At 39.2% G+C, this 125,580-nt stretch overlaps 11 protein-coding genes across 11 annotated transcripts; 3 read left to right on the forward strand and 8 right to left on the reverse strand.

Annotated features, from left to right (window-relative positions):
- Window positions 1–1,652: 1,652 nt before the first annotated feature.
- LOC140371652 (C1q-related factor-like) lies at window positions 1,653–5,082 on the reverse strand. Its single transcript, XM_072458839.1, has 4 exons — window positions 5,020–5,082; window positions 4,440–4,544; window positions 3,618–3,758; window positions 1,653–2,128 (listed from the first exon to the last, which is right to left on the reverse strand). Exons 1-4 carry the CDS (start codon window positions 5,024–5,026, stop codon window positions 1,695–1,697), a joined length of 687 nt encoding a protein of 228 aa, XP_072314940.1. The 5' UTR covers window positions 5,027–5,082; the 3' UTR covers window positions 1,653–1,694.
- Window positions 5,083–6,610: 1,528 nt separating this feature from the next.
- Window positions 6,611–7,999, reverse strand: LOC140371663 (cerebellin-1-like). Its single transcript, XM_072458849.1, has 4 exons — window positions 7,928–7,999; window positions 7,630–7,686; window positions 7,415–7,549; window positions 6,611–7,286 (listed from the first exon to the last, which is right to left on the reverse strand). Exons 1-4 carry the CDS (start codon window positions 7,932–7,934, stop codon window positions 6,865–6,867), a joined length of 621 nt encoding a protein of 206 aa, XP_072314950.1. The 5' UTR covers window positions 7,935–7,999; the 3' UTR covers window positions 6,611–6,864.
- Window positions 8,000–10,649: 2,650 nt separating this feature from the next.
- On the reverse strand, window positions 10,650–13,958 carry LOC140371673 (uncharacterized). Its single transcript, XM_072458857.1, has 4 exons — window positions 13,838–13,958; window positions 13,279–13,449; window positions 11,539–11,679; window positions 10,650–11,123 (listed from the first exon to the last, which is right to left on the reverse strand). Exons 1-4 carry the CDS (start codon window positions 13,917–13,919, stop codon window positions 10,690–10,692), a joined length of 828 nt encoding a protein of 275 aa, XP_072314958.1. The 5' UTR covers window positions 13,920–13,958; the 3' UTR covers window positions 10,650–10,689.
- A 970-nt stretch (window positions 13,959–14,928) lies between these two features.
- On the reverse strand, window positions 14,929–18,097 carry LOC140370084 (uncharacterized). Its single transcript, XM_072457034.1, has 4 exons — window positions 18,076–18,097; window positions 17,502–17,641; window positions 17,284–17,416; window positions 14,929–15,531 (listed from the first exon to the last, which is right to left on the reverse strand). The coding sequence occupies exons 1-4, from the start codon at window positions 18,095–18,097 to the stop codon at window positions 14,972–14,974; spliced, it is 855 nt and encodes a 284-aa protein (XP_072313135.1). The 3' UTR covers window positions 14,929–14,971.
- ftr86 (finTRIM family, member 86) lies at window positions 18,074–35,270 on the reverse strand. The gene is made up of 11 exons (XM_072457046.1): window positions 34,738–35,270; window positions 33,022–33,117; window positions 31,778–32,011; window positions 30,943–31,099; window positions 21,966–22,064; window positions 21,875–21,895; window positions 21,156–21,284; window positions 21,021–21,068; window positions 20,206–20,271; window positions 19,650–19,852; window positions 18,074–18,554 (listed from the first exon to the last, which is right to left on the reverse strand). Exons 1-11 carry the CDS (start codon window positions 35,230–35,232, stop codon window positions 18,219–18,221), a joined length of 1,884 nt encoding a protein of 627 aa, XP_072313147.1. The 5' UTR covers window positions 35,233–35,270; the 3' UTR covers window positions 18,074–18,218.
- Window positions 35,271–36,416: 1,146 nt separating this feature from the next.
- Window positions 36,417–42,092, forward strand: nudt8 (nudix hydrolase 8). Its single transcript, XM_072455496.1, has 5 exons — window positions 36,417–36,486; window positions 37,663–38,418; window positions 39,483–39,615; window positions 39,991–40,068; window positions 41,086–42,092. The coding sequence occupies exons 2-5, from the start codon at window positions 37,664–37,666 to the stop codon at window positions 41,302–41,304; spliced, it is 1,185 nt and encodes a 394-aa protein (XP_072311597.1). The 5' UTR covers window positions 36,417–36,486; window position 37,663; the 3' UTR covers window positions 41,305–42,092.
- Window positions 42,093–43,749: 1,657 nt separating this feature from the next.
- On the reverse strand, window positions 43,750–60,012 carry mfrp (membrane frizzled-related protein). Its single transcript, XM_072455498.1, has 13 exons — window positions 59,798–60,012; window positions 58,625–58,733; window positions 56,890–57,027; window positions 55,792–55,962; window positions 55,213–55,432; window positions 54,149–54,279; window positions 53,013–53,138; window positions 52,494–52,570; window positions 51,686–51,831; window positions 51,039–51,169; window positions 49,383–49,517; window positions 44,950–45,077; window positions 43,750–44,001 (listed from the first exon to the last, which is right to left on the reverse strand). The coding sequence occupies exons 1-13, from the start codon at window positions 59,849–59,851 to the stop codon at window positions 43,777–43,779; spliced, it is 1,791 nt and encodes a 596-aa protein (XP_072311599.1). The 5' UTR covers window positions 59,852–60,012; the 3' UTR covers window positions 43,750–43,776.
- A 546-nt stretch (window positions 60,013–60,558) lies between these two features.
- On the forward strand, window positions 60,559–73,006 carry LOC140368549 (complement factor B). The gene is given in 19 exon segments (XM_072455499.1): window positions 60,559–60,649; window positions 60,736–60,803; window positions 61,596–61,740; window positions 62,944–63,129; window positions 63,482–63,661; window positions 63,738–63,842; window positions 63,981–64,114; window positions 64,590–64,731; window positions 64,832–64,963; window positions 65,034–65,138; window positions 65,284–65,421; window positions 66,491–66,585; window positions 67,262–67,360; window positions 67,973–68,178; window positions 69,068–69,141; window positions 69,318–69,418; window positions 71,217–71,349; window positions 71,423–71,472; window positions 72,799–73,006. Coding segments are annotated over 19 exon segments (2,289 nt in total). The 5' UTR covers window positions 60,559–60,597; the 3' UTR covers window positions 72,943–73,006.
- Window positions 73,007–73,055: 49 nt separating this feature from the next.
- On the reverse strand, window positions 73,056–87,305 carry LOC140368517 (TRPM8 channel-associated factor homolog). Its single transcript, XM_072455497.1, has 13 exons — window positions 87,199–87,305; window positions 82,067–82,200; window positions 80,568–81,236; window positions 79,928–80,141; window positions 79,015–79,306; window positions 78,110–78,411; window positions 77,863–78,037; window positions 77,697–77,791; window positions 77,406–77,616; window positions 76,669–76,905; window positions 75,607–75,824; window positions 75,428–75,541; window positions 73,056–73,432 (listed from the first exon to the last, which is right to left on the reverse strand). The coding sequence occupies exons 3-13, from the start codon at window positions 81,203–81,205 to the stop codon at window positions 73,190–73,192; spliced, it is 2,739 nt and encodes a 912-aa protein (XP_072311598.1). The 5' UTR covers window positions 81,206–81,236; window positions 82,067–82,200; window positions 87,199–87,305; the 3' UTR covers window positions 73,056–73,189.
- A 1,656-nt stretch (window positions 87,306–88,961) lies between these two features.
- Window positions 88,962–96,055, reverse strand: pnkp (polynucleotide kinase 3'-phosphatase). Its single transcript, XM_072455502.1, has 17 exons — window positions 95,830–96,055; window positions 95,203–95,249; window positions 94,739–94,996; window positions 93,914–94,183; window positions 93,309–93,388; window positions 92,848–92,905; window positions 92,621–92,728; window positions 91,693–91,764; window positions 91,561–91,609; window positions 91,071–91,141; window positions 90,907–90,999; window positions 90,640–90,736; window positions 90,335–90,396; window positions 90,154–90,263; window positions 89,773–89,860; window positions 89,623–89,690; window positions 88,962–89,130 (listed from the first exon to the last, which is right to left on the reverse strand). The coding sequence occupies exons 1-17, from the start codon at window positions 95,948–95,950 to the stop codon at window positions 89,010–89,012; spliced, it is 1,773 nt and encodes a 590-aa protein (XP_072311603.1). The 5' UTR covers window positions 95,951–96,055; the 3' UTR covers window positions 88,962–89,009.
- Window positions 96,056–97,976: 1,921 nt separating this feature from the next.
- LOC140368654 (TRPM8 channel-associated factor homolog) lies at window positions 97,977–112,587 on the forward strand. Its single transcript, XM_072455654.1, has 11 exons — window positions 97,977–98,633; window positions 102,810–103,023; window positions 104,005–104,296; window positions 105,812–106,113; window positions 107,035–107,209; window positions 108,142–108,236; window positions 109,012–109,222; window positions 109,410–109,646; window positions 111,066–111,289; window positions 111,367–111,480; window positions 112,322–112,587. The coding sequence occupies exons 1-11, from the start codon at window positions 97,987–97,989 to the stop codon at window positions 112,562–112,564; spliced, it is 2,754 nt and encodes a 917-aa protein (XP_072311755.1). The 5' UTR covers window positions 97,977–97,986; the 3' UTR covers window positions 112,565–112,587.
- The last annotated feature ends 12,993 nt before the right edge of the window (window positions 112,588–125,580 follow it).

Consider the following 125,580-nt stretch of genomic DNA (forward strand, 5'->3'; position numbering starts at 1 on the left):
ATACAAGGGGGGAGTTTCTGTTGAAACAAACAACTCTTTCTACTTCAGGAAGGCTCCGCCCAATGGGCTGGACTTACCACAGAATAGGATAAATATCGGAGTTCTCGACCTAAATTCTTTTATTGACAATGACTCTTGGATGAGAGTCGAAACGTCTATTTTTTCCAGATGACTACAACTGAAGCTTTTTCTACTATGAATGAGTTGCTGTTGGTTTAATATGTTTGTCTTTCAAGTCATTCTCAATTGAATTTTACAATACAATACCTTTTGGATATATGCTTGTGTTTTTTGTTGCCTTATTAGAACTGGACTGGACTCATAACACAGACGCACTGTACAGGAAGAGCCAGTGTCGGCTCTACCTCCTGAGGAGACGCAGGTCTTTTGGAGTGACAGGGCCACTCCTGAAGACCTTCTATGACTCTGTGGTGGCATCAGCTCCTGTAGGTGTGGCCTGCTGGAGCAGCAGCATCACAGAGAGGGAGAGGAAGAAGCTGGACAAAGTCATCAAGAAGTCCAGCTCCGTCCTGGGCTGCGCTCTGGACTCGGTGCAGGAGGTGGGGGACAGAAGGGTCCTGGCTAAATTCACATCTATGCTGGACCATGAGTCTCACCCCCTGCAGGACACTCTATCCACTCTGGAGAGCAGCTTCAGTGAGAGACTGATCCACCCTCGCTGTGTGAGGGAGACGTTTCACAGGTCTTTCCTTCTGATGCTGTCAGACTTTATAACAAACACTGTTAGTCCTGAACTCGTGTAACTGTCATACCCATGTGCAATACTGACATAATCATGTGCAATACTGTCATAGTCATGTGCAATACTTTGACATAATGTCAATCATCTTGGTGCAATATTCTCTGTCCATATAACATCTGTAAATAAGAATGTCACTATTGTTATTAATATATAGTATAAAAGTTTTATAAGATCTTTTCTATAAGTGTGTTTTTTATTATTTACTTCTGTACCTACTTTGTGTTGCAACACTAGAATTTCCCCATTGTGGGACAAATGAAGGCTTATCTTATCTTATTACATAACTGACTGGTACATTGTAACACATACTCTTTATTTAATAGATAATACAGATATTTGAGCTCATGTCAAGTGTCACTCATTAACACATACAAAATTATGTATATCCTTATTGTTATCATTATATAAAATAAAATGGTCTTTGCTTTATTCTGCATTATTTATTCACTGCAACCTTCAGATTCATCAACATCTTAGTTTAATAAAAATAAGTACAAGATTGTAAAGTTTGGTGTGTGTAGGCGCTTTAAGAGCTGCTCTTTATGTCCCATATAAATCTGTGTGAATATTTTTGAATTAGTGAAACATCTTTAGGTGCAGATTGGACAAGTGAAAACTTATATGTTGATATGCTGACCAAGTAGTGTCACACCTTAATTCAAGTACAGGTACAATTCACGTTCTGCAGTGGCAGTCACTCTGAAGTATAATCATCAATCAAAATGTGCAAATCCCCCCCAAAAAAACACAATTGAATTCTTTACTTTTTTCATCTTTATTATTTGTATAAACTTCTACAAGAGTTGATTTCCAAAAATAGATATGGTTAAGTACTGGTGATTTGTTATAGCAGGTGCATCTGGTTTGGAGCTATTCTTCTATCAGCTCAGCGTTAAGAATAAGAAAGAATGAATACAAATTTCACTCCTCACTAATCCGCATAAAGCAGGAAGCCACTGAATACATTGTAGTGGTCTTTAATCATGCAGAGTAGGCTGCCGGCTTTGAGTTGCACCTCCACTCGGTCGCCTGAATTCAGATGGGCGGTGACGGACACCGTGGAGCTGTCTTCATGGTCAAACGTGTGGATGTCTTGAGAACCAGAGATCATGACCCCATTCACCAAAACGACCACGGAGGATCTTTCATTTGACCCTTGCCCGGCGTCGTGGAAGACCGAAACGGAGATGCTGTAGACGCCGCTGAAGGGGGCCGTGTAGATGCCGGTGGCTGAGTTGTAATTGTTGCCCAGGTTGGTGAAGACCCGTTTGTATTTGATGGTTCTGGTGTCGGAAAAGGGGCCCAGGCACAGGAGGTTGTTGTTGTTGGTGTCAAACAACGCAGCGGTGAAGGCGGATCGCTGGGCTACAAAAGGTAAAACGAAGAAATACAATGGGATTAATTAGGATTAGCATCATTTGGTTCAATATCTGTTTAAAAAAAACAAGAAAAAAATAATAATGATAAATTGTCAAGCAAAAAAATATCTTAAAGGTGATTGTAACTGCCATTGTTGTCAACCAATTCATTTTGTTAATGTAATTATCTTGTCTGTCAGCGTTCTCCGATCCTCACAGTAACTTCTCAACATGTATTCTCTTTTGTTGTTGCAGCTGTCAGAGATTCTTCGTCATGATTTCATCAATTAAGTAAAGTTGTTCCGATGATCATAATGCAATTTCAACCATCCACTTTTACTGTGCTGAATTTATGCCACTAATATTAATTATTAGTGACAGGAAACGTTTCAAAGGTTACCATGAACCATACCAGGACGAAAGAGGGAATACATTGACTATAAACTATTTGGTTCAACATTTGTAGATTTCAGTTTTGCTATGAATATGTTAGTCCACAGTGTAACATCACCACATTGAAAGTCCAAGACCCTCAATTCTCTTTCATGCAGTTCTGTTTTGCCCCATTGTATTCTAAAAGCAGCTCTCAGGGTCAAAATTATATCGCTGTGTGCTGTCTGTATCTGATTAAACAGCACATTTATCCATCCTGAACCCAGATGTAGAGCTGGTGCAGTGTTTTCAGGCTAAGTGTTGTTAGCATTACCATAGCGTGGCGCCTCAGCCTTGCCTTTTAAAAGATGTGTGACATTTTAACCTTTTAAAACCTGTTTCAGAGACACATTGGGACGCCAGGAATGCTTTGGGGACGTGATAAATATGTTTGAATCGATGCTTAAAATGATCTATGTTTGTATCAGAGCTTCTTCCTTAAAGCTGAGCGTCCCTTTATGTTCTTTTTAGTGACTTCTCATGGCACTTTCTATTAACTAGCACCGGTGGATCTTTATGTCATATTTTGGACATCTGAAATTGCAAACTGGATCCAAAACGACTCAATAAAAATGCAAGTCACTGCAGTTTACGCACCGCAGACTCCTACGTGTGTCACCAAAAATAAAATTGCTGAACGATGTATGTAAAGACTGGACTGTCGGAGCGATGGCATCTTGTCTGCAGCATTACCGTATTTTCTGGACTATAAATTGCACCTTTTTTCAGAGTTTTAGCCGGGGTGCAATCTATACTTATATTCATACTTATACTTATTCTCCGGAACGACTTATATGTGATATTATTTGTTATTTTCACACTTGCAACCACATTTCATACTCAAGCGCAACTTATATATGTTCTTTTCTTCTCTTTTATGCATTTTTTTGGCTAGTGCGACTTATTGTCCGGAAACTACGGTACTCAAACGTGCATGAATCACTCTGAACACAACTTGGAGTGGTTTAGGGACTGTTTGGGGGCCACTAATACCTTAAGACGGCCCTGTCCAAAACAAACTGGGCATAGGCCAGGGTCACGTGTGTCCAGAACAGTTCCCTTACTTGTCAGGTCTGTGTACGTTTTTAGTGTTTTGTTGAATTCCGTCTCCAGATCGTCCAGTTTGCTGACCAGGTTCTTCCGTATGCCGTCCACTTTCTTCATCATCAAGCAGCATTGGCACGAACCTGAGTCCGTCTCACAATCTGGCAACAAGACACAGAGGCTTCAATGTCGATAAAGGCAAAAAAGCATGTACAAAACAATGTGTAATCCAAACAGATGCATTTTCGGTGCATTTTTTATTCATTCATTCATTTTTTGTGTTTTTTTTATTTATACAGGTAAAACCCAATGAGAGTGGGCACCTTGTTAAAACACAACACAAAGACACAAAGATTCTACTGTCTAGATTGCACATAGCATAGATAGCCTTGGTGTTTACAACTACTTTAAAAGCCCTTCATTCTGGTGTTATCGGCTCGTTCTCAATGTTCTATAATTAATAGCATAAGATGAAACATTTACTTTGACAGCCCTGATAAAGAGACAACAAAGTGTAGAGAAAGACTTGTGTGACAGAATTAACATGTAGCTTTGTTTTTATGAAGATACATTAGTTATATTTTGCACAATATTTCTTTGGCAATAATTATTTGATAAGAATAGCATACAATGTGGCCACGTTAATTGTTGTGTGATTTAAAAGGTTGTTTGCATTTTATTTTGGAATTTGTAAAGCAAAAATTTTTCACATCCAACACAACAACAACACAGCATATTATCTCTAGAACTGTGAAGTGTACAGAGGATTTCACTTTAGTATGCGGAGTCAGGACACAATAAATGGTGCACAAAATGTTGCCATTTATCACAATAAAACTTACCATTCTCTGCTTGTGTCGATGAACCCCAGGAATTTAGATTTAGATCTTTCGACCAACTAAACGTAGACGCTACTACAACTTTGAGCGCAATCAGCAACAACACCCCTGAAGAAAAACACACAAAACAAAATAGATTTCTTGTTTACTGCTGGAGTTCATGATATACTTCACTTTTTAGGCTTTACTCTATTGTCTAGAAAAAGGAAAACAATTGTGTTTGTTCTGAGCCTGTCTAGTGACGTTCAGTAAAAGGCATATTTTTGTATCAAATCATTTAAAAACAATTCTCAGACAACAGAAGTAGCTTTAAATGGTACAACAAGCCCCACTTACAAGAGGAAAACAAGGGTAAAAGTAGTTTAGTATAATATAAATAATCATAAATAGACTTACACAAGGCTTGATTCATGAGTCATATCCAAGTAATGCTCCCTCGTGGATCAATAAAATACATTTAGTCTCAACACAAATATTAGGCTGCTGTGTCTAACAAATTATGACCCGAGTTGGTCACATGACGTTCAATCTTAGGTGCTCAATAATATTCATTTCTACTTATCCACAATGAGGATAATCTTACCTTTCATTTTGCCGGAGAGAAGTGGACACCTTCAGAGCGACAGACAAGTCTCAAACTGATGCAGACTTGGAGGCTATTACCTTATATATATGACTTAAAGCCCCACCCTGATCTCTGTTACCTGACGGGATGAAAACTTCCGTAAGAAAACTTAATTTTTGCTTTGTTCCCTGGAAAGTGAATAAACGTTTTACTGTCAATTCACACGCCCTGCTCTCTTCTTTCGGGAGCGATCAGATGTCATTGGCTTATCTGATTGAGCCCAGAGAATAAAGATAATAGACCGACACCAAAGTTTCAGGGTCAGTGATAATAATGACAAAACCTCAACAAACCCGTCTGTGTCACTGGGAGTTTGTTCCAGCAGCTGCACGACATCAGTGTGTTCAAAAAGAACATTTTACCGGAATTTACCTTTTGAATACAGTTTTGCCTCTGCGTGTCAAATTTGTTAGACACAGCAGCCTTATATTTGTGTTAAGATTAAATGTATTTTATTGATCCACATGTTTTGGTGTGCATTATTTCCTTGAGGTGTGGGCATAATGGAAAAAAGGAACACTAATATTTCGTTATAGATTCTGATTTTACGTGTTATATTTTGTCTAATCGGTTGCTAAAGCTGTTTTGTTCTTTTGAAACTTACCCTTACACTAAGATTGGATGATTCTGTCGGTCACTCGGAGCTGGCCACGTCTGTATTAAATTGATTTTGTTTGTAAAGCCAAAAATCCCAACAGCAGTCGCTTCACTGAGCGTCACAAAATAAATGATTTCACAGAAACATTTAGAAAGTCCAACAATGAAAGAGTCATCAATAAAAACTGGCAGATTGACCAACAGTGCCACCTTTCCCAAACATTTTCATCATATTGTGCCCTGGAAACACAACATGATAATTGACCTGCACATAGTAATATACTGGTGTTCCTCAAGGATAGATTTTATGTCCGCTCTTATTCAGCCTTTATAATAATGATTAAACTGCTCTATAAAGTCGACACAGCACAAACAGGCAACACGTTTGTATCTGTGCCAAAGACGTTCCTCCCCATTTGAATAAACTGTGTCACATCTTGGCTTAGCAGTTTTGACAAAAGTATACAGTATTTCAAAGTGCTGAGATAGTATACATTTGCAGGCTTGTTGTGCAAAGTGATGCATGATCTGTCTTCTGCTCCTTTCATTAGCCAAGGAACATGAGCCAGAGATAAAACTTTCACAAAACAATGGTTGGTCACCACCTAGCAACACTAAAGACTTTAACCTGTTGTGCTGAACTGTGTGTCTTGTATGTTTTGTGAACTGCGTATCATGCACCTGTTGTTTTGACCTTTCTTTAACTCGTGTTTTGTCCTTTACCCTTTGTTGAGTCACGGTTGTGGTCCATTCTGTGTTCTTACTCATCTGGACAGTGTTTGTCTAGACATTTTTATTACTACTCTCCTTTAATATCATAAGCTGGAGCAGATAGTTTGACTATAGTTTAGCTTATTCTTGCTTTTTGCTTATCATGTTTAATTAAGTGTTTTTTGAAATGGCAGAGTCCCCTTAAATACAAAAAGAAACTGATACAACCATTTGAGTTACTATAGCATTTTATTTTTATTCGTACCAAGGCATCAACAACAGACACTTTTCAAATCTGCTTTACTGAAGTTGACAGGCTGTGTTGCACATTTATTGATGATTGACTACAACTTATTGTGGGAGAAAACGTTATATAGGAGTACAATCAGGACAGGTTGCATCATTCAGTACAGTACAGAGCTGTTACAATCACCGAACGTAGGATCAAAACTACAAGTATTTAAGTTACGAAGACATGGGACCAGCTTGCTCTGCTCAATCCTTCGCATACAAGAGATAACCGGTGAACGTATTGTAGAGATTGTCTTGAGCGCACATGACGCATCCGGCCGGCTGTTCCACGTGCACCACGTCCCCAGCTTCGAGGGACAGGGTCAGCGAGACACTGGCACTGTCCTGCGTGTCGGCCGTGACCTTCTCCATCAGCGTGTACTTTGCGTTCCCGTTCAGCATGAGGGAGGCGCAGGACTTGTATGGGCCCAGGTTGTAGAGGGTGATGGCGAAGCTGTAGACCCCTTTGCGAGGCGCGATGAACTTTCCTTGGGCGGCGTCGTAGTTGTTGCCCAGGTTGACGTTGACGACGTGGTATCGGACGAGAGCGGGAGTGGCGCTCGGGACCTGGCTGTTGCAGTTCTGCGAGACGTCACTGAGGACGGCGGAGAAGGAGGTGCGAGAGGCTGGGAAGAAAGAAAGAAGTCAAGCCTGGAAAGTACCCAGACTGCCATATATACATACAACGTACAGAATACAATTTAGCACAGTGCTGGCCCAGACTGATTGAACTTGTTGTATGAAGTGAAAGTACCTCTGAGGTTATTGAGAGCCTGTTTGGCCACGGTGAGCTCCTCAGACATGTGCTCATGGGACATGTTGAAGAAGTGGTTCATGCGTTGGAGCTGTGTATTGATGAGACAGCAGCCGCACACTCCTGATGTGCATGCTACACAGAGAAAACACATCACGTTTAAGTTAGAAAACCAGCTCCACGCACAGAAGTGGGATTACTCAACATGATCTCACTTGAGCTCTGCGCTTTGACCAAGCTGCTCCCCAGAAGCACACACAAGACCACAAAAGCTGCCAAAGACAAAAACACTGTCGTTATTTGTGCGCTGCAGAAATACATAGCAACATTATACATTTCAATTATTTCAATATATTTTTGGTTATTTTTAAAAGCAGCTATCTGCCGGAAAGTAAGAAAAAATTATAAATAAATGAATCTGAATAGTCAAAGGTAGATTTATGATTTTGGCAGTTCAGAAACAGAAGCAACATGCTATATAAAGCTATTTTTATTCAAAATGACATCTCTCACCTTTCATGACGGAGCTTGTTACAGCGGCTATACTTTTCAAATGTAGCAGAGGTTCAAACTGACTGACTGCAAAACAGCAGTGATATATACCCTCTCATAGCTCCTCCCTAGGTACTTTATTTGATTCATTTTCTTTGTTTATTTTAAGTTTTCCTTGAAACTGATGCCTCCCTCTTTGTGCTCCCACACCCTGCAGGGATGAATCTGTGGCACAGGGGAGTCTTGTTTCCGAAAATGGGCTGCGCAAAAGACTGAGAAAGAGGTAAAGTAATGGGATGGGCATGTTGCAGTAAAGAGCGGTAACAGGGCTGAAAGGTATGAGCAAAAACCTGTCTTTCTCAACAGTTTCACAGATACTGTACAGTAAGGGAAGTAAAAAGTCATCTTTTTCCAAAATGAGAATGTGGGGGCAGATTTTAACCTTAATCTAATAATAATAATAATAATAATAACTTTTATTTATATAGCGCTTTTCAGTTATCTGAGTTTTGTCACCTGTTTTAGGCTGTTAGCCAGTCACAACCTGCTACACTTGTCTTTCAAACACAACATAAATGCACTCTGTCTGCCCTCCTTCTGACTAGTATGAATCACTTGGAGCCACAAAGGCGCAGGTTAGTTTAGGTGCCACCACCAGTCCTCCTCCTGCTCTGGGCCTGGCTCGGGTCCAGAGCATGGAAGTATGAGACGGGGAAGATATACATAAGATGGCGTTGAATTGGTTTTAAAGTTCTTGGCCCAGAGGCGCCTGATGCATGATTCTGCAATACTTCCTTAATAACGGGTAGCCACGCCCACTGTGTGACAAGAGAAATGTGGACCGATTGTGTGATCAGTTCTGACCAATCACTGTGATTTTGTGTCGACCTTTATTTTTATTATTACCAAGTAAAAAAGATTGGTGGAACTAGCGGTCTGAGAGCGTGGCTGGACTCAATCTGTTATCTTAATTTTGTGAATCCAGATGCCTTCAAGTTACAACCTCTGTTAAAGCTGTGCTCTGTGAGTCGAGCATGATTAGTTTGATGATGCAGTAGCGTGCAGTGACTTTTATGGATGGCAAAGCCGACTTGGGGTGTTCAGCAATATGTAGTGGATAGCATTTGAAGGCAAAAGTGAAAAAAAACGTACATGCACGGGTGAGTTTCAAACCCTGGTCTCCCACTCGACAAGTGCATGTCCATACTACAGATCTACACTCCCACATCTGTAAAATCTGTAAATCTGTCACTAGTCTCAATTCAGTGATCAATTCAATGCACAAATTAGAGCTCTATTTTATTATAATACTGTCTGTGTTTACATCTAATCAATATAAACGTGAACAGAGCCTTAGCAACAAAACTTAGCTCTCAAAAGATAGTTCTTAAGTTGGTTTGTTGAAACCTGGCGTTGTGAGATTGCCACACAGGTTTATTCAGAGCACATGTGCAGAGCTCTAAAAGAAGATGCTGTCCGCTCTGGTTCTAAAAGCTCATGTTAGAGAGCGGAGCAGGAACGGGCCTCTGAACACGGCCACAGAGTCGCTGCAGGAGAAGAAGAACCAAGCTTCCCGTGCAGTAAAGCCAAGCGGCCTGTAGCGGCCTGTAGCAGCATGTAGCAGCATGTAGCAGCATGTAGCGGCACCGTGACTTCAGCCAAGCTTCAGCAGCAGAAGTGAGGGGAAAACTGGCTTGTTTGGATATGGTTTTGACCAATTTAAATATTGTTGTGACACACAGTAATTTTAGATTTTTTGGTCAATCACTACTTGTCTTGATTGCCCTGACCGCACGCCACTGGTCTGATGTAAAAATATATATACTTTGTCTTATCCAGTTCATATATATCGATACATAGTCCATGCAAATTATTTCCTTATTTAATGTTCATGTATATTTTTTTTATTTATGAAAATTTCCTTGTGCAAAGAATATTCTAAAGCCGCCAAACAAAAGCCTATTGACGAGACCTACACAAAGAAAATTATGTTTGTTTGTTTGTTTGTTTGTTTGTTTATGCCAAAGCAGTGGTGGCCCAAGTAGTTTGCAGAGTTCAGAAGTGCAAGAAGTGACAGCATCCTGAGTAAACTGGCCTGATCCAAGGTTGCTCAAGGTTGGAAAGAGTAATGTACAGCAGTACGTACATTTAGTGTTTAGGATTTTGCCTCTTACACAGCATGAGAGCAGTCAATCTAGCCAAGAATGGTGGTGGTGGCATCTTAGAAAGCCCGACATGGCTGGGACTGTAGCAAAACGCAACAACAGCTGAGCGACAATGACTTTGCTGGCAAGAGGAGCAGCCACTTCGAACATTATGACTGAATTGTCTGTCCTGATTAATTAACTTACTCACCTATGTTTCCTGATCTGGTGAAGTAAACATATCCACCAGGTTACACAAGGTTGTGGCTCTGTGAGATGAGGCTAAATCTAAGCACAAAACTACCTCTGGTTTATCATCAGCTTTTTCACTATTTTTCACTTCTGTTTGTCTCTGAGCTGCTTTATGTCTTTATGTAATACACTGGGTCAGGCTAATGTGCATTGTGCATTAGACCGAGAGGTGCTGGAATAGGAATAATTTACCACTCAAAGATATTTTCATACACAGGCGCTGCATTTCTTACAGACCATCTCGGTCTTTCCAACTGTTCACAAAGAAAAGAATAACCCATGAGTATTCAACTTTTTTATTAGACAAGGTTAATGATGACGGTCAACCAATCACATCTTCCTTGATGTTGTACTTAATGACTGTGGTCGAGCCACTGTATTATATTTCTAGTCAGTGATGTAGAGCAGGAACCCGCTGAAGGTGTTGTAGTGGTTGCTGTTATCGCAGAGGAAGCACCCGATGGGAAGATTGACCGACACTTTGTCCCCCGTCTTCAGCTTCACCACTAAGGAGTTGGAGGCGCTGTCCTCTTGGTCTTGCATGTTAAACTCTCTGGGGCCCGTGAGCAGACGCCCATTGACCCGCAGAGACCCACATGCGGCCAGAGTGTTCCCAGGGCCCCCGGCATCGCTGTAGATGGTGAGGGCCAAGCTGTAGACGCCAGTGCGAGGAACGGTGAAGACCCCGGTGTTGGCGTCGTAATGGTCGCCCATGTTGAGGAAGATGTGTTCGTAGATAATGGGGGTGTCGTCTCTGAAAGGGCCGTAGCATTTCTGTGTGTCGCTGGTGAAAAGGGAGACGGAGAAGGCGCTGCGAGTGGCTGTGGAGAGAGTATATTAGAGAGAATATGAGCCTGTTGTCCATTATGCAAACTCCACACAGAACCCAGTCGTCCCGGTGATCAAGCGCGTTGCTATTTCCATGTCTCAGGATTGTCATGTCTCTTAATCCTTCAGCTCTCACGGGATTCCTGTAAATGCACCCTCTACCCACTGCCATACACAGTGTTTACCGGTATCTATTTATTATTTATAGAGTTCTGTTGGTTGTCATTTCTGTTTCTCTGTGTCACTGAGTCCCTGCTGTCCTCTATCTGTCCCACAGCTCTCCACACCGCTGCAGCAGAACCATCAACCCTCTAAGTTTTTCCATCCCCGAATCGCAGCATAAAACGAAACGGCACATTCTTAAACTCATCTTCTTTAAACCTTTCAAAAGCAGACGTTCGGACTCACATCTGAACAGGCTGAGCGTGTCCACGGCTTTGTTGAGTTCGCTCTGGAGCGCGACGAGGCTCTGGTTAAAGTTCCTCTTCATCCTGTCGATCTGCTGGTGCATGAGGCAGCATCCGCACGCCGCCTGGTCCGTCTGACACACTGAAGAAGCACAACGCAAACAATGGAACAACAATGGAAATAATAATATATGATTCCTCCGGTTGTTCTTTGTTAACCTTGAGCTCCAGAATATATAAATGTGGAGCATGTTTGCATACTTTAGATGGGGGGACCACAGTCTCTGCACAGTAGGGGCTGCACCACCTCTGAATGATCGTATTAGACTAGTCAAGGACACTAGTTGAGTCAATGACAGTTAAAATAATCAGTTCAGTTATTCGGCATAGTAAGTGTGATTCCTAGATCCTTTTGGGAGCTACTTGGAATGAGGTGCAGGTTGGAGAGATCTGCAGTGAGGCAACAGTGATTTAATGATGATAAAAAGGTCAAATGTTAGACTCTAAATTGTATGCACAGGTTAACTTCATGGAGCGCATGAGTTTGGAGCAGGGGTGGCCACACTGTAAAGGCTGGTTTATATTCCAGTGTTAAAAATCTGATTCAGTAGAAGTTTAAACTGTTCAAGTCTGCGTCAGGATGTTAGCTCTCAGCTAAACGAAGCTTGGTGCTCAACCATAAACCAGCCACTGAACAACGGCCTGATCGAAAGTGCTGGAAAAGCTGGTCCCGTGAGCTCTGCGCCTGTGTGATTTTCTGAGTGAAAAAATACTGAAGTGAATTAAGTCAACCTATTAAGCACAATTAACTACTGTATGTTGTACGGAGATTTTCTCTGACCGTAGTTGACGAGTCGAATGTCCATGTGCGTTCTGGCTGGAACTAATGGGGGCATTATTTGACCTCTGACCCATAAACATCACGTGTGAGCTTCTGAATATAGGTTTGAATCATTTTAACAATGTCCTCTTGTCAATAAAAAGTGAGGTTGAATATCTAATGAAATCTATTGATCAAATGCTGCAACTGTATTATGAATTTACCTGTGTTCTTTTAGTTTTATTGTTATTGTTCCGCATTTTAATTTGTTGTCTTATATACAGGAAATGTGTAAGAGTCTCTAGGAACATGTGTTTGTTAAATAAATAAACAAATATAAATGAACATAAATAAATACATAAATAAATACATAAATACATAAATAAATACATACATACATACATACATACATAAATACATACATACATACATACATACATACATAAATACATACATACATAAATACATACATACATACATACATACATAAATACATACATACATACATACATACATACATACATAAATACATACATACATACATACATACATAAATACATACATAAATACATACATACATACACAGATAAATATATAAATACATACATACATACATACATACATACATACATAGATAAATACATAAATACATACATACATAGATAAATACATAAATACATAAATACATACATACATACATAGATAAATACATAAATACATAAATACATACATACATACATACATACATAAATACATACATACATACATACATACATACATACATACATAAATACATAAATACATAAATACATACATACATACATACATACATACATAAATACATACATACATACATACATACATACATACATACATACATACATACAACATACATACATACATACATAAATACATAAATACCATCACTAATTGTGCTGCCAGTGCCGGTGGATGCTGGTATATCCTTTGCAGTCGCAGGATCTGTTTCACTTCCACCTCCAGATCCAGGACCGTTCCAACCAAAACTACCTGGAAAAGTGAAGCGATTGGCCTCAGCCAGAGTCAGTCCCACGACACAGAGGATTACAGCAGCTGGAAAATAGAGAACTACATGAACACAAACTGTGTGCGGCTGTAAATATATGCGTGCGAAAACAACACAACAGCAGCACATTTGCAATATCACAATTAAAAATATGTTGCAGTCAGAAAAAATAAGATGAGTCCGGTGATGTACTGTTTTTACTGCCAAAGATATTTTACTGTAAGCGCCACAAAAATCTAATTTCATCCACTCAACTTTTGTCCAATAGCAAAAAAACTATAAACTATTTCAATTGATTTCTCAAACCACTTCTGAAGAAGAATGTATCTCTGTGTGGAACCCGAATGTCAAATAAACCTCAGATCTATGACTTGACTCCCTAAGATTTTTACAGTACATTGAGTTAACACAACAAAACAATGATTTGCTTCTTACCGTTCATTTTGGTGACGACAGCAGAGGATTCGTCAGTTGTTCTTGTGCAAATCTGGGGTCGATTAAACCCAGACGTTGGCATTTAGTAACTTTAGCCACGCCTCCATCCATTTGACCTTGTTTCTTCCTGCTACTGTGTGGTCGACTGCGTTATTGGAGATACACGAGGGGCCACTGAAGTTGTGCTCGCTCCCACATTCGGGGCTTTGTCACTGGGCATTTAGGCCACCCGTCCATGGGGGAAACCGTCACACTTACAGTAGCACACAACTAATACACGACACCTCTCACTTGAATCGGTGCAGGTTATTGTGCATTTTTTGGAGCGATGGATGCAGTGATAGTTAATCCCCAAAGTCAAATTACCCCAGATTTACCATCCTTTTAGCACCACTGACATCTGCTTTCAGTGGTAGAAAATAAAGTCAAAGTTCGAAGGTGAACTATGTGACTTTACTGTGTTATTCCACACAAAACCATAACGTCGCCATAGAATTTGAGTTATACTGTAAAAGAAGCTGTGTAGTTCACAATTCAAACAGTTTTTTGCACATTTTATTCTCAATTCACAAGGTATGCAATGGACAGATTATTTCACAAAAGCTGGAAATTATAGGTACATTTTGAAGTCTTTACTTTTAAAATAAAGCCAACAACTCCCGACTTAATAACCGTTCACTTTATGTAAACTTGCTTTTAACGTCCTTTAGCTGTTAGCGGTGTAATGTAATACACACATTTCATTTTATTGTCTTATTTTATAGTTTTAATGGGGATTTATTGTTTCTAATATTCATATTTTCCAGTTTTTATTTCGTTTAACCGTTTTCTACTTTATAAACTTGAGTGTGTTTATAAAAATGTGCCAAATATGTATCGATTTGGAATTAACGTAGAACAATGAAACTCTCAAAAGTCAGTGTTTTGTCTATCGAATCTAATATTCACACACAAAAATGGACCAGACATCAAGACATCCATTGATCAATTTAATATTTCGATTGAAACGCAATTCATTCAGGTTGCGATCGTAGAGTCAGAAAATATACTTATCTATAAATATCTTTGCCTTTTACACATACAGTGAGTCTATGGCATATTCTGACAGACCTACAGCTAATGCTTATGCTAATATTAGTCAGTGATGTAGAGCAGGAACCCGCTGAAGGTGTTGTAGTGGTTGCTGTTATCGCAGAGGAAGCACCCGATGGGAAGATTGACCGACACTTTGTCCCCCGTCTTCAGCTTCACCACTAAGGAGTTGGAGGCGCTGTCCTCTTGGTCTTGCATGTTAAACTCTCTGGGGCCCGTGAGCAGACGCCCATTGACCCGCAGAGACCCACATGCGGCCAGAGTGTTCCCAGGGCCCCCGGCATCGCTGTAGATGGTGAGGGCCAAGCTGTAGACGCCAGTGCGAGGAACGGTGAAGACCCCGGTGTTGGCGTCGTAATGGTCGCCCATGTTGAGGAAGATGTGTTCGTAGATAATGGGGGTGTCGTCTCTGAAAGGGCCGTAGCATTTCTGTGTGTCGCTGGTGAAAAGGGAGACGGAGAAGGCGCTGCGAGTGGCTGTGGAGAGAGGAAAAGCATGTTCAAATGTGTTTTTTATCCACCCAGCGTGACTGATGGTACACGGTGTTGTCTCAGCGGGGAAACGTGTACTTTTTGACACGTTATTGAGCAACAAATAGCGACCTTTCTCCAGATGATGAGCAGTTCAAACAGGAACTAAACTAGATCAGCTGAACTAGGGATGGGCGGATATGGATCGGTTTGTTTTTTTTGAGCCATTTGTCTGTTGAAGATATTTCGATTTTAAATTCAGAATCAGAATTAGAAAAGGTTTATTGCCATGGTCAATGAACAGAATTTGCAAACATGAGAACTTGCTTTGGTGATTCGGTTTATATATGTAGCAAGGCACACAAATCGAATTTAAGTTGAAGTTAAGTTAAGTTTCACTTATCATTTACAATAACAAATAATTGCAGAATATAGTTTTCTGGAATATAAAACCGTTTGTTGTATTGTTGTGTAAACATACGGCCATATTTTTTGCTCTTCCATTTCCATTTTTCTGTCAAAAAGAAGAATAAAAAAGAATATCAAATCAATATTGGCCAATACAGATTTATCATCCGCCCCTAAACTGAATGTATTTAATTCAACAGCTGATGTTTCACTACACAACCAGGTAGTTTTCTCAGGGCTTCGGTTGGTGACAGTTATTTACACGTGATGTAACCGTGGGCGACGTCGCCAACTAAGACCCGGAGCATCCTCTGCACGGCTCTGTCCCGGGCGTGAGAGAGCTGGACAGGAAGCGAAACGTCGGCTGTTGAATAAAGAGAGTCCAGCTGTTCTAATTTCATTCCTTTTCTGGACATATGTTCTACCTGAATGTCTCAAAATGTAATAATCAGGTTAAGTTAATTGGAGGCGTTTGTCTATTGTGCAAGTTTTCAATAAATGGAGCTTGATCCCGCTGAGAAGACCAACACAGACACGTGGAGAACAAGCAAACGTCGCAATGGGAGGTCCCATGTCGTCTGAGGAATTGAACAGGGGACTTTGTTGCTACGAGGCAGGAACGTTAAACCCTATCATCTGTTTTTCACTATAGAATCATCGCCAGTCTTCTTGGACCCTCCGAAGCAATCATTTTCCCTTTTCGCCTTTGTGTTTTTGGTTATGAAAGTTAAAGACTATTTTTAGCAGCTTTAGCTTGAAGCGCAAGACCAGAAAACATGAATTGTCTTTATATTGTGCTCTTCTACTGTTATTTTCCTAGTTGCTTTCCATGTATTATATTGTTAGACCTTATACATTTATGCTTATGCTTAAGATGAGAGTCCTTTTTAATGTTTTATCTTGTTTCTGATGCTATGATTGCTGCATTATTGGTGAATTACTGGAAAATGTCAAGAAAGAATTAAGCAAAATATCAAACCAAATCAAGCACCTGTTCACCTGGCACAGTATTTTTCCAGTTGTTGTCACGATACTCAACAAATCTCGCTTAAGTGAAATATATGTACTCTGTCCTCTCTGTTAACAGATTTCAGCTTCATTTTCTAAGCTTTTCCTCTTCAACAACATCAACTTTTCCATTGCTCAACTGTTGAAAAATGTCCTCCCTCTTCTTCTGGGACAAAAAAAATCACATCGGACTATTTCACAGCATATGCTAATTTCTAATGATAATAAAGGCTTTCTGCTCTATTCTTTCAATCATTTTAAAGGGGACGTATGATGTAAAACGTGTCCTGCATTTGAGGCTCAGAAAATCTCAGCTTCACCTACCGCGCATCTCTTCCCACTGATCTGTACTTTCTTCAGACAGAGAGTTCAAAATGTCTACAGTAAAAACAGTTCTGAACAGGATATCAATGGACCGGCGTTTAGTATTAAGCCGTTTAAGTCTTAAAAGCAGACGTTCGGACTCACATCTGAACAGGCTGAGCGTGTCCACGGCTTTGTTGAGTTGGCTCTGGAGTTCGGCGAGGCTCTGGTTAAAGTTCCTCTTCATCCTGTCGATCTGCTGGTGCATGAGGCAGCATCCGCACGCCGCCTGGTCCGTCTGACACAATGAACAAGCACAACGCAGACCTCAATAAGGCGTGTTCGCTAACGCACGGCAACGCATTCAGATGGGAAATGTTCACCGTCCGTTGTGTCGACCTCCTTCGAGTTTCCGGACCCTGTGTCGGGTAAAGGTCTTTGTTCCACCAAAATCTGTTCTTAAATTTTTGAAGAAGATCCTCTTGGGCCAGCGTCAGTCCCAGGACACACAAGATCACCGCGGCTGAAAGAAGAGAGAAATACTACGGATATGTACGGAAAACATAATATTATAGAATATAGAAAATCACTGAGGGTAGAATCGAGGCATCAGCGCCAACGTGCTAACGCTACTAATACTGTTGAAATGTGCAAGAATTCAAAAAGTGAGCTGGTATTTTGTCTATTTTGAGATATTTATTGGCTATTTGGTGTTTAATACTTAAAAACTGGCCTATCGAAGAGTCATGTTTGTGTTAAATAAATACAGAGCAACATACAGCGGAAACGTGGGGACGAGCCTGACGCGGCTGCAGGTAGGAAATATGGAAATATGATAAAAATTTGCTGAAAAAAATCGTCCATACCACCTTTAAGTGTAAGTGTGAAAAGTATATGTGTGTGTGCGTGTGTGTGTGTGTGTGTGTGTGTATGTGTGTATTTGCATATATGTAGAACACTCTCTTCGTCGTAAGGTCATCTCTAATCTTTATTTAAGCACAAAAAGCCGCCAAACAGCAACACATTCATTTATCCATTCAGTAATTGCATTTGATTAACACATTATAATGACATAAACACATGACTCGTTCAGTTGCTCCTCAGTCCAGGTCACAGATGGTGATCACAGACCCGCCCCCCGCCCAGAACCTAAACCCCGGGTGCAGCGGCCCACTGAAGACCGCCTCATGACGGTGGATCAGCTCCGCCTGGTTCTTGCTGACGCGGTAAAAGGCCAGGACCCCGGCGTGCTGGTCCAGGTAAATCCCGATCCGTTTGGCTTTGGGAGAACCCAGCAGCTTCTCTTCGTTGTTGTGCCAAAATGAGAAGCCCTTCCCGGACCAGTACAGGCTCCAGGACTGAGGGTTGTGGCCCAGTCGGCTGCTGTCGTCGGCGCTCTCACGATCCATCTCCTTATACGCCACGGCGACCGTCACCTGAGGACAAGTAATCAGCCGTTTACACCGAGATGATCCGGCATGGCAATATATACCAACACATCACTAAGCTCAAGTCATACACTGCTCGGACCACTTTTGACAGACCCCGACCTGGAGATTAAATGATAAAATCCAGAAAGAGCTGCAGTTTCGCGAACACTCTCAGCCATGACAAGCGTCCATTTCCCCACGTTCTTCCACATGAACATAAGAATAGAAAATCGTGTCGCCGTCTGATCCAACGACTGGCACGATCCTCGTGCAGACTGGAACTGCAGCCTTTGAGCAAGACTTGGAGGAACAGTTTTTGCATTTGAAATAAGGCCGCAGTTATTTTATTACTTGGTTTACGGATTTTTAAATGAAATGTATATTGAACAGGCGGGCGAAATATAAATATAAATGTAATTTCAATTTCAATCGATTTTTTTCTTCCGGGTTTACACAAAACGGACCACGGCAGTAGATATAGCGTGTTTTGCATTGGTAGAATTGACACTTCTAAGTGTGCACTCTTAGTCACGGCAAAACGCGCTGGAGAAAATGTGGTAAACAGGTTTAAAATGTGTATCTGCGATATAAAAGCGTTGGCACGGTGCCTAGCAGACAGCGAAATGGGCGCGCGTGTCTTCTCATGCTCTCCCGGGGCCGCGCGCAGGGTCCGTCACTGACTCCAGCAGGAAAATTTGCTTTCACAATTTATTTGATTTATATTGTAGAAATCAATAATCTAAGTGCGGCGGAGCCGTAAACCAAGTAATAAAATAACTGTGGCCGAACCGCGTATCTAAATGCAAGGTAAATATGTTCAAAATCATACGCAGCTTTTACTCATAACGATTGTAATGTCGATGTATTCTTAGTTACAATAATATTGGACGCGTTTAGGTTTTCGTTTGCCGTTTATCCAATAAGAAGTACCTCAAAACACTACATTAATCCGAGTATGTGCTATTAAAGAGACGTTTTTCATTGTTCACATCAGGTTGGGTCATGCCGGTAATTAAACGGTTATTCTACATAATGAGTCTGTAAGTGATCAGGGAGGAGGACCAGCACCGTTTAAATACTAATAGTGATTCTTGAGCTTACTTTGGTTCCTGTCCACTCCACCTCCCAGTAGTACGGGCTGCCTCCCAGGGCCTCTTGGCACAGAACCTGCCTCCAGAACTGGAAGCGCTCGGGACGTTCGGGGTAATTCAAGTTTTCCGTTTTGAGCGTGGCTTTCCGACCGCCGTCCGAGAGCTGGACGTGGCGATACGCGGTGTCGGGGTCCATCGTGGGAACTAAGCGGTCTGAGAAAGAGCAAAGGAGAGCGGAAAGGAGAGGTAATTAGCTTTATTGAACTAAAACAAGATAACGTTTTCCAAGGACTCAACGTGAAGGAAAAAACAGAACAAATGACAAGAGAAAATGCGAAATAAACACATAAATAACTGGTAAAAAGAAGGACAAAAGCAGGTATGAAATAGAACTCAACCAGGTATTTTTCAGGTATTTTTAAGTTCAAACCAAGACAAAATGAAAGGCTACTTAAGTCTAAGGGTCAATGTAAAGCAGAATAACTGAACCATGACTTATTCAAGACTAATCTGCGCTAAAAAATAAAACTGATATTTACTGGCAATAAAAACAGATATGAACTCACATTTGAGCATTTCATCTCTGGTCTTTGGTTCATAGTTCACTGGTCCCAGGGCAACTACAGCCGCAACTGCACCAACAAGGAGAGGGTTAGACGTGCCGCGAGTAACGGTGAGAATAGGAAACGCAGCCGTATGTTCACGCAATCGTACAGCAAAAAAAAGACACAAAAAAAAACCAAAAACGTTCATTTGTGACCGATATAATACAAAATGGACCTAAAGTACAATAAATTAATGATATTGCTGTATCGCTGACGTAAGTATTCCCACAGTAAAGTACTTGAAAACATTCAAGGATTATGTTTTTCGACTACAATCTTTAACTACAGACATTTTCCAAAAGCCACGACTCACAACCACAGAAATGGAATGACTTTTTTCTGTGAAAGGAGTGAATTTATGGAGTAATCTCGACTACGAAATCAAAGAATCAAGAACAATAACTGACATGAAACATAAAATAATAAGTAAGAATGAACAATAAAATGAGGTTGTTGAGAGAAAGAACTGGAGATCTATTTGCAAAGTGCTTTTGTCTGGTTACTTTATAGCAAATGTTTATTGTCATGTGTTTTAAATATCAGCATCAAGGGGCAGAGGTCATAAGATTTCTCTTCTTTCTGCTCCATTTCATTCATTCTTTCTGTATGTATTTTGTATGTTATGGAAAAAAAGACATACCAGTGTACTGTATATATATCGGATATCGGTATTGGCTCAAAATAATCCATATGGGTCCAGTTACATATGGTAAAGGATGTGGAGACCGTAAAGAGGCTATAGAACATGTGTCGGACGTGAGGAGGTGATGTTTTACCTGGCGGTCGCGGAGGAGGCAGAGGAGGAGGAGGCGCCGAAGCTTCAACTGCAAAAAACATCAAACGCAAAACAAATATAGAGACTTTTTCTTGTTTCCATGGATAAAGAACAAGAAGATTTGTTTTAACTTTACCTTGAGGAAGCACAGGCGCCACGAGAGCTGTAGAACACGGCGGGACATGACAGAGTTTAGCTTTAAGATAAGATAAGATAAGATATTCCTTTATTGTCCCACATGGGGAAATTTCATTGTTGCAACGCGGAAAGATACACAGGTAGATACAGAAGAAAAGAACAGATCAATTATAGGAAGTCTGAAAAAACACTCCTATAAATCTCCTATAAACAAAAACTCCCATAGACAAAACCCAACAAGGGATGGAGGGGAAAAAAATAAAGATAAAAATAACTAACTAACTAACTAAATAAATAAATACATAAATAATTAAATAAATAAATAAATACCATTGCATGTGATCACGACAGTAATTGCACATGAATATGTTTTCATGTGGTCTCCTATTTTTGTTAAAAAATTTGAATCTTAAATAGATAGAAATTTATATAGAATAAAACATTTTTTAACCCTCCTCCACTAGTATACTGAATAATATATCAATATGAAGAAGAAGAAGAATATTGTAATTGTTGAGATTGTTGTTGTTGCTATTATAGTTGTAGTTTATTTTAAGTTTCCTTTTATATTTGTGGTGTTTTTTTTTCTGGTTGGTTAATTGATTGTTGATTTATGTTTAATATTGTTTTGTGCATAAGTTTTCCCTCTTAAAACTTGAAAATAAAGTTTAGCTGCCCCGATGTGCAGTAAGATTTGTACGCTTAACAGTAACTTGCCTGGAAGGACTGCTTCATAAACTGGAAGACAAGAAGATTTAGTTAGAAATGGAATTCAACAATAATAAAACACATGTTAGAGATGTTTGACCTGGGATCTTTATCGTGGTTCGAGAAGTCGTGTCATTGTGACTTGTTGCCTGTTCCTCATCGGGTTCTGACGTTTCTGAAGTTGGAGCTTCATGGTTGACTGCATCAAAATGTCAACGGCCAATTTAATATAACAACATCATATATAACATCATCATATATAACATCATATATAACATCATCATATATAACAACATCATATATAACAGCATCATATATAACAACATCATATATAACATCATATATAACAACATCATATATAACAACATCATATATAACAACATCATATATAACAACATCATATATATAACATCATCATATATATAACAATTTCATATATATAACATCATATATAACAACATCATATATAACAACATCATATATAACATCATCATATATAACAACATCATATATAACATCATAATATATAACAACATCATATATAACATCATCATATATAACAACATCATGTGTAACAACATCATATATATAACAACATCATATATATAACAACATCATATATATAACAACATCATATATATAACAACATCATATATAACAACATCATATATAACAACATCATATATAACATCATCATATATAACAACATCATATATAACAAAATCATATATAACAACATCATATATAACAACATCATATATAACATCATCATATATAACAACATCATATATAACAATATCATATATAACAACATCATATATAACATCATCATATATAACAACATCATATATAACAACATCATATATATAACAACATCACGTATAACAACATCATATACAACAACATCATATACAACATCATCATATATAACAACATCACATATAACATCATCATATATAACAACATCATATATAACATCATCATGTATAACATCATATATAACAACATCATATATAACATCATCATATATAACAACATCATATATAACATCATATATAACAACATCATATATAACATCATATATAACAACATCATATATAACAACATCATATATAACATCATCATATATAACAACATCATATATAACAACATCATATATAACATCATCATATATAACATCATCATATATAACAACATCATATATAACAACATCATATATATAACAACATCACGTATAACAACATCATATACAACAACATCATATACAACATCATCATATATAACAACATCATATATAACATCATCATATATAACAACATCATATATAACATCATCATGTATAACAACATCATATATAACAACATCATATATAACATCATATATAACAATATCATATATAACAACATCATATATATAGCATCATCATATATAACAACATCATATATAACATCATCATATATAACAACATCATATATAACATCATCATATATAACATCATATATAACAACATCATATAAAACATCATCATATATAACATCATCATATATAACATCATATATAACAACATCATATATAACATCATATATAGCATCATCATATATAACATCATCATATATAACATCATCATATATAACATCATCATATATAACATCATCATATATAACATCATCATATATAACAAAATCATATATAACAACATCATATATAACAACATCATATATAACATCATCATATATATAACAACATCATATATAACATCATCATATATAACAACATCATATATAACAACATCATATATAACAACATCATATATAACATCATATATAACAACATCATATATAACAACATCATATATAACATCATCATATATAACAACATCATATATAACAACATCATATATAACATCATCATATATAACATCATCATATATAACAACATCATATATAACAACATCATATATATAACAACATCACGTATAACAACATCATATACAACAACATCATATACAACATCATCATATATAACAACATCATATATAACATCATCATATATAACAACATCATATATAACATCATCATGTATAACAACATCATATATAACAACATCATATATAACATCATATATAACAATATCATATATAACAACATCATATATATAGCATCATCATATATAACAACATCATATATAACATCATCATATATAACAACATCATATATAACATCATCATATATAACATCATATATAACAACATCATATAAAACATCATCATATATAACATCATCATATATAACATCATATATAACAACATCATATATAACATCATATATAGCATCATCATATATAACATCATCATATATAACATCATCATATATAACATCATCATATATAACATCATCATATATAACATCATCATATATAACAAAATCATATATAACAACATCATATATAACAACATCATATATAACATCATCATATATATAACAACATCATATATAACATCATCATATATAACAACATCATATATAACAACATCATATATAACAACATCATATATAACAACATCATATATATAACATCATCATATATATAACAACATCATATATATAACAACATCATATATAACATCATCATATATAACAACATCATATATAACATCATAATATATAACAACATCATGTATAACATCATCATATATAACAACATCATGTGTAACAACATCATATATATAACAACATCATATATATAACAACATCATATATATAACAACATCATATATAACAACATCATATATAACAACATCATATATAACATCATCATATATAACAACATCATATATAACATCATCATATATAACAACATCATATATAACAATATCATATATAACATCATATATAACAACATCATATATAACATCATATATAACAACATCATATATAACATCATCATATATAACAACATCATATATAACATCATATATAACATCATCATATATAACATCATCATATATAACAACATCATATATATAACAACATCACGTATAACAACATCATATACAACAACATCATATACAACATCATCATATATAACAACATCATATATAACATCATCATATATAACAACATCATATATAACATCATCATATATAACAACATCATATATAACATCATCATATATAACAACATCATATATAACAATATCATATATAACATCATATATAACAACATCATATATAACATCATATATAACAACATCATATATAACATCATCATATATAACAACATCATATATAACAACATCATATATAACATCATATATAACATCATCATATATAACATCATCATATATAACAACATCATATATAACAACATCATATATATAACAACATCACATATAACAACATCATATACAACAACATCATATGCAACATCATCATATATAACAACATCATATATAACATCATCATATATAACAACATCATATATAACATCATCATGTATAACAACATCATGTATAACAACATCATATATAACAACATCATATATAACATCATATATAACAACATCATATATATAGCATCATCATATATAACAACATCATATATAACATCATCATATATAACATCATATATAACAACATCATATAAAACATCATCATATATAACATCATCATATATAACAACATCATATATAACAACATCATATATAACATCATATATAGCATCATCATATATAACATCATATATAACATCATCATATATAACATCATCATATATAACAAAATCATATATAACAAAATCATATATAACAACATCATATATAACATCATATATAACATCATCATATATATAACAACATCATATATAACAACATCATATATAACATCATATATAACAACATCATATATAACATCATCATATATAACAACATCATATATAACATCATCATATATAACAACATCATATATAACAACATCATATATAACAACATCATATATATAACATCATCATATATATAACAACATCATATATATAACAACATCATATATAACAACATCATATATAACATCATCATATATAACAACATCATATATAAAATCATAATATATAACAACATCATATATAACATCATATATAACATCATCATATATAACAACATCATATATAACAACATCATATATAACATCATCATATATAACAACATCATATATAACATCATCATATATAACAACATCATATATAACAAAATCATATATAACAACATCATATATAACAACATCATATATAACAACATCATATATAACATCATCATATATAACAACATCATATATAACAATATCATATATAACAACATCATATATAACATCATCATATATAACAACATCATATATAACATCATATATAACAACATCACGTATAACAACATCATCTACAACAAAATCATATACAACATCATCATATATATAACAACATCATATATAACATCATCATATATAACAACACCATATATAACATCATCATGTATAACAACATCATATATAACAACATCATATATAACATCATATATAACAATATCATATATAACAACATCATATATATAGCATCATCATATATAACAACATCATATATAACAACATCATATATAACATCATCATATATAACAACATCATATATAACATCGTCATATATAACATCATATATAACAACATCATATAAAACATCATCATATATAACATCATCATATATAACAACATCATATATAACAACATCATATATTACATCATATATAGCATCATCATATATAACAACATCATATTTAACATCATCATATATAACATCATCATATATAACATCATCATATATAACAAAATCATATATAACAACGTCATATATAACAACATCATATATAACATCATATATAACATCATATATATAACATCATATATAACAACATCATATATAACATCATATATAACATCATCATATATAACATCATATATAACATCATCATGTATAACATCATATATAACATCATCATATATAACAACATCATATATAACAACATCATATATAAAAACATCATATATAACATCATATATAACAACATCATATATAACATCATCATGTATAACAACATCATATATAACAACATCATATATAACATCATCATATATAACAACATCATATATAACAACATCGTATATAACAACATCATATATAACATCATATATAACATCATCATATATAACATCATCATATATAACAACATCATATATAACAACATCATATATAACATCATATATAACATCATATATAACAACATCATATATAACATCATCATATATAACATCATATATAACATCATCATGTATAACAACATCATCATATATAACATCATCATATATAACAACATCATATATAACAACATCATATATTACATCATATATAGCATCATCATATATAACAACATCATATTTAACATCATCATATATAACATCATCATATATAACATCATCATATATAACAAAATCATATATAACAACGTCATATATAACAACATCATATATAACATCATATATAACATCATATATATAACATCATATATAACAACATCATATATAACATCATATATAACATCATCATATATAACATCATATATAACATCATCATGTATAACATCATATATAACATCATCATATATAACAACATCATATATAACAACATCATATATAAAAACATCATATATAACATCATATATAACAACATCATATATAACATCATCATGTATAACAACATCATATATAACAACATCATATATAACATCATCATATATAACAACATCATATATAACAACATCGTATATAACAACATCATATATAACATCATATATAACATCATCATATATAACATCATCATATATAACAACATCATATATAACAACATCATATATAACATCATATATAACATCATATATAACAACATCATATATAACATCATCATATATAACATCATATATAACATCATCATGTATAACAACATCATATATAACAACATCATATATAACAACATCATATATAACATCATCATATATAACAACATCATATATAACATCATCATATATAACAACATCATATATAACAACATCATATATAACATCATCATATATAACAACATCATATATAACATCATAATATATAACAACATCATATATAACATCATAATATATAACAACATCATATATAACATCATCATATATAACATCATGTGTAACAACATCATATATATAACAACATCATATATATAACAACATCATATATAACAACATCATATATAACAACATCATATATAACAACATCATATATAACAACATCATATATAACATCATCATATATAACAACATCATATATAACAAAATCATATATAACAACATCACGTATAACAACATCATATACAACAACATCATATACAACATCATCATATATAACAACATCATATATAACATCATCATATATAACAACATCATATATAACATCATCATGTATAACAACATCATATATAACAACATCATATATAACATCATATATAACAATATCATATATAACAACATCATATATAACAACATCATATATAACAACATCATATATAACATCATCATATATAACAACATCATATATAACATCATCATATATAACCATATATAACAACATCATATAAAACATCATCATATATAACATCATCATATATAACAACATCATATATAACAACATCATATATAACAACATCATATATAACATCATATATAACATCATCATATATAACATCATCATATATAACAACATCATATATAACAACATCATATATAACATCATATATAACAACATCATATATAACATCATCATATATAACATATATAACATCATCATGTATAACAACATCATATATAACAACATCATATATAACATCATCATATATAACAACATCATATATAACAACATCATATATAACAACATCATATATAACATCATATATAAAAACATCATATATAACAACATCATATATAACATCATCATATATAACATCATATATAACAACATCATATAAAACATCATCATATATAACATCATCATATATAACAACATCATATATAACAACATCATATATAACATCATATATAGCATCATCATATATAACAACATCATATATAACATCATCATATACAACAAAATCATATATAACAACATCATATATAACAACATCATATATAACATCATATATAACATCATCATATATATAACAACATCATATATAACAACATCATATATAACATCATATATAACAACATCATATATAACATCATCATATATAACATCATATATAACATCATCATGTATAACAACATCATATATATAACAACATCACATATAACAACATAATATATAACAACATCATATATAACATCATCATATATAACAACATCATATATAACAACATAATATATAACAACATCATATATAACATCATATATAACAACATCATATATAACATCATCATATATAACAACATCATATATAACATCATCATATATATGTCGGTGTAATCCCTCATTCGTCCAGGCGTGTTCCATAGTAGAAAAAGCTTCAGTTGTAGTCATCTGGACTCAGTTTGAAAAAGTAGACGTTTCGACTCTCATCCAAGAGTCATTGTCAATAACAGAATTTAGGTCGAGAACTCCGATATTAATACTGTTCTGTGGTAAGACCCGCCCATTGGGAGGAGCCGTCCTGAAGTAGAAAGAGTTGTTGGTTTCAACAGAAACTCCCCCCTTGTATCTACCGAGCTAGCCTATTCAGAATCTTAATGGGCTGTTAAAACCTCTTTCAAATGCTAATCAGGTACTCAGGGTGGTTGAGCCAGGGTCTCACTAAGACAAAGAGGTTTTAACAGCCCATTAAGATTCTGAATAGGCTAGCTCGGTAGATACAAGGGGGGAGTTTCTGTTGAAACCAACAACTCTTTCTACTTCAGGAAGGCTCCTCCCAATGGGCGGGTCTTACCACAGAACAGTATTAATATCGGAGTTCTCGACCTAAATTCTGTTATTGACAATGACTCTTGGATGAGAGTCGAAACGTCTACTTTTTCAAACTGAGTCCAGATGACTACAACTGAAGCTTTTTCTACTATCATCATATATAACAACATCATATATAACAACGTCATATATAACAACATCATATATAACAGCATCATATATAACAACATCATATATAACAACATCATATATAACATCATATATAACATCATCATATATAACATCATCATATATAACATCATCATATATAACAGCATCATATATAACAACATCATATATAACAACATCATATATAACATCATATATAACATCATCATATATAACATCATCATATATAACATCATCATATATAACATCATCATATATAACATCATCATATATAACAACATCATATATAACAACATCATATATAACAACATCATATATAACATCATCATATATAACATCATCATATATAACATCATCATATATAACAACATCATATATAACATCATATATAACAACATACAATTGTCACAGAAGCTTTTTAGAAAAACAAGACGATTCAACTCTCATCCAAGAGTCATTCTCAATCTGTGGATCTAGTATCCTACACTGAGTAAGGCCTGCCCACTGGGCGGAGCCTCCTGATAATAGCCTGTCCTGTTTGTTTATTTACTTCACAGTGATGAGCGAACATGTCCAGAATATAGATATGTATTCAAAGTTTTTTTCTGCACATACAGCATATATCAGCACAAATATTTAAGTACGTTTTTGAACCAGTTCAAGCAGCCGTGGAACAAAGTTAATGAGCCCACAAACGCCATGGTAACATTATTTAGTTTCGATGCATTTTAACACAAAACGTATTGATATCGCGATACTTGCACGGAGCTATTATTTGGAATCGGATTGGAACAAAAATCACAGTTCTGGCCCATTGCTCGTTCCTAGTTCAAAGATTGTATGGTAGATTGTATGGTAGATTGTGAAAGTTCAAATATGTACCTAAAGCCTGGATCTTTGCGACGGCGGCTTTACACTGGTGTTCGACGGACACTTGTAGTTCTCTCAGAGCTGAACGAACTGCGCTCACCACCGCCTCCTGCTGTTCCAGACCAGACTCAGCCTCCGCCCGACCCAGCGGCTCCATCAGGAAGAAGTTCTACACAGCAGAAAGTACAAAAGTAGTCTTCAACTCAAAACATGAACAATAAAGAGTACATCATAACTTATTGCAGCTGCTTTTTAGGAATCACGAAATCAGGATAATTGAGGTTGTACAAACAAACTAGACAATCATCCACTGACCAAAGAATAATGGGATTTTAATGCAGTATTTGTATTGTTTTCTCAAATGCTCTTGAACATGTTTAAATAAAGATGTCTAATACTTTCAGTGGCACATCGCTATAACTTCCATTATTTCACGTTGTGTCATTTGTGTTCATTGTAAACTTCGACAGCAGCTTAATAGTAGCAACAGGTCCATTAACTCCCATTTGAAAACTGCCAAACTGATTTCCCAGGAGTAAGCAACATACTCCTTTATAAGTTCTATTGTTGATAAAATGAGACGTCGTGACATTTGTGAAGGAAAAACATTGTGGTATGTTTAAAATAAAGTCAATAGTACATAGTATGTGCACAGACAACTGAATCTGTGTTTTGTTTTGTGCAAAAATAGTGCAAATCTAACTCTAACAAATCTAAAAATAAGAATTATAAAAACATATTCATCCAAAATCATCCAGCCCTCGCTCTTAGCACAAGTTACAGAGTCAGGAAAAAGGGTGAGCATATTGCATTATTACTATTATGATATGATTGTGTATTGTTAAACCTTGAGAAAGCAGATGTGGTCCTGCATGTCGGCCAGTCTGCTCAGCTCCTCACTCCTCCAGTGCAGCCGGGCCACTTCCTGCTCCAGACTCTGGATCCGGCCCTCGACTCGGCTGCACAGAGACTCCTCGTGAGCGCCGAGGTCCTTCCCGAGCTGGTCCCCCGCCACAGTCACCGCCATGATCAGGCCTGAGAAGAGATCCGTGTTCTCGCTCTGCAAGGCTTGGACCAAGGCCTGGGGACGGAAATATAGCATTGGAAAAAGTAGAAAAGGTGAGAGAACAAATTATATATGTAAAAAAAATGTATAATAAGTTTTCACTATGTAATGTTTTGATATGTAATTAAGATATTTTATGAGTAAAACAATCGGAAATGTATTTAAAATGTCTTGTGTGTGCTTAATTTTGTTAGATAGCAAAATAATTTGTGGAGGAGATTTTGAGTAAACTAGATTAAACAAAAGATGTGCTTAGAATTTTTACTTTGCCTCATTTTTTTGTGTTAAAACTTAATTATAAAAATAAATCAGTGCTTACAACTGGAGCTATCATTAAATCTTTCTGCGCCATTCAGCAACATCCTTTGAAATTACAATGTTGCAAATACTGTAAATCTATAAAAGCAAGTTGAGTAAAATAAATAATAAACTGTCTTTAGGTGCAGTTTGGGCAATATTGTCGTTTTCAGATTACAGCTTTGTATGTTGAGAGAGCAAAAAGACAAAATAAATTGAGGGGAAAAAAAGAACTCAAACAAAAAAGTAAAAGCCTTGAATAAAGTTGTGGATCAGTAGTTAATGTTTGACGACATGATCAACACTATCAGCACTACACAATGTCTTTATGTATAGTTCAGTCTGTGATAGGGATGTACATTTAATCAAACTGATTAAAATTGTATTGTTTTGTTCAGGAAATTAATATAAAGCATGTTTAATTTGTTTTAATAAGACAAAATAAATCTCAAATTGAGAAAAAAAAAATCATATAATTAAATGTTCTGTCATATCAACCAGCCCTAGTTCTGGATAGGTCCTTGATTAGACCTGGTTTAGTCCTACTCTAAGCGTGTGAAGCGTTTAATAACCAGTGGTCTAAACTACAACATACATTTATTTTATTTGTTTTATTTTATTTTATTTATTTTTTATTTATTTGTTGTATTTAGTGTATTTATTGTATTTATTGTATTTATTGTATTTATTTTATTTTTATTTTTATTTATCTTATTATTATTCAGTACCTTGTGTTGTTTGGTGTTATGAGGCATCTCCTTCAGGGTTCGTTCCGTCCGTTGAACACGACGTTGCACTTCCAGCTGCATCTGGACGAGTTCTTCCTGGAAAACCAAACGTCAAATTAGTTAAATCAAAAAGACACTTTTCTTTAATCATCATTCAAGTCGATGAGCCCGCATCGAGACAATGACACATATTTTTTAAAGTCTACAATATTAAAGATGCACTATGTGATGTCTGCGTTTCCATGGTGATGCTATTGCTTTGCCTATTTAGATTGTCTTCTTTTTTGATTTTGTCTTTCTCGATGAAAACAAATGTAATGGAATAAATGTGAAGTAGTTACGTTTATTGCCGCATTGTGGAACATTCCAGTCAAAGCAACAACATCACCATGACGATAGTGGAACCCCATCAGAAAAGTTACATAGTGCACCTTTAACTGCACTCCATACACTGTATTTGGGAACATTTCAGTGGAAAAGGGCAAAGGAGCAAAAAATATTAACAACTCAAAAGAATAAATATGATATGGCGATGATCCAATTCCTGTGGTATTTTAGTCAAATCAACATATTGTCATATCTAAACGTTCTCCTGAATGCAGCGCTGTCCTCAAGTAAAGACATTTCCCCAGCCAAACCTACTGGTCAGCCTCGGAACTGCACTCACGGCGTGAACGTTCAGATTATGCACGTGACGTCAGTTGCCTCACTTTTACACGAGTCGTGATCAAATCTAAATTGTGATCCGGCTCCAAGAACATAGAGATGTTATTTTGTTAGCGTTTCACTAAGCCCTACATAAAAGGTTCAGGAATTCAAAGTGAATGTGATAGAGATCAGCCCAAGAGGAGGGGGGGGGGGGGAAATCACAGTATTTCAAAATAAAGTGTAGTATTTATCATTTATAGCCCACTGCTAATTTCCTTTTTTTTTTTCTTAATTTAATTTAATTTAAAAATATAGAGTCAAACAATCAGCGCAGCAAATACATATTACCGTATTTTCCGCACTATAAGGCGCACTGGATTATAAGTCACACTGTCAATAAATGGTGTATTTTTCATATTAAAGGCTCACCGGACTATAAGGCGCATTAAGAGAAACAAAACGTGTACCACACAAAATCAGCTTGAGGTCAGTAAGCACAACCAGAATGAATCCACATATAAGGCGCACTGGATTATACACAATGTAGTTTTTTGAGAAAATTAAAGTCTTTTAAGTGCGCCTTATAGTGCGAAAAATACGGTATATGAAAACACTTTTTTAATTTAACTAATATTAGAGGTTGTATATGGCTTCTGAAAGAAATCTGACGTTTAGTTCTGGTCCTTTACGATAAAACGAGGTTGAGGATGACGGACATGAATCACCAACGGCGCTGAAGCCACGTCTGTCATGCCGTTTACTCGCACATGTTCAGCTACAATAGAACGCCTGTGTCGCGCCGTCATCGCTGGCTGTCGAGTACGACCGCATTTTTCTCACATGACATAAACTGCTCGTGTCGTCATCACAGGCCAGTTCACCTCTGCGCTTCGTTTCGTTCGGTTAACCGTTAAATATGTCTGTAATCTGCCGTCCTGTCGAGTCAGAACTAGTCAGAATAGTTAGTCCTCCCTCATCACACATCTAAACTTATGTTGTAAAATATAAAACAGTTTTGACCAATACAAAACACACGTCTAATCTAGAATTCCATCGACTTTCACACACCTGTCTGAGCGTCCTCTCCTGCTCGGGCCGGACTACGCGATGCCCCCTGTGCCCGTACTGGCGACACAACGCGCACACGCACTCTCGATCCTCGTGGCAGAACAGGTCTAAAGGCTGTTGGTGCTGCGGGCACATTCGGGGGGTCGCGGCGAGGGGCAGCCGGGGGTAGATTGTCCCGGGCTGCGGCCCCAGGACGTCCGCGTGAACGGGCAAAGACGGAGGGGCAGAAGACGGCTCCTTTTGCCTGAGACTGTTGGTTCTCAGTTTGTCCATCGCCTCCGCCAGAAGAGTGCTTTTAGCCAGCGACGGTCGTGGGCTGAAGACTTGCCTGCATTGTGGACAGCTGTATTGTCCCTGGCCGCTCTTCTTGTCCCAGTGGTTTTGGATACAGCTCAAGCAGTAAGAGTGACCACAGGGGAGAGTGGCGGGGTCCCTCAGGGTTTCCAAACACACAGAGCAAGTAAAATACTCCTCTTCTGCCCAAGCTGAGGCCATTGGAGTTTGAAAAGGGGTTGTTCTGTAAAAAAGCCAAAAGAAGGCCAAGACAAAGCCTGTGGCAAATGAATGAAAACGTGACTGAAGATGTAAAGGTTTCAACGCAGTAAGACACAAGTCACTACCAGAGCCAGTCAAACAGGTTGAGCCGAGTTTCAGGGCGCCTCCCATTCACTTAAACCAATTTTATCAATACAAAATGTGGTGACAACAATGTGCAACCAGTATGTAATGTAATGTAGTTTAAAATAAAAGGGTTTAAAATGAGTTACTTAGTCAAGAGGCTGATTTGTTCCACAACGCCGGACTTACTAAAACTTCAGCATTTGTCCAGGGCACTAGCATTTCATGTCCCAAAGCCCTAATCTTATCAAAAGGAATAGTTCCTAATCCTAACCTTAATTTTATATTTAATGTGAAATAATATATTGTCTAAAAGAAACATATACCAACATGAAAAATAAAAAATGACAAAAATAACACCAACATTCCATGTTACCAAGCCCTATGTTAACGCCAATTAACCGATTCCTAAACATATATCTAATCCTGACTTAAATCTGATAAATGTATTGTCAAAAATAATATTTGTAATGAGAAAGGAAATGGAAAGAAAAGAAAATGTAAAGTGTACTATCAAGACATGTAAAGGCCCACAGTTTTAGAATGAATTGGACAGAAACAAATTTTACATTTGAATATATTGACAATAATATTTGAAAATAAACCTTTTTAGCTTATGGCTTCTAAATTAAGTAAACGACCTATATCTTCATGTGTACATTTATAGTAGTGTAAGAGAAAATACATTTTGTTTTTCTTGGTCTCTCGTTGTAACAGGATTAAATGGATTTGATGGGTAGGTAAGTATGTATTGGCAAGAATATTATCAAATGTAAAAACATGACATTGTTAAATGTTACAAGATAAGACAGCTTCAAGGGTGTTCCATAGCAAAATACATTTACTTTACTAACGCAAACTAAAATAACTAAACTAAACTGTGCACCCCAAGCGGACAAACCAGTCAAACGTGTTTTACCCTTAGAAGTGGGGATTGCCAGAGTTAAGACGACAGAGCAGAAATCTCAAAATAGAAACCACATGTCTTGCTGAAACGCTAAATACTTTAAGTTGCACAGTACGGGCAGAACGCAGCGTCGCACGTACGTGACGCCTCTGGACGCCATCTTTACTCCGGGCAACCGGAAACCGGTCACAGCCTGACCAGCTGCTGTTTACGCAACTTTCAAGGTGAGAGGTATTTGCTTTCCAATGTCATTTTCGTTGAGCTGATGGGTTGTTTGAAAGCCTATTTCCACTAAAGGTTCATTGTACATGACACACGTGGTTTTAATAGTGATAAAAGTGGTTTTAAATGAGTTTGGTGGCTTTGTGCTAGCTGTTTTGCTAACCCGGTACAGCAGTATCCGGCGGGGAAGAGTGTCACCCGGATCTATGATGAGGACATTCTGTTTTTAAGATCCAAGGAGGAATTCTGCGTATAACTGTTATGGTTTTATATGCTTTTACTGTCCCATAAACCCACAGCTGTTGTTCTAGCTTGTTGTAATGTTACACAAACTTCTTTAAACACTTGCTTGTTGATTCTCTTAAAAGCTAGATTGTTCATGACATTTCTTGACTAATGGACGCGACTGTTTTATAGAAAAGTTGTTTTCCTGCAGCATTCAGCTCACGTGTCACCGTTTTATTGCTCTGCGTTATTAAAGCACTTGCATTTTGACCCAAATCTAAAGTTTTAGTTTTAGTTCTTCAGAGATATGTTGCCCCCATTTTTATTCTAATCTGACTCTGCTAATTTACTGTTTTTATGTCACAAACATCTTCCTCCTTTAGACATGTGTGTGTAGGTCAATGCAACTTAATCATACTTAGGGTTGGGAAATATTAAAATATATATATATATATATATATATATATATATATATATATATATATATATATATATATATATATATATATATATATATATATATATTAAAAAATTAAAACATATTGAGACTATCTTAATAACAATATTCAGACAATAATTTCATAAATCTTCAGGAATATGTTAAAATGTGTCTATAAATGTCTCGGTTGATGTTCAAGTATCGCACAAAACACAAATAAACCATGAAATTAACCACACAAGGGCAGTGCTGTCATGTTATTATCTCTTGTTTGGAGATTACACTTGATGTTTGTTTTTTAAGTCATTTTTAACGTTTCTTTTTCAGGTAATTCTTACGTTTTTTTTTTAATTGTCTGGACAATAGCCTTGATATTCTCCTTTTGCATATCTCTGAAACATTAATATTATCACACATTTTCAATCATATCCCCCATCTCTAATCACACCAGTGCGTTTGTTTTTCCTGTCCTTGTCGTCAACGCAAAACCGTTTCTCTTTATCTCTTTCCGCAGGATGTTCCGCGGCCCTCAGTTCTTGAATTGGGCTTGTCCTGCGCGGTGCCTGTTACAACAGAGAGACTCCCATTTCCCTGCTCTGTCCCAGTACGCTGCTGCTGCTTTACACGGCCCTAAAAACATCAAGAAAAGACGACCCACAAGATGCCATCAAACGAGATCTCAAATGTGCTCATCCAGTTTCAGAAGACTTTCACTGTTCGATTTAGATTCACGAAATATCAAGCCATTTTGTGACTTCCCTCCCTTTTTAAACACGGGACATAAACAATGGAAAAGCACTCTAGTGAGAGCGAACAATGACTGTGCAGACTGTGTTCAATCCCAGACAAAACCCTGGATTCAACAACATTGTCACCGCTATGTCAACCCCTTTAAACAAAATGATTTATGTTTTAGACCTAATATCACGAGACGTTTCAGCTCATCTGCGTGTGAAGCCGACAGCCATCATCCTATACCATCCACGTACAAACAAACAAGACAAGTTCACAAGACGGTCCCCAAGGAAGACTCGGCTTGGAGAGAATGCCTGTCCTCTGTGAATGAGCAAAGATGTCGACAGGTTCTTGAACCAAACTTGAAACTTTACGATGTGGAGACGGTGCGCCGGGCCCCCGGTCTGACTTTGGGGAAGAAACAGGCAAGATGGGCGTCTGTTTTGGTCAGCCTCTGCAGTGTGGAGGATGAGCCGGCGTTGCTGTTCACGCTGCGCTCCTGCACGCTCCAGGGCCGGCACAAGGGGGACGTCAGGTGAGCAGAGACACAAAGACAGGCCTGTGTTTAACCGCAGACTCAAGGTTATTATTAATATCATCAAAATGTGTTTTCTTCTCATGTTCTGAGGTGCTGCACGGTGCAATTATAGTACTTATGTTACTTAGTACTTACTTAGTATTTGTATCTACCTGCGTTGCATCAATGAAATTTCCCCATGTGGTACAAATTGACAATAAAGGATTATCTTATCTTATTATCTTACTTTGCAGCTATGTATAACTATAATATTGGTATAATGATAAGACTTTCTTATATATTTTTTTCCTCCTTCAGCCATATATTTCCATTACAGAGCAGAACACCTACATGTGCCGTAGAAATATTGGACCCATTCCTAAAAACAACGTTTAAACTAGTTTGTAAGTAGGAATGTAGGAACAGTATCAAATCAAATGTCTTGATAGTTGTTATGTAATGAAAAATCCCAATTTGATGATTGTTCATGATGTCAATGATTAAGACTAAATAACTGTAAAATATGGTAGTTATTTCACTATTTTACTGTCTAACAGATTTTCATTAGTATGTGACCAGCTTTATGGAATCAAAGCAAAAGTGAAGTTTATGTGACATAAATGGCAAGATAAGTAGTTTACATTTAGTTTTTCTAAATTACAAAAAAAAAGTTTTGTTTAAGATTATATTAGGACGTGAACAAGCACAATCATTGTTTAACGGAAAACTAATTTTGACATAATAACTGTACTATTGGATATACTTGTGGCGTGGACAAGGTATTCTCCAGTCTTCATCCATTGGACTAAGGGTATAAAATACTGTACATTGATTCAGCCTTTACCCATTTGAATGTACAAATGTATGCATCTAAATTAGGCTATTTATCTACAGTGTAATAGCCACGATACTATCAGCTGCTAGAAAAGGGGGTGGAGAGTTACTCGTTTGGAGACCCCTGTGTTATTCTGACAATTACATTATTCAGTGTGCAATGAAAACAGATCCAGACTAGTTGAGTTAGACGATTTTGATCCGGTTACATCCAGGTCTCCTCTCACACGACTTGTTGTCGGTTGCAGCTTTGCCGGAGGGAAGAGCGATCCGACGGACAAGGACGTCGTGGCCACGGCCCTGAGAGAGGCGCGAGAGGAGCTGGGCGTAAACGTGGGCGCGGCGCAAGTGTGGGGCGTCCTCAAGCCACTCAGGGAGATGGTACGTGACGCAGAAGGACGACAATTTCACCTCACGAGAAAATGCAGCGCAAAATAAACGCAGGCTCCCAGAAATGTGTAGGCTCACGTTTTGCAATCGAAAACCTTCTACACTTCCCATAAAATGACAGTACAGTGTTGCCATCAGTGAGGGCAAGCGGACAAAACATGTAGCGCCATCGCAGCTCAGTATTTTGGATACTGGCAACCGACATTTGGAGGTAAAAAAATATGAGTACATATTTCCCGCTCCGTATGCGACGGTAGAGTCGTTAGTAGTGCGATATTTCACCTTTTACCGCAGGCACTCGTCACTAGATGATCTTTTTTTTTGTAAATCTAATCTTAATGTTCCGTCTTTTCTTTGTAATCACAGAGCGGAATGATGGTAGCGCCAGTGCTGGCAAACCTGGGCCCTTTAGAGGAGCTGTCCTTCCAACCGAACCCGGGAGAGGTGCGGCCACGAAACCACGTACTCTGTAGTAAATGTATATGTAAAGAAGATAAGATAAGATAATCCTTTATTGTCCCACATGGGGAAATTTCATTGATGCAACGCCGGTAGATACAGAAGAAACGAGCATATACATAGAACCGCCCTGCCCATGACGCTAGAAATGTGACAATATTCAGTCCATTGTATCATTTATATTGCAGTTTTGTTTTTTGCTAAAATGCCTTGATAATGCCCTTTAGTGCTGCAACAACACAATGCGTTAAGGCAAAGGAGCTGCCAAGACTTTTGAAATTGTTACCTTCCTATACTCTAAGATGGATAGAGGAACCAAACGTTGTACTTGACTAAGCGCACTAAGTTAATGCAAAATAATAACCACTCAATTAGAAATACACAGAAGTTACTTGAAGAACACATTGTGCAAAATTGTTGCTTGTTGGCAGACTCGTTGCTGTCATCAAATTTCAAATTGGCTAGTTTTTGTTTTATCTCGCTTTTTGTAATCCCCCTGATGCCAGTAGATGGAGTTTGAACACAAATCCTATTGAGGGAACGCCTCACGGATACAAAGCAATGTGTGGTTTTCAATTCGTGCATCATTTTAAGTTCTAAAACGTGATTATGGCAAAGTTCAGATGTTTTGAAAGCAAAGAACAATATTAATAATGAATAATATGTATCCTTTTGAAATAAGAGTAAAATATTATTAGGGGGAACAAGTACTCCTTTTGAGGGTTTTAGGTACTTGGAAGGACAAAATATTTAATAATGCACAAATCAAAGGTTTTCAAAAATGTGTAAAATTGAAGGAGCAATGCAAGAAACCAATGTTCAGTTTATTTAAAAGTCAATATAAAGCGTTGTAGACTTTCTCACAGTGGAAAGAGTACAATAAAACACTACTAGTACACTTTTACCATGAATATAATGTAATTGAGTAAATGTAACCATGTGCTAAAGTGTATTCTCCGCCACATTATTGCGAGTTTCTGATGAGTGTTTCTGTCCTCGCAGGTGGAGGAGATCTTCACTCTGTCCCTGGCCCACTTGCTTAACCCGGTGAATCGCGGTTACACACATTTTCGCACCGGGAACAAGTACAGCTACACTCTGCCCGTGTTCAGGAACGGGAAGCACCGAGTCTGGGGCCTGACCGCCGTGGCCCTGGAACATGCTTTGAAAATCCTCTGTCAGCAATACGACACAGTAGCCGTAGATGGAAGGGCTGCATGATATTGTACAAACGTGATTATTTGAACTGCAGAAGTACTTTTGAGAGGTATTTTACTGTTCAAAACAAGACTTGAGTAGGGATAGAGTCATGACTTGACTAGGACTAAATATGGACTGAAACCAAGCCAGAACCTGGGTCAAATCTGAACTAATATGGCACAAAATGTTGATAAGATATTTTTTTAGAAAGCAAATTATTATTATTATTATTATTATTATTATTCATATTCAGAATCATAAAAGTTTTTTTTTTCCATTGTCAAAAAACAGAATTCAGAAACATAGGTGATTCGGTGCAACATAAAACAATGAACAATGATAAAACAAACTATGTAAGTTTAAAAAGTGGTAACAATTTGTATCCGCTATATTATAAGAAATAAAAATAGGCTATAAGATTTTTTTAAAAAGTAAAAAACAGGCTTACTATGTACACAAATAGTATTATTTTTATCATCATCACCACCATATTACTATCACATTATTGTTATTTTAATCATGTAAACAGATGGATGTTTACCTGCAGTTATTCATATTTATCATTGTGTACAGCCCTAGTACCGGTTACACACAAGTTACATCATCAAGCCAGTTTCTGCTGAAGCACTTTCTGGGCCGTTTGTCTTTTATTACAGGATTATTTATAAATGATCTTTGTTCAGTGGAAATATTTGATTTCCACCAAATTTATGAATTCCAAGCACAAACTTTCATTTGACTTTTATTTATTACATATTCTTAATAGTCACTCTGCATCACCGTTCTTTAATAAACTGATTTCTATCCTTCTTTTGCTTCTGACTCTTCATTAAATCTAAAGGGATTTAAAATGAACGTATCTACAGACGGCAACATGTTTTTATTTAAATTTAATGGTGCTTCAAATATAAAATGTGTGTAAAGGTAGTTTACTTGCTTCACTGTCCTCTTAAAGACATTGTTCTCTGTGTTTGACTTGGTTTTGGAAGTAAATTTCCTTTTCATATTTATATTTCGCAGACTTTTTGGATAAATAAAGACTATAAAAAAGTTTGAACGCTCGCTGGGGCCTAATCAGATACTGTAATGACCAGAGGAGGGTCGGGTAGTCAAAATGTGTGCTCAAGCAGGACTAACATTACTTCTAAATTATGTTTCTCAAGTAAAAGAACGGCAATTTAAGTGATAGCTAAAAAGTACAAGGCAAAACTAATACTTGAGTGAGAGGGGATTTAATTTGATTTAATTAGAAGGACAAAAAATGATATTAATTTTGGAGGGTAGATCAAGTTTTTAATGGACATTGATGTAAAATACAACCTTACAGGGATGTCTAGTCACAATTTACTGTGAAAGTCATAATTCATGACATTTCTTGCACTGGCATCGGAGTCCTTTTACTTTGATTTACAAATTTGATGGAAAACAGAGAAAAAAAAAGCAGTAATTCAAATAATACACTGAATTTACGCTTTGAACATAATGAAATTGAATGAAAAAAGCAATGAGCTGTGTATTGAACTGAACTTTACTTAACAAGCCTCTGAGGTATGATTAGTTGGTTTGATTACACATGAAAAAGCTATGACATTATTTTGAACTTCCAAAGACATTAAAATAACAAGTGCACAAATATTGTATGGTGTAAACATCCTCCTGCTGTTGTCGAGAATATTTGTGGCCCCTAAAGACACAAGAACGGGAATCTTACACGGTGTAACTTTAAATAATGCTCTGAATTTGTGTTTTCACTGGTAAATCATATCTGAAGAAGTAACTAAAACTTGTATTCAAGACTGCTGTTACACTGACAAATATATATTATGGTACTCAAGTATGAAAAGCACAATTTATTAGTTACTCAAGTAGAAGTAACTGAGAACTGCACACCTCTGCTTATGAGCACAAGACCTATCGTTTTATCTGAAATCTGTCTCAGAAACGTTAACTTATTGAAACATTTAACTGAATTTTTAACAGAAAACAAGCACGTTATTTATGGCTTGCCTTCGTATGTCTATGAAAAAAATCTATGGCAAAATAACTTCTGGAACCACTGTGGACTTTGAAGATCCATTTATTGCCATTATTGCAGGACCCGTCTCCAGATCTGAACCAGGATCAGGAGCGTCTCGCTGCAGATTTAGCCCTTTGTGCTTTGTGTTTTTGGGTCTCTTAAGATGATATACAGTTATGTTGCCATAAGAGGTGGTGGATATATCATAAAAAGTATCATATCACTATTGTTTTGGAGATATCTTGGCAAAATTAGAATATTGGTGCAACATTCGTAATTTAAAATATTAAAAAATGACTAAAATGTCAAGAGTTATCTCCCAAATAAGTGTATACAGTTCAATTTCAGCCCAGTCGTGGCTAATTTGATGATCCATTCCTATTTACTGTTACATTTGATCACATTTCACATTGCACTGTGAAATACATTTATCCACACGCTCCCAAAAACCTATTCATTTTTTGCCATGTTTCGCATCAAGGCATCGCGCACTCCATGGCCTCGGTCGAATCCCGCAGCAGGTCACAGTTGAAGGGCCAGCTGAAGGAGAGCGTGTCCAGGGCCTGGCCGCACTGCTGCTCCGCCGCCGTGCACACGGAGCGACACGGCTGCGTGACGCCCCCTGCTGGACTGCACTGGGGGAGGAACATCCCGCAGAGCAGCCTCCTGAGGGGCTCGAAGCAGGCCAGCTCCATCAGCACCTGGTCGAACAAAAGCAGGGAAAGAGGTCGGAGGATGAAAACGTGGAACCCGATCGCATCTCGTTACAGTAGATAAGTATTGGGTCAGATGAATGAAAGGCGACTGTATGTGTGTGATGATGGCATGAGGGAGAAAAGGACAATAACTGGAAGTATGTTAGGTTGTTCTTCAGAGATTTAGGGTGCGTCCTCACTTGTGCATCACACGGTCCTAAAATGAGCCCATTATTAGTACTGCTGTGGAGTTGGTTCTGTCCGGGTTGAGTTCTTGTTTAGTCCTGGGTTAGGTTTGGATTTAGTTCCAAGTTTGATGCAAATCAAATCGATGTTGTTCTGGACTCAAACTGGCCCCAAACCAAGACTCAAAAAAACAATTGTATAACGTAAAAAAAGAGATGTTTGAATGTGATTGTGTTTACACTTATTTGTGACTTACATGGAACAAAGAAGCTTAACGTGCCCCCTGCAGTTAAGATAAATGTGTTTTGAATGTTGCGAAAAATTATTTAAAAAAAATTCAGTTTTCACAGAATAGCAAATTTTTTAGGTGTATAATTATTTTCCTGTTTCTAAATGATGACATCACACTGGGAAAATACCCAGAAAACACTTTAAAATTAAATGAGAGTGACTTTATTTTGTTGAATTAATGTTTATAGAGTCAAAAGAAGTTGTTTCTTTGTTCAAATTCTGCATAAACTTTGACTGGAATGAGTGTCCCTAGTGTGATGTCACTTCCTGTAATTTTCTACAGATTTTCCAAAGTTTTCTCCACAAATACCTCATCGATTGGTGTAAAACTATAATTTATATGTACAACACGTATAAAAACACCAAAGAAAGCAAAAAATCGAAAATCGTAAAAAACCTGTCATAAGTACTTTAAGTTTTAGTAGCTTTTCTGTAACAGTCGCTGGAGTCTTTGTTTTCACGGGCGCTGCTGTTTACCTGGTAGCGGTGCAGCAGTGAGGCCGCCTCTGTTTGGTCGGAGATGGACAACCAGATGTTTGGGAACGAGGTGAGGTTGTAACTCAGACCCAGACACATCTCCACCTCTATCACTTCACACGACGAGGCTGAGAGAGAAGAAAAAAGACATTTTAAAAGCGATAAATTCTTTCTGTACATTTTTGTTGCCGCTTGCACAATTTACATTCTATTACATGTTATTATTGTGTCATAAAGTAGCTCAGTTCTGGTCTTGATTAAGTCTTGATTTAATCCCGATTTAGCCTTGGTTTAACCCTGGTTTAGTCCTGGTTTAGCCCTGGTTCAGCCCTGGTTTAGTCCTGGTTTAGTCCTGGTTTAGTCCTGGTTCAGCCCTGGTTTAGCCCAGGTTTAGTCCTGGTTCAACCCTGGTCTAGTCCTGGTTTAGTCCGGGTTCAGTCCTGGTTTAGGCCTGGTTCAGCCCTGGTTTAATCTAGATTTAGTCCTGGTTTAGTCCTGGTTTAGTCCTGGTTTAGTCCTGGTTTAGCCCATGTTTAGTCCTGGTTTAGTCCTGGTTTAGCCCTGGTTTAGTCCTGGTTTAGACCTGGTTTAGACCTGGTTTAGCCCTGGTTTAGTTCTGGTTTAGTCCTGGTTTAGCCCTGGTTTAGCCCTGGTTTAGTCCTGGTTTAGTCCTGGTTTAGCCCAGGTTTAGTCCTGGTTTAGTCCTGGTTTAGCCCAGGTTTAGTCCTGGTTTAGTCCTGGTTTAGTTCTGGTTTAGTCCTGGTTTAGTCCTGGTTTAGTCCTGGTTTAGTCCTGGGTTAGTTCTGGTTTAGCCCTGGTTTAGTCCTGGTTGAGTCCTGGTTTAGCCCTGGTTTAGTCCTGGTTTAGTCCTGGTTTAGTCCTGGTTTAGTCCTGGGTTAGTCCTGGTTTAGCCCTGGTTTAGTCCTGGTTGAGTCCTGGTTTAGCCCTGGTTTAGTCCTGGTTTAGTCCTGGTTTAGTCCTGGGTTAGTTCTGGTTTAGCCCTGGTTTAGTCCTGGTTTGGTCCTGGTTTAGCCCTGGTTTAGTCCTGGTTTAGGCCTGGTTCAGCCCTGGTTTAATCCAGATTTAGTCCTGCTTTAGCCCTGGTTTAGTTCTGGTTTAGTCCCGGGTTAGTTAGTCCTTTTTCTTTGTGTCTCTTTAGTTGATTTAATTCATATGATTTGATTGTTTTTGCTTCAAACTGTTTCTTAAATATATAGACATTAGTTGATGTTTTTAAATTATAATCCAAAGAGTTCCAGAATATCAAAAATATGATCTCTTATCTCATGTATATTACAAATCTATATTGTGACTAAGCTACAATTTACACTTCTTACCATGAAACTTTTCCTATTACAATAAATAACTAGAATAGAGTGTCCGCCACCTGTTTATCTCCGTGGAGATGTTACTGCATATATATATATCCTTGTATACAACACCAAAGAGGCTTATTCCTCTTCCCCCCTCCCTCCCCTGGGCAGCTCGGACCACAACCTTGTACATCTGAGGCCTGTGTATGAACCCATCGTGCGCAGGCAGCCTGTGGTGTCCCGTGAGGTGAGGATGTGGTCTGCTGAGAGCGAGGAGGCTCTGAGGGACTGCTTCAGCACCACTGTCTGGACTGAGCTTTATGACCCACATGGGGAGGACATCAACACCATCACAGAGTGCATCACGGACTACATCAACTTCTGTTTTGAGAACATTGTTCCCTCCCGGATGGTGCAGTGTTTTCCAAACAACAAGCCATGGATTAACCGTGAACTGAAGGCTCTGCTGAAGGAGAAGAAGAGAACAGGGAACAAGGAGGGGCTGAGGACTGTGCAGAAGGAGCTGAGGAGGAAGATCAGGCAGGCTGAGGCTGGCTACAAGAGGAGGATGGAGGAGCAGCTGCAGAAAAAGAACATTCAGGGAGTGTGGAGGAGCCTGAAAACCATCTCGGGCATCAAAATCCCCCCTGCCCAGACAGAGGGGGATCTACAGTGGGTGAGTGATTTAAATGCCCACTTCTTGAGGTTTGATCGGTCACCCGCCCCTCCCCCTGCACAGCTGCATGCTCCCTCTTCCACAGCTGGACAATGCCCTCCATCTGTTCCTCTTCGCTTATCTGCCCCGGACCATCAGCTCCCCACTTCGCCTGGACTCACCCATCCCCCCAGCACACGGTCGCCCTGCCAACCACTGACTGTCACAGCAGCACAGGTGAGGAGTGAGCTGAAGGGGATTAAAGTGAGGAAGGCAGCAGGACCTGATGGCATCAGCCCCAGGCTCCTTAAGTCCTGCGCAGATGAACTGTGTGGAGTTATGGAGCATGTCTTCAACATGAGCCTGAAGCTGAGGGTGGTACCACAGGTCTGGAAGACCTCCTGTCTGGTACCTGTGCCTAAGACACCGCGCCCCAAAGACCTCAACAGCTTCAGGCCAGTGGCTCTCACGTCCCACCTGATGAAGACACTGGAGCGGCTAGTCCTGGACCACCTCCGCTCCACCGTGAGCTCAGCCATGGACACGCTGCAGTTTGCATATCGGTCTGGCATCGGAGTGGTGGAGCGCCTTCAACACCATCAGCCGCTGCTCCTGAGGGACAAGCTGGAGACGGCTGGTGTGGAGTATGACCTGGCAGAGTGGATCCTGGACTACCTCACAGACCGACCCCAGTTTGTGAGAACCCGGAACTGTGTGTCTGACACTCGGACCTGCAGTGTGGGGGCGCCCCAGGGCACTATCCTCGCGCCCTTTCTCTTCACCCTTTACACTGCAGACTTCAGACATGACACAGGCAGCTGTGTCCTGCAGAACTTCTCTGACGACTCTGCCATCATCGGACTCATCACGGACGACGATGACGCGGAGTACAGGGGACTGGCGCAGGACTTTGTGGACTGGTGTCAGCGGAACCACCTCCTCCTCAACGCGGGGAAGACCAAGGAGATGGTGGTGGATTTCCGCCCCCTCACCAGTGAACATCCAGGGACGGGACATTGAGAGAGTGGACTCATACAAGTACCTGGGTGTTCATCTGGTGTTCACCACAAACTGGACTGGACTCATAACACAGACACACTGTACAGGAAGAGCCAGAGTCGGCTCTACCTCCTGAGGAGACTCAGGTCTTTTGGAGTGACAGGGCCACTCCTGAAGACCTTCTACAACTCTGTGGTGGCATCAGCTCCTGTATGGTGTGGCCTGCAGGAGCAGCAGCATCACAGAGAGGGAGAGGAGGAAGCTGGACAGAGTCATCAAGAAGTCCAGCTCCGTCCTGGGCTGTGCTCTGGACTCGGTGCACGAGGTGGGGGACAGGAGGGTCCTGGCTAGATTCACATCTATGCTGGACCATGAGTGTCACCCCCTGCAGGACACTCTGTCCGCTCTGGAGAGCAGCTTCAGTGAGAGACTGATCCACCCTCGATGTGTGAAGGAAAGGTTCCGTAGGTCTTTCCTTCCTGCTGCTGTCAGACTTTATAACAAAAACTGTTAGTACTGAACACTCGCAATACTGACCTAACCTAATACTGATGTGCAACTCTGTCATATGTGCAATTACTGTGAAACTCATGTGCAATCTATGTGCTGTCGTGACACATATTCATGTGCAATTACTGTCGTGATCACATGCAATGGTATTTATGTATTTATGTATTTATGTATTTATGTATTTATTTATTTATTTATTTATTTGTCTATGGGAGTTTTTATTTATTTATAGGAGATCTTCTACTGAAGGTGTTTTTCAGACTTCCTATAAGTGATCTGTTCTTCTGTATCTACCTCTGTATCTACCTGCGTTGCACCAATGACATTTCCCCATGTGGGACAATTAAGGAATATCTTATCTTATATCACCGTGTATGTGCAGTATCGTATTAAACATCTCCATAAAGACAAGCAGGTGACGCTACATTACAGTTCAGATCTGTGGAGAGGCGACTCCGCTTACAGTAAGAATGCATGTTCACCAAGGCCTCTGTTTATTCATAAAATCCTCCAAATATAAGATGGTAAAATAGCTTCATTTTGGATCTTCGTTGTCTTATTTAAAAAAAATCTTCAATTTTTTGTCTAATTATGGCACATTCACAGTAATGTTTATGAATGTGCACTGTCCCTGTCGAATAAACAACTAAATAAAATAACTTGGGATCATTGCGGGCAAAACAATATCTCCAGGAAGACAAACAAGATGGCACCTTCCTCCATAAAAGTCACATATTGCACCTTTAATGAGTGTTTTAACTATGCGTATACTTTTTATATTCGTGCCGATCCGCCTCACTAGTGAATCCTTCTTCTGATATGTAAACAAACCCGCTGGAGCTTTTCTGGTGTCATATCTGGATCACAGGTTGAAAGGCGGGTCCCTCGGGTGGTGTTAGTTTGGGACGAGGAGACTAAAGCGTGTGCGATGTGGTTCATAGATAAGCCGGCCTCACTGAAAGTCGGAAAGGTGGAGTTGCCGCAGTGTTGTTCGTCTTCTCCGTCAGCGCAGTCGTTCCATCCGTCACAAAGCCACTGCCTCTGGAGACACTCGCCAGAGCCGCACGCCAACTGCTCCGGTCCACACGTCCCTGAGGCACACCACAGGTGAAAACTGTTATCTAACCAAGTACCGCTGTTATACGACCATATACTGCTGTTATACAACCAAATACCACTGTTATACAACTGTAATATGAGCAAATACAGCTGATATATGACCAAATACAGCTGATGTACGTGCAAATACAGCTGATATACGACCAAATACAGCTGTTATACGACCAAATACAGCTGTTATACGACCATATACTGCTGTTATACGACCATATACTGCTGTTATACAACCAAATACCACTGTTATACAACTGTAATATGAGCAAATACAGCTGATATATGACCAAATACAGCTGATATACAAGCAAATACCACTGTTATACAACTGTAATATGAGCAAATACAGCTGATATGTGACCAAATACAGCTGATATACAAGCAAATACCGCTGATATGACCAAATACAGCTGTTATACAACCAAATACCACTGTTATACAACTGTAATATGAGCAAATACAGCTGATATATGACCAAATACAGCTGTTATACAACTGTTATACGACCAAATACCACTGTTATTCGACAAAATACAGCTGTTATATAACCAAATACAACTGTTACGACTAAGTACAGCTGTTATACGACCAAATACAACTGTTATAAGACCAAATCCAACTGTTATACAACTGTAATACGAGCAAATACAGCTGATATACGAGCAAACACAGCTGTTATACGACCAAATACAGCTGTTATAAGACCAGATACAACTGTTATACAACCAAATACAACTGTTATACAAGTGTTATAGAGCAAATACAGCTGTTATAGAGCAAATACAGCTGATATACAAGTGATATACGAGCAAATACAACTGTTGTACGACCAAATACAACTGTTATACAAGTGTTATAGAGCAAATACAGCTGTTATAGAGCAAATACAGCTGTTGTATGAGCAAATACAGCTGATATACAAGTGATATACGAGCAAATACAACTGTTGTACGACCAAATACAGCTATATAACTGTTATACAACCAAATACAGCTGTTATACAAGTGTTATACAACCAAATACAGCTGTTATACAAGTGTTATAGAGCAATTACAGCTGTTATACAAGTGTTATAGAGCAATTACAGCTGTTATACAAGTGTTATAGAGCAAATACAGCTGGTATACAAGTGTTATAGAGCAAATACAGCTGTTATACAAGTGTTATAGAGCAAATGCAGCTGTTATACAAGTGTTATAGAGCAAATACAGCTGTTATAGCGCAAATACAGCTGTTATACAAGTGTTATAGAGCAAATACAGCTGTTATACGACAAAATACAGCAGTTAAAATTAGATGGCGCAATAATCAATATTGAACTAATTAAATATATTGCAATACAGTAACGCTAAAAAGCTTTCGTTTCGACAGAGCCTGACTAGTAAATTAAGCAGTGATTGAGAAGGTTTTTAGTTGACACATGCTGTGGCGACCCCAGAAAAGAACAGTATTTAACAAAATGGCGTACAGTTTGTGACAAAATCGGTGACTTTACATACGGTCCAACAGCGACACAGCCTGGTACGTTGCATTGAAGCCGCTGTCGGTCAGTCCCTCGTCGGCCACAAACACCAGAGTCATGTGAGGTCCAGAGGAAGAGATGTTTGGAGGGAAAGAGCTGCCACAAAACCTGAGCGGAGAAAGACAAACCACAACTGAAGAGGTCTGTCTTGTCTAGGATAAAAACATTTGAATTAAAAAGCCATATTAATGTATATTTGATAAGAAAAAAATAAGAGTGGAGACGCAACAAAAATCTGCAACAACTGGCATTTTCGGATGATGAAACATGAATAAATATAGAAATACAGTATAATTTATAACAGAAGAGGGACATAAGAATATTAAAAACAACAAATAACGATCTATACCAAACTGGGTAAATATAAACCTATCTAGAAATTCAAAGTCTCTTTCTTTGGCACTCTATTATTGTTATTATTTCTTAGTCACGCTCAGCTTGTAACCACAGCAATGCGTTTATACCGAATAATAAAAGCTTATTTAGTTTCGCCTTGTTTGTATTTGATAACCTCCCTTGCTTTGTTCGACATGGTTTAGATGCTCTGATAAAATTATCCGCAGAAAAGAATTGAGGTTTAATTGTACATTTGCTCTACTTTTGGAGAAAAGATGAAACGTGCACCTTCCCAAAGCCCGTGCTCTCATGTCCGCCCCGTCGTGCACTTCCACGTAGTCAAACTCGCACATGTCGTGAGGCTCCAGGCTGAAGTTTCTGAAGCTCAGAGTCACCACATGGCCCTGGTCCACAGAAATCTGCCAAATGCACAACTATAATACAGTTATTATTAAGTTCATTATACACTTATACAGAGCATTTGCACTTCTGTTCGACCGTGCATGCATTCAAATGAGCTGAGATGTGGCCTGGGGCGATTTGACCGCCCCTCTCCAGTGGTCAGGCCATGTCTGATAGACTGGTAACTGAAAATTAGCTTTAGAATGCATTTTGTACACACAATTGTGACATCTAGTGGCCAAAATGATAAACATGATACGTTTATTATACTTTATTATGAATGACTATAATATACATATTTTGTTGCCTTTGTATTGTAGCTGTCCTAGTTTCATTTGTTTACACTGGACATAAACGACCAAAAATGGAGCCCTTTTTGCAGAATAATGAGCTGAAGGACCTGATCGTTCTCCACACATTTACTTTTACTTTGTGCAGATTGTGAATGTCACAAAAACAAAACAATGCACTCTTTAAGAAGTGCAATTTATTATAATCGAATCTATAAGATATTAATTTAAGTATTTGAATAATACTTGACTATAATGACCAAACTTGCTGGCGACAAAAGTGCACCAAATGTCTGGAAATATGGTTTGTTACACATATTCAACGTGTTCTTTTGACCGCTCCTGTTTCACATCCTGGAGGTGCCACTGCTCGGAAAAGGCCGCACAGGTAAATGGGGCTTTACCTGCTGGTGAGGATAAAGCAGTGGGTGGTTGGGACTTGCTATGAAACCATTTGGTCCAGTTTCCTGTCCACCACAATCTGTCAAAGGCAAAACATATCATAGCAATTTCATCTAAACCAGTCATTCTTTTTCACCACTTGACAATATAATGCGTATGGCTTTCTTTACCTTAAATTAACTTCAAATTATCAGATTATTATCGATTACTGTTACAATTATTCGCCTTACTTGAGCTGTAGTTTCCCCAAATACTACTTAGAGTAATTTCTTGGACCACTACTTTGTACTTCTACTTGAGTAATATAATTTTGAAGTAATATTTAAGTAAAGATAAAAAAGAAAAAAAACTCTGGTTAAGTGTCATGCCCTAGGACACAGCAAGGAGGATTAATAGTGAACTCTCTGGGCAAATTCTCTACCTTTCAGCCTCTGTTTTTGCCAACACTTGATTTGAACTAAAAGAGCAGGCGAGCATGTTAAAGCGGCGGTCTTTACAGCTGCTTGAATAGACGCGTTTACCGTTGTGTTTGTGGCTGCAGCTGTCTTCGTCGGCGTGGTCGTCGCAGTGAGCGTGCCCGTCACACACAGACACAGGCAGCAGGCAGCGCCCGCCGTCACACGTGAACTCGCCCCTGGAGCAGCTCTCTGACCCAAACGCAAGGCACAACACTAAGTCAAACTGCGACAGGCTTGACACCGGTCGAAGATGAGGGTCATAACATGGACCCTGACAATGGAAATTCTCAGAGACGTTGAATTAGGGGCGATATCTGGGCTTGACGACGCTGACATCACGTTAGTCGACGGATGAATGTGCCGTTGGAGCAAGAGGAACACAAAATAACCCCAATACTGTTTCAATACATTCAGTTAATACAATAAAATAACTATTGGTAGATTCGAGAAATAACATACAAAATGCTGTACCAACAATGCTTTGTGAAATTGCCCATCCAGAACTGAACCAGAATTAAACCAGGACAAGACAAGAACCAACCAGGTCTGAACCAGGACTAACCCAGAGTCAAAACAGGTCTAAACTAGTGCTAACCCAGAATTTAACCTGTAAACAAGATTTATTTCGTTTTTTAAAAGTTTTTATATTTAGAAGATGTGTTGTGGGCCGTATTAAATTGCTTGGAATATGTTGAATAGCCCTGTTATGCACTGTTATAGACGCGTGTATATAGTACAACCAACCATACTTGTTTACAATAAGATAAATATCAAATAAAACAATGCAAAAGAGTTGATTAAAAAAAAGAAAAGAAAAAACAAGTCCACGGCTAATGATTATTTTTGTAGTTTAATTTTTCAATTAGTCAAACGTTTATTTCGATTACACTTTGCATTTTAAAGAAGATTATAGTCCAACTTTGCCAACCAAAGACTTCTAGGTAGAGAATATTTGCAAATGTAATGTATTCTTGTTCTTCATATTTTGATGTACCATTTTGATGTAAAAATTTTTGTAAAGTTTTCACTATAACATTTCATAGTCTGTATGTATCAGATAACGATTGACTAATATTAAAATAGCTAACAATTATTTTAATAGTTGATTAGTCACATTTAATCGATGCAGCCCTGTAGCGTTTGCCTCACAGGTTATATGATCTATTATCTATTATTTTGAGCGCTGATGTGGTTCTCACTGTGCCCGGGGGAAATGGCCCTGTGCTGAGCGGTGAAGCCGTTGCCCGAGATGCTGCCGTCCGAGCGGAAAGTCACCCACACGGTGCTGCTGTTGGTGTTCAGAGTCGGAGGAGCCACATTCCCACAAAACCTGCAACAAAAACAAAGCAGAACGCGTTTCAAGTCGACCTTCTGGTGTAAAACAGTCGATTTGGTCTTTATTTTTGCCCCTGACATTGTTGTAAAAAACTGAAGGAACATTGAGGGCATTTGTGTTTCAGTCTCTCAAGTGTTTACCAGTAAATACATTTTAATGAGTCATTAACAAGAATACAGATTTACCATTCTAATAAACTACTGTTGAGCTCAGGGTAAATGTTGTCACTTTTTCACACGTTGAATTATTGTCACATTAGACAAGATAAAGAAGAATGAAGTTATAAAACCTTCCTTTGGGAATATCTGATAAACATCTTATTACAATGCCAGGCGTTTTATTCCTGGAGAATGCCCCAGTTTGAACATGGACTTTGCCTCTTTAATCCTTAAAGGAATTTGAGGTCACAGCGGAATGAATCCTGCTGTGACCTTTTAGACAAAAGAGACTAATAATAACAACAAAGAAAAAACACAGATATTTAAGTAAACATGAGTATGTAGTTTTTGTTGTGCAATTATCTGCAGCCAACAAAAATATATTAATTTGAAACTTGTGCATAAAGATGACAATAAGCGTAGAAATGGTGCCATCTAGAGGCATTGTAGAGGTACAATCTGACTATTTAGTGTGCCAGGAGGATGAAGGTAGACAGACGCCTATCAAACAAACAAACAAACATTATTAATAAAAGGTGTTTCATACAAAAAGATGTAACACAAAGTCCTTTACAGTCCATGACTGTTTTTAAATCCCACATGCCCTCCCACACACACCAACACACACCAACAGACTAATGCTGCACATGATGTTTAAATGTTCATAAGTGACTGTATCAGATGATAAATGGTCTCATACAGGGAGAGATAAACTAGAGAACACTCTGAAGCACTGCCTTGTATAAAGACATAATTGTATCTGAAATACCTGGTGACAAAGGAAGTGTGCTCCAGCTGCTCCTGCACCTCGAGCCAGTCAAACAGACAAGGAGACGGGCCCTCCACAGACAGTGACGTGATGTGGATCTGCACCAGCGCCGGAGCAGGGGCCCGGATCACCCACACGCACAGAGAGTTCGGCGGATACGAGCCCGGGTGGTTTGGAGAACTAAAACTTCCCTCAGCGTCGGTCAGAACTCCCCCACAAGCTAAACAAATCAAGTTACAAGCTTTATTTTTAAGGTTCATGAGCCACTTTTGCTTTAAGACATTATGATTTAAAAAAAAAATACAGATTAATAAAAAAAATCACACAAAAAAGACAATATTATATCATTTGAATTTCACATACATTGGCTAACAGAAGCTGAAACGCTTTAATATTTATCCATTCTTTAAAAACAGCTGAAAATTAGCAATTTTATTACTTTAATAATCATTTTGGACACTTTTGTTTATCTTAACGGCAAATTTAGGCTGGAAATATTTCATGTACCGACTTTAATACGTATTACAGTCTCTTATCCTCAGCTGAATATTTCTGTCAAAACACAAACAGATCCATTACTGGTCTCAGCTGTGGAGGGCCGGGTGGATGGTGGGGCGGTGGTGCTGGTCTCTGATTGGCTGCTGCGAGTGGGAGAGGGCGGCGAAGTGTGAGACGTGTCCACTCTGGAGGCGAGGACCTCTGAGGACGCTGTGGTCAACGACTGCTGCTCCAGGACCTCGTCTTTTATCTCTGAAAGGACAATGACAAGTTTAGTCCTACAGAGTCCCGTTATTTATTACTGGAGCATTGTAGGATTTCAGCTCAAACTAAATAAATTAATCCGTATTTCTTGTTAAAAAAAAATCTTAATTAGTTAGGTATATTAAAGGTGGTATGGACGATTTTTTTCAGCAAATGTTTTATCATATTTCCTCGTGGCGTGGATAAATCATTTGTCCTGCCACGTATCAATCATAAAACGCACCTACCGCTCACCTGCAGCCGCGTGCGGTTCGTGCCCACGTTTCCGCGTGCCTAAGCGCATGGATCTATCATAATATAGTTCCCTCAGTGTAAAATGAAGACGGAGAAAGACAGTTCGAGTTGACGCAGAAGTGGACAGAAATCTACGGGAGACGAGAGATGCGATGTGCTCCGTTGCGCTAATAAACAAACGCACGTGTGTGTTGTATCAGTCCACACGGGGGAGTGGCATGCGCACTTCCGCCTGCGTTCTCAAATCGCCCAAAAATCGTCCATACCGCCTTTAACATACATGTATAAAACAACATTATTTAACATTTAAAACACTTAAAGTTTGGATTATATTTATGTGGAAAGCCCCAACAATCAGAACGGTATTTGCAGAATTTAGCAGAGATTCTATTTCAGAAACTGCAGAAAATTTGAAAAAACAAAACAAAAATTAAAATTCAGGCTGCAAAGATTAACATATGTATTTGTTTTTTCATACTCTTAATCTTAACTCTACAAACTCTACAACACACATATATAACAAAGGCAGTGACATTATTCAATCCAAATGTCAAAAAATATTAAACTATTCCAGATTTTCATGGATAATAGAGTTTATTTGTAGATTTTCGCCTTCAGTCACCACCATATTTTGACCTTTAACCCTCTCGTGTCCAAAGTGCAGTCGTGTCGTTGACTCACGTGTCAGAATCAGAGCCAGCGTGAGTCCCAGGACGGCCAGGAGCAGCAGAGCGGCCGCAGCGAACAGCAGCGCCCCCCAGCCACAGCCCGGACCCCGCGCTCTCTTCACACAGGCCCCGAACACGCCCCAAAAACCACCTCAGCCGCAGAAAAGGATCGGAAAACAGGACATTTTTAAATGCTGCTATTTCCTAATCTATTCTTCTTCTTCGGCACGCCAGATCTCTGCTTAGGCCGGAAGAAGAAGTACTCAATGGTGTTAAGTAACAGTACAAATACATAAATGTAGCGTGTGCAAAGATCTACTCGAGAAAAACATTTGTGTATGTTTCAAAATGTACTTTAGTAAAAAGCAAAAGTATTTCAAGTAGATTTTTAGGACTGTTAAGCGATGAATGTAGTGATTTTGATAAATAATTGTGCGGGCTCGAGCTGAAAACCTTTACTCAGAATATCCCCAAGAACGTGCTAAAAATAACCCCTAAAACCACGTGAAAAGTACTATTTACAGTTAAACAATGTAGTGTAGTGTCGAAAGTACAAATACCTGCACTCAGATGTAGTGAAGTACCTAAAGTAGAGATAACTACCGGTACACATTTTACTTTATTTACTTTTGTACTTTGTTCCTTTTCACTACGGCAAACCTTCTGGCTCAATTCGTGTCCGTTTTTAATGGTCAGTATTCAACATTTAGAGTCAAGTAATTGTTAATATTAGTTATAATAGAGGCAATATTTAATCTCATATAAGTTCATATTTACTAGTGTTCCCTCGAATGGTCTCATAACATTTGTGATAGTAAAGATACAAGAGGGAAATACATCAGAATAATCGTGACCAGTCGATTGTTTGAATAATTATGATTATTTTAATTATCATTTGTTGTTATTGGGATTGTGCAAAAAGTTAGATTTAAATGGCATGAAAATAACTAACCCTTTATAATTTTAATCAATAATACACAATATTCTCCATGTTATGTATCAAAAATAAATATTTGTTTGGTTAAAAATGTATAGAATTAGAAATAATTGTTTGACTTTATTTGAATAATCGAAAGAAAATATTGCTGACTGGTCGGGGGAAGGAAAAAAACAGTTTAGTTGCATTCCTAGAAAAACATTTACGTACAAAGAGGAACAGTTTTCATTGTTCAGTGAAAAAAACAATTAAAAAAACAATATAACTTAATTATCTACCGTAAAATGTTTCCTTAAAGTGAGGTATATTCCTGGTATATTAGAAAAGGGAACTGAAAAATACTGAGAAATTAAATCCAAGTTCATTTCAACAGCCAATCTGTTTTTTTTAACTCCTCTTGAATTTACTTTGTGTGCACATTTTCAGCAAGGTTTTAGTAGCCAAATACAAAAAAAGAAAATTTCTATATTCCCTCTTTTTGTGTCCATTATGTCAACAAAAGGAAGCAAAAAAATTCAACTTGGCTCTATAAATTTGCCCCTAACACGGCCATTTTTACACATAAAATAATCAAATAGATGTTTTTTGAAGTTGTAAATGTTAAAATAGATCAAAGCGTTACTGCATGTCATTTTCAAGTGGAGAGTCTGCCGCTGCTGTCTCCATGGAGATAGCGCCGCTTTGCCTGGAATGTGCCACAGTGTGTCATTAAAGTGCCTGTAACGTATCCGTGAACCCTCCGCCAGTGACAAAAGTGTCGCAGTGATACCAGTGATACCAGTGTGCGTGTTCCTGTGCGGCGCCGACTCACTGGGCGTCGACGGTTTGAGGGGCTCGGGGGTCGAGGAGGTCGTTCTGAATCCCTCCACTCTCTCCTCTCGCTCCCCCTCCAGCTCAAACGCCGGGTTACAAAACACATTCTGAGGAGCGCAATTAAAAAGTTAAACAACTATTTGGGAAAAAACAGCATTTAAATTCAGGAAAAAGAAATGTAAGTTTGTCAAAGAGACCAACACCAGCAGTGAACTTTCTCTCTATTATTTCAATGTGCAGAAAGACACTGGCAGCATTAACGGTATAAGTATTGATTCATTTCTATATCTGCTACACGCGCAAATGAGATGATATTTTAACACTTTATAAGGTCATTTAATGTATCATATTTTTATTTCAGTAAAAAGGTTACAATAGGTACTTTTATTTATTTAACCATAACCCTTCGCTACATTTCACTACATCTGTACTTTTAATTATTGGTTTATTGGTCGTTATGTTTACATACACGCCAAGATTCTGATCATTATCTGATTTCTGGGGTTATCAGATTATGGAGATGTACACAGTTGTATCTGATGTGAGTAATCTGATTTCTTTCTGATTGTTCAGACTTGAGCAGGTTTTGATGAGGAAAATTAAGACAAAAAAGGGCAAACTAATGAAGGAGAACATGATAAAGATTGAAAGAGTTGTTTAAAACTTCCTTGAACTAATCTACAAATTACAGACACATGGTTTGGATGGTCAGATTTATTTTGTCCTTGGAAACAAAGACAATTATTATTATTATTATTATATCTTTAATTGTTGTTGTTGTTATTATTAAAATAATTATTATCTGTATTATTATAAATGCATATGAGATAATGAATATGTGTATACATTTTTTCTCTTTCTTTTCATAGGTTAGTTTGTTTTATGTGAGTTTGTGTTGCTGTGTGTTTAAAAAGAATAAATAGAAAAAAATATGGGAAAAAAGCAATTTAAGGGGGAAAAAAAAGGGAAAAATCAGATCTAATGAGTTATCTGATTATTCAAATTATCCAATATTTTATTTTAGCACAGTACACAGTTGCACCAGCATTTCCTCCACATTTTAGAAGCTTTTCAATATCAGCCTGAATCCTAAATCCTGATGTCATTCCAACACTGAACTTAAAAGTGTTTTTCACAGTGAAGAGTAATGGGAATTGAACTATTACCTTACCTTATATATATCTGAAGAATCTGAATACACTGCTACTTCACTTAAGTCAGACATCTCCAGTCCTTGGTCATAAAATCGAGTTGAATCCAAAAAAAGTCAATAAATATTCACCATGCAGCCACATCAGCCGAGTAATCCACGGCCGTGCACGCATCCTTAGTGTTTTTACCACAAACTTGCATAGGTTTTTGTGGATTTATAAAGTGTAGTCCCTAAAAGCACAAGTTTATTGTAGTTTTTTGTTATTTTCATAAAAAAAAAAACGGTAAAACTTTAGGCTTGGTTTAGTTTAGCAAAAGTGAGTCGTTACAAAAGAGCAGTTTGTCCAAAGCCGAGTCAGCTGAGTGGACTGAACCGGCGCCAGGAGAAATGGTGGTCCCGGTTTGAAATCTTAATCTTAATCCCCTCGATGATCTGCTGAGCTCCGAAAAGTTTACGTCACTTTACACGCTTTACAAACTTAGTTACAAAGCGGTAATATGAGTTTCTCGCATTATGTTTGAACGTTGCAATTTTCTGATATTTCTGTGTTTTTTTGGGTCAATTGATCACATTTAAATCTCTTTTTGTGCAATACTCGAGCTTCACACATAAACAACCATCTCAACATTGCCTTTACGTGTTATTTAAATGAGTTCGGAGCATTTTTCTTCCTCTTTTCTTCCTGGAAATGGGTTTTCCTCTCTCTCCAGAATTGCCCAACGCTGCTTCTACTTTCTATTTCGGCCGCTTCATTAATTTGTAACCACTCATCAAATAAACTAGATGCGGTTGGACACTTTGGAACCACACTCGGAACGATGTTGGTCAAGAAGTTAACTCTGTGGATTGCACTTGCGTCAGTTCAACGAGGTACGATTTTGACTTTGCTCAAACTAAAAATTCAAATGTTTAGATTTTACACCTTGATTTTTCTTGTTTTGCTGTTTTGTCTTTAGTTTACAGTGAGTATCGAAACTGCTCCACTTCTGAAAGCATTGATGGTGGAAATGTCACGTATTCAGAGGTGAGACACAATCCGATGAATTAATTTACCGAATAAATGCTCAGAGGTGATAATTGTACTTAAAGGGGAAATATTACGCAAATTCAAATTTAACAAGCTTTTCATTTTGTTTAAACAGTGTTTCCTCATCATTAGTTTGCACAAAGTTGTATTGTGTGTGATTCTTGCACGTTTGAGTTAATCCTTCTGCAACCGAGGCTTTAGTGCTCAGAAAATTCCGGTTTTCACCTTCCCCTTATCCCCGCCCACATCCCCGTGCTACGTCGTGTTTATTTGGAAACTCAAGAGTGATACACGTCGGGGTCTAAACTGTCACGTAGCCACTGTTCGAAAATAAAAACATGTAAATGACAATCTGCTGCTCGTCACAGTGAAGAGGCGGGGCTTATCAGAGCGGCAGTTTTAGACAGAAAGTCTGTAAACATGTCATTACGGAGCTATTTTAGATCAACATTGTGTTTTACGATAAGCAAAATGTCAAAATTATGATCTGCTTATGTTAGAGTTAGATACAAAGTGCCTGAAAAAAGCCTTAAACGCCACTTTTGATATCACAATTATTACAATTTAAGGCCCTTTTATAATTCAGAATTGCCCTGCTGTTAAAAGCAAGTAACAAAAGATATCGAATCAAACTAACAAAAATTGACACTTTATGTTACTTTTGGTTTTATGTTGTGTGAAATTATATCCTTGATTTTGTTTTGAGATTTTGGGAGATTGTTCTTGTTTTTCCTTTTATGGAATAATCTCAATGTCTATATGCAAGTAAAAAGTGATCCTCCCCCACAGGGCGGGCAGGAGGGCAGTGTGCTGACCTATCACTGCAGAGAGGGGCAGTACCCGTTCCCCGTGAGCTTCAGGACCTGCAGAGACGGACAATGGACCAGGATGAGACGCTCAAACGGCCGGCCAGTCTCACGGGCCGTGTGCAAAGGTACAACACGTCTGTCACCAGGATTTACAGGGGAATGATCTGAAATTTAGACATATCAATGAGACAAAAAACAAGGTAGTTTAAGCGAACGTAGAAGGAATTGTAGAATTAGCCCAAATTTTACATATTTGGGACATCCAAATCTGAAAAAATACTATTTATACAAATAAAGAATTACTTTTTGTTGTATTTTAGTCAACTCAATGTTGATTTTTATTATAAATGCATATAAAATGTTCTAAATTTCTTAAATCAGGTTTATAATTAGTTTCAACAAATCCTGAAAATGATGCATAAAAACCTTGTTACCAGTAAGTATTAGATTGTAAAGTTTGGTATGTGTCCCTTTGGGAGACAAATGTACTGTTATATATTGTCCCATAACTCAATAGTGAACAGCAGACACAAGCATGACGTGTCTGCTTTATATTAAAAGAGCACCGTATACACTTTCAGGTGGGGTCTGTACCTGCTTTTCTCCCTGGACATGTTACTTTTTGTTATCACTTTGCAGATGTTCCTTAATATTGTTGTGCGATACTATGTGCGTCCGGTATGCAACTGATTACTGATCAATCTTCAACCGAGTCTGAAGGAACAGACTCCAGTTCACACTTTGAACATATTGAAGGGAGCAAACATTGGGAGGAGGAGGTCTATTTACAGATGGATTTGAGAGGAAAGGTGTGTGTGTGTGTGTGTGTGTGTGTGTGGGTGTGTGTGTGTGAGTGGGTGTGTGTGTGTGTGTGTGTGAGAGAGTGTGTGTGTGTGGGTGTGTGATAAGGCAGGATAAAAGGGCAGGATAAAAGACAGCGAAACTAGGCTCTGCTCCTGACACAGTTATGGCAAAAACAGTAATGGAAACAAACCACAGCATACGGGCCTTAAGGAACTACAATGAACCCTGTTGCATTGTGGGACGTGTAGTACTTTCCCAGGGGACTTTTAACAATTGTATTAAACTTGCATTAATGTTGTTGCTCAAAGCTCAAAGATACTTTGAAAATCATATTCTGAAACTTTGCCTTGTAGCACCAGCTGCTTGTCTCCAAAGAGAAGTTTAATGCCATACTGTGGAACATTCCAGGCAGCGCTATATAACATCTCCATGGAAACAAGCAGCTGGTGGCTCCTCCAGAAAAGCTAGTGCAGAATAGTGAAGAATACAATGTAATAAAACATTATTTTCTTATTTAATTTTAGATATGATGTGTCCAGCTCAGCTGCAGCTGGACAGTGGTCACTTCTGGCCCAGAGGACAGTGGTTCAGGGTGGGAGAGGTGCAGAGTTTCTCGTGTGTGGAGGGCTTCACGCTGCACGGCTCAGAGCACAGAAACTGCACCATCACCGGAGAGTGGACAGGGACCACCCCTGTCTGCCAGAACCATGGTAACATCAGCTAACACCATTTTGTATCAGATCTGAGACTATTAGACAACAACAGACAGTACAGACTGAATTATTATTTTATTGTTCTTCAGAATAGATTTACATTTCTGAGAGATGGTTTATATGTGTTTAGTGAAGGTATGCATAATGCCAGCGAAGGTATGCCTTTAATTAGACATTGTCTGGTAATAGGATAAACATGATTAAATAAAATATAGATTAACAAAAAATACTGGTTTTGTGCATTTTTTAAAAATAGATTAATACAAATCATATTAAAATTGTTATTGTTATTGGAATAACGTGGTCATTTATTTGGATGTTTGTCTGAACATTTTTGTGTGCTGATTAGCTGATGACTGCGATGACCCCGGGACGCCTCCAGGGGCCCACAGTCAACGGTTTTCAGGGCAGTACTTGATTGGCGACAGAGTGAGCTTCACGTGTCAGAGAGGACTGGAGCTGCTGGGATCGGCCCACAGAGAGTGTCTGGAGCACAGAGAGTGGAGCGGCTCTACTCCGAGATGCCAAAGTAGAACTCGACCCACCTCAAAGTGTTTTGGATCTCCACATTATTATCACTTTCATTATGGTGTCGTCTCTCTCAGGCGCATACATGTTTGACTCGCCCAGCGCAGTAGCAGCAGCGATGGCCGGATCTCTGGCAGGAGTCATGGACGTACCGTCTCCAGAATTCATCAAAAAGAAAACAGGTCAAAACTAGGGCTGAATTCATCTACGTTTGAATGGATTGATTAACAATGACTATCACACGAGTGTCAATGAAAGTGAATAGTGGTAAGACGAGAACAATAAATAAGAAGATTACTATTTTCTCTTCTCTCTTGCAGACAATTATCAGCGCGTGATTGGGACAGCTGCAGGGAGTCGACTAAATGTGTTCATCCTGCTGGACACGTCTGGGAGCATCAGGCCCACAGACTTTGATTTATCCAGAGCGGCCACCATTGCACTCATCAGAAAGGTTTTTGTGGCTTTGCAGTTAACACAGTTGCACAGGACGTTTGTGTTTAAAGAGAACAGATAGGGGGATAAAACACACCCTTGTGGGTTCTGGGTTCCGGGTTATTTTTTAGGGTTATGTGTTAGGGTATGTGTTAGGGTTATGTGTTGGGGATATGTGTTGAGGGCAGGCATTGTCCAAACTGTGGCCCGGGGGCCAAATGCGGCCCTCAGACCAATTTGTGTTGGCCCTCCAGCTTCCTGCTAAGTTGGTCTAAACAACAATAAACAACTGTAAAATAGGAAAAATGTAAGCATTTTGATGTTATAAAAACATATTAATGTTCCAAGTCTTATTAAAGGTGTGGAGACTCATCGAAATAATGTCAAATGCAAAGTTTTGAATGATTCTGAAACTGATTTTGGGATTTGTAATGAAACTGAATGTTAACTGAATGAAAATTGTGTCATTGAGCAATACACAACGCGTTTTTCAGCTGGAAACGTATGAAGTCCAGATTAATTACCACGTGTTGTCGTTTGCCACTGAAGTCATAGACATCGTGGACATCCTCAATGAACACGCCAAAAGCAACGTAGATCGCATCATTATCAGTCTGGAGAGTTTTGACCCAAAAAGTAAGGCCCATTCATAAACACACGCACCATTTACAAACCTTTATGACTTAAGGAGCCATTTCATATTACAAATATTGACCCTTTATATCTGTTTCTACAGGTCACGGAACAAAAACCGGCACAAACCTTTACGCCGCACTGTCCCGTGTCAATGAGAAAATAGGCTTTTTAAAGAAAAGTGAAGAAGACCATTTCAACGAGACGCAAAATATAATCGTAATACAAACCGACGGTAAAGCCTATTGTTCACTGATGCTGTTCTGAGCAAAATGTTGTCCGCTGTACTTAATTATTGATTTCAGGTTATTCTAATCTTGGAAATAAGTCAACTCTTGCGTTGAAGATGATAAGGAGCACTCTCGGTTATGACTACACGGCCATTGAGCACACGCACGAGAGGCTGTTGGGTACAAGCACAACACAACCACAATGTCTATTACAATTACAATCTAGTCTGTGATTTGGATATGTATCGAAGATGGATCGCAAATATACGGCTATTTATGTGAGATTAGTTGGTTGTGTTTCTTTATGCTTTGTCTGTTTCTTCAGATGTTTATGTGTTTGGAATCGGCTCCAATGTAAAGAAAGAAGAAGTGAACTCTTTGGCCTCACATAAAGGCGGCGAGAAGCACGTTTTCATTTTAAAAAGCTACAGCGAGCTCGGAAGGGTGTTCAACATGATTATCAGTGAGTATCGACGACTTTATCACTGTATTTTAGAATTTACTACAAAAGTTACTTTTTTGAGCTTCATGCAAAAAAAAATGTCATCAAAACATACTGGGGTTATATTTATCTTCATTCACACTTGTTTCATTTACGAGGGTTTTACTGGGTTTTACTGAAAGATTCCAGGCAAATATCAGTTACTTGTATGAAAGTACAGATGCATGGTAAAAGCAAAAGTATCACACAAAAACCTATATACGTGAACGTTTGAAGTACTTCTTTAAAAATGTACTTAAAGAGTAAAAAGTAATATTATTTCACTCTGATTTTGAGATCCATTAAAGCCTTAAATGTAGTGATTTTGATAAAGATTGTGCTGATCGTGTCAACAGGTGTCATTTCAATCCATTTAATAACTTTCTAGTACATTTTATGTATATACTAAAAAAATAAATTTAACGACTAAAATGACAAGCATTTTTGTTAAATAAAACTATAACTAAAAGTAGATATTTTTGTCAACTAAAGCACTATTATTATATTATATATTTTGTTAAATAACAAAAAATAAAGCTAAATGTATAAAAGGGTCAAGCTACATCGATATAAGTTGTACTTTCTAATCCCAGAGCGTCAAATCAGAGTAGAAACAAACTCAACGTCCATGAAACAAATCTGTACAATACAAATATGGTTTGAACAAAATATATGTTTTCTGGTTGACTAAAACTATTATGAATTTCATCAACTAAATGAACGTGACAAGTAATTATTGACTAAATCTAGACTATATAACTTTTTTTTTCGTCAAAATGAACACTGGTTAAAATGCTAAGCCCTCAAACCAAATGGACAGTACGTTCTTCTTTTACAGTTAAACATATAGTACAGACACATGCTCTCAAATGTAATCAAGTCAAAGTAGAAATCATCCACTGTAAAAAAAAAAGTGCTTTTATTTTGGTACTTCCTTGATTTGAACCACCTTGACTATCTTCTGGAGCTACAACTACCAATGACCATCAGCAGCACATCTATAACTGCCACTCGAACTATTACAACACGTGTTTTCTTTGAACTGTTCCAGGTGACAAAACGGTGACCCTTTGTGGCGTGGCCCAAGAGTATGTAGCAGAGGACTACGACATTCACCCTTATCCCTGGCACGTCACCTTGACAGGGGTGAGAACCGGTTTAGGCCTTCTCAATATGCCTTTATTTGATGTATAATCCTTTTAATATGCATTATTTGGGAAAAAACTGTTATTTGACAAACACTGAGGGTGAGGGAATCTCATGAAGTGTGTTACAACATATCTGCATATCCGTTTTTCTTTTTTAAGTCAGTCCGTACAACCTAGAGTGCGAATAGACCCCTCCCCTCCTTTCCCTTCCCATCAGTCCATCTCCATTTAACCATGTGTTCAAATATCCCCCTCCCCATAACAAATAATGATAAATAAGCATACTGTATTTTCCCCACTATAAACCGCACTGGATTATAAGGCGCACTTCATTTTTTTGAGAAACTAAAAGGCTTTTAAGTGCACCTTATTGTGCAGAAAATACGGTAATCATGTAGAAGAGGTAGCAACAAAGCAGTAATATAGAAAAGTAATGTAAATAAATTGATGAATAAATAATAATAATAATAATGATAATACTAGTAAGATATAAAAATGTTGGTTTAATAAATTGACAAATTACAACAAAAACAACAACAACAAAGGAAACAGATAACTGAAAATCAACACGCGACTGAAGTAGGGTTTACAGGTGTTGTTATGTCTTTCGTCTCATCCACCTTTACAGAGCAATTATTATAAGTTGTTATTGATCTGTTTTTCTCCTTGTGTAGAAACGGAAAGACAATAAGTGCTCTGGGTCCATCGTGAGCCCACACTGGGTGCTGACAGCGGCACATTGTTTTCACAAACAAGGACCAGACACAGAAAAGGTCCAGGCCACGATAGTACTCGGTGAGTGCGACCATAAACACTGTATGGAAAATAAACTATAGCTTTTCCCTGCTCTTAGGAGTAGTAGGGGATATACTCTATTTCATCTAGAGATGGCCAGTATTGACGGAAATAAATATATCAATATTTATTTAGATGATATCATGTCAGAAATGTCAAATGTATTAATTGAGGTTTTAGTTACCACAAACCCTTATTTGAAAGTTCACAACATCACTTTTATCACTTTTATGTTTAATCTGCTCTTTTTGTTGAACTATAAAATACATACTTGATATTCAAATGTTGTATTGTCTAAATTTCAATCAGGAAAAGTGTTTGTTGCCATTGTCAGTGAATAAAAACAAGATTTACAAACCAGGAACTTCCTTCGGGGATGATGTGCAACATGAACTATAATAGCAAAACTATTAAAAAATGAATAAAAATAAGGCATGACTAAAAAATGAACTACCGGCAAAGAAGATGAAAATAAACATATACTAAATATAATATATTGCCCACCTCTAATTTCATCTAATCCATGTAACAATCAGCTACTAAACCGAAGATTGGACTTTTATTATCGTATTGATTATGTGTAAAAGGAGCACAAAAGTAGGTAAAAATAAATACACTGAACGTTTCTGTATTTTTTTTCTTTTGCAGGTAAGAGCACGGTGATGTCCAAACGAGTCATAATGCATCCCAAATACAACCTGGAAGCTCTGAAGCCCAGAAATGTAGACGAGTTCTATGACTACGATGTTGCTTTAGTGGAGGTGGATACGCCCATACCTCTGTCACAGAAAGCCAGGTGAATGCTATGAATGTTATCGTTGCAACACGGAAAACTGAAAGAAATTAGTGCCAAATAGTTGATTGTACGGATACACTTTGACGCTTGGACCCGGAGTCGTGCAGACAATGCGGTATGTTACGTTTTGATGAGACCGTAATTTCAGATGGAGGTCCAGGGGCTAATTTGACGTGGCTACGATAGATTCACTGTTAAAAGAACTGAACTCAATTTTGAGCCGTATCATTTAGGGGTTGGCTGCACAAACTTGACAAATTTAACTTACGGTATAGCTTAAAGAGCATTTAACGGGTTCTCATATTTTTTTTTAATTATTACTTAGCTTAGTTGGCTAAGTCCCTGTGGTAAATATTTAGCATAGTTTTACACCAGGCGAGTTGTGAAGAAACATTTGAAAAGTACAAGTTGAAAATTACAGGAAGTAGTGCTAAACAGAATCCCTCTGTGATGTCATCAATAGGCGACATTCATTCAAAAAAAGCAACAATTTACACTCAATGGACACATTTTTCAGAAAGTTTAAAAAATCACTTAACAAAATAAAGGTGTTATCCTGTATTATCTGTCATCAACTCATAATCGTGTGATTTTGGCCCTCGTTTACAGTATGGTTGCTAGGTAACAGCTGTGGAATTACTTCTACATATGTCTACATATCTGCTGCTGCTTATAAACCTCACCAAAATTACCAAATCGTTAGCAAAACTTAAATATAATCATGTTCACTACGTTTTTCTCCATCCTGTCATGTGCCAATTACAATCTGGTCAAATTTATGTACCATCAATTACGAGTATTGAGGCTGACTTGGCCAAAATCTGTGAAATGATATATTCATTTAAAATCTTATGAATATTTGTTACTGTGTGCCGTATCCTCATTATAGGCCTATTTGCTTGCCCTGCACTGTTCCTGCCAATCGAGCAATGAAGAAAGTGAACTCCACCTGTGAGCAGCACAGTATGTACTTTTTACTGCTTTACAAAATATTGAATGTTGATCATTTGCAAACAACACAAAAGGCAAATATAAGGCAAAGAAGATGTGTCATGCTTGTAAAATACATAATAGTAACATACGTTGCAGTAGTAGTTGCATAACTGAATACTTTGTTCTGTTCTAATCTTTCTGTACAGAGAATGAGCTGATGCCTCTCACTCGGACATCTGTTTCTTTTATCAATAAAGCTTCTGAAGGTTTCAAACGAAAAGAAACTCATATTTACACTGGCGACCAGGTGAGCGGACACTAGACACTGAGTGGACAATGGCATTTAAAACGTTTTTTAAGGACTGAAGCCATTTAAATCACTAATAATGACAATAGCTACTGGTGTTAGTGTGGTGAGGTGATAAAGTGATCAGAACAGGCAGTTTCAGCTTTAAATATAGTTATTACATTGTTTCCTCATCAAAGAAATTCTGTCCCTGGAATTGTATTTTGCCTCATGCAGCAAGTTTTATTTTGTCCTGTAATGCAAATAATTCTAGAACTGCAGAGAACCGAGTTTCACCTGAAACAGCCCTTGTACCACAGTTTGAAAAACACTGAACTCCATCCATCCATTTTCTTCTGCTTATGCGGGGCCAGGTTAGGGGGAGCACACTGTGCAGGAACTCCCAGACTTCCCTCACCCCAGATACTTCCCCCAATTCTCCCCGGGGGGATCCCGAGGCGTTTCCAGGCCACATTTGCCTGGGCCTCTTTCCGGTGGGACATGCCCAGGAAGGCGTCCAAGAGGCATCCAGAACAGCTCCTCTCGACGTGGAGGAGCAGCGGCTTTACTCTGAGCTCCTCCCATGTGACAGAGCTCCTCACCTTCTTTCTAAGGATGCGCCTTACAGAGTGTGGTGACTTGAGTGCCGTTCCCGTGAGGCGACGCGTGTAAACAAAAGACACACGCTGAAGCCGTTCTCTGTACTTTCAAAAGATGCTTTTAATACAGAATTAACAGCGTCAGATTACAGGACAAGGGATATTGCCTGGGTGCTCCATCTGATCGGTAGGAAAGACCCCGTCTCTGGGCGTGCATGGCCTTATATATGCCCAGTGCACAAAGACCTCTAGATCATACCTTTGACAGCCATGATCTCATACATGGAAAGATGGTTAGCCAATGAGCAAACAGAGTGTAAAGAATATCCATATTTGGGTAGGACCATAAGAGAAAAACTCTCCCCTGTAGCCATCTCCCATTTCGGTAGTTAATCAGATGTGGGCCCCTTACATTCCGTGGAATAGACATTTTGGTATAAACAAGCACATTTCTAAAAGCCAGGCTCAGAATGAGGCCTGACTTTACATGGGCCTAGTTTAATACACTTCAAGAGGAAACTCAATTCGCTCATTACCCAAAGCTCATAATAATAGGTGAGGGTGGGAACATAGAAGCTTTAGCTAGAGAACAGTCTCTATCCTTCTCCTCGGATGAGCAGACAGAAGGGGCCTACCCACAGGATGCTGTAACACGCACCCCTCCCCTTGCGCTCGAGAGGAACCGCGGTTATTTAGGCACAGTTAGCTTCAAACGCTACTTCTTTTGTTCCACGGCTGCTGCCACTGACATGTGCTGCTATGTCATGCTCTGTAGCACCGCACGCCTCGGCCTCTGTTTACATTCCCACCGTCTCTACGCTGAGACTACGTCACGGGGTGGGCAGGGAATGTGCGCTCTCTTGTTGAGACTTCGTCACAGGTTGAGCGGGGGAGGCGGATCGCTCTTTGCGAGGGTGGGGGCAAATCTCAAACTAAGCCGTCTGCATTTCCGGGATTGTGAGCTGGGTCCAAGATATGGGTGATATTTCATAACTATTAAGTTATGGGTGTTGCACAACACTCATTATTATAGAATATGCCCTTAGGATAGACTACAATACGGGAAAAATAGCATGATGTGGGAGCTTTAAGCCTTTCGACTCGGTCCTTCTTCACCACAACAGTCCGATACAGCGACTGCATCACTGCAGAAGCTGCACAGATCCAACTATCCATCACATCCATCTTTTCCTCATAAATATTTGTTCCTTCCGTTTCAGAGGAGCAGTTGTGTGGAGGGCGCCCGGTCGATTCTGAGCCCTGACACAAATATAACTCTGGAGGAGTTTGTACCAGAGCGGTTCTTCTGTTCTGGGGGCACAGTAGACAAAAGGGACTCTAACACCTGCAAAGGTCTGGACCAGCTCAAAACCAATCAATATCATACAATAAAAGAGAGCGAGTGACTAAATTGTGTTTATTTTAGGAGACTCAGGGGGATCTACGTTTCTTCAAAAGCGAAAGCGTTTTTTTCAGGTTTGTGAGGTGTTGTAAGTAATATAGATTTTATTTTTCAACCAATTCCGTACTATTTGCCTTGCTTTTGGGGGCAAGATTTGCAATTGTTTTATAATCTATAATGTTCAAAAATTGCAGTAAAATAGTAATGGTAAAGCTTATAAGATAACATTTTAATTTAGTAGAAATTATATAAAATTGTATCTGGGAAATAATATAATGTTATGTTGTGATTAATGGATAAAACTCTTCAACCAGCCAGTTTCAGAAAACACATCTGAATAACACTGGACGAGACTTGAGCAGCTCAGGAAAAACTAATGTCTAAGTGTGGCATTCCGAGGGTCTTTTAGCTTTGCCCTTCTTGTCCATAGTGGCTAAATCAGACTAAACCATCCAATGTCTATGAAAGTCAACAATGCCACGTGGGAGTTGACCAGCTAAATATAAGGCACGTAAGTTTGTTACTGATAGGCAGAGACTTGATTCCATAAGTTAGCAAAAATACATATGTTTTTTATACATTATTAATAAATTTGTTTCTGGATGGACATTAAAGTTGGAGTAAATTAAGCACAATTCATTGGTGGACATTCATTTCACAAACAGTTCATGTCATTCACAAAATCCAGAACTCAAGATTATTAGACTGGAACAGGGTAAAAGAACGGTCAGGCAAAGCAAGGCAAGTGCACCCTAGCTCCATGGCTCAGACCTGCAGTTGTGGCTGGACAAGTGCGACGGAGGACTGGATGGACGTGTTATTGTCCGACAATAAAACAGCCCTCGCTGGGCGAGCACGTCGCAGCAGAAAGTGCGGGCCCATGGCAACAAGCACTGAGAGTGGTGTGAGCGGCATAAACACCAGGAGACCGGAAGTCAGAGCGAGAGGTCAGAGGGCAAAAGGTAAGAAAGGAAGCACTTTTATGACTGGTTGAAGTCTGATCAGTGGTAGAGCTATACTGCTACATAAGTTTCGTACCAAAACCAATATATGCATTAAAAAAATCCATAATACTTCAATCAATATTAGCACCAATACGTTCAAGGCTTAGTACCATTAAAACCAAATTGTTACCTATTCTAGATGTATCAAGTTCTGTACAAAACGTATCTCAGTAAAACTTTGTAGATTTCCCTATGGATCAATTTCAAAACAACTAATGAATTTAGTGTCATTACTTTTAACCAATGCACCAGTCAATATACACACATTTAAAAGATTCACATCAAGGATTTCTCCTTGAGGACATCATATGACAAACTTTAGGGCCATGGTTGCCAACAGGAAGTAGAATTAACTTGTTATAACCTCCCAGCTTTGATTTATTTGTATTTGTGCAGGTTGGAGTGGTGAGCTGGGGCACTCATAGCTGCAAATCGGATTCCCCGAACGCCAGAGACTTCCACATCAACGTGTTCAAAATCATGCCGTGGCTCAAGAAATATCTGGACAAAGACATTGAATTCTTCTCTGATGTTAATTAGGCATGTAGAAGTTTAAGAATGCTCAACATCACAAATAAAATATGAGATACTTGAATAAATAATAGGGACACAGTGATGTTTAAATGCATTTTCTTTATTACAGTGACACTTAATTCATGCAAACAGACTGACTGCATCATAATTGATTAGGAGAAAATGCAGTTATAATGCAGTTATTTAAATTACGCTGCAAAGAATTTGGTTTGTTTATCTATTACACTCACAAATTGTCTGTGAAGCGTGCGTTTTAGTTATACTGGGCCATGGGGTGGTCGGTCCAGGCTGGCAGGTTGGACAGTTTCTTCTCAGTGTCGCCCTCTATTGGCCAACCCCAGGCCTTGAAAAACCCGGTCAGATCCATCCCCACGACCTCAGAGAAGGTCACACAGTACAGGTTCATCTTCTCTTTGTTGTCACGAGGAACTCCGCTCATGTTGTGGTAAGCACCGAACACATTCTTAAGAGCATCCCAGCCAAAGCGTTCTTGCAGCTGCATTTGGGGATAAAAATAAAATGAAAATCCCTTATTACTGTAATGGTGCATTATTGACTTTTAAATACAAATGTGTGGCAACAGCTTCCTTATACAAATGCTATACTATGAATGACTACAAATTATACACAAATGCTATACTATATAATTTGATGTATACATGTTTTTACTGTGACCATAAAGAATAATAAAAACCTATTGCTTTTGACACTATTTAAAACAAACAGTAATAAAATGCTTTTTCATTTTCATATTAGGTCTAAATGTGCTGCACAAGACTTGAGTAATAATGTGTTTTGAAAAGACTCTAGCGCCCTCTTGTGGTGCTGTGTGACATTCTGAACATAACTATTATAGCTCAGTTATAAAGGAAGAACAAAAGTAAAAGTACTGTACTTGAGTAACATTTTGGGCATCTATACTAAAGTAAATTTTACTGTGGATACTTTTACTTCACTACATTTGTGAGCAGGTGTTCTACTTTCCACTCCAGTACATTTTTGAACTGGACTTGAAAGTAGAAGTATTTTTTCAAATAGCTTGACACCTGCTGGAATGGCTGAGGAGATTATTTTTCAGCACTTCCATGGTGACATCCTGGTTAAAGGTTTTGAGTTTAAGTCTCAGCTTTGAGCAAACACAAATTTACTAATTATAATGTCTATTATAAATATCAAGTTAAGTTGCTTCTGTTGAACAAAAAGCTGCTAATTTCTTTATCAAGATGACTAAATTGGGATATATGTGTAAAGGCCGTAGCTACAGAGCCGCGGCGCGGTCAAATAACCCAGCAGTTTCAGGAGCCGCGGCACGAAATAGCCTAGCAGTTTGGGCCGCGAGCCGCGGCTCTGAAGACACTCCCATGTGTAAAATATCGCTATAAAATCATGTAAAAAATCATGTATAAAATCATAATAAAATCATGTATAAATAAAATCATGCATGTAATAAAATCATATATAAAATCGCTAGCTGTTTTTATTATATCTTATTTTTATCTTTATTTTCCTTATTAGGAAATGAGAGGTTTTGTCTTTAAGAGTTTTTGTTTTTAAGAGTTTTGTTTATAAGAGTTCTTCTATTAAGAGTGTTTTTTAAACTTCCAATAAGTTATCTGTCCTTTTCCTCTGTATCTACCTGCGTTGCAACAATGCAATTTCCCCATGTGTGAACAATAAAGGAATATCTTATCTTATAAAATTACTTGTGTTGGTGTTGGGTGCACTTGTGTCGGCGCTGCGCTCATGCCATGGCCATAAACACTATATGTCTTTATAGTTTCCTCTCATTGTAGTCATCAGCCTGGGCTACATGGTGTGTCCATAGTTGTGTTACTCGGCTGTAAGAGGTGGAATGAGTTGTATAGAGGATGGCGTGTGCGTAGAACATATCACTTTCTGACTGTGTCATTTTACACATATATTCCAACTGTGAGGCACTGCAGCTTCACCAGCCCGTAGTGCTCTGATATGAACAGTGACTTTGTGCAAAGTTTAGAAGGGTGACGAGGCAGAAGTCAAGGGAGCAGATTATTGGTGAAAATGGTCCCAGACTCCCTCGCCTTCTGCGGTCTGAGCGCGGTCAGTGTCTTGTCCAGTGTCCAGGACCTGAGCCACGTGCAGGACATCAACCAGAAGGACATGGGGACACTGCACGGGGGAAATGATTGTTTGTGATGTCTAAAAGGCCAGCATTGTAAAGGTCGACATCTATTGTGGGCTTTTGTATTCACTTTTAACCCATCCAAGTCAAGCGCCATTTGTCTTTTGCCTTTTGTCTCGTTATTTAATGACTTTTTCTCATTAATGAATTACTTTTTTCTCATTAATTTTAATCTGGCTCCGACTTTAATCTCTTAATATTATGACTTTTTCTCGTTAATGACTTTATTCTTGTAGTGCCCCGCATTTTTTATTTTTTTTGGGTTGCCCTTATACTCCGTCATAAGGCTCCACTCACACTATTTTGAAGATTCAATCAATAACACTTTACCTGTAAGTATGTCATCAATGCCACCCACACGTTCCAGTTGTCCAGATTTCTGCCTTTGTTGATATACGTCTCAATAAGAGTTTTTTGATTTTCTGGGGTCAAAGATGGATGAGCCTGTGTAAGATAAAACAGAAGTTTATCCATTTTTAGTGCCAAATGAAAGTGCATTGTGTGTTTACCTCCTCTCTGGGGATTTCCAGCACAGTCTCATGCACATAAACAGACCACAGGTTACATGTGGCTTCAGTGGTGTGAGGACGGAACTCCCAGCATGCTCTCTGCTGGTTGTGTCCCAGTTCATGTATTGGACCCCACATATTTTGGCTTTCTTTTGCTGTAACCAGCTCTTCTGCAGTAGCATTGTGTGCCATTATAGGGTATCCTGCATGCAGCCATCCTGAAAAGAACCAGCTATTATTTTTCATGTAATGGTGTGTAAGACTGGGCTCCTGGCAGCCTTGACTCTTGTGTGATTGATTCTCATGGGCAACAGTGTTGGGGAAGTTTGCATTACTAGTTACTTTTTTGAAAATGTAACCGGTTAACACTATTTAGTTACTGCCTCAAGAAAGTACCTAATTTGCCATATCGTATAAGTGAATTAAATGTGTGCTTTAATGTTTTATTAATGACATTTAAACAACAACAAAGTTATTTAAATGGTCTCAAATGGCATAGAAATGAGTAACCTTTGAGGTGGTTACCACGGCAGAGGTATGTCTGTGAGTTTGTCATTTTAGGACATTGTTTACGTTTTTCAGACGTTGTAGGGGAAGATTTATTTCTATCTGTTGCAAGTAACTGAGTATTTTTGTAACATTCCTTTTGTAATTTTCACAATAATGCATTACTAAGTTAATTGAAATTGTAATGTATTACAATGACTAAGTAATAACTAAGTTACACACAAACAAGCGTCCATCCTTTCTGGTGTGACACAGAATAATATCATTCAGAAGAATTTAAAGTTGAATATGAGTGAGCATTTGCAGTATCTATATTTGTGGGACAGGGCAGCCATGGAAAAATATATTTTGGGTGAGTTTATTGAGCTCTGTGTTGATCCGCTCTGTTCTTCCAAAGTCCACTCCTCCTTTCCAAAGGTGCAGGTCACTGGAGAGGATCACATATGTCCCACCTGCCTCTTAATGCGGAGGAGCATCAACTCTACTCAAAGCTCCTCATCCTAGCTCTAAGGGGGATATACATGCTTTAGAAAGGATAACTTATAGCATCTTTACCGGCAGAGATCTGCACATCACAGACAATGCGCTCTTTTCTCTTAAACTTGTGTGGGATTGAAGCCAGGTCGGCCACAGCCCTCATGATCTTGTCCCAGATAGCGGCTAACTCATCAGGACGGTCCAGACTCCTGACCTCATCTGAGGGTACCGTCAGTATGATGTTCTCAAACTCCAGCTCTGCCCAGGGAGAAGGCGCCGAACGCAGACCAGACCAGTCCGACAGAGAGGTCACTCCTAGGGAAGAAGACGTGTTCGTGAGTTGTTGAGTCTGTTGCTTTTTCTTAAAGGCGTAATGGAGGATTTTTTGGCCCAAATCTGAGTCTAATTTCCTCGTGGCGTGGACAGCCGATTAGTCCTGCCACGTATCAATCATAGGATGCACCTACCGCTCACCTGCAGCCTCGTCGGCTCGTCCCCAGGAGAGCAGCACGTTTCCCCGTGTCTAAGCGCATGGATCTATCATAATATAGTTCCCTCAGTGTACGGGACAAAATTAAGACAGAGAAAGACAGTTCGAGCTGGCTCAGAAGAGACGGAAATCTACGGAGACGAGAGATGCGATGCGATCCAGCGCGCTAATAAACAAACGCACGTGTGTTTTTTGTGCATCCGCGCGGGGGAAGCGGAAGCGTGCGCACCTCCGCTTGAGTTCTCAAATCGGCGAAAAATCGTCCATTACTCCTTTAATGTTTTATCTGCGGATGGTCTTTTCTTTTGCCACTGCATTGACTTACCCGATTTGTAATGCGGAGCAAGCACAGCTTTTTGAACAATAACTTCCACTCCTGTCACCTGAGTGTGAGGTGGAGCTATCAGGTAAATGAGGCCTCCCCAAAGATTGTGCACCAGCATCAACTCTGAAGTGACGCGGAACCTCTCATAGACACGTGGAGCTCTCTTTAAGTCTTTTCCGTTGAGAATGTCTGTATGACAACTGATCTGCACCTGGAAATATCAGTAAAACCTATAAAACCCTGAAAATCACAATTCTTGTCATGAACTTTTCAATATTTGTTAGTCAGTACCTGCCATCCCTTTGTGACAATATCAGCTGGTATGGACATATCCGTTTTCATTCCAGGAGAAAGATACAGGCCAGTACTGACCCACTCAGCGCCAGCTGCCAAAATGCAGGATTTTAACACTTAACAAACAATTTCTAGATTTTAATTTCAGTAGCAGAGTCCTGACCTCCTGTATTGACAGTGAAGTTGATCCGTTGGTCCCTGACAGTCTTCAACACTGGGTTGTCCTTGAGGAGATGATGGACAAGCTCCTCCTGATTGGGGCAAACATTGTACACAGCGGCTGCAATATTTCGGAGAAAGTGATCGGTGGCACTCTTTGCAGAAGAGCTTTGAGACATCTACAAATGATAAAATATGATTATGGTGTGAACGTCATATTTCACATGTATACTGTAATCGGTATTGTGTACCTGAGGCAATCCAGTCTTCATTAGGATGTCTGTGAGGATGTCTAATATCTGCTGGTACAAGTAGCTGTTGAAATTTTCCATATGAAGGAAACCCACGCACCCATCTCCCAGTTTTGGAAGACATTTCTCCTCTTGTTGAGTTAGCGCTTTGTCTCCAGAAACAGCACCAGCCAAACGGTACAGAAGGTGGCGAAAGTGGTATGTCTCTTTGATAGACTCGTTTGTATTTGGAGTTTTGTAACGGCCTTCTGGAATTGTTCCAGACAATAGACTCAAGCCCATTTGGTTTAAGAGAATGTTTCCTGAAAGACAGTACACAAATATAAATTCTTAACCACAGTTACCTTTTAAGTGAATTTAAACCCGTAACATCTCTGCAACATTTGCTGATGGAAAAACACTTTCTGCGTCAGGTTAAGCATGAACTGGGCAAAAGAAGCTTGAAGCAGAGCTGCTGCTCCACCTCCAAATGATGCTCAGACCTCTGTTTTAAATCCCCTGGAACCAGATTAGTTTATGACATTTGCTAAATTAACAAAAAAAAGAGGATTACGTGCTTTATTTAAATAGTCTCAAAATGTTTTTTGTGTTTTTTGTTTTTTTTATGACAGAGCTTTATCAAATGCTGATGAGCAAATAAGTGCTCCAAACAGCCTTTTGTGTTATAACGCTATAAACAGCCTATACCTGTGACCTGGGGAGATGTCCCACTGTGAAAAGGCCTGATAAAAACTCATAGGGGAAAGTGTGTTGCAGCTAATCTAAGAACTGGATTCCTACAGTGAAGAAGGAAAACGTGTCTAGATAATATGCAGAGGAAAGACTTGACCCTCCTGTCTTTTCTGACCCTCCATTTATTTTTCTCCCCCAGAGATGTGAACGGTGTCAGTCTTGAGACAATTTACCTGGAAACTCAGTGAGATAGTTTTGCTCTGGATTGCTCTGGGCCCAGTTCCAGGCGTGTCCTCCGATCAGCAGACCTCCTCCTTCAGCCACAAACTCCTGGATGTCCTGGATGTGGTCAGAGTCATAGGCTGTGCGCACAAAGACACTGAGGTCGCTCCTAAACATGGTCGGCTCACAGCTTAACCCTGATCTTTCCAGGACCTTGAGGGTGTATTCTGGTACAACTCCAACAACTCCCTGTCGCCCTTGGTCCAACCAGTGAAGAACATTATCCCATAATCCAATCATGCTCTGTGAAGATAAGATAAGCCTTTATTTGTCCACACAATGGGGAAATTTCAGTGTTGCAACACAAATTAGGTACAGATGTAAAAGAACAGATAACTTAAAAAAAAAAAAACACTCTTAATAGAAAAGCTCTTATAAAAAAACTCTTATAAAAAAACTACTCTATTCTTAATAAAAAAGTAACACAAATAATAATAGTAACAAAAGTAACTCCTATTTATGGCAGTTATTTGGACGGAGAATATTGCACATGAATATGACAGTATTGCACATGATTATGTCAGTATTGCACATGGGTATGACAGTTACACGTGTTCAGGGCTAACAGCGTTTGTTGTAGAGTCTGACAGCAGCAGGAAGTAAAAACCTGTAAAACCTCTCCCTCACACAGCGAGGGTGGATCAGTCTGTCACTGAAGCTGCTCTCAAGAGCGGACAGAGTGTCCTGCAGGGGGCGACACTCATGGTCCAGAAGAAAAGAAAGAATTGTCAAATATAAAAACTGTGGCTCAAATGCTTTGTGGTTTTCGTTTATATTCAAAATATGAAGGTGCAATTATTATTAGTTCCCCTCTAAAAAAAATACTTTGTACACATAGTTCACAATTTCAATATTAAACAGTACCTCCAAGGCTAAAAAGGCTTCATGTGCGACCACAACAACCCTGCCTTTGCCATAGTAGCCTCCGGCCAGAAACGCTCTCCCGTCTTCAGTGGTGCCAATGGGGAAAGACAGACGACCGTGAACCAGGATTTCAGAGGCACAATATTCCTGCCATTCAAAGTTGTCGATATCTTGAAGCAGAAGCTCCAGGTCGTCCTTAAAGTCATATTGGAGGCTGTAACATGCAGAAAATAGAGGTAAATACAGCAACATGATAAACTACTTTACCATCATTCATTTTGTGACGTCCGATGTAAGATGTATGATGGCTTTTCTTGCATCGGTCTGGTCCATTCTTATGCTGATTAAGACCTTTGGGCATTGTTTGTACACGTATAAAACAGTACGAAATCGGAATAGGCCAGAGTCCCAGAGAAGCCTGTGTTTAAAACAGAGGCAACTTTGAACTTTCTTCCAGTTTTCTTATGGAAGAAGTGCTATTCTCACGTTGAAATTTTGACATAAATTCTGATTATAAATTTGAGGGACATGAGACTATTCAATAATATTTGTATTCTGTTCTCTACAGTATAACTTTGACCCTCTAGGATGCCAGCACACATGTGGATTATTGCAGCATGAAGTCAAAATCAGGACTCACTCGACAGACTTCCAGGAGGTCGGTATCTGGGGCCAGATCGGCACTCGGTCTTTGTCTGCGTGAAGATCACTGAAGTGTATCCCGGCCACTGCAGACACTTTGTTCCCTGGAAACTGCAGCAGAGTGTTCTCTGCAGGGGTTTGCGTCTTCCAATACCAGGCCTGTCCCCCTATGAGCACTCCTCCTCCAGATTTCATGAATGCAACGATGTTCTGTGCATCCTCTTTAATATAATAGGCAGATGTCAGATACACCCCAACATCCCGGGCACTGCTGAAGTCATCCATTAGTATGACTTTGAAACTGGCCTTGCGAAGATTGTTAATGACTTTCTCGTCAGTATTCACATTCACTCCCACTGACATGTTGACAGATTTATCTCCTTTGAGCCATTTGAGGGCATTTGTAGTTACATCTGGCGACGTGTACATTTGGGTTTCATGACTAAACACGACAATACGCCCTGAACCGTACTGAGAGGCAGCCATGAGGACATGACCCTGACTGTGCATCACGAGAGGAAAAGAGTGGTCCCCACTTAAAAGTAACTGACAGGGGACAAAAGAACCCTTAAAATTGGCCTCCTTGATGCCGTGCATGATTGAGGCATAGGCCTGTTGTTGTTTGGAGACAGACATGATGAAGAGACCGTGCTCCGACTTGTGTGTTCTGCAAAAAAACGCAGTGAAAGATCTCATGAGGAAAAACCCTTGAAAATGTATAAGAAAATAATATTAGCAGTAGTCTTTGCTATGTTAACTTAACATTTACATTTTTAAGTACAAATGCAAAGATATTTGCTTTGGATCAATTCAATTCAATTTTCTAACGCCCAAAATTACAACAGCCGTTGTCTCGGAGGGCAACAGTGAAAAACTGATTAAACAATGTTCATAGGGACTTAATCAACTTACAAATAAATCTAAAAAGATAATGTATGATAATGTCATGCGTGCCCAGTAAACTGAATGTTATCAGTTCAATATAAAATCTACTTTATAAAATTCATAAATATTAAACAAAACTATCCTGATTTTACGTGATTCTTCTGTTGAAAAACTTTTTTTTTTAAATTGTTTGTTAATTTGTTTTAACAAGATAAAGACATATTTGATTTTATGATAAGGTTTGTACGACAGTGTTTGACTGTTTACAATTGTGATTTTAAATTCCTGATTCAGATTAGCTTTTTTTTAACCAAAAGCATGCATATTTTACTATTGTAATATGACAACGATAAAAATGACCATGAAGAAGTGCTTATATTCATGGTTTTAGATATGGATTTCTATCTGATTTGAAGGATTTGACATGGCAACCGTCCTACGTTGTTTTAGCAATATCACAATTCAAATCCAAAATATGATATCTTAATGGGGAAAGGTCCTCACAAAATCCCTCAAAGGAGACAGGAATTGTTTGCCTGAAACCATGAATATCAGCGTGATTTTAATGGTAGACAAAATGAATTGGTAAAAAATAAATAAAATCTGACTTACCGCAAGAACTGCCTTTATCACTATCTGGTGTAGAAAGTTCTGTTGCTATCTGGACACGGCTAATTTAAAAAAAAATAATCCAAATAGTGACCTCTGGAACCGCTTACTTGCCTTTCTTTTATTTCAGTAAATCTCTGCAGAGCACATAAAATGGAAACATGAAGTCAAAGCTTACGGGAACCACACTTATTTTCTGCAAATCATTTATTAAACCAAATTCCTTTGGACACAGGTAAGATAAGATAAGATAAGATATTCCTTTATTGTCCCACATGGGGAAATTTCATTGGTGCAACGCAGGTAGATACAGAGGAAAAGAACAGATCACTTATAGGAAGTTTGAAAAAACACTTTCAGTAGAAGATCTCTTATAAACAAAAACTCCCATAGACAAAACCCAACAAGGGATGGAGGGGAAAAAATAATACATAAATACCATTGCATGTGATCACGACAGTAATTGCACATGAAAATGTTTCACGACGGCACATGGATTGCAGATTAATTTCACAGTAATTGCACATAAATCATGACAGTAATTGCACATATGACGGAATTGCACATGGTTAGGTCAGTATTGCGAGTGTTCAGGACTAACAGTTTTTGTTATGAAGTCTGACAGCAGCAGGAAGGAAAGACCCGTTGAAACCTCTCCTTCACACAACGAGGGTGGATCAGTCTCTCACGGAAGCTGCTCTCCAGAGCGGACAGAGTGTCCTGCAGGGGGTGAGACTCATGGTCCAGCATAGATGTGAATTTAGCCAGGACCCTCCTGTCCCCCACCTCCTGCACCGAGTCCAGAGCACAGCCCAGGACAGAGCTGGACTTCTTAATGACCTTGTCCAGCTTCTTTCCCTCCCTCTCTGTGATGCTGCTGCTCCAGCAGGCCACACCTACAGGAGGGCTGATGCCACCACAGAGTTGTAGAAGGTCTTCAGGAGTGGCCTTGTCACTCCAAAAGACCTGAGTCTCAGGAGGTAGAGCCGACTCTGGCTCTTCCTGTACAGTGCGTCTGTGTTACGAGTCCAGTCCAGTTTGTGGTTCAGATGAACACCCAGGTACTTGTATGAGTCCACTCTCTCAATGTCCCGTCCCTGGATGTTCACTGGTAAGGGGGCAGTGGGATGAAATCCACCACCATCTCCTTGGTCTTCCCCGCGTTGATGAGGAGGTGGTTCCGCTGACACCAGTCCACAAAGTCCTGCGCCAGTCCTCTGTACTCCGCATCATCGTCGTCCGTGATGAGTCCGATGATGGCAGAGTCATCAGAGAACTTCTGCAGGACACAGCTGTCCGTGTCGTGTCTGAAGTCTGCAGTGTAAAGGGTGAAGAGAAAGGGCGTGAGGACAGTGCCCTGGGGCGCCCCCACACTGCAGGTCCGAGTGTCACACAGTCCCGGGCTTTCACAAACTGGGGTCGGTCCGTGAGGTAGTCCAGGATCCACTCTGCCAGGTCATACTCCACACCAGCAGTCTCCAGCTTGTCCCTCAGGAGCAGCGCCTGGATGGCGTTGAAGGCGCTGGAAAGATCGAAGAACAGAATCCTCACAGAGCTGCCAGGCTTTTCCAGGTGAGAGAGAGAGCGGTGCAGCAGGGAGATGACGGAGTCCTCCACTCCGATGCCAGGCCAATATGCAAACTGCAGCGGGTCCATGGCTGAGCTCACTGTGGAGCGGAGGTGGTCCAGGACCAGCCGCTCCAGTGTCTTCATCAGGTGGGACGTGAGAGCCACCGGCCTGAAGCTGTTGAAGTCTTTGGCGCGCGGTGTCTTGGGCACAGGTACCAGACAGGAGGTCTTCCAGACCTGTAATACCACCCTCAGCTTCAGGCTCATGTTGAAGACATGCTCCATAACTCCACACAGTTCATCTGCGCAGGTGTGACGTAGGATGGCCAGAGCGGTTGAAGTTAAGGGAGACGGGTCATAATTGTTGTCCACATTTTATTCAATCAAAAATAAAGTGCATGTGCAAAAAGGATAGGGAGGCCACGAGCTGTGTCTCTTCCAGCAGCAGAACAGGACTGATGGTTCAGGCCCCTTTTATCTGGTCCACCTCATTGGGTCGAACTATCCATAATTACAAGGGATGTTGACTGTATCTTTAGCTCATAAAAATATACTAAAACCTCCATAAAACCAATAAACACATACACATTTCACTATACATAAAACCCTAAAACCAACACCTAATCCATGATAAAAACCCTTAAACCCCTGTGCTAACCCAATGGTGCTCCCCTACACTTCCTCTGTCTTGGTCCAGCCGGGAACCTTTAAAAAGGGAGCTTGTTCCTGGGGGGAACCCTTTGACTCCTTGACACAAGAACAGAGGAAGTGAGTAACATACACAATTCACTAAAAACACAAACCACATTAACACACACCAAAACATCTTCAACAAATATTGCACCATATATATTGCACATAACCAATTTCATAATTTAATCCGTCTCCCTTTTCCCTCCAGGACAGACGGCTTCCATTAAAGTGCCCCTGTGCACCAGATCTAAAAATGGGATAAAAGAGACATTACTTTAATAAATATTTAAAATCAATTTTGTGCAATTGTCTTAAAGTGCTAATAGATGTATAAAGTGCTGTGTGCAATTAAAGTTAAATGTGATTTAAAGTGCAAATAGTGAACAGTGTAAAGTGCTAGTGTGACAAACAGGCTCTTTGTTACAGCAGGACTTAAGGAGCCTGGGGCTGATGCCGTCAGGTCCTGCTGCCTTCCTCACTTTAATCCTCTTCAGCTCACTCCTCACCTGTGCAGCTGTGACAGTCAGTGGTTGGCAGGGGGACTGTGTGCTGGGGGTATGGGTGAGTCCAGGCGAAGTGGGGAGCTGATGGTCCGGGGCAGAGAAGTGAAGAGGAACAGATGCAGGGCATTGTCCAGCTGTGGAAGAGGGAGCATGCAGCTGTGCAGGGGGAGGGGCGGGTGACCGATCAAATCTCAAGAAGTGAGCATTTAAATCATTCACCCACTGTAGATCCCCCTCTGTCTGGGCAGGGGGGATTTTGAAGCCCGAGATGGTTTTCAGGCTTCTCCACACTCCCTGAATGTTCTTCTCCTGCAGCTGGTCCTCCATCCTCCTCTTGTAGCCGGCCTCAGCCTGCCTGATCTTCCTTCTCAGCTCTTTCTGCACAGTCCTCAGCTCCTCCTTGTTCCCTGACCTGAAGGCTCTCTTCTTCTCCTTCAGCAGAGCCTTCAGTTCACGGTTAATCCATGGCTTGTTTGGAAAACACTGCACCGTCCGGGAGGGAACAATGTTCTCAAAACAGAAGTTGATGTAGTCCGTGATGCACTCTGTGATGGTGTTGATGTCCTTCCCATGTGGGCCTGAAGTATCTGACCTGTACAGTTAGTTCTCTGTATCCCCCTCGGTTTGTTTAACTATTCTACAGTCTGTAGGGTGACAGAGGCGCCTGTGTTAATTTATTTATTTTATAACAGGCGAAGCGATAAGCCGAGGAAGGAAATATAGGTTTGAACATCTGTACACACGTATGTTCTCATTCTGTAACTTTCCCCTGGTGCTACCCAAATATGGATATTCTTTACATCTGTACGTCCATTGGTTAAAAGGTACATGTGTGGGCTCATGCCTGTCAGATATTATTTAGAAGGCTTTGTGTAAGTAGACATATAAAAGGCGAGGTACGCCCAGAGACGGTTCTTCTGATCATCTAGAGACCCGGGCGCTGTTTTCTGCTGTCCTGTATTGACACTGCCTTTTCTGTAATAAACAAACTCGAAAAGTTGCAGAGCTTTGTCAGCGTGAATCCTTTGTCTACACCCGACGCCCCAAGCGAGCAAAGAATCCAGCCACCATAGGCCATAGAGCTCAGTCCAGACAGTGGTGCGGAAGCAGTCCATCAGAGCCTCCTCGCGCTCAGCAGACCACATCCTCACCTCACGGGACACCACAGGCTGCCTGCGCACGATGGGTTCATACACAGGCCTCAGATGTACAAGGTTGTGGTCCGAGCTGCCCAGGGGAGGGAGGGGGGAAGAGGAATAAGCCTCCTTGGTGTTGGCAAAAAACAAGTCCAATGTTCTATTCTCTCTGGTGGGGCAGGTAACATACTGGGTGTATGTTGGTAGAACAGAAGAGGGAGAAGCGTGGTTAAAGTCACCCGAGACGAGGAAGAGAGCCTGTGGGTGCTGTGTTTGCAGGAGAGCAGTGCTTCACAAGCATATTCAGCATTGGCAGACGGGGCCACATAGACTGCGATCAAAATCACATGTGAGAACTCCCGGGGCAGATAATATGGCTTCATGCCAATAGCCAATAGTTCAATATCCCTGTTACACAGCTGCTCCTTCAGTGTGCAGTGTTCGGGTTTGCACCAGGTCGTGTTCCTCCTCCTCTTTTCTTCCTGCATTCTTTCGTTCTGTCCGCCCGCAGCAGATGAAAATTGTCCAAACCTACAATAGTCTGGCATTTATGCTGTTAACCAGGTCTCTGTGAAAATCTAGACGCTGCTATCCCTATAAATCCTCTGGGACCGCATTGTACTACAAAATTAAAAAAAAAAGTACTACAAAATAAAAGCCCCTTGGTCACACATTCAGCCAGAAGTGTGAAAACTGAATTAAATTGTAATCACTGAATAGCCAAGTTGTCAAACCCACTGAGAATAAATACTTTAAGCCTGTGATGTTTTAAAGAGAAACCCAAACTCTAACAATAACCAACTTATAACCATGTGTGGCATTCCGAGCGGTTCACATTTCACCATACGCAGCACAATAAGGCAAGTACAATAATTTTATACTAATATACATTTTAAATACTTTGTTCTCGGTTTCAGATATAAAAATATAAGAGTCCTTTGAGTTCATTAGTTGTAGTATTGCTCACTCTCGATGCACATCCTTTGGTTTGAAATAAACTACATAATCAAAGATAAAAAATATTGTTCAACTTATTCTTTTTTGTATTTTGTATTTGGCACAGTGACACAGAGTGGAGCTCTACATTCACTTAAATCCAACTCATTCAGCTGCACCATGGAGGGTCCGCCACCTGCTCAACAATATCTTTAAAACCGTGCATTCTTACTGTCTGTAACCAAGCAACAAGGGCAACAACAATAACCATCTTAAATAGTTCTAAAGCTTTACTTACAGTGTCTCCGTTGATATGTCAGGCTGTTGTCAGTCCGCCCAGAACGTAAACTTTTATACTTGTTACTTATGCCGAGGTTGTGCTTTTTTCATTGAGTCGATGATGGCTACTTGGGAGAGAAATATGCTGTAACTTTATTTCCTGTTGAACTCACTAACTCTTTTACATTGCGTCATCGCCTCAAGCAAGGCAAGGCAAGGCAAGTTTATTTGTAGAGCACATTTCATACACAAGGCAATTCAAAGTGCTTCACAGCAGGAAAAATGCATTAAAATCACAAAGAAATTACAGAAATACAATAAAATTAACTAAATAAAAAATAATAAAAAAAACACCTAGCCACACCTAACGTGTTTTCTGAGTCCAACTCCCTTTTAAATCAGTCCAACTGATTGTCTAAACTAATGAAATCACATAAAAGAGAAGAGTGCAAATAAAAATCCTTTCAGTCATATGCGCAGCTAAACAAAACAGTTTTTAGCTTAGATTTGAACATTGTCAGAGTAGAAGCCTGTCTCACATCTTCAGGAAGACTGTTCCAGATTTTAGCTGCATAAAACTGAAACGCAGATTCCCCATGTTTTGTCCTGACTCTGGCACCAGCAGGAGGCCGGTCCATGTTTAGTCCTGACTCTGGCACCAGCAGGAGGCCGGTCCATGTTTAGTCCTGACTCTGGCACCAGCAGGAGGCCGGTCCCTGAGGTCCTCAGAGTCTGAGATGGTTCATATGGCACTAACATGTCCAAGATGTACTTTGGTGCTAGGCCATGGAGAGACTTGTACACAAGCAGAGCTGCTTTAAAGTCTCTTCTCTGAGCCACAGGAGGCAGTGCAGAGACCTGAGAACAGGACTAATGTGATGGTACTTCCTGGTTCTAGTCAGGACTAATGTGATGGTACTTCCTGGTTCTAGTCAGGACTAATGTGATGGTACTTCCTGGTTCTAGTCAGGACTAATGTGATCATACTTCCTGGTTCTAGTCAGGACCCGAGCAGCAGCGTTCTGGATGTACTGCAGCTGTTTTACAGCTCGTTTGGAGAGGCCAGTGAGCAGGCCGTTACAGTAGTCTAATCTACTGGAGACAAACGCATGGATAAGTCTCTCTAAATCTGGTTTTGACACTATATTTTTGATTTTGGCAATGTTTTTTAGATGGTAAACGCTGCTGATGTTATTGATTTGATGTGGCTGTTAAAGTTCAAGTCTGAGTTCATTATTACCCCCAGATTTCTAACTTGGTTTGTAGGTTTTAGAGCGAGACGCTGACACGTTCTCTTTGTTTCTGTGGGACAAAGACAATGATTTCTGTCTTGTCAGAAGACAGAAATCATTGTCTTTGTCCGAGTTCAGCTGGAGAAAGTTGTTTTGCATCCACAAACTGATCTGTTGGATGCAGTGACAGAGTGAATCCACTGGTCCATATTCACCTGCCGACAGTGAAACATAGATCTGAGTGTCGTCTGCATCATTGTGATAGGACACATTTTCACTGCGTATCAACTGACCTAACGGCAGCATGTAGAGGTTGAACAGAAGGGGACCCAGGACTGACCCTTGGGGCACTCCACAGGTCAGGGTCATGTGGTCTGAGACACAGTTACCAAGTTAACGCAGTTAATGAAACTATTAATGACGAAAACAAATTCACTTTAATTGTCGATGCATCCAAGGATCAAGTTCAGACAGCACTCGTTTCATTTACGTGTTTATTATCGTTCATTCAATTGGACAAGACTTATTCACAATTACAAGTCGACTCTTCCTTTTTATTTTTAACCTCTTGTGTTGAAAACTATGATTTTCCATCCAATCAGCCTTCAGAGAACTGCCTGAACGCGGCTTCTGATTGGCCGTCTTTGAAGTTGGGCACGAAGTGAATTTGCAGTATCTCAGAAAACCCCTCTGAAAGCGCAGGTTCCACAAAGTGTTTCCTGTGACGATACAAGGAAAACGTAAATTAAAATTGTGCGCAGATTCACAACGAAGAAGCAAGTCATATTAGCCTGCCAGACCGGTCTGGGACGAAGACTGACATTCAATCAGTTAATAAAAAGAACATAATGGCAGGTTGCCGAATATCCAGTTGGAGGTAGAGCGGTTAAAAAGAAGCAAATGCACACTTGATACACATTTTTACACAATATAATGTAATTTTCCACGCAAAATAATAGTAGTTTCAACAATATTACCATGTGTTTTATGCCATTTTTGATAAAGAACAAGTACTGATTAGTGTCTGGGTATCGCATTTTCAAAAACATTTTCCAAAAATCTCATTTAAGATTTGGTTAAAAATGATTATTATTACAGCTAGCTGGATATAATCTGTCCAAAAACTACTCGACTGCGATTAGTGTGAAAAGAAAAACGCAGCAATACGAACGTCATCTATTTCTAAAAAACACATCTTAAAACGATCATACTTGTAGCTGTGGAAAATCATGTCGTTGACTTTGGCGTGTTTGGTCTCCGACGGCGCCATTTCTCGAAACTGCGGGGGGAAAAATAAAGGTCTTTACGAACTTGTGTCGGACTTTACAGCCGGTGTGCAGACGGAGCAAACCGAGTCGTACCCTGTTGTTGTGTTTGGCCTGCTCCAGACTCGCCGTGAACCGGAAGCAGCGGCACGGGACTTCCGCCGCCTTGGCCACATCCAGATATCTAAAAACAAATGGACAGCAGACGGAAAACGAACCCGAGTCAGCGTTTAACCCAAGTGTTTGTAATTGCCCAGATTTGCATTAAGTTCTGGTGCAATCCATGGGTTTCAGAGTGATCAAAACTAGCAACAATTCACAACAAAAGTACACAAAATGGCACCTACGCATAGGCAGGAAACTGAAACCCATGAATAAATATTAAGTAGTAGGTTTTCTATCAAAAAATAAGCATCAAGCAAAGCATATTACACTAGATTAACATGAATATTCTTGATAACTAAAACATCATCACACCGTTTGCGTGACTCCGAGTCCGGGTTTGTGTTGTCCACGGCAACGCTGCGTCCTTCTTTCAGCGCGCGCTCACAGGCTGCGACGCAACTCTGCCACGAGCCCAGTGTGTCCTGAACACGGACGGAATGTGAGTTATGTGCGTTTGAATGAGGTTCGCGCTGTTCACAGGCCGATCACTTACTCGGTTTACATACACGTAGCCCTTTGGAATGACGTGAGAGTGGAAGAAAGTGGATTTTCCAGCTGCGGACAAATAAAAACGTATCAATATGAAACTGTCAAGAGTGCAGAGTGTCACAAAGAGCTGCTTTTACAACACACATGATGAGAATGGGCCTTCATATACCATGACAGGCGGAATAGAATATAAACGCCTCAGGGGAAAACCACATTTGATTACTAATGATAAACTAGAGCATCTACAAATCCATTCTACAAATGTACAGATTCCTACAAAGTTCTTACTATACGGATAAATATACTTACATGCAGGGTAACCCACAGCAACTATAACTTCTGTTTTGTCTGAGATGAGCGAGGCAGTTGGAGGGTCGTACAGTGCTGCGTTACAGTCCAGCTTTCTCTGCAGGAATCAAGAAATAAAAACACTTACAAACAAAACACATCATTTCGTACTTGTACTACACGTAAATGTATACATCACATGGCAGTAGTTTATGGGAATTCAACTGAAATGAGACAAATAATATCAAAGTCCATAGAAGCTAAAAGGAAAAAAAGTGCTGGTCTTACAGGGTCGAACTCAGGCAGACTGTAGGGGGCGCTCCTCCATCTCAGAAAGTATTCCTCAGGAGTGTGGAACTGCAGTCCAAGATTGAGGGCAAACTACATAACAAACAAAAGTCAATGAGTGAGTGTGAGAGCGGGTTTGTTTCTCACAACATGTTCTTTCCGACCAGTCTGTCGCTGCATGAGAAGTCCTTCTTCTTCTTCCCAGGAGCCCAGTTTTCTGGTCTTCCCGCTGCATCTACAGGGGAAAGATGAGCAATTTCTCAAATAAAATGTTGCATATTAAACGTGTAGGCTTTCCTGTTGCAATGATTGGTTCTGGTGTGTAATTTGCCGGTGGAAGACACCCTAACCCTAACCCTAACCCTGGAAAGGTTTGGTAGCAGCGACACATTCAGATTTACATTTTAACTTCGGACACTCGATATTGATATTAAGGAAATAATAGCACATTCTTATTACAATGTGGTCGTCTACTATTTCTGATAAAGAAAACCACCATTTGTGATTGATAGGTTTACTAGATGCGATATTAGTTTTAGTAACATTGTACTGTGCTTTTTTTATTATCATTTTTTCATATATATTCATAAAAAATTCAAAAATACGGTAGTTTTTCAGACAGTCCCGAGCTTTCTCTGCAATCCTCCGTCTTACCTCCAACATAGAAACTCTGCGCCTTGTCAACAGGAACTCCTTCATTAGCCTGCGAAACACAGAGTAAAGACAGATATGATGTGGCTCTTGCGTGTGCTCTGTCTAAGTAACACAAAGAGAGGCGGGGCCGACCTTCTCGCACAGATGGGTCCACATTCCCATCACTGGCTTCCTGTACACGCCGGGGCCGCTCGCTACCAAAACCTGAAACAGACGATTAATCGCGTCATCTATAAATGCAGTGGCCAGGCTAATCATTGTAATCGCCAATCTGAGACCATAAACGCCTCTGGTTCTTTCCTTAAACCACTTTACACAGAGAGCTGCTGATTGGAGATGCCCAAACCCTTCAGACTTTTGTATTTGTAGATCTAGTTCTGAAATCCGTACTCTTGTCTTTGTTTGTGGTACATTAAACTGCATGCTCACTAATAACTGTACTGCAAAAATGCTCTTATTTCTCAGACTGGGTGAAAGAATATCATGATTTTTTTCCAACGACGACCACCTTTTGATCGAAATCTGAAACGCACACAATGTACGTCTAAACTATATACTGTAAATGCATTATTTGACAGTTACTTGACTATTTACTGACACGTACAAACAGATGAAGAATGGGTATATAGTATAGTATAACATATAGTTTATACAGTGCATCCCAATGGAGGAGCGCGAAATCACATGTTTGGAGTGAATTTTGTTGAAAAAATTCTGGTTGCCAAGTTTTCCATAATTAGCATGCATTTTGGGATAGTCCAACTGTTTATTAATACTGGATTGAGGTTAATAACTGACACTACATTCTGTCACGTGCGTCGAGATTGCCAGATATTGTACAGATGCTTCACTTTTTCTGTTGTTTTGTTGTTGTTTTTTCCTCCATTGTGTGAATTTCTTTTTTTATTTTCACTGAGTTTATTGATTGATTAACTGGGGAAAGAGTCATCCAATAACCAGATGTGAAGAGGTTTTAGTCAGCCGTGGTCTAACTCTCGACATCAACGTGGACTCGTATTCGATTCAACGTCAAAATTCCAAAGATTCTACCGTAACAAACCTGGACCGGCAGCTTTAGCGTAGCAAGAACGTCTTCCACTTTAGACTTGAACACCTCCGGTCTCAGTTTGCCTCTAGCGATGCCCATTTGGTTTGTGAAAAATACAACCTACGGGAAAAATTAACGGACTGAATATCCGCAAACACGAGTGACACAAGTCCACCGGAATTCACAGAAATAACTTGAATAAAATGATTAAATTGGTTTCACGGAGCAGTCTCACTTACTTTGTACCCTTTCTTGAGCAAACTAGCAAGTCTGGGCTGGATCTCCGGATACAGAATTCTACACAAGAAACATTTGAAGACGATTAAGATAGAAGTTGATATAATTTATTTATCTCACGCGACTGGGGTCTATCATGGCCTTTAGGTAGTATAACTTTCAGGACAATGTATAGACTTAAATCAATTATGAACTAAAGACGAGCATGTTATCGAAAACATGTCTTGAGATAGTTATAAACCATCTGTAGAAAAAAGTTAACAAGTATCAATACTGAAAAGAAAATCACATAAAAGGGACTAAGTTAGAACAGTTTGAAAATGACCTTGATCAATAGCCAAGGACCACATTTAAGACAATTAGAGAACTTTTGCTGTTGAAAATGTCATTCCATTATTATTTACTATTACTGTGGAACCTGCAGCCACGCCCTCACGCAGACCTGCCTTTCATCACGACTCACCTCCAGTCGTCCGGTGCTGTGGGAAACACTTTTCCAGACTTTGTGGTGATGATGCAGCCGTCTATGTCAAATCCAGCAATCTAATTCACGAGCAAAGAGAAAGGTGGCGGTTATGTGAAAGAAAACTCTGCAGGTCATGCTATGAAGAGTATAGTACAATGTTTGAGTTTGTTTTAAAGGTGAACTATGTAACGTTGGGTTCTTTTTGTTTTTGTTTTAACTGTCGGGTTCTACACAAGATGCTCCTATTGGTCTATTTTACACAGTCCAAATCAGTCGCGAACAAAGACATCTAAAACAATCTCTGAATTTGGGCAGCAATAATGAATCTGAATAAGCCCGAGCTCAGAAGCAGCTTCGGCGCATTGTTATCTGGACTGTACGGACTCCAAACATCCAAAAACATATTGAAAAGTAATAAAAAGTATATGGATTTATTTTTGCAATCAGATTTTCATACACAAAAACACTTTATTTGCCTAAAAATAAATAAATATACAATTGAAAACAAATATTAACAAGTCTACTTCTAAAATGATCGTTGGTTGCGACCCTTCTCTGATCTGTCACATGCACTTGGCAGTATTTCTGTGAGTTTTCCACACCTTGTCACTGGCTTTGACTCCCGCCGCAGTGTAAACCATTAAACTGTTTATCTGCTGCCAGTTGCTCTTGGCACATCCTTCTGAGGACATCGAGGAGACCGATACTGCTTGATGAGAGGCACTCGTATCGTAGTGCGCAGCCAGTTTCTGTAACTCTTTCAGCTTCTCCTCCGCCGCCTTCTCGTCGTCCTCCTCCTCTGCTCCTGGGTTCAGTTTGAGGCGCTTCACTTCAGACGGCTCTTTTTCTGGGCTGAGCGGTCGCTTTAAAGACTAAAATAAAAACATGATCGAGTTGGAACCATATTGTCGAGAGTTTAAAAAAAGAATACATACACTAAAATGTATGTAAGTGATTATGTTTCAGCAGCACGATAAAAGATACAGAGGCCACTACACAGACTGTCGATGACTAAAAAGGTCTGTTTCACTGCCACAAACAAGATAAATGTACTGTTATTATTATTAGTTGTCAGACAGTATTTCTAGAAACTTCACTTTGTCTTTACTTTTTGTATAAACTCATATCAAGCACAAGTTGAGGCTAGTCAAACATTTACAAGTGGAATAATGTAAGGAAGATGAACACATTGGCAGTACTTTAACACTTGGTTTGAAGTTATTTTAGTGCTGACATAGACATGGTTTGGTCTTGTTCTAAACATGATTTAGCTCGAATGACATTTTTTACATTTTTATGTAAGGTTTGAGCAAGTGCAAACGCAGCCCAGGTTTAGTTCCAGTTTAAATCACAGTTCAGTCTCAATTTTGATGCTCAAGAGTGAACGTATCCTAAGATAGACAAACGCCTATTTATGTGACTACTACCTTTATGGGTGAAGTTGGAAAGAAATCCTTTATACTCCTCTTTGGTTGCTGATTCTGGGCATCTTTTTCAACTCCTTTTATTTTATCTTTTAGTTCACCATGTTTTGCCCCAGAAGAAGTTCCATTGGATTTCATCGAGTAATGCAGTTTAAATGGGTGGTTCTGGTTCACCAAGTACAAAAGTCCTCCATGGGTCAGCTTCCCCGATTGACCCCGAGACAGCTTTTTATCATCCAGATAACTAGGGTTGGGACCGAGCTAAGAGGAAATATAAGACGCATGAGTTAGCAACTGCAAAACCAAGTTAGTTTACATCAAAATAAAACAGCAAAATATTTAAACAAATGTATTGTCTGTGTTTAGGTATCTTTAAATATCTTAAATCAAATAATCAAATATTATGATGACAGACACATTGCACATAAGCAATGTATTAAAATATGTTGTACTGGAAATATTCCTACCTGAGTTATAACCACAGATTTGTCTCTAAAACATGCCACTGCTTTCACTGTAAAAGAATATGAAAGTATGTCAGCAAAAGCAATAACAACAACAACAACTCACAGTAAAGCCGGATATAAAGAGCCGTGTCTGTGAGTAACATGAATTTGGACTGGCAAGTCTTGACTTGGATTGGAATGAGACTTGAGTCACTATTCTATGACTTGATCATTGTTGTTGTGAGAGAGAGAAATAAAAGGGGAGAGGGAAGGAGAGAGAGAACGAGAGCAAATGGATTGAGACTTTGGACTCGAATCAGACTTGAAAGGCAGTGACTCAGGACTTGAGTTGGAGTTAGTTTTTAAAGTTTATAGTTAGAAATAATATTGTGTTTAACTGTATATGATTATGGACAAACTGGAACATGCCCTTCCCACTTCTCTATTTCAACCAGGTGTTGGTTACAAAACTGGAATTTCCCCATTGTTGGACAAATAAAGGTTCCTTTATTATCGTATGTTTATTGAATTACAAATCCAAATCTTAAAATTTTTTTCTTTCAAATGCTAAACGGTTATAATGCACAGATAACCCGACGAGGCATTTGTTTTTGACAGAAACAGCACTTTAAATGTCCAAAGTCTCACCCTGGTGCCTAGAGCATTCCATATCCTTTACTCCAGTGTTTGGACCTCGTCCCAAGATCGCAGCCCGTCCGTCTTCAAGCGGGACTCTCTTCCCTGAACCACTGACCAGAGCACACGCCATTGCAAAGCAACAGTTCTGAAGAAGTTACAAATAATCGGTTGTGAAACTGAAAAATACAAGCACTTTTCAACATAAACTAGACTATTTTCCCCCACATGCAGTCTGCAGGCTACAATGAGTTCCATACAAAACAACTCCGACTGGAAACAACGACCGCTGCGCATTGGTTCCGCCACAAACACATCGAGCGGAGGATGGCGACAGTAGTTGACAAATTCGCTGTCAAACCGACTTTGAAACAGCTATTATTATTTTGTATTCGGCTCAACAAATGTGTACCACCATTTACACAACGTAAACATCCGCAATTGTTAGTTTTGATAAGTTTTCATGGACGAAAGGTAAGCTATAGAAGTGTCATTCTGGCATGACAAAACCTTTTTCTTTAAACAAACATACTTAGCCGCGATGTTGACTTCCAGACTTAATTATTACGGTGCCGTTCCTTCAACAAGAAGCAGTGTAAATATTGGGTTTGTTGTCTGGGCTCGTGATGAGATGACGCCCTATAGTAACAAACCAAAGACATAATAATGCAATATCTCATGTTTTGTCACTATGAGTCATGCACTTTCCACTGAAGCTCACCTGAATAAACCGTTATTTGTAATAGCTCCATGGCTGCGTTCACAACATTGTAGACTGTCAATAGTTTATTAACATTGAGCTGGAGACAAGACAGGATGTTGTAGCATTTGCTGTTCTGTCACTTTGCAGATTGGATGACCCACATGACACAAACACTGGCACTAAGTTCAACCTCTTCAGTTTCAGCACAAATGAACACATGTGAAGTTATGAGACGGTGGTGCCATTATTCGGCTTTAAATGCGTAATTAATGTCAGCAGAAACCACTTCAAGCCACTGGGTTAATATGGCATGTTTGTGGAGTAAACTGGATGTAATGCGCTGACATTTGAGAACTCCTTTTGTTGTGAACAGTTTTGCCCTTGTTGTGAACAGGAACTTGCTGCAACTGAGTCAGGCCTGCTTATCGTATTGATATTAATCTTTCCGTGTGTTCAAATAATACATTTACCAGAGAGTTACAAAGGCGCCTGCTCTCCAGCTGAAAATACAGTCTCTAATCAGATTCAAGAAAACTGAATTCTTTGTTTTTCCTCTTAGACCCCCACACAACTGGCCCAACAAGTTCTTAGTCAAAGCAGGTATTTGTGTTCACTCTGTTATTATCTTTCAGTCTCAGGACAACTGCTGCGGAGGACTGAGGACTAACCTGTAAAGAAGGTAAAGAAACACGTATTAGGTGATTTTTTTCCCCTCAAATTGATCGATCTCAATTTTGCATGGGTTTGCGTTTTGTCTTATTTAAAACAATAAAATGGGGCTTTCAATAAATTCCTGAACATGAACAATCTGACCTTTTTAATCGGTGGAAATTTACCACAAAAAATGATCAAATTTCTGTCTGTTACGTGTGAACTCTGCTCCAAACCGCATGCTTTACACTGACGGTGGATTGGCAGTATTAAAAAGACCCAAGTTGATCCTTGACGATTAGAAATTACTGAATTAAATCTAGATTAAAAGGTGATTAATTGCAAAGCCCTAACACATAATAATGATAAGATAATACTTCACTCTCTCTTCTCAACTGTAGAAACTGAATATAAATGTCACTTTTTTGTGCTTCAGCAACTGGGGGAACTGAAACTGGCTTAGTGTGTGGGAATTAAGTGATATTTAGACAGTTCTCCTTTATCTGTTTAGTCTGTGGTGTCTTGGTCAACAAAGATTGTCATTTGTTGAGTCAACACAGTGCCTAATGTTTCATGATACTTTTTTTCAAAACTTGCTAGTTGCAGTTTTGGGAATGTGGGAGTGTTTTTGCGCGATGTCCAAATAGCTTTGAGAGTTTCACTCACGGCAGGAATTCCTTTAGTGGTTTACTCCTCAGGTGTTCTTCACTGTCTCAAAATTTGACTACCACCCATCCTGTCAGTGCTTTTGTAATAATACCAATACCTTTGACACAGCTCAAAAATCTTACTCTTTGGTTTAGCAGCCGCTCGAGATGTCTGCCCTGGAAACCACACCTGCCGGACAACAAGCCTACGCCTCCATCGTGAGAGGCCTGAAGGAGCTGGACCTCAGGGGCTCTCCCGTCCCATGTCACCTAACTCTAACTGGGGACCACGCGTTCCCATTGGCCGTGAACTGCAAGGGACAAGTCCTTATGGCGGCTTCGACTTACGGCTCAGGGCGTATTGTTGTGTTTGGCCATGAATGCTACTTGACAATGTTACCGAAGTTAGTCGAAAATGCTTTACTTTGGCTCAGAGGGGATCAGACTGATAATATGTCCGTGGGAATTCACTCTGCAGTCAAGGATGTAGCTAATCATCTCGCCAATAGCAGTTTACAAGCCAAAGTTATGAGCAATTTTAGCAGCGACCAGGGCATTGCAGTGTATGTCACCGATGCCTACAGTGTTGAGGAAAAGGAGAAAGACTTAATCGAGTTTATGAAGTCTGGAGGAGGGCTGCTCGTAGGGGGGCAGGCCTGGTGGTGGGCGTCCCAACACCCCAAAGACAACGTTCTGCTGCAGTTTGGAGGGAATAAAGTATCCGGAGTGGCCGGGATATACTTCAGTAAGGACCACAGGGAAGGCGAGTGTCTCGGCGTCGACTCCCAGATCCCATACTCCTGGAAGACTGTCAAGTAAGTGCCGCAATATAGGCTTTTGACCGCGTGAACACATTCGTAAACTTATACAAATAGATGGGGGGAAAAAAGCATTTAAATGAAGGTGAGACACTACAGGGAGTTTGCTCTATCAACATGTAACACTTTCGACTGAATGTAACAAAATGTCCCAATCTGCACCTAAAGACGTTCCATTAGTCGCCTTTATTCAATCGTAGATTTAAATGGAACATTGTATATTCGCAGGCCGATTTCTCAAAATGCCCAAACAAAACTTGTACTAAACAAGATTTTGGCAGCTCGTACCCAGGGATACGAAATATTAAGATCTAGTTTACCTGAAAAGTTCACAAGATATCCAAAATAACCTCTGTACTGTATTTTCCACACTATAAGGTGCACTGGATTTTAAGGCGCACTGTGAATGAAATGGTCTATTTTATATGATCATTTTTCATGTATAAGGCGCACTGGACTATAAGGCGCATTAAGTGAAACAAAACAAGTACCACACAAAATTGCTTTGAGGTCAGTAAGCACAATCTGAATTAATCCATGTATAAGGTGGACTGGATTATAAGTCACACTGTCGTTTTTTGTGAAAATGAAAGGCTTTTAAGTGGCAAGGCAAGGCGAGGCAAGTTTATTTGTAGAGCACATTTCATACACAAGGCAATTCAAAGTGCTTCACAGCAGGAAAAATGCATTCAAATCACAAAGAAATTACAGAAATACAATAAAATTAACTAAATTAAAAATTATCAATCCAACTGATTTTCTAAACTAATAAAATCACAAACAAAAGAGAAGAGTGCAAAGATAAAAATTAACTACAATAAAATCAACTAAATTAAAAATTATCAATCCAACTGATTTTCTAAACTAATAAAATCACAAACAAAAGAGAAGAGTGCAAAGAAAAAATCCTTTCAGTCATATGCGCAGCTAAACAAAACTGTTTTTAGCTTAGATTTGAACATTGTCAGAGTAGAAGCCTGTCTCACATCTTCAGGAAGACTGTTCCAGATTTTAGCTGCATAAAACTGAAACGCAGATTCCCCATGTTTAGTCCTGACTCTGGGCACCAGCAGGAGGCCGGTCCCTGAGGTCCTCAGAGTCCGAGATGGTTCATATGGCACTAACATATCCAAGATGTACTTTGGTGCTAGGCCATGAAGAGACTTGTACACAAGCAGAGCTGCTTTAAAGTCTATTCTCTGAGCCACAGGGAGCCAGTGCAGAGACCTGAGAACAGGACTAATGTGATCATACTTCCTGGTTCTGGTCAGGACCCGAGCAGCAGCGTTCTGGATGTACTGCAGCTGTTTTACAGCTCGTTTGGAGAGACCAGTGAGCAGGCCGTTACAGTAGTCTAATCTACTGGAGACAAACGCGTGGATAAGTCTCTCTAAATCTGGTTTTGACACTATATTTTTGATTTTGGCAATGTTTTTTAGATGGTAAAAAGCTGCTGATGTTATTGATTACGATTATTTCAGTCTTGTCTGAGTTCAGCTGGAGAAAGTTGTTTTGCATCCACAAACTGATCTGTTGGATGCAGTGACAGAGTGAATCTACTGGTCCATAGTCACCTGCCGATAGTGAAACATAGATCTGAGTGTCGTCTGCATAATTGTGATAGGACACATTTTCACTGCGTATCAACTGACCCAACGGCAGCATGTAGAGGTTGAACAGAAGGGGACCCAGGACTGACCCTTGGGGCACTCCACAGGTCAGGGTCATGTGGTCTGAGACACAGCTACCAATTTCAACAAAGTACTTCCTGTCTTCCAGATAGGACCTTAACCAGTTTAGGGCAGTGCCAGTGATGCCCACCCAGTCCTCTAGTCTCTGTAAGAGGATCCCATGATCGACAGTGTCAAAAGCAGCACTCAGATCTAACAGAATTAAGATTGAGGCTTTGCCCGTGTCAGTGTTCAAGCGGATGTCATTTGTCACCTTGACAAGAGCAGTCTCAGTGCTGTGATGAGGTCTAAAACCTGACTGAAAAATATCAAATGAGTTGTTTATTAAGAGGAAATCTGTGAGCTGTTGGTAAACAACCTTTTCAAGGACTTTGCCCCAAAATGGCAGATTAGAGATGGGCCGGTAATGACTCAGTACTGCGGCATCAAGACTGCTCTTCTTTAGGAGAGGCTTTATGACCGCAGTTTTCAAAGACATTGGGAATGTTCCAGATTGAAGCGACATGTTAACTATGTAAGTGAGTGGTGCTAACAAACTGTTCAGCACAGACTTTAGAAATTTGGTGGGTAACACATCAAGGCAGCATGTAGATGAACTCAGACTGGTGATGATCTCATGGACAGTTTTGTCAGTTACTGGTGCAAAGTGAGTTAGCTCTAAGTGTCTTGGTGGTTTTAGGGTAATTTTTTGCATTGTGGGATTTATAGCATTTTTAATGCCCTGAACTTTGTCATTAAAGAATAATGCAAACTCATTACACTTGGATGTGGAAATGAGTTCTAACGGCAGCTGAGCTGGAGGGTTTGTTAATCTGTTTACTGTGGCAAACAGGACACGCGAGTTGTTACTGCAGCTTCCAATTATTTCCGAAAAATATCTTTCCCTAGTTCTACATAAGATTAGGTTGTACATATTCAGCTTTTCTTTGTAAATCTCTTTTTGAACCTGGAGCTTTGACTTGCGCCATTTCCGTTCGGCCCTGCGGCACTCCCTTTTCTGTGCCCTGACCGAATCATCATTTCTCCACGGCGCCTTCTGCTTATTTTTAACCATTTTAGCCTTTAAAGGGGCGATGGTGTCCAGAACATTCAAAACACTAGATGTAACAGAGTTCAACAAATCATTTACATTAGAACATGAGACATTTTCGAAGTTTATCATTTCCATAAACAGTGCACCTGTGCCATCACTTATGTGTCTCCTCTGAACAACTGCAGGACCAACCGGAGGTTTGGGAGAAACAGACAGGTCAAAGAAGACACAGAAATGATCAGACAGAGCAACATCGATCACATTAACATTTGAAATATTTACCCCCTTTGTAATTATGAGATCTAGAGTGTGTCCTTTGCTGTGGGTGGGGCCTCTCACATGCTGAGTAAGACTGAAGGTTTCAAGGACAGCATCAAGCTCTTTAGCGTTTCTGTCACAAATATTATCAACATGCACATTGAAATCACCTGTAATGACCAAACCATCAAAGTCTGTGCATATGACTGAAAGCATCTCAGTAAAATCATCAATAAAACTTTGGCAGTGCTGGGGAGGCTTGTATAAAACAATGAAGAGAATGGATGGAGACCGTTTTAGCTCCATTTTAAAGGATACATACTCAAATGATGAAAACACCCCAAAAGACAACCTGCGGGTAATTATTTCATCTCTAAAGACAGCACAGACTCCACCCCCTTTTTTGTTTTCTCGTGTTTCAGATTCAAACTTAAAGTTGGGTGGAGCAGATTCTATCAGAACTACATTTCCTGTGTTTTTGTCAAGCCATGTTTCAGTTAAAAACATAAAATCAAGATTATAAGAAGAAATAAAATTATTAATTAAGAGAGATTTGTTACATAAGGATCTGACATTTAGCACAGCAAGTTTCAGACTAGTTTCAGTGAGACTGGGCTTTATCTTTTCACAGGGAATATGAATCACATTTCTCAGATTGGGCCTGACTCGCATTTTGTTTTTCCATCTCTGTGATGATGTGACTACAGAAATAGCACTAGGGGGGGCTCTTTTTACAAGTGCGTATTATAGTGCGGAAAATACGGTAGTTTTTGCATCAATATGTTTACTAACTAACTAACCAGCAATAAATGTAAATCTGAATCACCCACAACGTCTTGCCTTGAATATTGACTTAGGCGTTGAATAGAAACTTGGTGTATTTTTATTTTTAACATGTGATGAGACATTATTTATTTTTCTACAACTAGACAAACCCTACATTTGATATGTAGACAAATACAACCATTCACACACATTTGTGCAATTGTCAAACCAAACAATAGGATGTTAGGATAAAGAAGGCACAAGGATTACATAAGATTTACTGACTCCTCCCGAAGTAAATACTGTAATTAAAGCTCAAACAGCTCACACACAAGGAGAGTGTTTTTACATTTCCATGGATTGTTATTATACCTGTGTTGTATTTTAATAAACATTTTATGGTTTGAAATAATTATTCTTTCACAGGGTCTGTAAAGACTTCAAGGACGACTTGGAGTTTTTGCTCCTGGGAGTTTCAGAGTTTAACATGACCGGAGGAACCTTTTCTGAAGTCCTGGTTCACGGGCCGCTGTCGTTCCCCATCGCCGCCAATCCAGACGGACGAGCCGTGATCGCAGGAGGTTATTACGGAAAGGGACGGGTCATAGTGGTGTCGCATGAAGGACTGTTAGGGAATAAGGTAAAGCCAGACAATTAGAGCTGAAACTATTACTTTAGTAGTCAACTATTCAACGGTTATTGGTTTCATTAGTCGACTAGTCAAACAATTATTTTCTTATACATCAAAATACATTATCAACCAAATGAAGATGAGGAAATCTGATGTTTATTCTTATTCTTTTTTTGGACATGAAATTTCCCCATGTGGGACAATAAAAGGAATATCTTGACTTTTTTTAAATTTATTTTTTATTGTGGTTTGGTCAAAAACAAAACAAAAGGCGCTCAACATTCAAGCACAAAACTAAATTCGAGATACATTAATGTTTTTTGACCAGGTGTAGCAGAAGCCAAGGCTTATTGTGCCTACCCTTCTCTCAAACGCTCAACATTGGTGGACATTTTATAGTTCACAAGCCACAGTTCATCAACAAAAACAACACTACATAACACTGGACAGTCTGCTCACAAGTATCCTCCACAAGCATTCAAGGTATTATAACAAAGCTGCATTTTCATTCTGCTAAATATTTTTCTATGATTGTTTCCTTAAAGATCCTTTTAAACAGAAATAAAGAAATGGCATTTTTTAATTTATCGCAACAATTGTTCCATAATTTAACTCCTTTACTTGACAAATTTTGATTCAATAATGCCACTGCCTTTGTCATAAAAAGGTCTTTTTGTGTGTGTTTTAGAGTCTGTAAAGTCCAGATAATGATTGTGACTATCATAAAAACATTTGTTATAGTCGACTTGTAACAATTAGCCGATTCACATTTTAACTTTTGAACATCTGGTATGTCAGTGCAGCAAGTAGAATCCATCGCTCAAATTGCATCCTAAATGAACAAAAAAAACATACAATAGCTCTATCTTTTCACTACGGGAAAAAGTGATGGTGATGTAGTTATTGTTAAATTTAAAAAGTGTGCGTTTAATGATTTAACTGCGTGCTCTTTGGCGATTGCTCAGTTTGCATCTCACTATTGTCCCACAGACGATGGCTCCCTTCTGGAACAACGCCGTCCACTGGTTGGATCAAGGTCGACTGGGGGTCGTCGGTGTTGAAGCAAACGCCGCCTTCGACGTCCTCAATGAATCTGGGTTGAATTGTCGCAAAACGGGTTTCGCGCCGGGCCTGAGCGTGTTCGTGCGCACGGCTTACGGCGGCGATCACATCGAGCAGATCCAGGAGTTTGTGGCTGAGGGCGGAGGTCTGCTGATCGGAGGACACGCCTGGTACTGGGCTCAGTCGCACCCAGGACAGAACTATCTCACCGAGTTTTCAGGTATTTGATCACTCCTGCATGATTATATTTCCTTAGATAAGTATTGGCAAATAATACACGGAACTTAAGCGGTTTTAGTGACATTTTGTACTCATCACGTCCAAGAAAATGGAATTAAAAGGAACATTATAAAAGCTTGAGTGTATTTTTTACATAATGTTATGGCAAAATAGATGGCAAAGTAATGCATATATTAACAGAAACGATGAAGAACGCACGCAGCATATCCACACATACATACACGCGTCGCAATAACCCATTTAGCAAAATATTCTTGCACAAATTGTCATGATAAACGATAATATTGAAACTGCTGCGTAATGCCACTGACAAAATAATCTTAAAGGTGGTCTGGACGATTTTCTTCAGCAAATTTTTTTTCATATTTCCTCGTGGCGTGGATAAATCATTTGTCCTGCCACGTATCAATCATAAAACGCACCTATCTCTCACCTGCAGCCGCGTCAGGTTCGTGCCCACGTTTCCGCGTGCCTAAGCGCATGGATCTATCATAATATAGTTCCCTCAGTGTACGGGGCAAAATGAAGACGGAGAAAGACAGTTGGAGCTGACGCAGAAGTGGACAGAAATCTACGGGAGACGAGAGATGCGATGCGCTCCGTTGCGCTAATAAACAAACGCACGTGTGTGTTGTATCAGTCCACACGGGGGAGTGGCATGTGCACTTCCGCCTGCGTTCTCAAATCGCCGAAAAATCGTCCATACCGCCTTTAAAGCAGGAAAATCCCAGTAAACACTATTCCAAATGAACCAAAACCTAAAAATGAATAAATAAATAAAAAACAGAATGAAACGCTTTTTAAAAAAACATTAGTTTGTATCAGAGTCATACATCCCAATTATTTAAAGGTTCCATAACATGCAAAATCGACTTTTCAGAGCTTTTAACCTTCTTACGTTGCTATTTGTGCTTCATATATGTACCCAGAGTGTTTTTTTGATTGATTCCCGCAGTGTTTAGCTATAGTACAGACTATCTCTTTTCCTCGAAACTCCAAACTGACGGGCGGTGGGGCAAGACCGCGTCATAACCACAGGCACGCGTCATCATCCCCCCTCTCCAGCCCCCCCCCCCCCCCTCCCCTCTCGCCTCCCGCCTGATATTTCTTAACTATTATGTTAAGGGTGTATTATTATCAATTATACACTTAGGATAGACTACGAAACGTGAAAAAAAGCATGTTATGGCACCTTTAAGCCTCTGCTGCTGAAATTTTAATAAATAACCAGCAAAAATAACAACAAAATGTTTCCTGTGTAAAGAAAAGATACACACAATAAACACAGCCCCAAAAATATTGTCCCACCTTTCATTTATCCATCTACACTGATTGAATAGTCAGAAGGTGAAAAATATATTAAGTATTGATTAAAAAAAAGGAAATCATAATAATAAAGAGTTTTCTGCTAAAGACAAACGAGCTTGTTTTCAATCATTTACTTGGTGAACAAAGTCAATAGTTGTTCATGTATTCTCTGTTCGCTGTTTTAAAGGAAACAAGCTCTTGAACCCCATGGGCCTGACCTTGTTGTCAGGGACAGTTGGAGGAGGCGTGTTCAAGACCCCAGAGCCCTGCAGCGTCGTCAAGGACAACTACCACTTCCGCCACCTCCTGTACCGCTTCGCTCGACACGTGACCGAAAACAAGGATATAACTCCGCACGAGGAAAAGCGCTTGAAGAAACTGGGGTGCGACTGCGCCAGCTTCCTGCGCCTCGACAGCGACGGCTGCTGCTCACAACTGCAGTTTGTGTCCATGCTCACAGACCTCCTGAAAACCACTGGAATGCCACAGGTACGAAGGCAATAAACACGTCAACGTTTATCGCATAAGACATAAACGATTGTAAGCACTTCTGAATACCGTATTTTCCGGATTATAAGTTGCGCCAGCCAAAAACTGCATAATAGAGAAGAAAAAAACATATATAAGTCACACTGGAGTATGAAATGCGGTTGCAAAATGTGTGAAAATAACAGATAATATCACATATAAGTCGCTCCGGAGTATAAGTATAAGTAAATAAGTATAAATATAAGTATAAGTCGCACCCCGGCCAAAACGATGAAAAAAGGTGCAACTTATAGTCCAGAAAATACGATACTTGTTTTATTGGCCTTAGTGTTAATGATGATGATAATATTAATAAGAAATCATAGTATTTTTTTAATATTTTGATTTATTTATTTTAATATCTTGTATTTTTTTAATATTTTGATTAATTGATTTGATTTATTATTTTTGCTCCGTCCCATGCATTGACTTATAATACAATCATTGAATTACATTACACTAGATGATGACAATCTACACTAGAATAATCTCATACAATACAATTTTTTTTATAATAGATAATTTAGTAGGTATTGATATGATGGAATGCACGGTACAAAGAACTAAACTTCTATAGTTGCTAAGTTTACTTACAATAATTTAAATATTTCATTCATAAAGAAGAAAAATAAATAATAAATAAATAAACAAAACCTAATAATACTCTGAATGGTTGCAATTACCAAATCGCAAAAGTAACAGAATTTCATGTGCAAACAAGAATATATCCCATGTCTGTGGACCGTATTCGTTTTTCAGTTCAGTCTTCTATCAAACGTTAATGCTGCTGGACAGAACATTGAACAGAATTCCACAATCAAAAACAATACATCAGTAAAATGATCGCAGCGCTAATCACAACGCTTGTTTTCTTGTTTGAAGGTGTCTGAAACATGTCCGGTGAAAAGTCCCAAAGACCATCTGCTCCTGAGCCTGGCCACAGAGGTTTACAAAGTCTGCCCGAATCCTGAGGAGCTCCTGGGGTTCCTCATCAAAGACAACCCACTGTTACCGGTCGTTCATAACCAGAAGATCAAACTCAATGTCAACACTGCAGGTCTGTTTTCTACTGCTTACATTATGGGAGATGACTGAACAAAAAATATGATCAGATTATTTGTACAGTTACAGCTGCATGTGAGTACTTTATATTCCGGAGTATAAGTCCCACCAGCCCAAAAATGCATAGTAGGGAAGAAAAACCCCCAAAACATATATAAGTCTCACTGGAGTATAAGTCGCATTTTTGGGGGAAATTTATTTGATAAAATCCAAGACTAAGAACAAACATTTCATCTTGAAATGCAGTTTAAAATAACAGATTAGAGAACATGGTGACTAGGTGTACGTATGCTAACGTAGCACCTTCAGCTACATGACGTATGCTAACGCTAACACCTTCAGCTACATGACGTATGCTAACGCTAACACCTTCAGCTACATGACGTATGCTAACGCTAACACCTTCAGCTACATGAGGCACAGACAACTGTGGTAAGTGTCTGGTATGTTAACGTAACATATGAACAGTTATTCAGATAACTATAGCATAAAGAACATGCTAACAAGTTTAGCAAAGCATCAGTTTTACCCCAAATCACTAAATTCATTGAATTGTTCTTCCTCTGTGTCACTTCTAAACAAGACCAATGTGTTAGTAATATCACATATAAGTCGCACCCCCGCCAAAACTATGAAAAAAGGTGCAACTTGTAGTTCAGAAAATACGGTAGTCTGATTTCTTTCCAACTTTTTGTTCCCACCTGTTCAGGGGAATTGTGCAAAAAATGAGCAAACTAATGTGACAAAAAAGTTAAAGACAGTTATTTTAAAATCCATTGCACTTTGTCTTTTTTGTCCATGTAAACACATGCCAGAAATCAGCTTAATTATTATGTTATCCAATTATTCTACTTATCTGACATTTACTGGTCATGTAAATGTACTCCGAGTATAATTGGAGTGGTCAAATGCCATGTTCATTTGCAGATGGAGAGGAGTGGGTCAGTACAGGCTTGTATCTGTCTCCTGGGATGAAGACCTACATGACCATTCCAGCTGAAATCCTCAACAAGGGCTGGAAGGTTAGACATGGCGAAGGCGCTCAAGATTCAACGCCGTTTTGGGGAAAGATTAGTTGTGGGACGGAGACCGCAGAGAATACCAGGCGCTGTAGCAAATAATTGTGTGGAGGGAAACGTATAATGCACGAAAAAAGCAACTTTGAGCGTCTGGAAAAGCTCTGTCTACGACTCAAATTTGTGTGTTTTTTTCTTTGTTTTTTGTTTTACTAACATAGCACAATTAAATAGATGCGATATAATTAGAGCAGTGGTTCCCAACATGTTTTCCCCAAAGCCCCCTCTGCAAGTAATTGTATTCTGAAAACCAACAAGTATGGTAACTGTGTAGGTTACTGTATTGAGTTACTTCCCAACACTGTAAATCATTTGGGTGCTATTGGTTCCTATACTTGTTTGCTGCTGAAATGATGCTTGAAAACGGGTGAAGGTGAGGATGTGGATAAGTTTGACGAGGGACAGACTCTGGCTGGACTCGAGTGTTTGCAGTTGTCAGTGCATGTTTTTTTTTTAGTTGATAGAGACAAGTTGAGTCCTGTTGTTGGCCACTACAAAAACTAAAGAAACAATTAGGGCTTCAAATTTGACGACTTGTTACGATACTATGTCTGATTATTAAGCATGTGTAGAGTTTGGGTGCTGGCACTGTTTTTTATTGAGGGTTCAAACTCCACTGTGGATACCATGTACTCAGTGTCTTTAGTGGATTTAATTTCTTTCACACTGTCTTACACATGATCTATTTGGTTAAACTGCTTATTATATTTGCCTTTACCAGGTGCAGGTTGGCTGTCAGACAGATCATCTGAACGCTAACGATTTGAAGAGAGCTCCACGTGTCTGTGAGAGGTTCCCAGTCACTTCGGAGATGATGTTAGTGCACAACCTTTGGGGAGGCCTCGTTTACCTGATAGCGCCCCCTAAAACGCAGGTGACAGGAGCGGAAATCGTCGTTCAAGTGGGCGTGCCTGCTCCTTATTACAAATCAGGTGAGCACAGTTCTTTTTCCACATGGACCAAGGATGGCTGCACACTTGCACAAACACCACGATCAAATTTGGACTAAATGAGGACTACATCTGGAACTATGAGTTTGACATCCCTGGAATAGAAGCAACATTGATCCAAATGAGGACCAAAATGATGCGGTAACCTTACATTTGTACTTCTCTCCAGGTGAAACCTTTCTGTCCGATTGGTTGCTTCTGCGTACAGCGCCTTCTCCCTGGGCAGAGCTGGAGTTTGAGAACATCATACTGACGGGGCCCTCAGATGTGGTCAGGAGTCTGGACCGTCCTGATGAGTTAGCCGCTATCTGGGACAAGATCATGAGGGCCATTGCAGACCTAGCTTCAATCCCACACAAGTTTAAGAGGAAGGAGCGATTTGTCTGTGATGTGCAGATCTCACATGGTAATAATACTATGCACAAATGCCTAATCCTTACATGGGCACTAAATAACTTATCACTAATACATTTCATCGCTGGGTTTCAGATGCTTAAGATAAGATTTTATTAAAGTAAACAGTCTTTATTCATACAGTGCTTTCAAATACAATTCAAAGCAATACAACAGCATATAACCATAAGAATATACAGAGCAAACAATTAAACATCTCTACAAAACAGAGTGTTAAAGCCTTCCTGAATATTAAAGGGCCAAAGTCTATGATGGTGCGCATGTTGGGAGACAGTTTTTGCCAGAGTCTGGGGCCAGCAACAGAACTATGACAACCATGACCAAGCATGTTCTTGAACCCAGGTGCAGTTTCTTTAACCTCACAGGGTTTGATCTCACACTGTGAAACGGACCCCACCAAAAATATTAGGAACTAAAAAAGGTTTTTCACACTTGGTATTATCTGTGGCATTTCTCAAAAAAAAGATTTTATTAAGCCTGATTTAAAGTTATATATAAAAAATGGGAACCTATCATTTGTATAGACTCTTTAATATTCAAAATTACGTTCTACTTCACTTTTGCTTCCACTCTGGAATTTATACTGTTTTTGTTAGCAAAGTTTTGCAGAGTCTCTAGAACATAAAGTGGTGTTAGGTGTGTTAACTTTAAGACCGTGGCTGCAGAGCCGCGGCCCGCGGTCAAATGGCCGCGCAGTTTCAGGAACTGCGGGACTTCTCTTATAGCGTCGTGGCTAACCATTTGTCCTGCCACGTATCAATCATAAAACGCACCTACCGCTCACCTGGAGCCGCGTCAGGCTCGTCCCCACGTTTCCGCGTGCCTAAGCGCATGGATCTATCATAATATAGTTCCCTCAGTGTACGGGGCAAAATGAAGACGGAGAAAGACAGTTCGAGCTGACGCAGAAGTGGACAGAAATCTACGGGAGACGAGCGATGGGATGCGCTCCGTTGCGCTAATAAACAAACGCACGTGTGTGTTGTATCAGTCCACACGGGGGAGTGCGCATGCGCACTTCCGCATGCATTCTCAAATCGCCGAAAAATCTTCCATACCGCCTTTAACCCTAACCCTAACCTTAACCCTAACCTTAACCCCGCGCAGTCTAAAACAGCGCTAAAACGCGGTCAAATGGCCGCGCAGTTTCAGGAACCGCGGGACTTCTCTTATAGCGTCATGGCTAACCCTAACCCTAACCTTAACCTTAACCCTAACCTTAACCCTAATCTTAACCCTAACCCTAACCTTAACCCGGCGCAGTCTAAAACGGCGCTAAAACGCGGTCAAATAGCGGCGCAGTTTCAGGAGCCGCGGCTCGCGGACGGCACAAAAATAACATGGCAGTTTCGGCCGCGCGCCGCAGCTCTGCAGACACTCCCTAACTTTAAAGCACAACTCCTTGTTTCAGGCTGGATGCATGCTGGTTACCCCATAATGGCACACAGGAGCGCCGCTGCAGAGATGGTCAGTGTTATACATGGCATGACCAAAAGCGTGTGGGGTCACATACACGAGCTGGGACACAACCAGCAGAGAGGATGCTGGGAGTTTCCCCCTCACACCACTGAGGCCACATGTAACCTGTGGTCTGTGTATGTGCACGAGACCGTGTTTAACATCCCCAGAGGAAAGGTACAGTAGAATATAGAACCGGTGTTGTATGCTAAACATTTGACATTGAATAGTTAATCTTATATTTAACAATGCAGGCTCATCCAGCGATGCTTGAAGAAAAACGAAAAGAACGTGCAGAGAAATACGCTAAAAACGGCAGGAAGTTGAATGAGTGGGACATGTGGACTGCTCTAGAGACGTACATGCAGGTATGGTATTGTCAAGTTATTATTATTGACCTTATTCTGCCCCGCCCACTTTTGTTTCTTTCTGCTCCAGATTTACACTTCTGTTGCTTTGGCATGAGATAAGTAGCAAGTACAGATACAGTAGTATTTCACAGTAAAGTATTTCACGCTGATTTTGAAGAGTGTTTGATAGCCAGTCTTGACTTGAATGGACAACACTATCGAAATGTCTCCAGGTCCTTTACTGAAACTTCTCGTGCGTCTACAATAACATTTAAGATTACAGCGTCACATGTTGGTATCTTGATCTTTAAAAAATTACCTGAATTTTTTTCAATAGAAGCAACTAAACTCGATTTGTTAAATTTGCTATCCATTTTAATTCGTAAATTTTTGTTTATTCAAATCTGAGAACACAAAACCTTTAACCAGGATGTCACCATGGAAGTGCATGAAAATAAACTCCTCAGCCAGTCAATCTATTAGCAAAAATACTTCTACTTTTTAGTCCAGTTCAAAAATATACCGGAGTGGAAAGTAGCTCTCAAATGAACTGTAAAATGAACTACTTTAGAATAGATGCCTAGAAATGTTACTCAAGTAAAGTACTTTTACCTTTTGTTCTTCTTCTTCTTATTTTTCGTATGCAGCACATAAAGGCCTAATATGAATGTATATCATATTTTTTATGGTCACAATAATAACATGTACACATCAAATTAAATATAACGAAGGCGTTGCCACACATTTGTATCTAAAATGTCAATAATGCATCTCTCGCTTATAAAATACAGTATATTTATTGCAATACCATGATTTATATAATATATGTATTTATTTTTTTTTACTTCCCCAAATGCAGCTGCAAGAACGCTTTGGCTGGGATGCTTTTAAGACTGTGTTTGCTGCTTACCACAACATGAGCGGCGTTCCTGGTAACAAGGAAGGGAAGATGAACCTGTACTGTGTGACCTTCTCTGAGGTCGTGGGGATGGATCTGACCGGGTTTTTCAAGGCCTGGGGTTGGCCAATAGAGGGCGACACTGAGAAGAAACTGTCCAATCTGCCAGCCTGGACCGACCACCCCATGGCCCAGTATAACTGAACTACCGTATTTTCCGGACTATTAGTCGCACCGTAGTATATGTCGCACCAGCCAAAAAATGCATAATAGAGAAGAAAAAAACATATATAAGTTGCTCTGGAGTATGAAATGCGGTTGCAAGTGTGAAAATAACAAATAATATCACATATAAGTCACTCCAGAGTATAAGTATAAGTCGCACACAAAACTATGAAAAAAGGTGCGACTTATAGTCCGGAAAATACGGTATAAACTCATTTTGTGACACAATACACTGGGTGTTGACACTAAACTATCTACTTCTACAGCAATCAGGTATAACATTATTACATTCAGTTTATTTAGCGCTGGTAAAGTTTGTATTTTTTGTTTTTTTTTCACTAAGTAATGGAAGTCATTGCCTATTGCTATATCACTATATTATATCACTATATATCTAAAATCATCCAGTAATTTACTATTTATTATTAATAACCCCATAACTATTTCGCCCTGTGCACAATGATTGGACATACCCAAATGGCATTGCTTATTAAAAGAAGATTTTACAGCCCACATGGTAGTGTGACGCATCATTAGAAAGCTTAGGCCTTCTAGTTCCTGCAGATGTCCATATGAACACTGTCAGAACACTGCCAAACACACAAATACATCCTTTTTTTAGTCTTGCCTGGTTTTGTAAAGGTCCTAAGCAAGACATACTTCATTGTAAAATTATTCTTTCCACTGTACTTGCTGTTTATCTTGTTGAAAACAACTATGTTAAGTTTCTGATCTCTAGGAATAGGCATTTTGGTGCTGTGGACCTTTTTGTTTCAAAAAGTATATTCGAAACAAGTTATCCAAATAAATTGTGTCAAACTGTTATACTACAATTTTAGCTCCTCTATGATAATAAAAAATATATGTGTGTACAATGTGTGTGCCGGTCATTTTTTTTAATATACATTTTTTGGGGATATAATACTACATGTAACTAACAAAATGCGCATCCAAAAGGCTAACACAATCAAAAACCGCGGTGCGGCGCGCACAGAAGAAAACTTGCTCTTCACTGCTTTACGCATGTGAATAGCCCTGTCTAACCAGCCTGTTTCTAGGAACAAACTCGGTGCAAAGCCTAAATGATACAAAGATAATGTAAAGTCACCTAAAATACTGCGTACAAACAGATTTTTACCACTTTCAGAGACTGAAGTAAATTAACAAAAGAAAAAATGTAGTACATCACGTGGCCAAAAGGCAGCAAACGTCAAAGTCACAGGCTCAACAACAAAATAAAGTTGGATTGGATTGGATGGTTGGAGACGGTGCGATAAGTAATATTTTGGCCAAACATCGAGGAGTTAAACAGTTGATTGTGCTCGTGGGGGCAGTGGACATACAACGTGAACAGACTCAAGTTTTGAAAAGAAACCTCTTGAAGTTATTCAACATGCTTGATAGTTTGACAGCTTAAAGGTTGAATGGACGATTTTTTTGGCCTAATCGAGTCTCATTTCCTCGTGGCGTGGACTGCCGATTAGTCCTGCCACGTATCAATCATAAAACGCACCTACTGCTCACCTACATCCGCGTGCGGCTCGTCCCCCGAGAGCAGCACGTTTCCGCGTGTCTAAGTGCATTGATCTATCATAATATAGTTCCCTCAGTGTACGGGACAAAATGAAAACGGAGAAAGGAAATTTACGGGAGACGAGAGATGCGATGCGATCCGTCGCGCTAATAAACAAACGCACATGTGTGTTGTATCAGTCCGCACGGTGGAGTGCGCATGCGCACTTCCGCCTAAGTTCTCAAATCAACGAAAAATCGTCCATTGTGCCTTTAACACATGGCCGTCTAAAGAGGGTGCACCTGGAGGACTACACTACATTGAGAACTTCTATCTATTCTGGAAACGAGAGGACCTGTTTAAGAGAAATGGCCCACACCTATGCAGAGGTGGAGGGAGGGTGCTGACAGATAACCTGCTCTATGCTCTGAGACACTGGACTGGGCCTGGGTAGATAGTTGGATAAGAGAGGAATAAGAGAAGAATTCCTGCTCCATCAGCCAAAGACCATGCCAATTTTTCAACATCAGCAGCACCACAACCACAGCCTCCACCAAAGGATTCACGAGCAGCTGCTTCACCACCACCATCAGCAAAAGAATTCAGCTCGAGCTGCTCCAAAATCAACTCCACCTTCTCCAGCGAAGACTCAGCAGCAGCAGCACCACAACAATCTTTCCCATAGGGTCCTCATCATAGGCCTTGGACCCATCTGTGACAGGCCCGACAGCATCCCTGTCATTGCCCCTGCCTTCAGAGTTGCCCTGGGTCCCCGCTGCAACATCTACTCCTTCTACAGATTCCTCGCTCTCCTTTTCATCCAGTTCCATTCAAGATGACTTTCCCAGTCATCTTGAATGTCTGATAAAATCAGGCCTTAAGATGGCTCCACTCATACATAATATAGCTAGATCAAGGGTTCTGATTTCAACATTGATGAACACTTCTGTGCTCAAACCTGTGTCCCCGACTTCTGCTACACCAACAAAAGCCCCACCACCCATCCTCCCTTGCGTTTCACCTGATATCTCCCATAGCTAGGATGCACTGGGTCTCAGCGTTGCTTATAGTCATATCAAAAATCAAACCAACCCGGAGCCTTGTGTAAAAACATACTCTTCATTGCTTTATACAAGCCTCCCCAGCACCGCCAAAGTTTAATTGATGATTTTACTGAGATGCTTTCAGTCGTATTTACAGACTTTGATTGGTTTGGTCATTACAGGTGATTTCAATGTGCATGTTGATAATATTTGTGGCAGAAACGCTAAAGAGCTTGATGCTGTCCTTGAAGCCTTCAGTCTTAGGGATCATCTCAAAATGGGTTGAAGCTGAAAAGACGTAATATTTTTCATCGTTGAGGCTGTCATTGTTTTCAAATGCTAAAAAACTCTCTCAGCAACGAGCATTAGGCCAACATTAGGTGGCGGGTGCGGCGTGGAGCACGGGGAGTGCGTACGGGGGAGCACGGCGGCCCGGGACAGTGGTGATCAGCGTTGTGATCACGGCACGCAGTGGCCTGTGCGAGGGAGAACCCGCCCCACTCCTCGCGCTGGCCACGGTGCGCCGTGGACCATGTGAATTGGGTAAACAAACATGCGCAACAGGTGACATTATTTGGAGAGTTCATAACTTCTACTGCTAAACTTACCAAAGGATGTTCAGGGACTAAAGGTGAGCAGGGTCTATCAAGCTACTATCGTTTTATCAACGCGTTAACATTTTATGTGAAGCCAGTCTTTCGTCTTTTGAGGGGGGGAGGGGGTCCAGAGAGAGACGAAAAATATTACGTCTTTTCAGCTTCAACCCATTTTGAGAAGATCCCTTACTCAGCATGTGAGAGGCCCCACCCACAGCAGAGGGCACACTCTAGATCTCATAATTACAAAGTTGGTTAATATTGTATATATAATATATATATATATATATATATATATATATATAATGTCAATGTGGTCGATGCTGCTCTGTCTGATCATTTCTGCATCTTCTTTGACCTTTGTGTTTTTACCAAACCACCAGCTGGTCCTGCAGTTGTTCAGAGGAGACACATAAATTATGGCACAGGTGCACTATTTATGGAAATGGTAAACTTTGAAAATGTTTCATGTTTCATGTAAATGATTTGTTGAACTCGTTGTTACATCTAGTGTGATGAATGTTCTGGACACCATCGCCCATATGAAGGCTAAAATTGTTGAAAATAAGCAGAAGACACCATGGAGAAATGATGATTCGGTCAGAGCACAGAAAAGGAAGTGCCGCAGGGCCGAAAGGAAATGGCGCAAGTCAAAGCTCCAGGTTCAAAAAGAGATTTACAGAGAGAAGTTGTACATGTAGTACAATGTACATGTAGTAGCAGTAACAACTCGCGTGTCCCGTCAGAGCTTACTCAATTTGCACCTGTAACTGACAAGACTGTCCAAGTGATTATCACCATCTACATGATTCCTCAATGTGTTACCCACCAGATTTCTAAAGTGTGTCTTGAACAGTTTACATGTTGCTTCAATCTGGAACATTCCCTCTGTCTTTGAAAACTGTGGTCATAAAGCCTCTCCTAAAGAAGAGCAGTCTTGATGCTGCAGTACAGAGTAATTACGGCCCATCTCTAATCTGCCATTCCAGTCAGGTTTTAGACCTCATCACAGCACTGCTGCTCTTGTCAAGGTGACATCCGCCTGAACACTGACACGGGCAAATCCTCAGTCTTAATTCTGTTAGATCTGAGTGCTGCTTTTGACACTGTCGAGGGTAGGGCTGGGTATTGCCAAGACCCTTGCGATACGATACGTATCCCGATACTTGTCTATTCCGATAAAATTCCCTCATTACGATACGTATCCCAATACATTTTTGAAAAAAAGGGTCTTATAAATTTACCAAATGGGTAATGTTTTTACTCTGAATAAGAAAATGTATGAAATTTCATGTTTGTTTATAAATCAACTATTTATAAATTATGCTCAAATAACTTCATACATCCAACCAACTGATCCAAATAGAAATATAAGGAACACATTTTAGTAAAGTATTGCATGTTTCTTGCCTAAAAATTGGCCAGGTCTGAACATGCTGCAGCAGCATCTTCTGCACAGATCAGCTTCTGATCAGATCCACAGCTCCTTCTTACCTCGGCCAAGAGGAGCGCAGCACAAACAGCAGATCAAAAGTACTATTCCACCTCGTTTAAAGCCTACGGGCCACAAAAAAAAAAAAAAAAAAATGTTTTAACCTTTATACATGTATATATATATATATATATATATATATATATATATATATATATATATATATATATATATATATATATATATATAGGCTGGAATGAAATGGCCGCGCAGTTTCAGGGACCATGGCATTTCCCTTATAGCCCGTTATAGCCTCATGGCTAACCCTAACCTTAACCCTAACCGTAACCCTAACCTTAACCCTAACCTTAACCTTAACCTGTCAAGAAATTACACATGAATCAATGCTATTACTTAACAGTCAGAGAACATAATTCAACTTAGAATATTAAACGACACAGAAACGTCAGTCTTTTGTGTGGGTTGCAAGGGAGAGGAAGGCTTAGCCGAGTCAAGATGTTGTAGGCAACCTGAACGACTTTCCAAAATCACTCTCAGCGTTCCTCCCTCTTACAAGTCATTTTATTAAAATCACACATAAAAAAGGCGGGTCACATTTCTCATTGGTCAGCTTCACATCAAGGCACTTGTTTTTTACGACTCTTTGGTATTATCTTTAGAGATAAAAACCTTGGTGAATGTTCTACCCATCTGGTCCCCAGGGTGGGAGGAACATTCCTCACGGCTGCTTCTACAACATCTTCACACATGTTATTAGAAATACATGCCTTTCCCTCCCCTCAGGCTAATGATGCAGATAACTTTTAACACACAAATATAATCATATATTTACATTTTATCACATTTCCCTCCTGTTTATCAAAGCATTAGCCCACTTTCTCATATCCGAACACATCACTCTTTTCAGTTTTCAACATGTTTTTCATATTGGTGTGAACATAATACATTTTACACTCAAAGGGTCATGCACATTAATACTTGTCAGTTTCATCTTCTTCTATAGCTACTAAGGCATAACTATGATGCCCTCGGCTTGTGATCGCTTCTTCCACTGTACGTTCTATAGTGTGTCTACACATTGGTATGCAACAACATCCACAAAACACAAAACAGGCAATTATTACCAACAGTGAGGTCAGTACCGGAACCACGATACCAGTCCACCTGCTGAACCAGCTTTCTAACCATTCTGAGATTTTATTGTCTATTCCAGTGTGTTCTTTCATTTTTTTTAGACATAGTTCTCAATTGTGACAGAGTGTTTGTGACTGAGCCGTCCGCGGCTGTATTATTAGGAATGAACGTACAACATTGACCTTTGAAAATCGAACAAACTCCTTTCTTTTCAGCTAATAACATGTCTACTGCCATTCGAGTTTGCCACGCCATTAAAGCGGTGTGATGCAACTGTGACCCGAGAGCAAGTCCTAAATTGTGAGTCAGATTAGTCAACCTTTGTAATTGGAAAGACAGATAATTAATTCTGTCCACATTTTTGTGCGGCGTGATGGGAAATATCGCAGAGACAAGCGGAAGGCCCTCAAACCCTGCTGCTATTTGGTCAGCCAGTTTATATTCATCAGGGACTCCTCTGGGTACCCCAATAGGATCTATATACGTAGTATCAGGTGCTACTGGGAGCATACCAGATTGTCCACTAACGTCTCGCCTTGACCTTTCAGTATGGTTCTGGGTGATGCTTGTTATGACCGCGGCTGGCCACATGAGCGATACATAGGCACAGAGTCCTACTCCCTTTGCTTCCAAGTGTCCTCTCAGCACTGTGTCCCCACACCACCACCATACATCCTGGCGTTGGGTATCCAAGAGACCTCCTCCCGCTATCTTCACAGTTAGGTTACACATATGAACTGGTACATTTCCCATCTTAAGGCATATTTCATTAACTTTGCATGTAGTTATGTTGTAGCAGACAAAAAAGAACACTCTTAATTAGTGTAAACAATAGTGGCTGTATAATATGAAATTGTGTTTCTTCAGCTACTGTCATGTCAATTGTACATTATACATTTCACATTTCATAACCTTTCAAGTTGATCACTTATTTTCTCCCCCCTGTATTTCAGATCTGCGTATAGAATTTCAAAAATGTATGTTTCATTCACAGGTATACACAATTGTGGCACCCAAGTGGATGCTGATCTATTAGAACATGGGTTAGGTGGCCAGAGTACCTTTGGCTTGCTGTTTGTTCTCTCACGTGGCCCCGACTGTCCGATGCATAATACAGGTGTCAGCACCCATATTACCGCCGTCGCTGCGATGATGATAACACGTATGTCTTTTTGCTGTCTCTGGCTCCCGTTCATTGTAGCAGAGTGTAGCACTTTACGCACTGTGGCCTCTGTGTTCACTGCATACAAAAATGAAGAATACACCGAAGTCCTGCGTCTTGTAGATCTTACGGATCTGCCGCTGTGTTGTCCGCCGCTGTGTTGTCCGCCGCTGTGTTGTCCGCCGCCAGGTCAGAAAGATGTACCCACGTTGAACGTCCCTCCACTTTTACAGCAGTTGGAGTGGTGAGGAGGACACGGTGCGGCCCCTCCCACCTTGGGCTGTTCCACTTGGCCCGCTTCAGTGCCTTTGTAAACAGTCTTTCGGCAGTTTGTGTATTTTAAACAATTCTCTCATATGCATTGTCTGTCTTATATGCCATGATAAGTCCGTAGGTTTATCACTGCTGGTTGCAGGGCTTTCCGAGAGTCCAGGCATTATGAAAGGTCTTCCATGTATGATCTCAAACGGTGATAGTGTCTGTCCCTCCGCGGGCATTATGTGCATGTTCAACTTCACTATCTCCACACATTCTGGCCATGGTCGTCCTGTTTCAGCAGTTACTTTACTTAATTTATTTGTAATAGTCCCATTGCTTCTCTCAATCAAACCAGCCGAAATCGCGTGGTATGAACAATGTTTTTTTAAAGTAATTTGAAGATTTTCAGCCATTGTTTTTATCACGTCGTTGACAAAATGGCTTCCATTATCTGATCTTATGATTCTTGGAATTCCAAATGTTGGCACTATATGCTTACATATAGCTTTTGCTACTGTTACTGCATCAGGGCTTGCAATTGGAAATATTTCTACCCATTTAGAGTATGCGTCTATTATTACTAAACAATATTCTACTCCTTGTCTTTTGTTCAGCTGTATAAAATCCATATGTATCACCTCAAATGGATACTTCGGTGCTGGGAATTTTCCTCTCTTAGGCCTCATGTTTCCCTACGCATTATTCATTGTGCATATCAAACATTGTTTACAATTTTTTTTTGAATAAGTATTGAATCCATATGTTTGGTAATATTTGTTTACTAGTCCATCCATCCCTCCACATGATACATGGCATAGCCCATGGCTCATTTCTGCAGCCCATTTGAACAACGACTTCGGTAGCCATGGCTTTCCGTCAATGTTTCTGTATAGTCCATTAGTTTTTGTTGCTCCTTTAGCAATCCATACTCGTTTCTCTGACTGTGGCGCATCACTTTGCCGTTGTTTCAATATCTCGAGAGGATCTTCATTGTCTGGTGAAGCACTTTCTTCTGTTATCAAAATTGTAACTTGGCCTTGTGCTGCCTTTTTTGCTGCTTCATCCGCTAAGTTATTCCCCATTGTTACTGGGTCTGTTCCCTTTTTATGTGCTTCGCATTTGCATATAGCTATCTTGTTTGGCAGCTGTAGATTAATTAATAATGTCTGTAATAACCCACGATGCGTCACAGGTTTTCGAGTAGTTTTTAGCAGGTTTTCGCCTAAAATATTTCCTCAGTAATATGAAACTGGGTATTTCCTCAGTAATACCTAACTGCGCATAAAAGCATACAATATTTTTCCAGTAAATATCAAACTAAATGCATAAAACGTTTTATGGCTAACTCTTTTTCACACCCAAAATTTTTCTGACCTCTTTTTCGTCTGTTCTCCGCTGACTCGAAACGACGGGCTGTTCCCGCGGAGAATGAGGCGCTGATGGGCGGCCACGGGAAAAGTGGACTTCCTTTAGCTGTGCACAGACTTCACCGATTTGCAGTTCACTCTCCACGAAGAACAGCTTGTCGTCCGGCTCGAATAGGACCACTAAAATGTCAAGAAATTACACATGAATCAATGCTATTACTTAACAGTCAGAGAACATAATTCAACTTAGAATATTAAACGACACAGAAACGTCAGTCTTTTGTGTGGGTTGCAAGGGAGAGGAAGGCTTAGCCGAGTCAAGATGTTGTAGGCAACCTGAACGACTTTCCAAAATCACTCTCAGCGTTCCTCCCTCTTACAAGTCATTTTATTAAAATCACACATAAAAAAGGCGGGTCACATTTCTCATTGGTCAGCTTCACATCAAGGCACTTGTCTTTTACGACTCTTTGGTATTATCTTTAGAGATAAAAACCTTGGTGAATGTTCTACCCATCTGGTCCCCAGGGTGGGAGGAACATTCCTCACGGCTGCTTCTACAACATCTTCACACATGTTATTAGAAATACATGCCTTTCCCTCCCCTCAGGCTAATGATGCAGATAACTTAACACACAAATATAATCATATATTTACATTTTATCACATAACCATAACCTTAACCATAACCCTAACCTTAACCTTAACCTTAACCTTAACCCTAACCCTAACCCTAACCCTAACCTTAACCCGGCGCGGTCTAAAACGGCGCTAAAACGGGTCAAATAGCGGCGCAGTTTCAGGAGCCGTGGCGCGTGGCCGGCACAAAAATAACATGGCTTTTTCGGCCGCGCGCCGCGGCTCTGCAGACACTCCCATATTTACATATATATATATTTATATGAATACTGTGACTTTTTATCGATACACGACGATACGGACTCCAATACGGAGTCCGACGATGTATCGCCATATCGATATTTTGAACACAGCCCCAGTTGCGCGTTGGATCCTCTTACAGAGACTGGAGGACTGGGTGGGCATCACTGGCACTGCTCTAAATGTGTTAAGGTCCTATCTGGAAGACAGGAAGTACTTTGTTGATATTGGTAACTGTGTCTCAGACCACATGACCCTGACCTAAGGGGTGCCCCAAGGGTCAATCCTGGGATCTCTTCTGTTCAACCTCTACATGCTGCCGTTAGGTCAGTTGGTACGCAGCAAAAATGTGTCCTATCACAATTATGCAGACAACACTCAGATCTGTCTCATTGTCGGCAGGTGAATATAAACCAGTGGATTCACTCTGTCGCAGTGCATCCAGAACGCTGCTGCTCGGGTCCTGACTAGAGCCAGGAAGTACCATCATATTAGTATTAGTATTTGCAGCTTTGCTTGTATACAAGTCTCTCAATGGCCTTGCACCAAAGTACGTCTCGGACATTTTAGTGCCATATGAACCATCTTGGACTCTTAGGACCTCAGGGACCGGCCTTAGGATCTCAGGGACCAGCCTTAGGACCTCAGGGACCGGCCTCGTGCTGGTGCCCAGGACAAAACATGGGGAATCTGCATTTCAATTTTATGTCGCTAAAATCTGGAACAGTCTTCCTGACGATGTGAAACAGGCCTCTACTTTAAGTTCAAATCTAAGCTAAAAAACAGTTTTGTTTAGCTGTGAATATGTGAATATGACTGAAATTATTTTCTTTGCACTCTTCTCTTTTATGTCTTAAACTGTTTTGTGATTTCTGTCATGTCTTTGTGATTTTAATGTTTTTTTTTTTTTCCTGCTGTGTGAAGCACTTTGAATTACCTTGTGTACGATTTGTGCTCTATAAATAAACTTGCCTTGCTTAAATCAACCCGTGCTTCTCTGGGGTGTGGCAAAACAAATAACTCCTCCTTATTATTAAGTGATTATCTAGTTCAAATCCCTTTTAAAGCAGAACATTATCTATATATTAGTCTTAATTTCAGTAATTTTAAAGATGAATATCCAGTTGTTTCAAGATGTTTCTGACTTTTGTCAATACATTTTTGCTTCAAGCTACATCATTTATTGAAAGGGTGAGAAAAAATACATACACCATATCAAACTATTTTTTAGCTTCAACAGAAAATTTTATTAAACCAATTAAATATTTTACATACTGCAACAAATTAAATCCAACTCAATCTCAGCTGCTCAAAACTTGATTAATAAATTAATGTAATGTTAATCAAGGCAAGACCCTACATTTTTGCAGTGTTGGTGCCGGGGAAAGTAATAAAAGTATAATTACGACAAAACTATTTTACTCTGGTAGACGTAAATTAAATTGCCAACATTTTTACTCAAAATATAAAGTGCAACTAAATATTTATGTATCTTCCACTCCAGGATTTCAATCAGGATTTTAATCAGGGGTACGGGGACTCAGTAATGCCCCGTTTCCATTTACAAGGCAAGTTTATCTGTCGAGCACAATTCGTACACAAAGCAATTCACAAGGCGCGATATTGTGCCTCTGCACACGCTCGTCCTGGTGAAAATGGTCGTCCTTAATGCCGACTGACAATCTAGCCAACGTGTGTTCTGACCCTCTCCCCAGACATGTGACTGCACTTGGACACCGGCACATTGGGCTATTGTGTTGAGTGGAATTATTTACATGTTCAATTGTATTTGTGTCTAAATAGTAGTTTAAGAATTTAAATAATTTCTCTAATGAAAGACCTGTTAATTAAATAAAAATTAAAGGTGCTTTTTTTCAGGCAATCCTTCAAATAGTTTAATTCAAAACATTTTAAGACATAAATTAGAAGAGGACTGCAAAGAAAATAATTTCAGTCATATGCACAGCTAAACAAAACAGATTTTAACTTAGATTTGAACATTGTCATGGTAGAGGCCTGTCTCACATCGTCAGGAAGACTGTTCCACTTTCAGATTTTAGCTGCATAAAACTGAAACATAGATTCCCATGTTTAGTCCTGACTCTGGGCACCAGCAGGAGGCCGGTATCGGATGTCCGAGATGGTTCGTATGGCACTGACATCCGTCTGAGATGTACTTTGGTGCTAGGCCATGGAGAGACTTGTACACAAGCAGAGCTGCTTTAAAGTCTATTCTCTGAGCCACAGGGGGCAGTGCAGAGACCTGGGAACATGATGGTACTTCCTGGTTCTAGTCAGGACCCGAGCAGCAGCGTTCTGGATGTACTGCAGCTGTTTTACAGGAGAGGCCAGTGAGCGGCCGTTACAGTCTAATCTACTGGAGACAAACGCATGGATAAGTCTCTCCAAGTCTGGTTTGGACACTATACTTTTGATTTTAGAAATGTTTTTTAGATGGTAAAAAGCTGATGTTTTTTATTTGACATGACGGATGGATTTGATATGGATTTGATCCACTTTATCGTGCTTGGGACACTTGTATTCTGGCTTTTAGCTAGTACCTGCCCCAAAGGTGGCCTGGCTAAGACGCAGTACACACGCCAGGCATTACGGCAAATAAACTTTCTTGGCCCGATCGGAAAGTCAGACTTGCTGAAACATATACCACATTTTCTCCAGAGACCCTCCAGCGATTCCCGTGGACAATTGGTAATTCGGAAAAGGAAAAGAGGGAAACGAGGAGGTGTAAAGCTTTGCTTAAGGAGACAGCTAATTCCTCTGCCGTCTACCATTTTTGGAAACGTTCATTCTTTGAGGAATAAAGTCAACGAGCTCCATGGATATACCTGGCACCAAAAGGATTTTAAAGAGTGCTGCATTCTTGGCTTTACGCAGACGTGGCCTGGAGAGCAAGATACAGACACAGATCTGTTGATTGGGGATTTTGGAGCACCTTTCCGACTCGATCGGGACACGGACACCACAGGGAAAATCCAAGGAGGTTGGGTATGTGTGTACATTAATAAGAGATACTGTACACCTGTGACTGTCAGGGCACGCATCTGCACCCAAGATATTGAGCTCTTCCCTTCGCCCCGTCTATCTACCGCGCAAGTTTTCTCAGTAATTCTTTTGCATGATAAACATCCATCGCAAAGCAGATGTCTGCGTGCAACACAGTGTTTGACACTGTACAGAAAATTCAATGCATATCTCCTTAATGGGGGATTTTAATCATGTGTCACTCAAAAACACAATGGAAAGATTAGTTTTACACCCATGAGAGCATTTTGGCAGATTTAAACATCCATCAATCCATTTTCTACCGCTTGTTCCCTTTCAGGGTCACGGGTGACTGGAGCCTATCCCAGTGACTTCGGGCCTTAGGCGGGGTACACCCTGGACAGTGGCCAACTCGTCGCAGGGTTAACACAGAGACATTACAACCATTCGCTCTCACGTTCATTCACTAGGGCCAATTTTTTGAGTTTTTGCCTGAAACATGCATGTCTTTGGACGGTGGGAGGAGCCGGAGAGAACCCACGGTAACACGGGAAGGATGTGCAGACTCCACCCAGAGAGGTCATGTG

This window comes from Eucyclogobius newberryi, unplaced genomic scaffold (assembly GCF_026437365.1).
Source record: "Eucyclogobius newberryi isolate DKJ021-1_F unplaced genomic scaffold, fEucNew1.0.hap1 SCAF_10, whole genome shotgun sequence".
In the NCBI taxonomy this organism is placed as follows: Eukaryota; Metazoa; Chordata; class Actinopteri; order Gobiiformes; family Gobiidae; genus Eucyclogobius; species Eucyclogobius newberryi.

Excerpts from the sequence above, each read along its gene's own strand:
- LOC140368654 (XM_072455654.1), top strand. The coding sequence starts at position 97,987 with ATGTCTGCCCTGGAAACCACACCTGCCGGACAACAAGCCTACGCCTCC. Across the intron at positions 98,634-102,809 it reads TACTCCTGGAAGACTGTCAA|GGTCTGTAAAGACTTCAAGG; the intron begins GTAAGTGCCGCA and ends ATTCTTTCACAG. Across the intron at positions 104,297-105,811 it reads CTATCTCACCGAGTTTTCAG|GAAACAAGCTCTTGAACCCC; the intron begins GTATTTGATCAC and ends GCTGTTTTAAAG.
- LOC140370084 (XM_072457034.1), bottom strand. The coding sequence starts at position 18,097 with ATGACCTTACGACGAAGAGAGT. Across the intron at positions 17,642-18,075 it reads GACCTTACGACGAAGAGAGT|CCGCGGTGATCTTGTGTGTC; the intron begins GTTCTACATATA and ends CTCTTCTTTCAG. Across the intron at positions 17,417-17,501 it reads GGAGGTCGACACAACGGACG|ACGGACCAGGCGGCGTGCGG; the intron begins GTGAACATTTCC and ends TCATTGTGTCAG.
- pnkp (XM_072455502.1), bottom strand. The coding sequence starts at position 95,950 with ATGGCGTGTGCTCTGGTCAGTGGTTCAGGGAAGAGAGTCCCGCTTGAA. Across the intron at positions 90,737-90,906 it reads GTCTGCCTGAGTTCGACCCT|AGAAAGCTGGACTGTAACGC; the intron begins GTAAGACCAGCA and ends TGATTCCTGCAG. Across the intron at positions 90,397-90,639 it reads TGCTGTGGGTTACCCTGCAT|CTGGAAAATCCACTTTCTTC; the intron begins GTAAGTATATTT and ends ATTTGTCCGCAG.
- mfrp (XM_072455498.1), bottom strand. The coding sequence starts at position 59,851 with ATGTCTGACTTAAGTGAAGTAGCAGTGTATTCAGATTCTTCAGATATA. Across the intron at positions 52,571-53,012 it reads CTGCAGCCACAAACACAACG|ATTGTGGTGGACAGGAAACT; the intron begins GTAAACGCGTCT and ends TGCCTTTGACAG. Across the intron at positions 45,078-49,382 it reads CTCCACCTTTCCGACTTTCA|CCTCGTCGTGTGAAGTGATA; the intron begins GTGAGGCCGGCT and ends CTTCTCTCTCAG.
- LOC140371652 (XM_072458839.1), bottom strand. Across the intron at positions 3,759-4,439 it reads ATCGACACAAGCAGAGAATG|ATTGTGAGACGGACTCAGGT; the intron begins GTAAGTTTTATT and ends TCTTGTTGCCAG. Across the intron at positions 2,129-3,617 it reads AACGTACACAGACCTGACAA|CCCAGCGATCCGCCTTCACC; the intron begins GTAAGGGAACTG and ends TACCTTTTGTAG.
- LOC140371673 (XM_072458857.1), bottom strand. The coding sequence starts at position 13,919 with ATGCCAACGTCTGGGTTTAATCGACCCCAGATTTGCACAAGAACAACT. Across the intron at positions 13,450-13,837 it reads TGTCGTCACCAAAATGAACG|CTGCTGTAATCCTCTGTGTC; the intron begins GTAAGAAGCAAA and ends TCTATTTTCCAG. Across the intron at positions 11,680-13,278 it reads TGGCAGCACAATTAGTGATG|TGTGTCAGACGGACCAGGCG; the intron begins GTATTTATGTAT and ends GTGCTTCTTCAG.
- LOC140368517 (XM_072455497.1), bottom strand. The coding sequence starts at position 81,205 with ATGTCTGTCTCCAAACAACAACAGGCCTATGCCTCAATCATGCACGGC. Across the intron at positions 79,307-79,927 it reads AAGCCTTTTTAGCCTTGGAG|AGCATGATTGGATTATGGGA; the intron begins GTACTGTTTAAT and ends TTATCTTCACAG. Across the intron at positions 75,825-76,668 it reads TGATGTGCAGATCTCTGCCG|GATGGCTGCATGCAGGATAC; the intron begins GTAAAGATGCTA and ends GGTTCTTTTCAG.
- LOC140371663 (XM_072458849.1), bottom strand. Across the intron at positions 7,550-7,629 it reads GGTCAAAGCGCAGAGCTCAA|CATGCACATCAGGAGTGTGC; the intron begins GTGAGATCATGT and ends TTCTCTGTGTAG. Across the intron at positions 7,287-7,414 it reads GGCTCTCAATAACCTCAGAG|CCTCTCGCACCTCCTTCTCC; the intron begins GTACTTTCACTT and ends CTTTCTTCCCAG.
- ftr86 (XM_072457046.1), bottom strand. The coding sequence starts at position 35,232 with ATGGCCTCAGCTTGGGCAGAAGAGGAGTATTTTACTTGCTCTGTGTGT. Across the intron at positions 21,285-21,874 it reads TTATGAAGCAGTCCTTCCAG|CGCGTTGCAACAATGAAATT; the intron begins GCAAGTTACTGT and ends TGTGTATCTTTC. Across the intron at positions 20,272-21,020 it reads GCCTCCTCCGCGACCGCCAG|TTGCGGCTGTAGTTGCCCTG; the intron begins GTAAAACATCAC and ends TTGTTGGTGCAG.
- nudt8 (XM_072455496.1), top strand. The coding sequence starts at position 37,664 with ATGTTCCGCGGCCCTCAGTTCTTGAATTGGGCTTGTCCTGCGCGGTGC. Across the intron at positions 39,616-39,990 it reads TCAAGCCACTCAGGGAGATG|AGCGGAATGATGGTAGCGCC; the intron begins GTACGTGACGCA and ends TTGTAATCACAG. Across the intron at positions 40,069-41,085 it reads TCCAACCGAACCCGGGAGAG|GTGGAGGAGATCTTCACTCT; the intron begins GTGCGGCCACGA and ends CTGTCCTCGCAG.